Below are 121,896 nucleotides of genomic sequence, written 5' to 3' on the forward strand. Positions count from 1 at the left end.
GTCTAAATTCTGTTACCTACTTGACTGTAACTCCATGCACGGCTAACAGGCACACTGTCCTCCTAATTAGCTCTCTCTCCTGCAGAGGTGCTTTATCGCGGGCCTTGAAAAGCAAGCAGCCCTCGCCAACATTTAGAGTTACACATTGTACCGACCTGGCGGGCAGAATTACCTCAAAGCTTTGTTCAGTTGTGCGTGGAATAGTCAGATGCAATAACTGAATCATAAAGACGGCATCCCCCCCCTCAGGGCAAGGAGAAAGGAAAGGCCCAGCCCTCCCCAGAGTGTAACTAACAAAGGCATTTTCAATGTTTAAATATAGGGGATGGAAAAAAAATCCAATTAGAGTTTCACGTGGGGGCCTCGACTTTAGTCTGTGTCTGTGGCCGTTTAAACGGCACAGGTGCCCTTATTTTATCTGCACAGGGCCGCGTGCTGGGAATTAGCCACCCCCTCCACATATGGAAAAGCTAAACACCAAGGCGTGTGTCTCAGTTTTTTATCAATAAGGAAACGTGAATGACATTAAGCAACGCTGCCGTTTCCTTAACGCTGTCGCTCTTTGTCTTATACAGAAATCTGTTAATGATTTTGCCCGCAGACAGCAATAACGGGGGGGGGGGGGGGGGGGGTGTGTACTGTAGCAGACTTTCTGTCTGCAGACACATTTGGATTTTGAACACGGGAGCGATGTGTGAACGCGCGTGAAATGTCCACTTTGTAGAAAAAACCAACGTGCAAAAACTATACATATGTGTGTGTGTAATTTAGACAAGAGGTTAACTAAAATTGAGATAAAGGTCCAGAACTGATATTTATGCACCACACGTATTTTCTCCTACCTCCAAAGTGTCTTCAAGGAGGGGGCTGCTAGTCACCGGCATGCATTTCTGAAACATGCATTTCACCGCAGTGGGTTTTAAGTTGCAGTCAGCTGTTAAGAGATAAATCCTTAAAAAGAAGCGGTGGTGAAATTTGCATTAAGACCGAAGACCGACCGTTTGCCATAATCAAAATGTTTTTCGCTGAATACCGGGGCTGCTGAAGACTCTTAGTAGCAATGTGGTCGAAAAAAAGACCGATCACTTATAGTGTGGTGAGAAAGATTACGGAGCTTTTAACGCTGGTTGAAAAACAATAATAAATCGTACATAATACGCGCAGAAACACTGATCAGAAAGAGCTGTTCAGAGTGTGTTTAACCCAGTGGCTAAAACGTGCACGACCAGCGCTTCCCCCCCTTTCTCCACATCATTGGCGCGGCCGAATCTGTTCTTCATTTTGGCTTCCTGATACATGCGAAGCAGACAGGCATGAACAAGAGAGAGGCACCGCCATCCAACGTTTCCCACTCCCAGACAGGACAACGGCTTCCATCGGTCGCGGACGGCGCGTTCTGCAGCCCCCTCCATGTGGTTTCGGTTACGGGAAGTTTTACTGTCAATCGCGACTCCGTTTCTGCCTTGGGGCATTGCATGTGCCACATAAAGGGAACTTTGTCCAGGGGGGGCCAGACATGGGAGTCTAGTCCTGGGCACAGGACCGACCAGCATGACATCACCTGTGCTTTGCCTACGCTGACATCTCTTTCCTATAAGGATACCGAAAGCAGGGGGCTATAGTAATAAAATAAGCCAATATCCACCAAATGGATTTTAAAAGACAGGCATCTGTTTGCATCATGCACTTGCTGTAAAAAGGAACTTACTACCAATAATTGCATTTACAGCGCACAAGTCCGTAGATCAAAGTGAGAAACGCTGAAAAGACACAAAGCCAACCAGAAACGAATAAAGATCTGAGGCGTGGAAAGGTGCAGCACAGCTCAGGAAAGGGCTGAAATATTAAATATAAAATGCCAACTTAAACTATGAATTTGAACCACAAATGACCAGATTATATTAATAAAATCTAACGTCCAATGCAGGAAATCGCGTCCAAGATAAAATGAAAAAGTACATTTTCGTTAGGTGATGAATAGGCTACAATATTTCCAGCGGATTGCATGCATGAAACTCCCATACAAAACGTCATCATTTCAGACTACAATTACTTATTAGGCTATAGATAAAAAACGTGTGGGAGATGGATGGGAGGGTGTATGGAAAATAAAGTGTCTTACTGTGAAAGTTTGACGCAAACGATATGTGGATCGCGGTATCAAATGGACATCTTAACGGAGATGACCGGGGCTTTAAAAACCCAGAGTGAGGAACTTGGGCATTTCAAAACAAGGTTGAGGTGAGGAGTGAGAAGCCATGAAACGAGGCAAGAGCGCTGGCATCCTGTCCCAGGGACGACATGCTGAAATGTGCTTCTCAGCACGTCTTTATAACTTCGGAGAGACACCGTCAGACGTATTGACACAGCTGCATATGGGCAGTTAACAACTCCTACAGTCTGCGCGTCCAAACTAAACTTCCTAGTGTCCTGTCTTCTCAAACAGCTACTGAAAGTCATACTTATATTGTACGCATTACAAAAATGGGTAAACTCAGCACCACAGAGGCAGCTGAAGCTGGCCGTAAGTTACCCGGCTGCTTCGAAGTCCACTTCACCAACACTACTGGAATATGGATAAGGTAGTTACAAAGCGAATGTATTTAAAACAAACATCCATTGACAATATGAAAACGGAATAGGTAAAGGGTCGTCCATCTTTTACAAAAGTCAACATCAAGTTTGGGGACAGCATTGCAACTACGGAAATGTTTGTTCCTCTCGTTTTTGTGCAGAGCTCGGTTACATTTTGGAAAGCTGTATTGTCCGTCTCGTTTTCATACCAGCGCTGAGCAGTCCTTCTCCCTCACCCGTGACTCAGTTAAACCACAAATTCAGACTTGTAACATTTTGTAACATAAACTGCTCTTAACACTGCGCCATAGCAGAGTGTGTTTGGAGGGTGGGGATCGTACAGCGACAGCGGTCTGTACAGATAGAATAAGTGCCAAAAGCACTACAGCCTGGAGAAGTTAAAGGTGACATTTGTTCAGAATTAAGCCATGTAAGGTTTAGTGGGTCTGGAAGGGGAACCCACACCTGTTGGCGTCCAAAACTAAGACGTTATTCTGGACTATATGCCTCCGAAAAAGCGCGAGGCGTAATATGGATCTCAGCACTCGTGCTCCCGTAAAAGTATTACTTTGTCATATGTGCAATTGTGACATCTGTACGGTTTCTGCACCCAGATGTAACAAATCACATATAAATGCGAATTAAATTGACAGCATTCGTTTTATTACCCGTACAACTTTTTATCCACTGACAAGTGAACACGTGCAGCTGGTACTTTAAACTTCAAAGAAGGGAATTGCTGAAAATCCCTCCTGAAATGCGTTTCAAATCCTTATTCTGTGGGGCTTGTATCATTCTGCCTTCATTATGTATAAATTAGCCAGAACTACTGTTAAAGTAAACACGTTCTCCGTGTTAATGGCAATACCTGAGAAGATCGAGGAATAGAAGGCATCTTTCGTCTTTGGAGCTTCCGAGGCTTAGTGCGAAACCTACCGTATCGCCTTTCAGGGTAAGAAAGAAGAGAGACGTTATACATCAAGACGGCGGTCGCTTTGAAATCGAAGGCGACGAAACAAGATATGCAAACAAGCTGAAGGAAAATCCAATGCCTTATATCAGTGTTTTAATGACTTACTGCGCCACTAATTCATTTAACGTTCAACTTTTAATGCGCATTTGTTAATATGACCTGGGTAAACAGAACCTAATTTTTACGGCCTTGAGCTTATTTAGAACTTGTGCTGTCAAGAAAAACACGCGCCCTTAACTTCACACGAGGTGTACCCTTACTCTCAATATATATTGATATTAGCAAATGACTTCAGAGGTGGAGCTAAAAAAAAGTTCTTTGGGGTTTATTGAGTATTTACTGTCGAAAGAGAGACCGCGTCTAGCGAAGCTTAAAGCACATTGACTCAAAAACAAAAGCCCGATGAATGACGTCTTGTGTTCTTACGGAAACTGTTTTTGTTTGCTTAAATTATTTCCTTCTTCTGAAGCTGGTGGGATGTTATAAATTAAACATTAATATTGGTAATTTCTAGAATTTCCCCCTTTTCTATTAGTTTAATAGTAGAGGAGGCTGAAAGATGGGGGTAGGGGGCATTGATACATAAACTTACGTTTAAACATCTGGCAAGGACCGTAGGTCTACCTAACATCATTTTTAATTTCCATTAGCATTTTTCTTCTAATAATACATTACCGGCCATTTTTATTTTCCAAACTACGTTCTCGAAAACCCGGTCATCATATTTCGTTGATTAGAGTCAAGACTCCTGGCCTCTGAACACTTTTGCACACTGGCAGAGAAACGTACGTGTTGGAGTCAGGCATAACTGAAATTTGCAAAACAACGTACAAAAATGAAAATAAACATCTGATATCCGGAAACAATGTATTCTACGCCACAAGTCAAATAAATTAGCCTACACCTCCCATTTATTTTCATAAACGTCGTATAAATACATCGAATCAGTACATAGCTGCAGCCAAATTTATCCAAGTTTTAGCTGCAGGGATCTGTTGTGCTGTTTCATTCCCCACTTGCAGAGAATGAATGCAATGATACTGTACGGGAGACACTGCGAGAAACACAGCGCCTCGACGGATCGATGAAGACCATTATAACGAACCATTGTGCGAGACCAATTTGCCTTACAAAACTCCCAGTTTCATTTCTTGAAAGTCGTTGCTAATCTTTATATTCAGCAAAAATCGAATGAAGAATAAATTGTTATCTTTCAATTACACTCTCGGACGCTGGACCTATTATTCTAGTTAGTGATAAAATAAAAACATTACTCACCCTGTCTCGCGCTTGATGGGACAATCTCGGGCAAAGGCTACCTTCAACAGCGGGCCTTTATTTAATTAGAGTTCCCCTAATTTGTTTTTAGTTACTTCACAAATTCTCGGGTTGGGAATTAATCAATTATACTGGCTTGACTGTCTCATAAACAGGTACAACGTTTCATTTACTCGGGAACGTTTTAACGCGCCACTTACATTTTATGGTTAAAATAGCAGTATAGAAATAAGTTTTGCTATTCTACACTGCAGAAATGTGGAACATACATACAGACAATCACAAAATTACGACTAGAGAAACAAAAACATACGCATTTTCATCGCTGTTGTTGTTTCTCTTCGTACCATTAATGGTGACGATAACAAAAATATGTTGGGGGGATGGAGGGACCGATTATTAGTCGAACACGTTAATTACACTTCACGAATGTATTTACCCTTTAATAAATTTACATAATTTATATTTGAATTAAAATTGCAATTAAACGATTAAAATTTTATAAACTTCTTGAATTAATTATTACACCGCGGCACGTTATTATTCTATTACTTTTGACAGTACCGTCATTTAATATGAAAACGTAGAATAAATGTTACAAGTTGAGTACCATCCTTGTTAGACACAAGATGGAACTTAGCGTTTAACTTTTAACTCTAAATTGTTGTGTTTTGTTGCCCTCTTCTGGTGGAAGTATTGGCAAATCATTACACAAGTTCCTGTTTCAATGCGATTCAGCTTGCAACATAGAAGTTGAAAGTTATACAGTACAGCACAGGCGCGGTAGTGCATGACTTGCCAGTGATAGACAAAACCAATTGATTTTATATAAAAAATATTTCATGTTATCCATCTGTGCACGCAGGGTCCATAGTCGATTATTCAGTAATGTTCGCGGTGATCCGTAACCTGTCCCAGGAAATATAATACTTCCCAACGAAGGTTACAGTCTATCTTTATGCAGTAGAGAACTAATACACAAGACATTCACAAATTAAGCATGATTTAGATTCACAGAGTCACCAAAGCAATGTGATTTTATACTGTGAAGGAAAGCAGAGACAGACATTTAAAAAGCGGTCATTAGCAGTTAACCACGCTTTATATCAAATACACAACAGCGCAGAAGACCAAATTAAAAACTAGTCAGTCATGTTTATTTAAAAGAAAGTGTCCGTGTATATTTATCACAAGACTTGCTCATCTCCTAATCAGGGAAAAATGAATGAACAGATAAAAAAAAAACACATTATTTGTAATAGCAATACTGACCCCTAAACCTCCCAGCTGCAACTGCAACACAGCAAGCCACGCTTAATCTGATTTAATAAATTCCCGAGGCCTCTAAAAATATACCGAGACACAAGAAGAAAATGATTAAGTTTCTAATAAAGCTGTTTAAGACTAGTTTCTCCGGCCGCTAATGATAATTAACATGCAAATGAGCTCTGGGACAAAGGAGTGGCACTGTGGTCCTCGGTTTGTTACTAGCTTAATTACTGTTTGAACGGTCTAACGTCACGGTTATAAATGGTAGCATTCCAGGTAATGGGCAGAACAATAATTAGGGTTATGACACGTAAAGAAATTTGTTTTGCTTCTTTACAGCAGTCTGAGCCTGGTAATCAATCGAAATATACCGTGGTGTGCTGCGCCGCCTGATCGGTGTGTGATAAAAATGAAACAACAATAGCGGAGACAGTTCCCTTAAGATCTGGCTTCCATTGTTTCTCCATCAAGCGATCTGCCTGATTGATCATATAGGGGTAATCAAGGGTGACGGAGAAAACGAACAGGACATCTTGGAGCACCTGCGATCCTCTACAGGACAAAGACTGCCACTGTGCCACAACGCGAGGAAAAAATATACCCGCTTCGACAAAAATAAAAATTCAATAAAAATGAACCGTTTTGCATTTAAATCACTGAAGCTCGTAGGCCTAATTTCAGAATAGGGGCCCACACACGTGATAAAATTTAAAAATTTGAACAAATATTAGGTTTTCATTAGCACCTCCCGCATTTTTCAGCTCTGCCATGCAACACTAACTTCCTAATTAAAAAATCCCTTAATTGGTTTTCTTTAATTAAGTATTACATTATAATTTACAGCACTTGACAGCTGTCAAGCGCCACGGAATAATTTAAGGCAGAGAATGTTCATTTTAAATGACTTTTAAAAACAAGCTGGCAAAGCCGGGAGATTTGACATTAAATACCATTACTTTCGTATTTAATTAACCACCCTTGAGCGGTAAATAAATGTTAATCAACAGAAAGCAGCGATGAGGCCATAACACAATGTACTGAAAAGTAAGCTAAAGTTGGGTTGGTATGGAGTACAGCAACGTGTTTATTTGCTCCTAACAAACTTTACCGGAGGGGGGATCTTACTTAACGGAATACGTTTATGAGCCGAGAAGCGTGACCAGAGAAAACTTTCTCATTCCTCAAACGAGCAATTTAGAATCTAAAAATATATAGATCGAGAGGTAGGTCATTGTCTGCGGTAAGGAGCCCACCGGACAGGAGACAGCGGGAAACACGGGGCCGTGAGTAGCTACTCAGGACCACTAGGCTTTGCGGGTCTTGTAATTACTTACTCCCAAAGTCTATTCAGTGCATTTCTTTTAGACAAGATTCCCGGTTAATAGTACCCGGTTGGGGTATTTACATTAAATCAAGAACCACAAGTTTCCAGGTGCCGTTTCTAAAGTCTTTATTGTCGTTTTCCTTACATTTGGGTTGACAAGGCGATGGGTTACAATGGTTACTGAATACATGTTACAATCATACATGGACAGTGACTGGGTCAGAACAGACTCGGTATTGATTGGCGAAAAGTTACCAAAAACAAAAATACATGGACTATGAAATAACACTTAATGCATGTTTTCATCTTGAAGACGTTTCGGGAGACTTTTAATCACTTCGTGCAGACCACCGATGCATTAAGCGGGAAAAACAGCCACCACTGCACTTTAACAACTTGAAACTTGGTGCCACTGCAGACCTGCCTTAAATATATTTGAGCTGAGGTTGATTTATAATAAACGAAACAGGCCATTTTTATAGGGCTACCTTCAGCAAGTCTTGGGAAAAAGCGTTTGTTTTAATCAAACTTTATTCCCTGAAACAGAGACCGGTAATCTGTCAAAAACTCATCGAATTTAGAGTTTGAAAAAAATCAATCGGGCTGCAAAAGGGGTCATCACTTTACAGATCAGTGGTGACCTGATCGTATAACATCCATTCGTTTATATTATGACTGATTTACTTGGAATTTCTTCTACATGGGGTTTGAAGAGATTTAGCTGAATTAAGCTCATTAATACGGTGCCCTTTCCCATGGAAAATGTCTTTTTTTCCCATATGCATGACTTTTACTTGCAAATGCCATCTTAATGTCTTCCCGTCGTTTAAAAAAGCGACTGCCCGATACTGCTGACAATCCGACAGTGAACCAGCTACCCAGACTAGCTACTGACACACGAGTGAAGCGCTGCCGCTGTAACACGTGACCAATGCAAACACGCTGTACATTCATTTCAATGGACGCGAGACGAGGGCGGACGCGGCACGTGCAAATCGCGCATTGACGATTCCCAACAAGTGTTGTCTCCGACTTCACTACCATCTTAAAACGTGCACTGATCTGAAATAGGCGATAAACGTTCCTCAAAATGCTCGATCAAGCGATCATCTCCACAATACAGGGTAAGGATACATCTTTTTAAAAAAAGGAGGAAGAAAAAAAACAGCAATTCTGCATGCAGGTAATTTTAATATCAGTGCACAGTCTAATAGCAAGACTTAATATTTTCAAGTGACATGAAAAAAGTAATTATAAATTATAAACTTTACAACTACAGCTGTAAATTTCAAATCATGTTTTACAACAACAAAAAAAATGTATTTACAACTAAGCTGATTCTCCCGTCAGCCTATTACAGCTTAAAAGGCATCTTTATACGTAACGAAACTGGCAGAGAAAAAGCATTTTCTTGAGAAATTAATACCACACTGAATTGTATTTGGTATATTATTTTCCTCTAAAAGGCATGGATAAAATGTGTTATCCTTCAAATGACGACAAAAACAAATATTTATACATTTACAGAAGTGGGGGGTGTGGTGGAAATTAACAATAAAAAGTGCTTTCTAGAGCCTCCTTTGCAGTATGCGAACTGGTCCGAGACCGCTGGCTACTCCTCTTATCGCCCCTGCCGCAAGTACTGCTGAGTAAACATGTTCAGCTCGCTGTCCAGCCAGCCGGCTTTGTTCCTGAAGAGGGACAGTAAGAAAATGACATTAAAATGGTGACGCTAAAATGAGGACGTGCACGTTAGGCTACAGCGTAGGGAGCGCCGCTACCTACACTGTAAATACCACGCAGACGGTGAGAAAGATTAGCGCGCAACAGCGCTCTGCACGCGACAGCAATCCACTAGAGGGCGCTGAAGCAGCAGCACAAGTCACATTTAAGCCTACTTGGGAAGGATGGAGTCATACGCGCCAAACGCTTCCGCGGCAGTGAGGCGGCAGCAGGCAGAGACACCTTAGGTCTCATTTCAAAGCAGTCAGTCACTGCCCCATAGGTCAGCTACATTACCCATGGCCTCTTTGCTAATGAACACATATGCAAGAATTACAGGGACCACTAATTATACCAATAACAGTTCTTGGACCCCTAATAAAAGGGCACAGTCACCACCAACCGATCACTCCTATAGACTCACCTTACCCTTTAGAGATGACAATACACCCATGTTACAAATCCAATCTACATTTTAAAAATATGATCAGTCTTATACAGGACATTAGGAGTTCTTTCCATAATAAATTACCATAGCTCAGTGCTTCCCAACCCGGTCTTCAGGGACTCATACACGGTTCACGTTTTTGCTGCCTCCTAGGTAGCAAAAATGTGGACTGCCCGGCAGGGAGTTGGGAGGGACCGTCTGTGGGACCCTGAGGACTGGGCTGGGAAACCCTGCCATAGCTAATACTGGGGCTCACATTTTGTACAAGGCTTAGGGGAGGGGAGAACTTGAGTGGTTTAACAGGGGGGAGGCAGGCTTGCATTAGTACAGCAGGGACGCCTGAGTCCCTGTGTGAAGCAGCCCTTACCGCAGCAGCTTGGCTTTGCTCTGCAGGGCATCCAGGAGCTCAATCTTCCTGTTCAAGTCCTTTATCTCGTCTTCCAGATTCTGCCGGGTCACGTCAACCTGCTGGCAGAGCTGAGCGAAGGTGCCCGCCAGCTCCCTGCACAACACACACACACACACACACACACACACACACACACACACACACACACACACACACACACACACACACACACACACACACAAGCATGCAGAAATGCCATCAGATGCAAGTCACAGGCTTCTAGTACCAATGGCAAAATGAAGCTTCATGAACCACTTGCTGCATTTTTTGACCCCACTAGATGGTGCTGTCTGTTAAAAAACACGGACTAAAGCTTGCCCTAACGTTTAGAAAGGGCGCCATCTAGTGGGGTCAAAAAATATAAGAAGTGGTTCATGAAGCTTCACCTAGCAGGCAGAAGCTGCGCAAGTACTTTTAAGTTTTTTTTTCCATTATTAATAAAACATTGTCTATTGATTTATGGGAACTGCTTCAGAAAACTGCAGAAATAAAATATCACTGAAACTACATGATCATTTTAGATGATTATGATATTTTATTGGAAAGTACTGTGGGTACACAGTACAATGAGCTCCAATGACAAAGAAATTAAATAATAAACACTCTGAAAAAGTACTGGGGATGCACCGAGAGATACTTTCCAGCAGGAATTCATAGTAATACAGAAATGCTGAAGGTTTGCTGAGCGCATCTCCCAGTGCGTTTGAACTTCTTAAAGAACTTCAGTTTTCCAAAGCCTGGCAGCTAACGTAGGCAGTGCAGTGCAGAGCAGAGATATACTCACTGCTGGACCTGGTGGCTGCAGTTGGAGCCAGTGTAGCTGACTATCAGCTGGAGCTTCTCGCTGGCATAGTCCACGAACTGGCGCTTGAAGGTGCGCTCCTTTGCCTTGGTGGTCCAGGTGAGGCGCTCGTAGACGTAAAGCAGACCATACAGGCCGACTGAGAGGGCGATCAGCCGCCAGCCCACTGCCTTCCAGATCTGCGGTAGGGAGGGGGGTACAGGTGTATCAGGGGAGCCGGGTCCCACCCCCCAGTGGACATGGGGAAGGCCGCATGTCTTACCACGCCCCCAACGACGATGATGCCCATGGACGTCCTGGAGGTGAGGGATGCCAGGCCTGTCACCATGGAGACCATGATCTCCTCCTGGGTCATGGAGCCTTGGGGGTAGGGGGGCATGCTGGTGCTAACAGGGGTGATGGCCAGGGGACGAGGTACCTGTGGGCAGGGAGGACTATTAGTTGATGAAATGATTTTCTATCCTACGTGATGAGTTACCATCTGCCTGAGGTCAGGTGCGGTTCATCAGAGACCAGGTAGGATGGAATACCGCTGGATACCGGCACTCTGCGGTCAAGGCTGCTGAGCTCTGCTCTCGGGGGGAGAACTCCTACCTGGTCGTTATATCCCATGAGGGCACGTCGCGTGTTCTTGGGCCCCAGAAAACGGTTGACAAGCATGGTCCAGCCCAGGGAGAAGTGGAAGCCGACGTCCTCCTGGAAGTCGCTGCACAGCTTGTCGCAGTTGAGGTCGTAGCTCAGGTTGAAGCTCTGTCGGGGCACCAGCTTGTCCACCTGCTCCCTGGCCACCGGGGGCAGCAGAGGCTTCAGACCCTCTAGGGAGCGATAGGGGCGGTCAGATCGGCAACACTGGCATGAACTGTACATAAGGCCATTGCTTAAAACACCCCGGTCCAATAATACGTGCTAACTGCAGTCCGCTCCATATCCACCCTACTCCTAAACCACACAATGATAAAGCGGCTAGTTGACTCCGGCCATTACAGATACTGTATAAACTCCACAAGACTACACACCGACCCCGACAGAAGCAATCAGAAAGCAGCATATCAGCACCCTGCCCCCTGCAGGCAAACCGACCTATCATCTCGCTCTGTGTCGTCTGCAAGGCGGAGCTGATGGCGGAAGAGCACCTCTCCGACATATTCCGGCCCAGGCCCTCCTCAATGTGCCTGTGAAGTTCCTGCAGGAAGGGAGAAGCTTCCGGAAAACTGCAAGCATACCTGCACATACCTGCTACGCACACAGACCGAAATGCACTCTGCTTGTATTTAAAAAGGACATGAGGCAGGAATCCCTTAGCTGGAGGCCAACACCAGCCAGTCAACGATGTCAGAATTCACGGGATCTGAAAGCCCCTCAGTTCCCTTCCACAAAAATGGCATCTAATGACAATGACAAAGGAAGGTGGGCTACTTACATTCTTATACACCTTCAGCACCACCTGGGAGGGGTGGAAGTCCATGTGAAATTCATCCACCAGCACATAGAGACGCCTGATCTCTTCTGCCATGGCGTTAGACACCTTTGGAGTGTCGGAAAGAGAGAAAAGGTCAAAAGGGCTTGGATTTAGAGCAAGGAAGAAGGATCCATCCATATTCGGAGCCTCCATGAGAAACACTTAACACTCTCGGCACAGGCACACTTGAGCGTGATCTTCGCAGCAGCGCCCCCGTGTGGCCATGTCACTCGCACGCTGCAGCCCCTTCGGAGGACCGAGTGGCGCGCGGCTCCTCGCCTCACCTGCTTCTCCACCTCCTCTGTGATGCACCTGATCTTGTTCTTGCAGTCCAGTGTGAGAAGGTCTAGCTGCTTCTCGATGAACTCCACCCTGTCCTGGCGCTCGTCCTTGGTCTCCAGGCAGTGAATCCTACACACACACACACACCCACCCCCTTTTCATCTTTGTTTACTATAGTACAAAACAATCCCATTCCTAGGCTAAGTGGCATTTTTATATTAAGGTTATAAAAGCAGGCCATTGTTTTAAAACATAGATTAAAACTACTCCAGACATTTACGCAGCTTGTCAATCCTAAAGTATTCCCCAATCATCCCTGGGGTTTCCCCGTTACCTGCTGAACAGGCCCTATAACAACCACACATGTATCTTATTTAACCTCATTGCACGTTGACTGATGAACGAGAGACGTTTTGTGTTTCACTGTTGTCTTCTGTACTCTTATCATTATGTGTCATTGTAAGATTGTAAGCATTGTGCCAAGACAAATATTGAAGTTCACACTTATTTAGCCAGCAGACACCACCCACCCACCCACCTCTGCTCCTGTGCCGCCACGTGCACCGAGTCCATGATGAGGCGCAGAGTCTCAGAGATCTGCTTGGCTCGCACCGTGTGCTGCTCGAATTTGGTCTTCACCGCCGACTGCGAGATGCACTCCTGCCACACAGGACGTCACGTCACCTGAGGGTACCCTGGCCTTCGAACCCCACCCCCCCACGGCCGGGTCTCAGCCTACTGACCTCAAACCGCCTCTCGAAATTCTGGAACTCGAACATCCGCGCCTGAAAGCCTTCAGCCAGAGCCCCCCCTGCAAACAAAAACGCCTTTACTGGAAACTCAGTCGTTATTTTTCCGTACCCATGCATTCCTGCAACTGGGGCATTCAACTTAGTTCCTTAACCAGTTACAGCCAGTCATGCAGTTACCATAACCGCTACCGCAGCACTGGGTTACCATGTCAACCTGGAGCTAATCCCAGGAAGCCCAGGGAACAGGACTGCAGTCCATCGCAGGGCGCACATGTACACATACAAACTCTGTATTAAAGCTCCAACTCTACAGATCATCTAGATTAGCGTAGCGCCAAATTATCGAAATGGCGACTCAGATTTTGTCGGCGGGGTACCTGCTTCCGGCATGCCCTGCGTCTTCTGCATCCGCGCCTGCAGCACCTCCTTCGCGGACACGAAGAAGATGCGGTCGCTGGCCTGGGCGCGGTCCACCACTCCCAGCTCGTCCACCAGGAAGCCGCTGCAGCGGTCCATGTGCTGCCGCCTCACCTGCAGGGGCAGCCGCGCCACTCGTTTTTAAAGATGACAAGGTGCAGCTCGCCGGGAGACTCGCAGGGGCATGCGGGGCTGCCGCGGTGTGCGGAGACGCCGAGATCGAGCCACGCGGGACTCGGGCTCCTCTCCCAGAGGACCGTCAGCAAACTGCACCCCCCAGACCTCTCTGCATGTCTGGCACACATCTCTGAACACACCTCAGGCGAGCGCAAGCACGTACAGCCGCGGCACTGACTGCACGTTCGGACTGCGGCGTCCAGAGTCCCGCCATTCCAGCGAGGCACTGAAGCGGCCTGTTCCTTTATGCGAATCGCTCTGTTTCTGGGCCTGTGACTCAAGTCCCTGCAGGCCCAACCCCCCCAGACACCACCCCCCCAGACAGAGAACTGCAGTCAGGGAGCGTGGGAGAAACACAGAAGCGTTCTGCCTCACAGAGGGCGGATTAGATCATATGACCACTGGCACTTTAGGGCCAGGGTTGGACGTCTCCCTCAATGGGTGAGTCCGAAATCACATACCCATTTGTTACGTAGCAGGAGTAATGTACTGTATTGGCCTGAATGCAAGATGGCCCCAATTATAAGACGACCCCCCCTTTTACAACAGCTATTTTTGGAAAAAGGATTTTGGAATATCAAATCTTACCTTTATAAAGAAAAATCATTCAATTTGAAAAGAACATACAAGAACCATCTAATAGTAAAAAAGCAACCACAGAAAATGGCAAAAGTATTTTAAACACAGCAGACCCACATACATGAAAAAAACATGGTTTTTCAACAGCAAGTGGTTGTATCATTTCAATAAGCAAGATAACAAAATATGCTGCTTTAAACCAAATGGTCACTCTTTATGAACAGCCTACTAGCAGTGCCACAGACAGGGGAGGGCGAAATATACACGCACCAACGAGACACATTATACAATTTCGACATTTACAATTAACACGAACACACATTAATTTACATAATTTAAAGATACACACAATGTGGTGCAAAGCATGTCAATAACGGCATAATTAGTCCTGCTGGCCAACCTCACAGCATCACATTATGTCACCCAATCAAGGACAGAGGGAGGGGTTAAGTGAGCCAATCGTGGACAGTGGGTGGGATTATGTAGGGTGTAACCAATGGACGCGATCCTGTATGATGTTGCATGGTCAGAGTGATGTTGCATGGTCAGAGTGATGTTGCATGGTCAGAGTGATGTTGCATGGTCAGAGTGATGTTGCATGGTCAGAGTGATGTTGCATGGTCAGAGTGATGTTGCATGGTCAGAGTGATGTTGCATGGTCAGACATTTTTAATCAAGATGATAGAGGAAGTGCCGTTTGTTTTAGTACTTAAATTACTACAAAGGCCAGTTATACAAGTTGACTCAAAAATGTATTCTTTCCATTGATAGTTTTTAACAGTTTTTAACTTCTGTGGGGGGGCCGGAGGCGATGGCCATCCAGGTCGACGGTATCCAGGTAATATATAAGCGAGTGACTGCAGTGTGCCTGAGTGCATACATACTGCTCTCATGCATACATACAGTACATACTACATTAACAGACCAGTAGTACGCTTCTAATCAAATTCAGTACATACTGTGCAAGTATACTATTTTGGACACGCCCTTTGTTCAGCATTAGATACTGGGTGCATATAAGGCCTGTGAAAGCAGGCCCTGCTAAATAGCTTTACGACACTGGCTGGGATGTGTAGGACAGACACACAGGGAGCGAGCGTACCTCCTCCATGTACTCCTGCTCGGAGGCGGAGGCGTCCCAGCGGTTGTTCAGGATGAAGATGTTGGGCCGGGAGAGGCGTTCATTCACTTTGTGGAAAAACGACTTCTCCTACAAGACAACGAGCGTGTGCATGTGAGACAGAGCTGGGGGCCGGATGCGGGGGGGGGGGGGGGGGCATGGGACTCACCGTCTGCATCAGCGTGGACTCAGAATTGGCCACCAGGACGAACACATCGGCATCCAGGCAAAATCTGTCGATCCAGCTGTCCAGCTCGGTGGTGACGTCGATGCCGGGACTGAGGAACGTCGGGAACGAGGTCGCGTCAACCACAACGTTAACTTTCACAAAGTCAAGGACATTAATTCAGCGGCCGTGTTTCCTGAAACGGTAACTTTAAGCCACAGTATGTGATTCTACATATCAAGGGCAGTGGATTCGGGATGTCTGCCATACGGGTATTGGATCAAATCCCATGAGGAAGCAGAAAAAAACTGAGTAGCGAAAAAAGCCTCAGTTTTTGGACCACAGCTGTCATATACATGTAGCTTTGAAGACGGGGGCTGACCTGTCCATTAGCACAAGGTCGTCTCGCAGCAGCGCACACTTGGCTTTAGGCCACATGACAGAGACCAGGCTGCCGGCATCCAGGTGCTCATCTTGGTGCAGGGCGTGGGCCAGGTGGTTCACCGTCTGCCAGACACACACAGCGAGGGGGGAGGGGGTCAGCTCAGAGGCAGGGAGGGACATGCACACATATGGACATGCCAGAGGTCCACAGAATCACCCCCTCTCACCCAAACTCATTTGTAATTAATGGGGAAGAGTAAAGATCGATAAATCAGTTTATGTGGAGTGAATTATTCTTAAATGTCGCCTGTGGGAGCAAACATGAGAATACATCAGACTAACAGATATGCTGGAGGGGCTGCAGGTGTGGAGCCAGAAAAGAAAGGCATCCAACAGACAGCCCCTATCAGACACAGAGGCTCTGGACGTACAGCAGTCCAACAGACCGTCCTTTCAAACCCAGGGCCCCAGCGGTAGAGCCCTCAGTGCTACAGGCCTTAATTCTGACTACGTGAGCGGAGGCATCAGTGCCAGAGGCGTCTGTGACACCCGGTGCTATTTTTGGACGCTCCAACACACCACGATCGTTTATACACGTGCGGCACGGAACCTGCCGGAGCGTGAGGGACCGGGCTGAACCTTTCGCGACTGAGGGGGGAGATCGACTCCAGTGACCCTCACGGCCAAACTCCAGAGACGAGGGCTGCTAGCCAGTCAAAGCTAAAGTGGAAATGCAGATAAAACATAAAAGAGAACTAATTCAGGAAGTCTGTTAAACAATGCAGGGGGGAGGAGAGGCAGTGGGCCAGACAGATGTGAGCCTCCCCGCCCCACCCCCCCCACCAGCTCACAGACATACAGGCAGAAGGCCAGGAGTCTGATGTAAAACATCTGCCCCTCCCATCTGACAGAGTGTCTTCATGTACAGCACGCACCCCACATCCTCCATGCCCCCATTCCACAGTAGCCAAGCAGCAGTTGTCATGGCAACAACTGATCACCAAAGCAGGTTTGAAGTGAAGGCCAAACAAGTAGGTCTATAGGTAGAATTTCACAGCCCCCCTCCCTTTCCCCCCACCCCAAACAAAGCCTTTATCAACCAATAACAGAACGAACAGATTTCCTCGGACACGTGGGAAGATGGCCGCCGGGGCCAGATGCCGGAGCTGACCTTGACGCTCTTGCGCTCCTCCGAGCCCTCAGTAAGCAGGAAGGCGTCGTTGCCGTCGGTGCCCTCCACCCGTAGGAAGCAGTTGGTGGTGTGGCCGATTCCCGACGGCAGCACCTTGTCCCAAAGCATGGCGTTGATCACGGAGCTCTTGCCGTTGCTCGTCCTGCGGACAGGAAGCTCGCACAGTAAGCGGCCAAGACAGCAAACCTGGAGGTTGCTGGTTCGACTCCCAGGATACAGCAACGTTTAGCAAATGGCTTAAAACAAATCGTCACCTGTAACTAGCTCAGAAACTGTATTTATTTTTCCAAAAGAACATTTTATTCATTTAGCAGAGATACAAATTTTATATAAAAAACTACACCGACATTTATAGAAAAGTATGGTCCTGTTTTGTTGCCAGTCTTAACGACAGATATGCAGGCTGATACCTGGAGGCGGGGCTAACGACCTCGGAACAGCTACGAGAGCAGAGCATTAGCATTAGCATGTCCTGTATCACGGCCGCCCTCGCTACCGTGCGGCAGCACGCCCGTACCTCCCAAAAAAGGCCACTTTCATGTGCCTCCGGGCCAGAACTTCTCCGATGCCGGCCACCTTGGAGAGGTATCCCCGCACCTCCGTGACCTGCTCCTCCGTGGTGATGGGGTCCAGCTCCTCATTTTTGTAGGTCTCTGCATCACACACACAGGTACAAATGCAGGGGCGGGTCACACATACATAACAAAAAAAGCTGCAACGCTGGCGGGAAGAAGTTACTCTATGAACCAGCGCAATAAGACAAGCAGAAAGGCCATTGTGAGATGTGGGCTGCAGCGGACGCCTCACCCTGCAGGAACGTGGAGCTCTCCTTGATGTAGGCGCCCAGCTGCTCGAAGATGCCGTTGATCTTCTTCTTGGCCGTGACGAAGTGCTTCAGGGGGGAAGCGTTCACCTCTGCCATTAGTCTCTTGTCCTTCTTGCCAACAGCGGTGGTGTTGGAGCGTGAGAAAACCAAAGACATCTCACTGCAGGAGAAGAAGGGTCTTCAGGCATGGCAAGAGGGCACTAGACCAGTGTTTCTCAACCCGGGCCTCGGGGAACCCCAGCTGCCTACCAGACAGGCCACGTTTTTGCTCCCTCTCAGCTCCCTACCAGACAGGCCACGTTTTTGCTCCCTCTCAGCTCCCTACCAGACAGGCCACGTTTTTGCTCCCTCTCAGCTCCCTACCAGACAGGCCACGTTTTTGCTCCCTCTCAGCTCCCTACCAGACAGGCCACGTTTTTGCTCCCTCTCAGCTCCCTACCAGACAGGCCACGTTTTTGCTCCCTCTCAGCTCCTTACCAGACAGGCCACGTTTTTGCTCCCTCTCAGCTCCCTACCAGACAGGCCACGTTTTTGCTCCCTCTCAGCTCCCTACCAGACAGGCCACGTTTTTGCTCCCTCTCAGCTCCCTACCAGACAGGCCACGTTTTGGCTCCCTCTCAGCTCCCTACCAGACAGGCCACGTTTTGGCTCCCTCTCAGCTCCCTACCAGACAGGCCACGTTTTTGCTCCCTCTCAGCTCCCTACCAGACAGGCCACGTTTTTGCTCCCTCTCAGCTCCCTACCAGACAGGCCACGTTTTTGCTCCCTCTCAGCTCCCTACCAGACAGGCCACGTTTTTGCTCCCTCTCAGCTCCCTACCAGACAGGCCACGTTTTTGCTCCCTCTCAGTAGACCATTCCCTGAGGTGACAACATGCTCTGTGATATGAAGTGTAACTGCTTCATAATGATGAAGTCACAGTAAATCACGTGTAAAAACAGCCTGGCTGTATCACTGGGGTTATTAAACTCACGGGAGGCTTGAACCTCTAACAGTGACATTAGAATTACAGTCCCTGTATGTTAAACCCAAAACCTGCTGAGGAAGGAAACAGAGGGAACTTTAAATCAGGACTGAAATTTTCTCCTGAGGAAAGCACAGTAAGCAGAATGACCCTCAAATGGAGGAGGAGAAAAATCTTTCAGGCGTGTGCATCAAACATCAGACAGCAAAGGAAACAATGAAACGGAGGCTCCAAAGTCTACAAATGCATCTGAAACGTGTGAATCAAAACCAGACAAAGAATTCACTATATATTGGACACAATACAGTCGCAGCTCCCAGAAACATGTTACTGGTTGCTTCAGGCGTTTTCAGCCAATGAACGCGGGGACACACACACACACACACACACACACACACACACACACACACACACACACACACACAGTAGGGCCCACTCGATCATACGTGACCCCCCCCCCCACACACACACACACACACACACACACCAAACTCAACAGCCTGTTCACTCTCTTACATCTGGAAAAAGATTCTGGAACATTCCATCGAACACCACCAGCTTCTGAAAGATTATTTCCCCTCAGGCTGTCAGACTTCTCAGCTCTCCCCCAGCCCCCCCCATAAACACTGGGAAGGGCTCATTCACGCTACACCGTTCCTGTCATCACCACAGTCTATTTCTATTCTTTGTTCTGTCTTTGCTGCGTATCGTTTTCTGTTCTACATTCATTTTAACCATCTTATTTATTTCGTTCTCTGTTATTCTCCAGCCAGTATTTATCGTTCTGTGTTTGTTTATCAGCTGGTCTTTGTTCTGGCTCTGTGCGGCTCCAGAGAAACACGTTTTCGCTTCACACGTGCAAACTGACATTAAACTGCCCTTGACCCGATTTCACATGACACCCAGTCCCTATGAGGTTTCGAGTCTGGAACTCTCTGGACATTACTGGAAGATGATCAGAGTGACCCCAAGACCACCGGAGCCACCTCTCACCTCCAACTGTGTTACAGTCGTCTAGGTCTAAGTCACGTGGTGCAGGTCCTAAGACACGTGTCACATCAGCACGTGTTATAAAAACTTTATCAGCACAAGCAGAGCAACTGGGCACCGGGCTCCCCCCACTCACCCTGACTACCTTCCAAACCAAAAATAACCTGAACAGAAACAATATCTTAGTCCAGCTCAACTGGGAAAAGAAAAACTCAAAACACATCAAATCAAAAGTAAGGACTTTTGTGAAGTTAATGCAAGTCGATGTTTATAAACAGGACCGAAATCATCCACCCATCCATCTGCTTTTCAATACAGGGTGATGGAGAGCTGGGAAGCTACCGCAGGAAACACAGGGCAGGAGACACCCTGGGTGGGATGCCAGTCCATCGCTGGGCACACACACTGACAAACTATTCGCAATTTAGTTGCACTTCTATGAGCTGCGGAAAGAATCTAGAGCAACTCGGACGAAGAGCAGAGGTGGAATTTGAAGCTTGGAGGTACCAAATTAGGCGAGTTTACTGCTCGTCACCATGGGCAAAAATGGGCAAATGGACCTACATCCATTTCCCAGGCCAAGTAAAAGCCGCTTGGGAATGGAGCCATGGTGACCAGTGTAGGGTGTGTGTGTATAACAGGAGATAGAAAGTACTGGAAACGAAGAAGAACAAAAGAAAACCCTCAGCTAATATTCATTGGTAGACGTTGCAATCAATCATCATAATAGAAAGACCTGTGCGCTTTGCAAACAGAATTCATACAGCATTCCAAAGTCTAACCCTGACAAAGGCAGCCTGCCCGGCAGAGACCCGTCTGAGTCGGCTGTACTCACTGTTTACATGCAGTTGCTCAAACAGACGCATTACACAACAAGTGTGGTGGCACATGAACCTATAACCGGATTGCTTTTCTCTCTGCTCCCCCTTTAAACTCAATATGACCACTGTCAAGCGTTCTGACCCCAATTTCTCCATTCTCTCCAGCAAAAATATTCAAACATACGCGAACGTTCACGTTCACTAAATAGAATCACAAATCAGCCAATCTGCGAGCCTGAAGTCCAGGCAAAACCAAAACTAATCTGAAATCAGCACGTCGGGGTCAGTGTGTATTGCTAAAAGACCCACGAGTGTCCTTCCCGTGACCGCTCTGTCCGTCGCTGAACCCGGGATTCGGTAGGGAGGGGGGCCAGTCACCGGCAAGCCGATACCCAACGCCCACCCCCAGTGGCTGCCAGGCAGCACGTACGGCGCTCGCCTGCCAGGGACATATTAAACCCCCAGCAGTAGCCCCTAAAAATGGCCTTCAGGCTGGGCCCCGACAAGAGGCACTAAGAGAAGAATAACAGAGGTTTATCCAGCTGGATTCAAGGCCGAATGGAGACAATCACCCTCTCAAGCGGCTGACACGATCCACAAACGTGTGCTACGTTAGCATGTAGCCACCGTGCTTCTCATAGGCAACACGCTTGATAAGAGACCAAAGCCTGTCGAGTCGGCAAAGCAGGCACATACTAGGCAATGAACTATGGTCCAGATGCCACACTGTTCGATAGACACTGACAGTAATGCAACCTTCTATCTCAGTAATCTGTGTGCCGGTTCCACTTCGGAGCAAACTAATGCATGGCCTTCGTTTAACCTCACCTTGGTCGTTCTGCAACCTCTCAGAGAAAAACAGCTTCTACTCTTCTGCTTCTTCTGGCCAAAATGAGTCCAAACCAGGAGTCACTGCACATACCAGGTGATCGCCCCCAAACTCAGGAACATCACTTCCTCTTCATCCAGCAGCACAAACTCGCAGAGTCCCCTATGACTTTGCCATTAGCCTGCACTGCTCCGGAGTCCTGCCCCCCCTCCACACGCACAGAGAAACTCCACCCCCCCCACCCACCCCAACAGGCCTGTGCAGGATTTTAATATGAGGAGGGGTCAGCTCCTGTTGCAGCACATGAACACACCCCCCTTCAGCGTTGTATAACAGCAAAACTAAATACTGCACTTTATTGGTCCCTGTCCGAGTCCTACCGTAACTCACCATCATGAAACATGAAGTACACCTTTGTACACGCTTCCTAATCTCACAATTATTATTATCATTGCTACTATTATTATCATTCATATCAAGATTATGAACAACAACAGCAATTTACTGATAATATTTAAACCTTTAAATATTTTAATGCTTACCTGATGCTTTTATCTAAATTCTTTACCAATTTATCCGACAGTATATTTTACTGAACATTTGGTCCCGGGGCCACGTCGCATGCACCACAGCGCCTCTTGCCCTGACTTCCCTCAGACACCAGACTGGACACAGCTTTCCCAGTAATTCACTTTCCATGATCATCGTCATTTTTGGACGAATTGTGTTCTCAACGAGAAATGAGAAATACGTACATAAAGACATCAAATTAAGGAAAAGCCTTGCTTAGAACCCCGGATCAGGGCATTGTGACATTGTCTTATGTGCCGTTTTATTTAATTTAGTAATAATAATAAAATCATTAACGCAGTGTGTGGCATGAGCCTGGAGTCTGTACAGTAACTGATCGCGCATTTTTAATGGGCAGACAAGGCCTTGAGCTAAAGGCTGGGCATATAATATGCCTGCAAGGTCACCAGCAGCTAGTACGAACGAACGATTGCTGCTGAATATACCGACAGCCGGTTAAACTGCAAATGTAACATGTATATAAGCGGAAGATTAAAGAAAACAGGTTTGGATTTACCTGCCCTGTGCGGCCCTGAGTTACAAGCCGGGACCAAACCGACCGGTCCTAAGGTATTTATACAGCAGGAACAGCCTTATCCATTAGCCATTGGATATACTCAACAACGATGCACCCATCCGTTTTCTTACTATTTAGATTATAGACGGGTGCATGTTCTAAACATGCAGCAGCCACACCTAACTGCGCCGCATATTGTATCCGTCACATAAACGACGAGAAACATCAATCCCCAGTTAAACTACCTAGTCGTAAATTGATACTGTGCTTGTTAACTGTAATCTAAGTATAAATCATAATGCACATTCAAAGTGCGCAGCTACGCATGCTGATATCACGCTACTGCTTAGCGAACTGCTACGGCAATTAGCAGCGATGGCTAGCTGCTATGTAGAAACATAGTAAGATGACACATCACAGTAACTTACCTGAAGGGATGAGGTTCTAATCATACGTTCTGCATCTTGTCTCCCGATCTGCACTAAAAACACGAAGCCCGATTGACGCAGGTCAGCATTAAGGCACTTGACGTGATTAGCGACTTTGCCGCGGTAAGAGAAATCAAGCAGCGTGCTACGCGGAGCTTGGCGGTGGTGTAAAGTACCAAAGCGCAACCTGTCAGCGAGAAACAGTTTAAATAAATAAGGCACCTTTGAAATGAGGTACAGGTTCCAAAGTAAGTACTGATAATGAAATAAATTACAAAACGATACACGATTACTTTCTCCTAACAACTGCTGACAAGTATAACCACCCACTTCACCTTCAGCACGTCATCTTCAAAGCGACGACTACGCCATCTCAGAGCGCCGAGATTCTTCTTCGTGGGAATTCCACAAACGGGTTGTGAAAATTTTGGATGTCCTTTAGCCCCATCTAGTGTACTGGAGTATCCGATTAGAAAACTCAACAGAAGTTACACTTTAATCTAGGCATATGATCAGGATTGTCCCTAGAGATTTTGGCCCCCCGACCCAGACCAATTACATTATGTTCCAAAATTGTTATGGCCCCTTGGAATTATCCTAACATCCCCCTCCTTCATAATACTGACAAATCATCATGACTGGATTAAGAGTACAACACCATTTTCCCTAATATTCCCTTCATGTTGGGAGCTTCTGCTACGCACCATTATAACACAGTATTATACGAATACAGTACTACACTGCGTACCTATAGACTTGAAGCCAAAAAGTCCGCGATGAGTTATTAAAAATAAGCAATATTCTTTAATATTTTAAAAAAGAACAGAAACCATCCAGCCCAGAGCAAACACTTTTGAAGCATGTCCTCTATGCACCCTACTCTTCAGAGAACACTTCTTTTTCCCGTAGGCAGTTACGACTGTAAAGACCCTGTGACAGCCAATCCTGCAGATACTTCCTCCACCCTGTGCTGCTGTTTGTACTACAACTTTTCTTTGGTAATTTACTGACAATACAATGGGAGCACAGAGTCTCTCGCACTGTTATAAATAGCAAAAAATTGTAAATTCTCAAATCACACAGCATTGCATTGGTTTTCTAGTTAACCATCGCTGTAGTGTTTGAACAACTTTATTACGTCGTGCTGCTGTGCTGCATTCCCAACATTGCATTACTGTCTTATCAAACTGTTTAGTTCTGTATTGCAATCCCCCTGCCAACACTGTTATGGTGGGAGAGAGTGCAGCTCAAGGATTCCATTGTATTCTCAGCAAGTTCCTGAAAAAGTTACATTTGGACATTACTGTACATAGATCATTGGAACAAAAATGAAGGCATGACAGAAATGCTGAAGCTTAGCAAATAAAAAAGATGAAACACAGGTACAGCTTGTTTGGTTTTATTGACATTTGGCCAGAATGAAGATCATTTAGAAGTTCATTTATCCACAATATGGCGATTCTGCTGTCATTGGGTGAACTTGTACGCGTACAAATGTAGGGCTGTCTGTTGCAACCTTTAAAAAATTAAAATACTTTCAACATCTCGCACTTAGATGAACCATGATTAGTTTGCATAGCTGGAACTTAACAGTATCAGTCATAAAAGGAACCTATCCTGTTTTCAACATGAAAAATAGGAGTGTTCATTTGTTGTACAGGTTAGTCAATTTAAACATGTCTTTAAATTCGTTCATGTTTCCTCACCTTTAATGCTCAAATAAATATTACGAGCCAAAATGAAATTTTATAATCATCATCTTCAAGTGAGCTACATAGTGAGCATGAGATCCTACACAACCATCACTGGCAAGTAACATCACACTATAACAAGTCTGACAGAAAAATACAGTGGAACAGAATTTAAACTGCAATATTCGTCATAACATTGTGTAAGGAAATGAACTCTGTCCCTACAAGATGCCCGGTTTTGCTCAGCAGAAGAGGTTGTCTTTATCTTTTCACCCGCTTCAAGTCTTTGGGAGATCGCTATGAGACGGAGTTTGGCATCGTAACGTGGTTTCCCTGCGTTTACACTAGGAGGCGACACAGCCGGATATGCCATTAAGGGTCGACGAACGAGACGGCGATGTAGCGGGTGCCCGCTGTGGTGGGGAGGCCCTCGTGGTAGTGCGTGAGGCGGCCCGGGTGCATCAGCGCCCAGCCCTTGCGCGGCGCCTGGATCGAGCAGTCGTAACGCAGGAATCTGCAGCCACCGCCCTGCAATTCAGGAGCAGAAGGGCATCACGTCAGCCTCTCAATCAACAGTAACTGTGACCATGTACAGAACGCGTATCGATTCAAAATCATCTGGTCTGCAGCGTATGACGTCAGCAGCACAAGCAGTTCCAGCGACAAAAATATGGGAGGTTTTCCAGTTTTAAATATGTCAGGAAATGTAGCCAGGAAATTGATGTTAAAAAGGCAAAATTCATGGTGTAACACACATATGAGACAATAATAAAGGACATAAAACAAAGAGTTCTAATTCTACTCTTCTATATAAACAAAAAGCACCAAAAATAGACTACAGTCTAAAAATATGTACACGCTGAAGCATTACATTTATAAATATCATTAACTGGCAATACAATAGACAGGCAATTCTAGTTCCAAACTTAAAAAGTTTTTTTTTTTGACAAACAGCAAATGCAGCCATCATCATGAAGACTGCTGATCTTTTGAGGACAAAAGATGAAATGCCAGTTGCCCAAATGCACAGGAGGTTAGACGGCACCAGCCACACTTACCTGGTAATCCAAGCCCATTTGGTTGAGAGCAATGTTTATGGTGAAGGTAGAGGCATCGTGGTGTGGCCTCAAGGCCGGTTGCTCATCCGGTTTATATCGGACGACGAACGCCAGGTCAAATTGGGCCTAGGAGGAGAGAAACGACAAGGCAGGGTGACGCCTGGGAAATATTGTTTTGAAGCCCCGCCCCTGTGCTTGAAGCTCCACCCATGTGCATGAAGCCCCGCCCCCTGTGATTGAAGCCCCACCCCCATATGTGACCTACTTAACAGCCAGTGTCTGTGTTATGGGATATGTAAATGCCCATGTATGTAAAAGTCTCATAGTGGTATAGGTCAAGTTCAAGATCCTGAATAATTGCCATTCATGTAACTGCTAACTTTGCCAGCTAATGCTAACCTTCCCAGCAGCAGGACACTTACCTTAGTGTAGTACCCAGGGAACATTTTCTCTGTTACAGGAGCTATATAGTCCAACAAGAACTTGTGCCATTCCTTCTCAAAGTTGATCTGATTCATGTGGATGTCAATCGTCGGTACGTTTTCATATCCGCCTTGGATCCTGGTGTCCTGGATGAGGTGGTAAATATGGCGTCAATATTTTCAGGAAGAACAGGCAGCTTGTACGACAAGCAATGTGTTTTTTTCTGGAACACCAGAAGAATACCGTAGAAGAGCCTCCAGACCACTGGCCATAGTGCTCCATCTCTTCGATGAGGTGTCTGCAGGCCACTTCAGTAAAGATGGGGAACCAGTAAACATCCGGGCATGGCTGGAATGGGCACATTTCAAAAAGGATTAAGTGTTACGTAGCTAAGAGGGAGTGCAAGCATGCTCTTGGACCAGCAGGTGGCGTATTGGTTGAAGGTACAAACTCCTCAGCCTCCAGAGAGGTGGCCAGGCTCTAGTAGCCCTGGACTATGTGAGGTATATCAGTAAAATATCCAGCTGTAGAAACAGTCAAAACTGGCCAGTTGATAAAGCCATCAACTAAGTAACTCAATGAGAGTAAAACACACTGTTACTCTCCATAATTGATTCACTCTAAACTGATGTTAAAATGTGGCATTATTTAAGAATTTCTTTTTCACACTTAAGAAGTTTAAGTTCTTTCAGGAAAGAAAGTTGAAAATGCAGAAGATTAAATAACCAAGAAGAAGAGCAGGTTACTTACGGTCTCCACATGGTTTTCACTCATGATGCGACTGTAGTTTTGGTGAATGTAGCGTTCCTCCCAGTCCTGACGGACACAGAGCAAGCGAGATACATCAGATGTTATGAAAAGACATGCAAAGCAGACCACCACCAAATACTATGCAGCACACGTACACATTGTCTTACTTTTTTGTATTAAGCAGCAGTAGCAAATGTATACATTTTATTTCAAAACTGTGACAGAATGGTCAGTCCAGTCGCTGATATTCCATGCAAGTCCGCTTCATGTTTTTGTTGCCCTAAATCCCAGTATATTCCAGAATGGCCACAGAAGGTCTACTACTCACCACGGGATTCTCAAATATCTGCCACAGGTCATTGTGCAGGTGCTGGGTCTGGTAGTTCTCTGTGGAAACCACGCGTCCAAACTCTTGCCGGTTGGTAACGAACATGAAGACTCCCTGCAGGAATGTAAGGAAACCCCTCTTAAAAACGATGTAAATACACAACAGAGTTAGTGTTAAAGGTGTCAATGCCATCTAACAGTGTTTCCCAACCCGGTCCTCTGGGGCCCACAGACGGTCCATGTTTTTGCTCCCTCCCAGATAGTTCAGGGAGGAAAAATGCAGACCGTCTGGGGTCCGATGGACCAAGAAACGCTGCCATAAAATGAAAGGTATTCCCAAAGAAAAAAAACACTGCACTTTCTTAATACAGTGAAACTCACGCAGACCACAGAGAAGTCAGATTAGCAACAAAAATAACTCAGTACTGTTACATAATGCGTCACTCTTGACAGGTTCGTCCAGCTTTGTGGGTGTTTGGGGGGGGGGGGGGCAGAGCAGGACATGACCATCCCTGTGTGTAAAGTATGGCTCACAGCCAAGGGGGACCCCGATCACTGATGATTCTGGAGGAATTTTTCCCATCCCATTTCCTGTAATACGGGTCACACTTCTCTTTTTGCTCACTTATGTGTTTACGTTAGTAGTTTCAGACTGAAGTAAAGGTCTTTTATAAGTCACACTGATCACACCAATGAACACCCCAATTCAGGGAACCATCATCCTCTTTAAACATTAAGATGGACTTCATTGATCTCAGAGGGAAAATTCTGGTGTACAGAGCAGTAAAAACATAAAATAAAATATGTTGGAAAAAACTGAATAGAGATAGTATAAATAAATATTAACAATGGAAATAATAAATTATAATTCATATATTAGAAAATTGTGACATTTTCAGTGTCTTAAATATTCCTGTAATAAATAGTATTATATTTGTTGTGCACATACCAATAACGAAAGAAATGGTGCTATGCTGCTATGCTGGGGCAGAAGGCGATACAGGGGCGGGGCCACATGGGGCAGCAGCTGGAAGCTGATTGGCCCCCTAGTGCACTCTCCCCTGTCACTTACCAATTTAAAACATATTATTGGTTAATGATAAGTTTGCCCTCCCTGTATGAATTATGGGTCGTGTGGAGCAGAGGTCTGACCTGGTTTCGCACGTTGAGGCAGAAGGCCATGTCGGGATCGAGGGTTCCAGACTGGTACAGGTTCTCAGCTATGAGGTCGGTTCTGAGGATGGTGGCCTTCACCAGGTACACACTGGTTATGTAGGGAACATTCCAGATCCCGCTGAAGAAGGGAATTTGCAGAGAGAGTATGTGAGGAAGAGTCGGTTTGGTCCACCTGTCTTATCCTGGGATTCTATGATTATTTTCTATGCAGCTCTCAGTATTGTGGCATAATTTATAATCCAGCGCAGTCAACGATCAAGATGCCAACCATGAGACTCACAGATTTCAGCGTTTTTTTTTTCCCCACTTGTGATTATGTTGCTGAATGTGTCACACGGGTGTCGGCATGTTTAACAGCCTCAGAAGGTTCAGAAGCATGAATTTGTCTATTTTAAGAGTGTGACTTACACCCTGAGACCCTGCACGATGTCCACATAGTCTTCGGACCTGGCATAGTACCCGTCCGCCCCCAGGGCACCCCAGAAGTTTGTCCACAGTCTGCCAGGCCGGGTGATCATGGGGGCAATTATAGGCCTGTAGGGGTAGCAGAAGAGAGGGCAAATATCACAAGACCATAACACACTCACACACACACACACACAATTCTGAGGCCTGGCAATGAGCGAGGACTAAGAGGCTGACCGGTCAGTCTTCTTGGTGATGGATTCCCCAGCCCAGGGCAATAATCACACTCAGTGAGCTAGATTACACTCGATTAGTGTTTAGATTACACTTCATTAGCGTTCTAAAGGTGTCAGCTGCTAGGGGAATAAAAAGCATGACCACAACGAGGTGGCTGTGTTAATGCTGGTCTTCTAGTGCAGTGTTTCTGGGGGGGGGGGGGGGGTCGCAAAGCAAAAATGGGTCAGGAGAATATTTTCATTAGGGCGGGGAGATTGTGATTTAATCTCCCCCCACCCCCATTGATATCTGTTGCAGCCGCTATGTCCAGAAATCTATACAATAGATATATAGTATACATACACTACATTATATCATATGCTATATTAAACTATATAAATTATACTGTATATAGTGTATTTATATAGTGTATATAGTGTATTAGTGTATTTTCCACTTATTCCAGGTTGATAATCCTGTGGTCATTATTCTTGTGCTGAATTTTATATGCTCTACTTACTGTATCAGTGAAGTCATTTTAAATAAAAAAATGGCAAAATAATTTAACATTTATGAATGAGTTTTATTATCCACATTAGAAGATGCACTGGGTCACAGAGCTCAGACTACCTATCACTAAAATATAATAAAGGATTTACCTTACTGATCCCAGACAACGTCGTTCATGTTTTACTTACTGGTTCTGCTCAATTAGAATTCGGAGACTGTCTGTGTTCTTCAGAACCACTTCCACATCCAAGCTGAAGAAATACTCGCAGTCTATGTCCTGCCGGCAGATGTCACTAGAGGGCACCAGAGATACATACAGATAAAGTCCTTATACAGTGATGCCTGCGGTTCACAAATGCTATGGCCTACGAACAATTTGGTTCCCGACCAAAAATTCATGCCAGAACATCCGGTGCTGTGCTTGTGGTCTGAAAAAAGTGCATTGGTTCGCGTACAAAATTTGGTTGATGAACAGATTCTTGGACCAGATTCCTGTGTTATACTAGTGTAGCACCAGCGGGGCGCATGTTCCAGCATGCCCTGCATGCAATTGTAAATAGAAGACCACAGCAGGCACCCAACGAGCACCGAACCCAGATAAACAGATGGGAAATTGTCAGACGCCGAACTGTAAGATGCACGGACGGTGGAAGATTTACGGTGGAAATACACGCGAGGATCGGACGGATACACACAGGACACGGACAAACACACACGCGACAACAGGGAAATGCAACTATTATCGTTAACAACAATACAAGGGTTAAGGACTGTTAATAAAGAGCATGATTTCCCCGGTAAGCAGGTCTCCATGTCTCTCTGCTTCCGCGATGCCTCGGTCCGCCCGTTGCCACACTATATTGTGTTTTTCTTTGCGTTTAAGTTTTTACTATAAAAACAAGAAAATTAATTAACAAAAATTATTATTTGGTAGGCTTGTGAATGAATCAATCGAATCTCAATGCTTTCTTGTGGGAAAAATTGCCTTGGTTCGCGTACAAATTGGTTCGCGACCACTTTCCTGGAATGGATAGCGCCCGTTAACCACAGGCACCACTGTACCAAGAAAGAGATGGTAAATTTTAAAAAATAATACATTTTCGTAATTTTTTTTACATTAAGTTTTAAAATGTTATTGTCGTTCTCTTAGCCCCAACATGCACATAAATTCAGTTTTGTGTTGTTCTCTGCATGAACAGCTTGCGGGACACTTACATTCCTAAATTGCGCGATGCGGCACTGTCCATCTCCACCTCCGGACCAATCACCTTCACGGCCCGGTACTCCTTCTGATGACCTTGCAGGAAGGAGCTGACGTGCTGCTCATGGTGCGGCTCCTATGTTTCAGTTTATAAGCAAACCATTAACCTAATCATCCTAAACCAACATGTTAAGTGTTTACAGACATTCATTCACGGTTATGTTGAACCTTACTCCACTGCAGTCTGCCTCTCCTCATAAAATCTATCCTCAATGCCTCCCTTTAACCAATCATATCCAGGACCTTCCCAGTATTCTGACACTGGCCCTGCTGCCTCCCACCTTGCATACCTTTACTTACATTCCATACATTCCAGTCCCTCCAACCTGATGGAACTAAGTTATAACAATTCACAATGAAAATCGTCAAATTTCAGAGCTAAGCCCCATCAGACAGCCTCTCAAATCCTTGTCATTACTTTCTCCTGGCTCCTATAACTTGCAAGGTGACATTCTTCCAAGACAAACCAAATATGAGGTTTAGGAGAGAGTAGAGACTCCAGAGCAGAGGTAGACAGCTCCCACACTGGAGTACCGGTATCCAGCAGGTTCTCTATCCTACCTGCTCTCTGATGAATTACACCTGATCTCAGGCAGATAGTCATTTATTAAGCAGGACAGAAAAGCGACACTCCAGCATCCGGGTTGCCTACCCCTGCCCTACATGCTGTTCTCTACCTTCTCCTGAATCTCCACTTTGCATCACAGAAAAAGTAGCTAACATTAGCAGCCATTTCTCCTGACCAAGCATGGCAGATGTCTGCTCTCCTCCTCCATCTCAGCCCGACACAGAAATCTCAGTGTGAATACTATCCTACCACCCACCCACCAAACTGTCGAAGCTGTGTTTGACTAATTAACAAAGCATGACGATGTTCTCAATGTGTCACATTTGATTACTGCACACATTAGTTTGGCAGCATGTCAGCTGTGCAGGATGTTAGTAGCTATAGGCATCACTTTATCTTATAATAAATATTTATTAATACTCCATTTCACTGATATCAGCACACATGCACACTTTATTATCCTGGGAGTTTTACTTACACAAAAATGCTCTGAGGGCAGAAGGAAAAATGATTGGTTCAAAGAGAAAACCAATCAGATTGTAGAGGAGGTGCTTGTACCCACCTCCTCTACAACCTGATTGGTTTTCTCTTTGAACCAATCATTTTTCCTTCTGCCCACAGTACATTGTTGTATAAGTAACACTCCCACGAGCACATTTTTCATCAACTTATTTTGGACAAAAGTGCAACCATTGAAAGGCCAAGCCTTGCCGCTGCAGAAATGCGCTGTGCGGAGATGACAGTCGCACTGAGCCATACGACCCCGGGGGCGGAGCAGACACTGGAATGGCATTAAGGCGGCGTCGCTCACTTGGTTGTAGATGAAGAGCTTGAGCCGGTCCTTGGGGTACTTCAGGTCCAGCAGGCGCTCAAAGAACACAGAGACGAAGGGGGTTGGCTGCTGTATGAAGATCCCGATGACCACCAGGGGATAGTCGCTCTCCTGCAGCAGAAACATTTTCAAGCTGGAATGCTGCAACCTGAATGATAAAACCTCTGAAGATCATTTGCAGAGTAAATGCAAGAACGAGTCATATGTATCGCAATAAATGATAATCGTATTAGCCATGCCGTTCTGCTTGGAGGGCATGACCCCAGCAAAGCATTTACTAGGCATTGATTTAGCATTTCTTTGAGCCAAAATGAATTTAATTATTTTTCCAGTCATTCAAATTCAGCTTCTTGTGGGGTGTGGCCACATTTAAAACTGTAGTTATGTTTCATGAATGTTCTCTGATGTTCCGTCCATGTCTCTATCCTTCCAGCCAAATGCTACACAACTTTCACTTTCATACACTCTGTATATATGACCTGGATGTTTAGACCCAATCGGTTCAGGTCAGTGTGCAGGTCAGCAGCACTGAACCCAGTCACTCGGCTTCAAATCACAACAACAGAGCTCTGGAACACTCCAGAAAGGAAGCTGACCCACCTTTAGCCCTGAGAGTGCCCGCTGGTCCTGGTCACAGATGGTGCAGCCCGTCTCAAAGGTCCACGTCCTGGGAATGTAGTTGCCGAGGTAGTTTATCTGGAGCTGAAACATGGCCACACTCCATGCTTAGACACTCACTGCTATGCCACGCATCACACAACATTCACTAGAGATGGAAAAATACATAAATATATAGATAAATAAAATACAACTGGATATCCAGTTAACACAAATGTTAGAACACCGTAATGAATGTACCACGAATCCCACTGCAAGCTACGCTAAGGCCGGAACATAGAACTATGACTTGTTACTATGCAAAGGGGCTTGTTCGCTGCTTAATTACAGCTACTTACCTTCGTAGGTCCATTGCCGTGCACAGTGACAGGCAGGGTGTCATAGATGAGGTTCCTGGCCCGGACCCGTCCATCCTCAAACTTCAGAACCACCTCATCTAAAGAGCGATCACAGGACAGCAGGGCGGGTCATGCCAGAACATCTGTGCTATGCTTCATTCCCAAAAGCAACGATAACGTCCATTAAAGATCTCAAGGCGTCTCAATTAGGTTTCTGCTAAACCTTTTATAACAATATTATGTTTTAATTTGATAATATTATTAAATATTATATTTTATTACACTTTTATTGCTTTTACCACCCCCACTTTTATATTTATTTACTAAGTTTAACTATTACGTAAGAGATGTTAAATTACGCAACGTAACTTCATATAAAGCTGACCTATTCTTTTTTCACCTTAATCATGATTTAATATGTAATTGAAACAATATAGCACATTTGTAAAAAGGTGATGAAACAAAAAAATCCGCGAATGTCATAGGTCTACAGCGTACAAGTAAATGAGCATCTTCTGTGGAAGAACTCTAAAGTAGAGAGAAAGTGTGTAACTGGGGCCTTTTGTACTGTTAGGTAAATGTCGATGTTAGCATTTCTCTCCTGCTCTCACAACGCTTATGTTCAGGAGCCAAACAGATGGTCGGGCACAGGAAGTTCCTGTGAAGTTCCTGTGACCTCAGCAGGTCCCAACTTTATTTGAGTAGCCTCAAAGGAGCGCTGTGCTCCCTCCGCGTTCTCAGGCTCCCGCCGCTGCCCCGTTAAGCCCGCAGGAGGTGGCTCGCACCCCCCTGGCCCAGTCACAGTGTGTGTAATCAGGCGGATCTCCCAGGGAGCTCATAAATTCCACATGCAGGAGACACCCCATTCGCTGCAAGCCGTAATTGGCCAAGCACTGACGGAAGGGGGAGGGGCTGGGGGCTCATTAGCATGTCACGCTGTTTTCCACCTCCACGGAAACTCTCAAAAACACCCAAAAAAGCCAAAGCCGCCTTAAAGGGGAAGTCAGCACAAGGAGAACCAGAGGAAACAGAAAAAGATGATCCACATTACGAAGGGCCTTTAAAAGCAGGGAGGCACCCCTTGGGCCTCCTGAGTGTGCAGCTCTGTACGTCGCCTGTGCTAATTCCTCCCAGAATGCCGGCCAGGTTTCTCCCTGACAACTTTCTTCGCTGCCTAGTAATTACTGTTTTCAGAAAGTGTGACTGGTATGCAATTTAAAGAGCTAAATATACACATAGAAGCCTTACCCAGGGCTCCATAGAGGTTCTGAAACAATCTGCACTTATAGTCCAGTGTGATATTTATAGATTTCTGAAAGAAAAAAAAAGATCAAATGCATTTATTATACGCAAATGACTTACACCACACCATATTTAAAATAGACCATACATAGATTACATCAATTAGCATACCAACCACCTAAAGTACAGCCAAGATGGAACAGAAAATATTGTTTAATTAAGCGCTTTTGTTTTTTTTCTTTAAGTGCAGTTCATATCATCAGAGCATAAAACCACATAAAAAGTGAGTTTTCAAGAGCCATAAATGAAATATAAAATAAAAAATACCCTTTTCTCTGGGTCGATGAAAATCTTGGTGTAAAAAAGCTGATCACTTTCGTTGTCTTTTCCTGTCCAGTTTGCGACCAAAGCTTTGAGGTTCGGCACATAGCCAATGAATCCTGCAGGAAGACCATAAACACAGAGAATGTCACCTCCAGGAACAGGTCGGAGCAGACTGAAGATAGCGTATTTAGCCAGGTCATCCAATGGCAGATGCTTTGGAGGGAATTAGTGAGGGCCAGTCCTTGTGAAATAAAAGCTTATGAACAGCCAACAACAAGACAAAACATTAGATTTGATCACAATCTTCATTACTTACGCAATTTGTAGCCAAACTTCAAAGAGCCGGGGAATGGACAATCGCAGTGACATGTAACTGTGACACCCTCAAGCAACAACGTAACGTTTGCGAGTGAAAGGCGAGCGGCACGTGCCTCCAGAGCTCAGGAACCTCTTGCCCTCCCTGACATGAGGGTACTTGTCCTCCAGGTGCCGGTCGGGCCAGATGACAGCCTCTGCTGAGAAAACCACCCGGTGCCGGGCCTGCTGGAACTTCTTCAGCATCTCCTGAGGACCGGATGCGAAAACCACGTCATAGCTGTGAGAGGTGGGGTGGGGAGGGGGGGCATGCATTAACACATAATAATTAGCCGTGGGTTTTCAAAGGGCAAATGGATTCAAGGATTCAAAGGCTTTATTGTCATTTGAATAACTACAGTTCAATCAAGGCTGCTGCTAGACATTTTGGATTTTATGTTACATATTTTTAGGGCCCCTACCACTCAGAATAGCCTCCCTACAGACTGAAACAACATATAACGACGAAGAACAGTAAATAGAACACAATACAAACACAATATATAACGCCATTAAAGTTGGACAAGGTTATCTGTTGGTTACCTTTAACAAGCCCAAAGTAATTAATTCATGATACATCTTTACTACCACACTATACAACAGGCTTGACCACAGAGTGGATCACATCTCCTTTACCTGTCAATGAATAATATGATCTTGTCTTCCTCTTTCACCCCCTCAAGAGCGGATTTTAAGAGTCGGACCTTCTGGCCTCCTCCAGGTACAGACATGTAATCCCCGCCTCTCCATTTCTCACCCCTACCAAGCACCTTCAGAACCAAAATAAAAAATAAAATTCAATATTTACAAATCCCTCCACATTACTGCGACATATGACACCCTTAAGCATGTAAAACAATGATTTTCTCTGGCACACAAACGCGCCAATACATTTTCTAAAAGCAAACCAGAAAATCATTTTACCGTACCTTAATAGTGTAATTGAAATACCGTGCAGATCTCATAAAGCGCTTAAAACCTTCTGTTTCCTTGGTAGCTACCGTAAAAACCAGGAGTTTGTCTGGAAAACATGCAAAAAAATAAAAGTTCAAATTCATAATTCATATCTCACTCAAAAGCAGACTCAGATTTCCAGGTTTTGTACGTGCATCGACCGTACGCCTAGGCTCTTCCCTTATTGACAATCGTCCAAAGTCATTAATTCAGGATACCTTTCAATTATTTCCCATTTATAACCTGGCTTGTTCACTACCATGTGTCTCGTAGGGATTACACGTAATATTCTATATAACGCTTGCTGGATCTGTTGTATTTTTTTTTAGATTACCCAAATATATTTTAGCCAGCGTTTCAGTGTTCTTTTTAAAACATATTTTAATAAAAAATGTTGAGGCATTTTGGGTATTTCAAACGTAGTTGCAATATCACGAACGTAACAGAAAAAGATTATGAAGTGTCCGGCCGCAGCACTTAATTTAACACCGATGGTTTTATGGTTTGTTTGAAACGACCGGTCGGACAGTGGAGTCAAATAAACTTCCCAACGCCACAATGTAACTGTGCTTCGTACAGAAATGCACATAATTGGAAGAATCAGATACATGGACGGATTAAAGGCGTCCAGACTGCATTATAGTGTATGGCTCCCATTCTAACCCACCACACCATACAGACCACTGCCCACCGGCTCAAGTGACCGAAACATGGTTTTATTCTACTTTACAATGGCACTAAGAAATCGCACCGCATGCCGCTCTGAAACTCGGGTTATTAACAATCCCGTCCACGTCAGCAGCGCAGGAAACCTAAGGAAAACTTCTCCTTCACCGATCCAACACCCACTTCTGCTTGTATGCTACTGGGTTATGAAACAGCCGATTGTGTCGCCTAGAGGTCTATATTAAAACATTTCCAACGCATAAATGGCAACAGAGCTCGCACCCGCCCAGAACTACATATTGCTGGCACCGATTAACTTAAAGCTAATACTGACTGTGATAAGATAACTGTAACTGCTTATGCAGTCATATAAACGAACACAGCACGCTCTCTGTGTAAGACAGGCCTATTTTTTGCTTTACAATTTGCGCCTCATTTAGTGTTATATAAAGGGTCGGTTTTTCCTAAAAGCTCACTTACCTTCGGGTATTGAGGACTGTTGCTCGCAGTTTATATCTCCAAGCAAACAGCCTAGAGATATAACTGCACAAACCGAAATGATGGTAGTATGCATTCTTTAAAAGTGGATATATGCGGATCCCTTTCGTGGGGACAGGGGAGAAAAGCGTCTGCTGGCAACTTTCTCTTTCTTAAAGCGAAGTTACTCTCGTACAGTAAACTTAAGAGCCAGCCGAGATTTGCTCTCCACCCCTCCCTCGCACGCAAACCGTGGGCTCCCTCCCTCCCACGAATCAGCAGGATCTTCAGGGAACATTTTACAAGATTAAAAATATAAAGCTAGAAAATATATGATGGAATTTTACAATATATATTTATATATATTCTGAGATTTACATTTACCATTTATTAACCGTGAACATTGTTGCAAAATAATTATCGTTAAGTTCTTTAATTTAAAGCTCAATTTCATGTGAAATATTTAGACAGTACTGTCAATTATATTGATATTCTTAAAAAAATATTGTCAACGTTATGAATATTGTATGGGATAAATAGTAAACTTTTATTTAAAAAATGACCCAATGTACGTGACCCACTGCACGTACACGATCGAGAACTGGTTAGGGAGTATGTGCAGATGCTGATGCTTGTCTGCATACTGTTGCAAACAGATGTGGCCAGCTGTTTACTACCAAGCATTTAATGATATGCTACAGACCAACCAGTTATGTCCGTTATAAAATTTAGGCAATCAGACCGGAAAATGAAGTCTATGCTGCATATATATTTCAAAAAGCCCTCCTGTCTACAATCTTTTTGAATGAGGCACCCCCAAAATGAAAACAGACCAAATATAGGGACACACTTCCACGAATGTACGATGACATAAGTAATTACCATTACTAAGTTTTCTACTAATTTTTTTCCGGGGTAGGGGTTCCTTTCGGATATTTATATTTTTCTCCTTTAAGTATTCGCACTTCGAGAATCGGATGATATCACAGGTATTTCGTCACTTTACAAAATGCCTCTACATATCCCATGCAGCCACCGCACGCAGCCACCGCACGCAGCCCCAGGGTATTGCGAACCCAGCGATAAATGTCGTACAACGTACATCATTTAAGCAACAGGTTCAAAATACGGCAGCCAGCCATGTCGTAAATTACTACGTCGTAGTTTTCCCGACTTCCGGTTGTTAGCTTGTCCCTGATTTACGGCAATCAAGCGTCAGGTCGCACTGCGAAGAACAGGAACTGGTGTGATCGTGGGGGGGTAATGGAGGTCCAGCAAACCCTGACCAGGAAAAGGGCTGCTGAATATGCGACAAAGTGAAATTAAAGCAAGACAAGGTTGTTATGGATGACGCAAAGACTTAAAATGTGAGATAAGTAGAATGTGCCCTGTTTCGCAGTCTGACAAGCTAGCTAGGAAACCAGCTGAAGTCTGTTTATTTTGCGTGTATTTGAAGTTAACAGTTGACTCTCCGCTTTCATTATATAGAGCAGCTTAGTATTTCCTCGAAAGTCAAATGGACAGAATAATGTAATTTTATTCTGTTCCATTTGCAGTGTACGCCTTATCAACAGCTGATTGGTTTAAGTATCGTAGCTAGACTAGCAACAGTAAAGAAAGTCGTCAGTAAAAGGTGTTTTTGTGCAACTAATTAGCTGAGTTTTTCACTGGAAACTGTAAATGCACTTGCCATTTTAAACATTTCTGTCTAATTTTTGGTGGCAAGATACCCAGTTCTCTGATATTGCCTCCGTGAAACACAACGCAAGGAAAGACACAGAGCGTGTTTTTGTAACTTCTGCATGTTGAATAAATTAAAATGTGGCTTCAGCAGAGATTAAAGGGCCTGCCGGGATTGTTGTCTAGCAGTTGGGCCAGGAGGATTCTTCTAGGTGTGCTGCTGTTCCTTATTTTTTATTGGTATCTTAGCTCAGATGGCATTTTGAGATTTTTGAGTCGCTCAGGGGATCTCGGGGGGGCGACTGGGCTCTGTCTCCATGCGGCCATGCAGAGTTGGAAACCGCATGTCGACTGGGGTGACGGTGTTGTCATCGGCCCCCAGAGTAAAACCCCTGTACCAGCCGTGGTTGGTAACGGACACTTCTTGGTAGATATAGATGCTAACAGGCTGTGGGTGGCCTCATCTTTTCAGGCCGGCTCAGTTCCGGTTCACCAGACCGAATACTCTCCCTTGGTCACACTGGATGTGCCAGGAAAGAGGGCAGAAGCACGTTCTGGGGTCATCTTATTCAACAAGGGCTCCATGGTGTCCGTCCACTGCGTTTCCATGACGAGCTCGCAGTCGGCCCGGGAGTGTATCACCATCACAGAGGAGCTCCTCGCTCACCGGAGCCGGCCGAATGTCTTCCTCCAGAGGATCCGCGTCGCCAATCCGTCCGAGCGGACGGTTAACATTGACGTGTCGTCCGTGTCACCTTCGTACGGGAACAAGTTCTCCTCCAGCCTGGAGAAGACTGAGGAACGGGAGTTTATCTTGTCTTTTGGCAAGGTGCTGATGGAGAAGAACCACATTGTGCTTGTGATTGTGGCCACCAAGAAACTGCAGGGCCGCCTGCAGGTGGCAGGAAAGTCAGAGTACGTGGAGAACGTGCTGTCAGCGGTCTACACCTCAGAGCCCATGGAGTCCTCGAAGGTGGAGGAAGCGTTCACAAAGCTTCGAGATGCAGCGAAGAAAGAGATCGGTGAGCTACTGAGAGCCAATGTGGAAGATCTCATACAGGAACACAGACAGGCCTGGACGGACCTCTTCATATCTGGTGAGCCTTGATCTTAAGTGTTAGCATTAGCATCGATTTTTCTGTTTTACATTTGAGATGGTAATTGCAGTCTAGTGATACAGTATCGTGCAGACGTCTTAGGCAGCCAAAGAAAATGAGGTTTAAGTGATCTTCATGTTAGTGTAAAACTGTAATATCTGTTGAAGTGTTTTTCGCTTAGCCATTTCAAAACCTCTGCTAAAACTTCTGCCTGTTGAATAAATTAACTTGTAACTTGCTCTTTGTAGAGTAAGTTGTCCGCGAAGGGCAGCCACCCGTAGCGGCGCCCAGGGATCTGGGGGTTGAGGGCCTCATTCAAGGACCCGCTGACATACTGAGGCTGGGTTTGAACCAGTGACCTTGTGATTGTGATAAATGCATGGAATGGCTGAGGTGCCTCTGAGAAGAGGTTTGGGAATCAGAGTCGTGTTCATCTAGCCAACAAACTAGATATCAGTAACTTTTTAGAGAATGAAAGTAATTCTTTATAGTTTTTATTGTGTTACTGTGCATTTTCGTATGTTCTAATGTTAAATTATATTTTTTGTTTTGAGCAAATGTGCACTTACTACTCAAATATATATCTTTAAACATTTCTTTTGACTTGCTAAGACTTTTGCACAGTACTGTACATCACAGAAGCTTTATGAGGTGAAAAGAATAAGGGGAGGATTAGAAAATTGTCATTTTGTATTTCTGTGAGCATCAGTAATAGTAGTTTGAGTTTTCCTAAAGGTTTGGAATACTTCACTACTAATGAACTTTTCATTCTCTGCTGTGGTTAAACCCTGCCAGGCATAGAGATGCGAAAGATCACTGACTCGCACACGCCCTCCAGCAACACCGTGAACAGTACCCTCTACTACATCCTGTCTGCCTCATCGGCGCCCCTGCTGGACAGGAGGATCAGCGCAGAGGACCGTAAGAGTTTGGAGTCCAGTCTGAACTACGCAGACCACTGTTTCAGCGGCCACGCCACCATGCACGCGGAGAACCTGTGGCCGGACCGCGTCAGTAGTGTGGCGCAGGTACTGCAGCTGGTGACGCTGTGGAACCTGACGTTGCAGAAGCGCGGCTGCAAGACGCTGGTGGCCGCAGGGGCGCACGGCGTCATGCAGGCTGTGGTGCTCAGCTTCGGCGGCCTGCAGTTCACGGAGAACCACCTGCAGTTCCAAGCGGATCCCGACGTGCTGCACAACAGCTACGCCCTGCGCGGGATCCACTATAACAAGGACCTGATCAATCTGGCCGTGCTGCTGGATGCCGAAGGCAAACCGTTCCTGCACGTGTCCGTCAAGCCCCAGGAGAAGCCCGTCAAACTGTACGCCTGTGAAGCTGGCTGCGTCAACGAGCCTGTGGAGCTCACCTCCGAAACCAAAGGCCACACCTTCCCCGTGATGGTGACCCAGCCAATCACGGCCCTGCTCTATATCTCCACCGACCTGACGCACCTGCAGGACCTGAGGCACACGCTACACGTTAAGGCCATCCTGGCTCACGAGGACCACATGGCCAAGCAGTACCCCGGGCTGCCCTTCCTTTTCTGGTTCAGTGTGGCTTCGCTCATCACTCTCTTTCACCTCTTTCTGTTCAAACTCATCTACAACGAGTACTGTGGACCCGGAGCTAAGCCCCTCTTCAGAAGCAAGGTATAAGTGGTCATAGGGCTGCTGTTGCTTCTATTTTTCTAGTAGCAGAGACTCTCTAGCCTCCAAGAACGTGTCTTTTTATATCCCTCTGTCTATCCCTGGTGGTCTAGGCCCTCTGAACTCGTTAGAGATTCTATTCATTGGCCGTTACTCTCCTACCTAAGCAGACAAACTGTCATAAGTGATCAAATGATAACCGACTTGGATAGAATCGTGAATATGGGTAATTTTGCCATTTGGTTGCGTTTTCTGAACCGTTTTCTTTTTCCAGGGTTGCAAATATATATATATATATTTTTTCCCCCTCTCTGTTAAATTAGCTTAATTCAGAGATTTCTGCGTCGCTCTGTTAAAATGCACCAATATATTTCCAAATCCAAGAAAGTGATTCTTCTTTTTTAGAACCAGAATTTATTTATTTCATTGTTAAATTAATAGTTTTCCATCAAAATTAAAATATTGTAAATATATTTTTGAAGGCTATAGTGAAAAACCCATCTTTTTGAAAAGGCTGGATATTTTTGCCTGCATGGTGTTCTGTTATGGTTTAAAAACGTTGCCTTGACAGGAAATACTGAGCGATATCTATGGAACAGGTGTCCAACAGAGTCTTCAAATATTTACTTGTTTGTGCAAGGCCTTGTACTGACACCACGTTAATTGTTCTGTACTGGCATTCGGCATTTTTGTATCCTGTTTTCTGCTGCGATTATTATTACCATCATTTTTTTCCCGCCACAAACTAACAGTTTAACAAGAACAATTTATCGACTCATATTCAGTCATTTCTGCTTTTTTTTTTACCCTTGATACAATTAAAATGTCTGATAGGCCCTGTAAGTTTCTTGGAAAAGCTATCATGAGATGGTATAAGCAGTTAATTAATCCTCAAGGCTGTTGGATTATTTGTGTTCTTGCAATGTGAAAATGTTGCCACTTTAAAAATCAAGGTGTGGATTTGTTGTCATGGTGATGGGATTACGCGTATCTTTTGGGAGTGGGTTGAGTTTGCTGTGTTCAGCTGTAATCTACTGAATCGGGCTTTGTTTGAGATTTGTGCTGTTATTTTTTTTTATTATTTGATTAAATTAACACAAGCACCTACTGCACGATTGTTGGCTCTTTAATGATTGTGGTGATTTGATAGCCTTTCATTGTCCCATTCGGATGCGTTATACAAGGTACTATCTGCGAACCACAAGGCTGTAAAACCCACTTTCCTTCAAGCTCACTTCTTAACCAGTACAAAATGAACATACTTGGGATAAGTATTTAAAAGTATTTAGTACTATATACAAACATAATTAGGTACATACTCTCCTGGCAAAGTAGTGATAATATTAGTAATGCCCTTGCTAACTTTTCCACTCATTTTGACAGGATGATCCCATTGTCTGACAGCCATCGGACGCCCCCTTGCCAAGGGATCCCCCCCTCCCACTGGCAGTTCAGCTGCAGTTTGGAGTTTAAGCTGAAGGTTCACTCACTGCATTCTTTCCGCTGTCATGTCCCCTGTTCGTCGATTTTACCTGGCATCTCACCCCAGGGTGTCACCTGCCATTACCCTGTGCTCCAAGGCCTTCATAACCCTGTTCTGGATAAACTGCTATGGAAAATGGTTGGGTGCAATGATTGTACAGTTTTCTCTCATCAAATATTGACTCAAGTTCCAGAATTTTAGCTGGACAATGTCAAAAAATTTCCCTGCAACGGGTACGCTGTGTCTGTATGTCGTTTTCGTTCCTGTGATGGAAATATCATCTTTTATTATTAATTAATACTTTGAATTGTTGTTTTTTTGGTTGAACAAGCGCACATGTGTAAGGGTTGCCAGACTTTAACTGCATTCAGTAAGTAGGTGTGTGATTGTTGAGCATCATTATAAGGAATGAAGAGTCGGGATTTTCTTTATGGGCTTATTCCTCTTTCGGAGGGATCTCTGCAGCTGCAGTACATGGCGTCTGGAGCGTGTGAGCAGAAGGTCTGCGGCTGTTTGCATCGTCGTGAGTGTGCGCGTGTGCTTCCCATCAGATTTGGCTGCAGTAGAGCTGAAGACAAAACATTGCGGCAGCAAGGACATGCGGCTTAGCAGGCATAATGACAGCTGGATATTTGGTGCTCTGACCTCTCTTATTATGGGGGAGGTTTTAGAATAGTAGGACACTGCTGTGTATTTCATTCATGTAGGTTATGTTGCGTAGGAAGTTGCGAGTAAACAGTAACTGCTTAATTCAGCAAGTAATATTGCAAATATATTGGTTTTATAACAAAAAAACTCACTTCTTTTTTACTAAATTATACTAAATGGGCTGTTCTGCATTAAAGAATCATTACCAAGCAGTCTCATTCGACCTTTGCAGTAACATAAAACGCCAAACATTTGTGTGCAATTACAGTAAAATGGCAAGAGCAGAAATGAGTCAGTCAAAAAAAAATGTGTGGAAGATATGTACAGATACATTAAATATTGATTATCAATTGACATTTGTTATGAAACCAATAAATTAAGTGTCCCAAGACTTTCTGTGAACACTGTATGTTAATTATGAAATGCCAGTTACATGAATGAATGATTGCATGTATTGTTGCATGTATTACATATACGGGCCGGTGTTTAATAAGCCCTGCATATGTGTGAGGGTCAGAGATGCGGCTTCCCTGGTATCTAGTAGTTCTGCAGGATGTTTCGCTGCATTTTTTTCTCCTTCCTTTTGTCCTCCGCTTGTTTGCACTTTATCCACAGAAAGCGAAGCAGCCCCATGATGTCAGCACTCATTGTTCAGTCAGCAGCTGACCGCCAGTCCCCATGTAAGCGTTCAAACGAAGGTGGTTTTGTGGGAGCTGGACGTTAAGGAAAAGCGCAGCCCCCGTTCGAAGGGATACAGACAGTGTCATGACTGGGAGTCTTAACCGCAGGGGGTCTTGGTTCAAATCCCAGGCAGAGCTGTGATTTTCAGCCCCTTAATTAACACCTCGACTTGGCTTTTTTAATGTTGTGCGAGTAGGTGAAGTCAATAGTGATAAAAGCCGCGTCATACTTAGTAGAAAAAGCAAAGCAAAGGCTACTTTATTGTGTTTTAAAATCCATGAAGAGCTTCCAGGACATCAGAAAATGTTACGGAAGCTGCATAGAGAAGATTCCAGAAACATTAAATTTGTACTTTAATCTTGTACTTTATTGTTTTTAAATGGATGATTTACTCGAGATTCGGATAGTTACCCAATCAAAAGAACCTCACATCAGAAACTACTGAATGATTTATTAAAAATCTTTTAAATGGAATTGTGTAGCAGAAATAGGATTAATAGCTAACAATGCACATTGAAATACATTAACCTAAATAAATTCACTGTACACTGATAAATCACTGGATGTGCTTGAATTTAATGTAATTTGTTTAGCTGTGATACATTGTTTGGGCTAATTTAATTACTGTGTGGGTCAGATTATTTGATGTATCAAAACACCTTTACGTTTGATTTTAGTTGTAAATTACATGCATTTTAGTACTGAGAAAACCTGCCAGAAATGCTTGTTTATATAAATCTTTGTCATAAATTTTGTACATTAATCTCTGATGTTAGACGCCTTGTGTTATTCCTCACCTAATAGCTATAACTACTTGTGTGGGTGTCAGGATGCCTGTCCGCTGATTATTGGATAATGATTTTTACATTTGGGGCGAATTCAAATCTGCTTGTTCAGTTTTCAAAAACATATAAATAAAAGAAGAAAAGCAAAATGTTTTAGAATTGCGTTTTGTGAATTTATGGTTTTTATATTGAAATTTTAGAACATCTTGTTAAATGCGGTATTCTGTTACAATGTTACATCCATCCACCTTGGAATTGGTTAAAAAAAACTACTTTTTATAGTAATTCCTGAGGTCACCACTTCCTATTCGCTTCCTAGACATTACGCACAGCGTTAAGGACGCTTCAGGAAACCCACCTGCAGTTTCTTTTATTTATGAGGATGAGTGGATAGAATTTGCTGTCTGCCGGATTTTGCCAAGCGGGCCCCCAACAGTAGATTTTTGGGGCCCATATATGATGTTAGGCCCCCTACACTCCTAACCATGACTCTGCTACTTGTTGAGGTTGACCGCTCTCATAATTCAAAAACATCTACATTCTCACCATTTTAAACACTAAATTCTGACCTAAAAAGCCAGGTGGTCTCCCTGCTCTGTGTATCCATTTAGCTATTTAATCGAAAAAATACTGCTGATCTGGGTCACCATGAGAAAATCCTCCCATCTGCTCCAAGAGGCTGTTTTGGCACGAAGGACTGCCTTTGGCTCCAAGGCAGGGGCGTCAGAATCATTGTGAATGTGGGGGGGACCCACTGGCATAAAATTAATATTTTTCGTCCAAACGAATAATTATGAAATGTGAGGGGCACACGTCCCCCTCAGATTTAATGGCGGCGACGCCCACGCTCCAAGGTGTGTGAGGAAATATTTTTGCCTGTCCGTCATTGATGCTGCCATCAGTTCTCACAGCGTCGCCCAATGCGGAGTCTGTTAACCGGCACCGTTAGTCCATGGACGGCATTACGGTGTCTGGCTTGATGACCTGCGCATCTTTTACACATTGCTACATTCTGATGCTTATCACATCATTTGATTTACGTTTTTTTTTGTACATTTTACTCATCCACCTTCTCATCTTTTTCACCTTAATCAGTACATCTATCCACGTCGGTACATTTTATCTTAATGATTGCAGCCTCATTCATTCTCGGATTTATTTTTTCCGTTTTCCTGCGTCTGTCTTTTTTTTTTTTTTTTATTTTTTGCTCCCTAATTTCCACATTTTAATCCCGGACTCATATCTCTCTCGTGTCTGTTTCTTTAAGCCCCTCATAAATGGTTAAATAAATAATAATAAATAATAAATAAATAATAAATGGTTTCGTATAGCCTACATTACGTTGTCAGGAAAATCAAGTTTCTGCGCAGATTTCCGTGCCGTGATTCTGTTTCTACACTATCTGGATATTCCAGCACGACAAACAAATAATACATGTAAAGAACTGTCGAATACATTACCTGTTAATATTTGTGATATGTCTCCGAAACTTACGTTCATTAACTATATATTGCGTTTTGCAATAAGAATAAGGCAAATCGTGTTATATAATTACAGCAACACGTGAGTATTTATAAGCAGATAATAATAATTATTCGGCCTGCCTGACAGATAATAATCCTTCACATAAAATGCTGGAGGGGCGGACGCCGCTGTTCCCGTTTCATCTTACTAATAGGCCTAATTATGGGGGTTCGTAAGTGTGCCTCAGACACCTGACAGTAGACGGACTGTCCTTGGGTAATATTTATATCTGGGGGGGAAAAGAAACACTATAGGCCTACGATCCAAATCAAACTGGCCGTTCATCCCTTCAAAAGACGCGTTAATACTCTTTCCGGCGATATATTCCAACCCGTAAAGGTCAATCTCATGTCCTCAGTGGACTGTTTCGCCTCTGGAAACTTGTCCTCGGCTTCGCTGAAAGGAACATTAACAAAAATTCAGCGAAGCAGGGGCAAAGCAAGAGAAAGAGCTACAGCAAAGACTGCGCGTGAGAGTGACTGTGAAATCTGCAGGTAATGGTTTGTTTTGGTCTTTACTTTGGATATTATGGATACATTTAAAATAGTACAAGCAGCAGCTACATGATAGAAATGTCTGTTTTTTCTGTTAGTCAATTTTTGTCTTTTGTTGTTTTTTTTGTTTGTTTAGATGCAATATAAAATTCACATCGTATATTTTGTTTATACATATAATTTGTCACATTTCTGTTAAAAAGGATTACTGAAGACTCAAACGTTTGAAGTTATCTAGGGTTGCGTGTTACAGTTTTATATTATTAAAGGTTTATACATTATATTAAAAATATAAAAATATTTTGTAATAGCGCGACCCCTAAAAAATTACCTTAGTCATAATATAAAAAAAATGTAACAAAAAATCGATATATTTGTACCTAATATTACATTACCCTACGCTGCCTGTTTGTTTGTTTTAAATATTCACAATTTAATATTTACTATAATTACAGTCCTCACAAAATGTTTAAACAGTCAATTGTTTATTTATTAGTAAATAAATTTTTAAAACAGGTGATACGCTGTAAACGTATTGCTGTTTACGTTTTAGTTTTTTTATTTATTTGCATTTTAATATCGTTGCATTTATTTAAAGTGGTATTTTATCTTATTTCACGTTGTGATTAATTGAGATGGTTGAATTAGTGTTTTACGGTGCAATAAAATTAAGCTCAAAATATATTTGTTTGAAGTTTTTCAACTGATTGTTAAATCTGTAAAATATTCACTTTGTTTCGTTTGCCTGTTTGAGAAATAGGCCTACCTGAAATGTGAAAACGCGCTGTAACCCTGTAAGCTAATTTCATTACTTTCTATCTCTAAGGTGTTCGCCCTCGTCGGGATCAGGCAGCAGCCGCACGGTTCTCCGTATTCTTACCGCCTGTCTGCTCTCCTTTCTTTCGATTTTGGCCTCGGTGTCTGTGGATGTCAGCGCCAACCTGGAATCATGGCGAGCCACCGAGGCTGCACTCCACGAGCTCACGTCGTGTAAAACTAATATAATTTTAGGACTTATTGGAGAACTTCAAAACATGTGGGAATCGTGTGTGCCACAGAGAAGTAACGCAACGGGACGCGTTCCCTGTATTCGGCGATCTTCTGATACTTTTTCCGTGATTATGCACCTCTGCAGATACATGCATGTCCCCCATAATTCGCAGGGGCTTCCGTGCAGCGCGGAAATGAACGAGTTTTGTGCGCAACTGGAAGACATTCTGTCGTTCATAGATGAGACTGAACATGCCGGCGACATAGATGTTAATGCGACGCTGTACTCTGTCTTCATTTTGAGACTCTTGAAGTATTGGGGAGACCCGGAGGAGGACGTCGAAAGAGTCAAGCATAGCGCAACATGGGCCGATGTAATGTCACTTAAACTGTTGGTTGGTGTCCAGGAACTCAGTCGTCAACTAAAAGGGTCCCTGCCAACAGCAGATGAAGGTTTTCAGAACTATTTTTATCAATCTGTGAGCACCTTGTCTTTCGCTAAGTATGTATCAGAAAACCTCCAGACATGCTGGCTGGAGAACATGAGCGTGAGACTGGATTTGACCCCGCCTCATGACTCCCCCATACTGCTGCCCTGGGCAGCTTGGATGGCTCTCGGTTCTGTGGGGCAGGCAGTTATTGACAGCCTTGGACACGTACGGGCATGTGTGCTGGAGAACGGACGTCAGGCACTCAGGCAAAAATCACGGGACTTGCTCTCCAGCTTGAGTTTGAAGATCTGCCTGTTGACCATCGCTTGCCTCATCTATCCAATAGTGCTGCTCTCCTTCAAACAGATGACGGACTGGATTCAGAACTACGCGCGGAGCTTGAAGGAGAGGACGGAGGACCTGAAGAGGGAACGGCGCCTAGCCGAGGACCTGCTGCACCAGATGCTCCCCAAATCTGTAGCAAAGCAACTGCGTCAGAGGAAGCACGTCAAAGCGGAGAGTTACGAACAGGTGTCCTACCGGTATTTTGCATCTTCCTCTGATAAGATGGAGGCTTTAGGTTAATGATAATAGCCACACTAACAAAACGGATATTTTAGTCGGCTTTCCCTATTGAGGCAGTAGATGACACAGTGGTTAAGGATATGGGCTGTAATCGAAGGGTTGCCGGTTCAAGTCGCCTGATGCAGTTCTGCAGTAGTGCTGCATCCTTCCTAACCTAATTAAGGTTTGTAAATAGCAAGATGGGTGGGTGTAAATACCTTGATTCTTTTTTGTATTGCTATAATTTGGCAGTATGCAAAATTTGCAAGATATAATCTTGCATGAGAAAACCGTAATGAATATGCGCGCACATTGGATTTGTTTGTAGCCTACTTATTGTTAACGTAATTGCCCGTAATTATGGTTGTACATATTCATTAGTAGATAAAAACAAATCGTACGGAGAAATACAGCAGCTGGATCTCAGTGCTGCCTGTTGTTAACAAATCAGATTCAGGAAGGATAAAATTCACGGGCCGTTGATTTTTGAAAAGGTAAACATTTATAAACACTTTTCTTTTCACAAACCCGTATGCTTTCCTCCACGATCCCAAAACCACATTGGCATTATTCGCGTTTTTCCCCCCGAATTTTTATTTTGTTGAATTGTGTATAAACGGCTAAAATTGAGTATACACGTTGTAAAATAAGGTCTGTTTTGTCACCAGCAATGTATGCGTCTTTAAAATCAAATTTACCGCAACAAACGCGGTACTCTTAGTCGTTGCTATTACTGTACTTTAGAAATAACTTAGTCCTCTGCAGCAGTTTAAGAAGGGGATTTTTACATTTTTATCAGACTCCATTGTACAAAACATATTTAAACCAATAAGATCCAGATGATGGAAGGGGTACAGTGAGCGGAATAGAGGAAGTACAAGCATGAAGAGAGATTCTGCAGGAGTAAAGTAATCAGAATAGCCTGGGTGTTGTATAAACAGTATGAAAGGCACAGTAATTATTAATAATGGTCGCATTTGCACTTTGCGTAAGCTGCTCTTCATACTGGAAACGAACTGCAATATAAGCTGAATTCTTAATTAAATGCCAAGTGATTTAGCCAGGGGGTGTCCGACGATCACGGACACCCGGACAGATACACGGGGCCCGTCACTTGACAGGTGCCTTGTAATACATAAAATTATCCGTGTCCTATGTCCACGGATTTAGCTCTTTTGAGATGGAAATTGATATCAAACATTTATATATACAAAAACAATAAACACTTAAAACAATACTAGATTTTAAAAAATATTTCATAGGGCAATATTAGAAATTGAATTTTGTCGCATATATTCCATTGAATTTAATTTTGGCTTCTGTGTGAGGTTATATGATTCTTACATGATCATCAGAGTGACGTAGGACCTTGTGTATGTTAATCACATAACAATAAAATTTACATATTGTATGTTTATAGGATCCAAGCTCATTGATTTCCCGTATTGGATAGATTGATGATACTTATTGAATTCAACAAACGTTCTAAAGATATAATTCTGTAAATGATTTTTGTAGAGATTCACTTACTGAGAAGCCTATAAGAGGCAGGGTTCAAATGGTTGATATGTTAAGTGATCTTGGGTGGTTGTTGACACACAGTAGGTGTTTACTAGTCTCACTACTATGCGTCATTCTGTGCTGTGGGTCTATGGAAAGGAACACACTGCATTTGTTCCCTGCTTCATGCTCTCTGCTTCCTGGATCCGACTCTAACATTTCTACAGCCCGGTGCTACATGTGCAGTCATGGAGGATGGATGCATGTTGTGCAATGTTGTACATTGTTTCATTCCTGTGTGAAGAAGGTGAAAGTGCTCATCTGGAAAAGCAGAACCGCAGATACTGATTCGTGCCATCTTGATTTCCAGGTAACAATTTTCTTCTCGGATATAGTCGGCTTCACTGCGATCTCTGCTTCCTGCACGCCGCTGCAAGTCGTAGAGATGCTGAACAACCTCTACATGTGCTTTGACACTCGTATAGAGTCTTATGATGTCTACAAGGTAATACCATTCATGCTTACTTAGCATTTTCCATAGCACTGAGCCGTTCACTGTCACAGAATAGCCCTGTGGTTTACATTATTGCTGCTGTAGGGTAATGGAGGAAAAAAAATGTGTAATCGATATGCCTCAGGTGGAAACCATCGGCGACGCATACATGGTGGTGAGCGGCCTTCCAGAAAGGAATGGTGACAAGCATGCAGATGAGATAGCAAAGATGTCACTGGACCTGGTGGCCGCTGTGCGGCAGGTGCCCATCCCGCACATGCCTGGCAAACGCCTGCAGCTCCGGGCGGGCATCCACACCGGTGAGCTACCCTCCGCTACCCTCAGATCCTCACTCTGGGATGCATATTTCATAACATGGGTCCTGACACAGCTGCCCATGGCAATGCCAGCGCAACCCTTTTCGGGACACTAGACAAAATTTGATTAAGCTAGTTTTCACTTCTCATCCTCCTTTCCATTTTGATAGGCTGATCAGCGTGGGGCGCCCTCTGGTGGCCTCATGACCATAATCTAAGACTTACTTAGTGGTAGTTTCTGCATCCTTCCCAAAGGCCTTTAAGCAGATTGTTCACTGAAGGTGTTAACAAATGAGATAAAAAAAATTTGAATTGTGGGCCCTATTATGCCTTTTCTGGATTTTTCCATTTCCTTTAGTGTGTTATATAGCTAAATAAATATTCCGCAAAATCTTAAGGCCCAAATCACATGTCAAAGGGAGTGACTCACCCCGGAAACCACTTTCTCTAATCTGCCTGAAACACCTCATTGGAATTCCAACCCTTACTTCTGTGACATGGTGAGGTCACCTCATAACACAATCCTCATTGGCTACCTACATGCAAAGATCTGCAGACTGCAAGACAAGGGCAGAACGTGTTGGGCAGTCTGACCAATTGGGCAGCTGACCAATCAGAGCACACTGGGCTCAACAGAGGTGGGGCTTAAGACTCTAACAGAGCTTTTCAAACTGAGTTGTAGTGTGAATAGAGATGTACAGTATGACAAAAATAATGCATTTTTGGAACACTGAAGCATGGTGATCTATTGTAATGCACCCCAAAATAATATTATAAACAGTGAAAATGAGCATAATTGGGCTTTAACTTTCTTCTACTTTTTAAGAAACTGTTTTTCAACCCAGGTCCTTGTGTCGCTGGTATCGTGGGGTACAAGATGCCACGCTACTGCTTGTTTGGAGACACAGTTAACACAGCGTCCCGCATGGAGTCCACCAGCCTGCGTGAGCAGACACCTCCCCCACTCCCACCCCCTCCCGCCCCCCATGTCTACCGTAATGCCTTTAATATTCATGCCCTTCTGCACATGTCTACCGTAATGCCTTTAATATTCATGCCCTTCTGGGGCACAGTCACCCGCTTATCAACATTTTCATTAATATGTTTGGTTCTTGCATCGCCATGGAGACAGCTATTTCTATCCAATCGTAAGGCGTCCAAGGTAACCAAGCAGCATGCACATAATTCCATGCACTTTTTAGCTGCAGTAACTCAGGTAGTATTAACCCTTTGCAAGCTATCAGTTGTTCCCAAAGTCCTTTTTATTACTCAGTCTGGCTGTGTTTGCGGCGACAGCTCAAAGGATCCACGCCAGTTCCGACACCTACCTTGCCCTTATGAAGGACAATGCTTATGATCTGCAGCTGAGGGGGGAGATAGAGGTCAAGGTGAGGAACCATCTCAGAATCCGAGCTTCAAAAGATCCAAGATGACCTAGGTCATAAGATCAAGTCTCCAGCTCTACCCGCCATGTAAAAAGGCTTTCAGTAATACAGAGAATTAATGGTGCAGAAAGGCGGCATGGTGGTGCAGTGGTTAGGGTGAGGGGGCGGCATGGTGGTGCAGTGGTTAGGGTGAGGGGGCAGCATGGTGGTGCAGTGGTTAGGGTGAGGGGGCGGCATGGTGGTGCAGTGGTTAGGGTGAGGGGGCGGCATGCTGGTGCAGTGGTTAGGGTGAGGGGGCGGCATGGTGGTGCAGTGGTTAGGGTGAGGGGGCGGCATGGTGGTGCAGTGGTTAGGGTGAGGGGGCGGCATGGTGGTGCAGTGGTTAGCACTGTTGCCTCACACTTCTGGGTCGCAGGTTCGAGTCTCCGCCTGGGTCACATGTGTGTGGAGTTTGCATGTTCTCCCCATGTCGTCGTGGGGTTTCCTCCGGGTACTCCGGTTTCCCCCCACAGTCCAAAAACATGCTGAGGCTAATTGGAGTTGCTAAATTGCCCGTTGGTGTGCATGCATGAGTGAATGGTGTGTGAGTGTGCCCTGCACTGGGCTGGCCCCCCATCCTGGGTTGTTCCCTGCCTCGTGCCCATTGCTTCCGGGATAGGCTCTGGACCCCCCGCCACCCAGTAGGATAAGCGGTTTGGAAAATGGATGGTGGCACGGTGGTGCAGTGGTTAATGCTGTCGCCTCACACCTCTGGAACCTGACAGGTGCTGAGCCTGACGTCCCAATATCTCTTTCATATGGGAGATGCTTCTTGTAAATAGCAAATTCAAAATGTCTGAGTGTTTTCTGTAAATTAAAGTATCTCTAACCCTCATTTCCAGTCTCATTTCAGTTACAGGTTTGCAGACTCCAATTAGCATTTATCTTATTCCAACTTACACTGTGAATGTTTGAATGTCGATGATTATTATTATTATTATTAAGCTTATTATATTTTGAGGGGGGGGGTCTTGTGGAATTGTTTGTGGTTTTGTTGTCAATCATGCTTCCAGCACCTCCTTCTGAAATGTGTTTGGCGTTCAGGGCAAAGGGAAAATGAACACATACTGGCTTATCGGCAACAAGAACTACAGCGTGCAGAACGACAGTCTGGTCTGTCACTGGAACCCCAGTCTCTCCAGGAGGAAGAAGACGGTGGCAGACAGCACTGTGTCGGTGGCCCAGGTAGGTGCCATCCCAGCGGGATGTGAAATATCCTCAAGTTTTTTTTCTTCTTCACTGCCACGGTGCGGTTATCGGTGTTCGTGCGTCTGCTGTCTCCTCAGTCCGGGGCCAGCATCGCGGTGCAGAGCGTCAGCGAGAAGGCCAACACACCGGTGCCCACACCTGCAACGGACAACACGGTGTATGTGTCGGCGCAGGTGGAGCACAGCGCGATGGAGCCCAAGGCGCAGGAATCCTTGACTGGACAGCTGCATGGGTGCGACTATGCGGCCACCCATTCCTCTGGGGGGGGTCCTATTGAGCAGAACATCTACCCCCCCACAGGCGATAAGCCAGACCTGCTGCCGGGGTCAGTCCTTAACACCTAGCTACCTTGAGAAGGCTTCTGCGTTCCAACAATGTGCATCACATGACTGAAATGTTTATACAGCTTTAGTACTATGAGAATGTATGTGCTAATTCATGATTTGTGTGGTGTGTGGATGTTTACAACATCAGTGACAGAAACATGTTAGTGTTCACCATCCATGTGTTAATATTGTCCCGCTGATTATTATTCTATGAAATAAGTTCTGATTGAATTATTACTGTAAGACATATGAGATAGTGTATTCTTTTTTTGAGGTACAGTATAGCTTCACATGCCATCTTAAAATTTTAATTTATCAGATTATCAACGACAACAAAGAAACATGATCTCTTGTATTCCACAGTGCAGCCTTCGCTAGGTAGAATATTATCTGTTCTTTTGGTGTATTAGGACAGAGAGCATATGTCTCAAAATGTTGACCTTTTTACTTATATGAGTAAATATAAATAAACGTACTTCTAAACTTCGATTCCAAATCATTCACTGCAAAATCTGGATAACTGATGACGTTATATATGTGCTCTACAAATACTCTGTCCTTCATTTGTTAGAGTTGCAGCATCATACGCCTCCGTGGTTCGATTATCTCCCTGGATATATGGACTGGCAGCCAATCCAGGGCGTCCCCCCCGTCTTGTGTACTGTGCTTTTTGGGATCCAGGTTCAGCTAGACTGGTGTTTCCCAACCCGGTCCTCGGGGACCCCCTGACGGTTCATGTTTTTGCTCCCTCCAATCTCCCAGCCAGAAACTGCACATTTGTGCTCCCTCCCAATACTCCGACACACCTGTGTCAGGTATTCAGTGTTCTTGAGCTGGGAGAGACAAGAAACCTGGACTGTCTGGGCGTCCCCAAAGACTAGGGTGGGAAACACTGAGCTAGAACATTCACTGGAATACTGAGTATGGCAAAAAAGACCATCTTGATATTTCAAGTTGCAGTGTTTTAGCCCTCAGTTTAACAAGAGTGCCATCCTATGCCTGAAGTCTTCTGTTTATTGATGACACAATACACATATGACAATGGAGACAAAGACACTGGCTCATACCTACAAGGGTTTACATGAGAATTTAAAATTACCTCTAGGACAGGGCTAGCAATCCAGCGGTAATGGACGGGTCTCATAAAAATTCATGTACGCCTCCCCCACAGTTCACCTACGCTATTAGCATGATCCATTGTTTTCTGCCACATTTCAAAGGAAACAATGTTGCTATTAATCCAATCAGACGAGACGCCCATGATTGGAGTCATTATTGGGGATGTATTCATGTGTGACAGGATTATAGGTGCACTGCATCCCAGTGTCACTTCTGGTGCTACACTTCCAGGGACTCTGCACTGCCTAATGCAGCACTGGCTTCATTTCACTTTGTTCATCTTTCATTGTTTTCACCCAGGTGCTTGGCAGCAGTGATGGCCAAATGAAGCGTCATGAACCACTTGCTGTAATATCTTACCCCACTAGATGGTGCTCTCTGTTAAAAAAAGGGGCTCAAAGCATGCAGCAAAGCAAACCAAGAGTGCCACCTAGTGGGGTGAAAAATACAGCAAATGGTTCACAAAGCTTCATTTAGCCATTACTACTTGACAGACCTAAATTGGTTAACATTCTGCCAGTTGTATGCTTACACCAGCAGGTGGCGCCATTAGAGATTTTGGGTCCCATGAAACCATATGCTGTTGGCCCCCCCCAACCTAGACCAATCCAATTATGTTCCACATTTTTAGAGGTCCTTGGAATCATCCCAATCCCCCACCCCATGGTGCACCAAGATTCTTCAGCAGGGTTAACTTAAGCTACGAGTCATGACCGCCCAATAGGAAAACCTCTTACCTAAATTCTCATTGGACAATCATGACTTCTATCTTAAGTTAACCCAACTAACTGAGAAATCCTGCTTTCTAAAAATTAATATATACATTATATAATCTTACACATTAATCTTAATCTGAAGTTGCACTCATCAATTTTGTTACAAAACTTTATCTGAGAACTTGTAGCGGTCCAGTAATAAATATTTCTTCCCAGTAAAATTTAATTTCAGACCACTGTAAATAATGACCACAAGGTGGTGCTAGCGGACTATCGCTGCTCAATCCGCGCGCGTCATCTAACAAGACAGGAGTCGTTTCTTGGTATAGTAACCTGCTATTTACCGTTTTTTTTTTTTTTTTTTTTTACTTTTTACGTTTTTTTGCACAACGGGTCTTGAGTTCTCATACTAAAATTTCGTTTTTATATTAACGTTTCTTAGCTATATCAAAAGTCTGTTGATAATATAGATAAGTGTTGGTTTGGTAGTTAGGCTGGAAACATTATACAGTGCTATTCTTGAATAACGGAAATATTCAAATTATTGAGGTTTTCCGTGAAGTAAACTGTAACGTAAATGCAGGGAAGGCTGTATTCAGTATAACCGACGAATAGGTTCATTTATTAATCTCGGATTAAGGGCTGAATATTATCAATAACAATGCAGCCACTTCCCTCTTTACAACAGATCACGTGGATGAATCAAACTTAGGTCCCCGTATGTGATTCTTTAATTTGTTTCACCATCACAATATTTACAGTCATAAAGAGTAAATTACCTCCATCTGCATTACCCTCCCTGTATTTAATATTGTATTACCCAAAAGATACATATTTTCATTCAACCCACATGAATACACCACTTTATTGTATACTGCAAAAGTACGGGTCTGGTTTAAGGTAGCATCTCTGCATTAGACTGTGCCGGCTGTATAGGATGCTAAGTACATTCACACATGTTTGTTTATTGATGAAACGGAGTGATATTTGTCAAGCAAATTTCCAACATTTTCGTTCAGTCACTAAAGTGTGACAGACCTCAAGGCCAGAGGACACAGTAACGGAAAAATTTCTTGAATCTACCGCATCGCTGGAATAGCACACTCGATGGGAAAATTTGAGTTGGGGATACAGTCATTATTCACTAGTACGTACAGAAGTGTCACATCGTATTGGGTCAGACTGAGTACAGGCAGGGGGTGGGAGGGTGTGTGGCTGGATTTCTAGGGCGTTCATCATATGACCCACAACATCGTCTCCCATAAACACTTGAGCTTTTCGTCGGCTGAGTGGTGTGACATTGAGGAGCTGGGTGCATCTGGAATAGCAGATGCTGGGGGCATGTGGAGCGTGGTGCGGGGCACGACCGCCACAGAACCAGCTGAGGCCGGATGCCAGACAATCAGGGCATAAATAAAGGAACCTTTCTCTCGCTACTGAGCTGGAAACAGGATAAGTGGAGGCGAAGCTGGAAAAAGTTTTGTTGCAGGCAGGTTTTATGGACACAAACAAGTGGTTGTTTGCCTTTAAGGACACTGGCCAAAACCTACTACTAAAATTTAAAATAGGTTAATGCATTGCTTTGCTGAAGATGTTCCATGAATATAGGTTGAAAGTAGAAAAAGATTCTGACATTTCATATTACTACTAATAATAAGTATTATCCTTAAGGGTGTTTGTCACATGACAAAGAGCAGAAAATAAGATGATTTTATACTGCAAACATGAATCTCCCAAACGTTCAGCTGGTATCTGGATTTGTGGCTGTAGCCTCAAATGTAAAATAAAACTTTTTTACCACTAAAGTCTTGTTTTTCCCGGGTACCAAAGGGAGTTCATTTCCCTCTCTGATTTATCCATGGCTGCAGAAGCTCTAGTCGCAGTTGCTTTTCAATGAACAAAATGTTCTCAGTCGCGGCACGAATTTGTTTGTTTCATTCAATAACTGATTCATCGTTAAGGACACTCAGCAATGATTTTCGCCAGATAGTGGTGTGATGATGTACAGATGTGAGTTATTAATAAAATATATCTGGAGCTGTATTTAAGGGCGGATGTTTATGAACTGAATGAATCATTGAATGAATCTGAACAATTTTTTCTTTTCGCTGAACAAACTCAAAATAATCGATCGACTGAAAGGATACTTGTCTTGGGGCGGCATGGTGGTGCAGTGGTTAGCAATGTTGTTTCACACCTCTGAGACTTGGGTTCGAGTCTCCGCCTGGGTCACATGTGTGTGGAGTTTGCATGTTCTCCCCATGTCGTCGTGGGGTTTCCTCCGGGTACTCCGGTTTCCCCCCACAGTCCAAAGACATGCTGAGGCTAATTGGAGTTGCTAAATTGCCCGTAGGTGTGCATGTGTGAGTGAATGGTGTGCGTGAGTGTGCCCTGCGATGGGCTGCCCCCCCATCCTGGGTTATTCCCTGCCTTGTGCCCATTACTTCCGGGATAGGCTCCGGACCCCCCGCGACCCAGTAGGATAGGCGGTGTGGAAAATGAATGGATGGATGACAAGTTTAGCTAAATCTGATCTAAAACAATAATCAACAACGGTGTGGTGTTCTGATCTTTTCTGGTATTTAGGTAGGCAAATGTGTTCATTTGTTTTGGTTCCAAGAGTGCCAGAGATGTGCAATGGTGCATGCAGCAGACGAGTGACATCTGGAGATGGAAGCATCCCGCGGTGTTTGACGCGTCCACATTCCCCGGGTTCCGCTGCTGCTCTCCGTGATGAGGTACTGCAGAGGGGACTGGTTCCGAGGGGACTGGTTCCGAGGGGACTGGTTCCGAGGGGACTGGTTCGGTCCGTGGTGCCCAAACTCCACAGCTGGGTGCCACAGCGGTCCATCTGTCACACACTTACTCATCCCAGAGTGCTGAAGCCGGTGCGGGGGACAGGGACAGGGGTCACCTCACTAGGCATTCCAGTAGATAATAAAACTGTCATGGAAGGGGGGAGGAAGCGAAGTGGAGATGATGTGATGAGCACTCCTCAATAGTGCCTTATCGCCTCCCTGGTTCATGCCCATATCTCTCACATCACTATCAATATAATAACCTGAGATCTAATCTCCGCTTCCTAATGCACAGGGACCCCACCCACGATTACACCTTCCTCTTTGTGCCCCTACCCTTTGCAGTGTAATTAACACCGTCTCACATGGGAGAAGATGATGTCACAGTCTGACCCTGACTATATTGCGGTCAGTGAGCAGAGCTAAACCGTAGTCATCGCAGACGGTAATCACAGATGAGGAAAAAAATCTTTTTATGATTAAATGCTTAGGGGAGGAAGCTTTGTTTATAAGTTACTATTTTATAAGTTACATTATGTTTGTGTATGTGTGTCTCGGGGATGGGGGGGGGGGGGGTTATGTATATATTATATTGTGGGGACCAATCCTGTAATTTTGAGAGCCATTTTTATCAGTCCCCACATGGGCAAACTTAATTTTATAAAAAAAAAATCTGTGACTGCAATCGAAAAACTAGAAAGGTCAAACGTCTTGTATTGTGTTTGGTTACCTATGGTTAAGGTTAGGGCTGGGTAGGGGTTAAAGATGTCTTTGCTGGGATTAGGGTTTTGCCCATAGAAAGTAATGGAGAGTCCCTAGAAAGATATGAACACGAACTTGCGTGTGTGTGTGTGTGTGTGTGTAAAGCAGAATACATTCAACATATTGGCTGTATGATGGTTTAGGGTGTAAAAAGGATGTCAGTTAAGGAAAATAATCATTGTTACCTTGAGCAGAAATTGGATCTCTCAATAATGCGCTAAAGAGAAAGTCACGTAAAATGATTTACTATACTGTCCCTTTGCATTTCCTAATTAATATTGCTGCTATAATACCAAGTCTTTGCATGACCACATACAGTATATACAAAAATTTTAGGCAACAAGAACACCTGAATACAATATAGGAAACCCTTTAAAATTACCGTGCCCAAAGGCATCTGTTTGATATGTTAAGCAAACTCTTAGCTGAACTTCACTGCTCCCTTACTCTGCTTATGGTACCGGTTATACAGAGAGAGGGACGATGTACCTCTGTTACCATGGCGACAGGCCGGAAATCGCGGTCGGTTTCTTTTTTCGTGAAGCCCAGACTCTCAGTGGACATGCACTGTCCTCATCCTTTGAATCAACAAAACAGGGAATCTCACTGACGTTTGTTTACTGAAGCATCGTCTACCTGAAAACATGAAAAATTTGATCCATTTATCCGTAGAGTCATCTCTGGGGTGGAGGGGAATTGTGCTATACTGACCCCTAGTGGCAGATAATTCATTTTTAGGGCTAGTATAATCTGAGACTCTTTTAAAAGCACAATCCTTCTGTTCGAGCTTTTGTTTTCTGGCTGGCTTCTCGCCACGGAGATTGATGTCTCACATGTTGATGCTGAATGTTGCTGGTTGGTGTTCTAGCAGGTCAGGGTATGGATGGCACGCACAGGCACTTAATATGAAACTGATTTGGTAAATAATCCACCCATACAAGTGATTAAATTCTGCGAAATGCATCAGGAAAATGACGATATGCCTCTTCAGTGCTTTGTGATATATTTTCAACTCTGTAAACAAATGCTTGATCGCATGTAAACTTATGGCTATACGATAATGTGGGAGGCTTCTGTAAATGGATGGAGGATGGAAACCATTTGAGCTGCTTTCCTGTTGGTAAATCCTTGTCCAGTGGACTCCGCCCTTGACCTGTCTGGCTTCCAGATTGTCTTTGGCTACATTCCACCCCCAATCAGGGCCATGTCTTGGGCCGGGGGCTGTAGGAGGTCCACCACCTCCTCAAGTTGGTTTTTGTTCTCCTTTTCTCCTGTATTTCACAAGGAGTCAGCTGGCAGGAAAGGGAGCAGTTCTCCTCTCGAGCATACGGAGGTTTTACCTCGTAATAAGTTTATTGTGAATGCGGACTCCTTTGTGTGAGGATTCAATGGTCGAGAAAAAAGAGGCTTGTTTTGGAGATGCTTAATGCCAGCCTCATTATTACTGTCGCTCGGCAGCTGGGGGGCACAGGTACTGTATCGGCTGACCCTGATGCCTTTCAGCGGCGGTGGATGTAAATCAGGCCTGAACAATCGCCATTAAGACCAAACGGAGGCCCAACTGCATCTCCCTATGTTTTTACGGGGGGGGGGGGTGATGTAGGTTTGGGGGAGGGACTGTAGTTTCGGCAGACGGCATTTGGACCGGCTGCCTCCGCTACTCACCCGCGTTCACATTGGTCCTCGTTCATTAGTCACCGTAGGAGGGGATGTGCCCCGCAGAAATGTCATCGATATCTGTCAGGGTGTAATGGGCACTGGAGTGGGGGGTTCTAAAGAGATTTTAATGATGCACAGCCCACTGTTATTAGAACCCATGTTAGCCTTCTCTCTCCCTGTGCTTACCTCCCCAAACAGATGACTAATGGACACATTACAGGGGGGGAGGGGGGGGGAGAAAAGTTAACCATGTCTCCCAGATTGCCTATAAATTTCTGACTCCACTCCATCCAAAGACTTGGAAAAAATAACTGACTCTAAAGATGATTATATGAATCACTCAGCCAGAGAAAGCATTCAACACCACACGCCACACACGACGTATTTATTATAAACAGATAATTAGATATATTTATCGCGCTTTTGCCTCCAAATAAATATGTACATAGTAAGATAACATCCTCACCAAGCGAGGGATCCGCAGAGAGCCTGCAAACTCCATATGCACTGAGATTACATTAAGTTCCTTCCTTTGAAAGTACATCAGTAGAGCATCTCTTGTGATTTGGACTGATTATTTAAATCAATGCAGTTTTTTTTTTAATGAGTCAGTAACCTCTGTGGGTGTTAGTCATCCTTTATATGGGCGTTCCTCATCCTCCAGCGCCACGCTGCCTCACCGTCTGTGAGCTGCTCTCCGCGGCCGCAGGTGATGAGCAGATTTGAGCTGATACCTTCAGGGACTGGGACTGACCCACATCTATACAATACCAAAAGACTGTTTGCTGTGTGGTCCTTATAAAAATATTAGCAAGGATGCTAAACCCGCTGCCTAAATAGTGAATTCTGCTAACACCGCTGCAAGGCTCTATAAGAGCAATGTGGGGCTTTTGATGTTTTTGTTTTTCTGCCACTCATGAAACCCCCCCCCCCAATCCTGAGGGAAAAGCAAGACCCAGAATGATGAAGACAGATCACGTGAAACGCTCTTTTGCTTGCAAGTCTCCCATCTTCAGTTAAGAGGATTATTTCTGTTTAAACTCAAGAATCGAGAGTCAAGAAGGTTTGTCGTCATTCCGAAAACATGAGGTAGCATGAAAGGGAATGAAGTTAAGTACCAAGGTCCAGTAAAACAGCATTATAATCTAAGAACAGACACTCATTCTAGTAAAAAAAGAATACAATAAATAAAAAACATTGAAGGGTGCAATTAAAACTACAGATACGTATTAAAAGTACAATACTGTACTGCTGAACATTGCTTCTGAATCACTGCACTGAATGTGTCTTGCACATATATTTTAAACATCAAACATTTTAATAACCATTTGTTTTTATTTTTTTTGCTTCTGAACATCATTTGAACTCGGGGCTATTTAAATCCCTAGTTAGTAGCCCTAACTGTAGGCTCTGTTAGGCACTAAGCTCAGTATCAAGTGGCAGTGATGTAACAGAAAGTCAGGCGCCTTCACAGCTTGACCCTTTACTGCAGATCTCTGCAGATGCTCGGTCACTAACACACAGCTACACAGGCAGGTATTCTGCGAGCCTCCTACATATACAGGCAGGCTAATAACAGCAATGACTAAGCCCGGGTACATGTGGGGCTGCTATGGGCCAGTTAAAATAGACTTATCTTTTTAGAAAGGTGCGAGAGAGGGCCGAACAGGGCCGTAAGTGCGGAGAGCCCCTCTACAGCCCAGAAAGGGCCAAGCTGCATTCCTGCGGGGGCCACGGGATATGCTGTAACTGTGCCTGAACGCTAGCTGGGAAGTGGAGGGAACAGCCCCCCCCCCCCACCCCCAAAACAGCCATTGCATTGGCCAATCAGCTCTCCCTCTCAGCATACACACATAGGGGCACGTCCTCACCTCTCCCCTCATTCCGCGTGGCATCCTGGCCTGGGATCAAACTGACATCTTGGGCAGTCCTGACTGGCAGCAGTATGATGCTAAGGGCATTTAAAAACTCCACAATGGGGAATATATCAGACAGAAGCTAATTTAACTAGCGTGTGTCCATCAATTCCAGCAATCCACCTTAAAACTGCTTTCTGTACCCGGTCCCAGACTTACTATGAGTCACAGTGAATCTGGACACAAGGCAGAGGTCCTACCCAGATGAGATGCAGGGCACACCCACAATGATGCACTCTGGGTAATTCAGAGATTCCAGTTAATCTAATGAAATGTCGGGACTGCAGGGGTACCTGGAAGAAGCCTGTGTGATGTTTAACCAAAGATGTCCCTGGAGGTGTGAGGCAACAGTGATGCAAATACAATTATCCTCTAACTTCTCTAGTTTAATATACAGCTAATTCACGTTAAGGCCTCAGTGAGTCAAATTTTCTGTTGCCCCCCTCACTGACACAGAAGGTCTCTCGGTCTTAGAAAGTCATACTGCTCAATTTTTAATGTCCATGAATTCTTTTGTAACTGTTTATCCAGTGGAGGGTTCTGGTGACAAATTTAAATACCTTCTTTATTAATAATTAGTAATTACTAATGTTGTTCATCCATCCAGAGCCTGCATGATAGAACATAAGACAGTTCTGTACACATTTTATAACCACCATTATATTTCATAATTGTCAGTCAAGGCTAGTGCTAGGAAAGACTAATACAGACTCATTATTTTCAAGAGTGACACTGTCAGTCTCATTATTACGGCATTAGCTGAACTCGAAACCAAACAGTAACGTATGAAGTTGAACTGGTGTCTCTTTCTTAACTCGGCAGAATAAGGGCCTTTCATTTCTCGCCTGCTCACGGCGGAATGAAATTCACAGCAGAGGCAGAGCAGCCAAACCGAAAACTCATCTCTCCGGGTGTCACCTGCACCCTCCGGATCTTTGTTTGAAAATCCTTCACAAGAATAAAACTGGACCCTCTTTGGCCAGTTACCCGTCCATGGACCGTGGAACACACCAGAACTGGGGAGGGGCCATGGTGCTGGAGGGGGGTCCACTTATCTTTTTGCTTTTGAAAAATATGGATATAAACTTTAGTTTTGAAAGATGTGGATGTAATGCAGGCTTTTGTTAAGTGTTATTTATTAAATTATTTTTAGGAAATTTTTTCATGATTGTTCATCACTGCATTCTTGACGACTGTGAAACTGTGTTTTACTAAATATTTATCTTAAATACTTGATGTCCACCCGATAACACCTGGTAAAGACCCTATTGAGCAGTATTTTGCTTATGTAATTTGATTATGTAAAATAGTTCAAATTTGTATATTTTAGCACAGCATGAATCTAATTAAGGGCTACAATCAAAGACCAAAGAAGAGCTAATGTCTGCCAATAAGAATGAACTTAAAACATACACCAACTTCAGCTGATTAGGATAAGGAAGGATGCATGTAAACTTGAGGAAGGACATCCTGCAGGACTTTACTCTTTGTCCCTACAGTGCGGACAATGCTTTCTAGGCCAGTGAATGGGAAATAGGAAAAGACCAGGCATTGAGGAGGATGACTGAACTTCTCCCACAACGCGCCGCTGATGGGAATGTCTGACGAGGCTTGGTTAACCGAAGCCCCTGCCTCATTTTCCGGTTTCTCTTTGATAAGTCAGGCAATTTCCAGCAGCGGAGTGTTAGAACAGTGCTGACAGGCCAACCTTGCAGCAGCCGTGCCTGTGACAGGCCTTCTTCTTGTCCCTAATCATGTGTGAGATTCTTCCTCCAGACTCAGACACACAGAGGTGATTACCAGCTCCGCATGTATTAGTGTGCCGGGAATCACTGCACTGACGTGACTCGACTTTCCGCACGACTCCTGTCCAGAGGATTCAGACAGGGTGTACGGATCTGAGCGCGCGATTACCCAACACTGACACCATTATCTTAGTTCATAAACTCGTTCAAATTTGATTCCTTTTTTGAAAGTCATTTTGTATCACTCCACACTGGTTGTTATTGTAAGATTTTTAGCTGATCCTTCAAGTCATAAGACTGGACTTTGCTGTTGTACCTTTGTGAAGGAACAAGGGAGGGAAAACAGAACATTTTAATTGTGCTTTCTGTGCTGTTATTTAGTATTTGGCTATATTCATACTCATAGCAAGAGTTTTACATAATATATACTATAGAGGGGGCGGCATGGTGGTGCAGTGGGTAGCACTGCTGAGTGTCCGCCCTGGTTCTGTGTGTTGCATGTTCTCCCTGTGTCATTGTGGGGTTTCCTCCAGGTATTCCAGATCACCCCCACAGTCCAGAAACATGCTGAGGTTAATTGGAGCTGCCAAACTGCCCACAGGTTTGAATGGTGTGTTAGTGTGAGTGTGCCCCCCAACGGTTTGGGACCCCCTCCTGGGTTGCTCCCTGCCTTGTGCCCATAGGCTCCAGACCCATGTGACCATGCACAGGGCAAGCAGACACAGGAAATAGATGGGTCTTGGCATATTATATTATATTATATTATATTATATTATATTATATTATATTATATTATATTATATTATATTATATTATTAATTGAACAACTTCTTACAACTTCTGAGAGTTAGAGAACCATTTCAATAATTCTTTATGGTTTTTGCCTTCATATAATATAAAATAACAAATCTACTTACCAGAAAAGAGCAGAAGACCAGAGAAGAACATGTGCTGTAATGAAATAAAACAGATCAGAGCCCAGAGTCTTTTGGCTTTATTAGCGATTTCTCCTTAAACGTGACTTTTTGGTCACTGACTGGCATCCCGTTCCAGGTGTAGCCCATGCTGTCTGGGACAGATTCCAGACCCCCACCCCCGCCATGACCCTGGGTGGGAAGCAGGATGCATAACCATATTAATTCTGCCCCCTTCACATAAATAATCTTCCTTTGCTTAATGCAACCAATTAATACACCACATGCTTGCTGTCAGATTGCGTACAGAAGCTGTCCTTTGTATGACATATAAGCAACATTGTTCAGAAGTGTACAGCACGCTTGTGTAACAGGAGTGACAAGGCCTGTGGATCTAATCTCAATCACTGCAACTGGCACAAACAGAGAAATGGGACTATACATCCATCCATCCATCCATTTTCCAAACCATTCTGCAAGAAAAAGACTGTAAAGTCGCTGTACCTGGTCTTCTCCTCACTGTCCCTCTTACACCAGAACTGCTCTGTAACATGGTGTGAAAGCCCACCTTTCCTGCAGTTCCTGAAAATGTACCTTGCCGACTGATTTATGCTCCTGCCTTTAGTGTTATACAATTTCCAGCCATTTCTATACATTTTCCTATATTTCTATGCTGTGCTACCTCCATTTTCTACACTTTTTTCTATACTTCTATACAGTGATATTCCCATATATCATATCATTTCAAACTTTTTACCCATTTTCAGATATGTGCTGCTCGGACTTTGATCCACATTGGCGTCTGACTGAATTCCAAGAGGATATACTATATATTCATTGGATCCCAAGTTACCGCCCTCTGTAGATACATCTCTGTTCTGCACCTTCTAAGTACTGGTATACAGCGTTTTGTCTCCAAATGCTGTTCTTATGGTGATGCCTGACATCTAACTGTGCCATCGGCAGACATATGGTGAATGCTTATGATTTCCCCTCTTTCCAGTCCTTTCTCCTCATTCCAGTCTATGTGCTGTACAGAAGGACTTCAATCTTGGAGCAATATTGCATCAACCCTCTGTAATAACCCTCAGACACACAGGGTTATTTGTCCAGAGCTAACATAAGTTTATTTCGATCCTCTGCCAGATTAATTGCCTCTGTTAATCAGATGGCCCTGGTGTTGATTTTTTTATTTTAAATGGACTTTTACAGCATTTCTTACCGACTACTGGAATACCTGAGCTTACTGAGGCTTGAAATGTGGAGTGTTTACAATCTCAGCAGCTAGAAAGTACCTTAAATGGCTCTTTGGCCACCGTTGCCTTAGTCGATGAATCCTTGCTGGCGCATTGCACAGCCCAAATGACATCCGCAAACACTGACACGATCCAGTGGTATTAGACTTGTCTGACACTGATATCGTTTAGTGCAGTGTTCTCCGACATGGTAACATGCCAGTTCCTCTGGTTTCCTGCTCCATGTGATGCAGAAAGGACAATGACCACTTTTTCTCCTGTCTCATTCAAAAATTATTGTCATGTGTACAAGTATGGTTAAACTGCAATGAAATTCTTACTGGCATTTATGCCTGCAGAATTAGGCAGCATCTGACATAGGGCAAATACAATGCAATACAATGAATACAATACAATACAATTAATACAACAGAATAAATGCAATATACATACAACAGATACAACAAACACACAATATACATTGTACATACCTAGTACACTATACAACAGCAAGCAAGGTGTCAAATTAAGTCTAAGGGGAAAACCAACGATATTTTAGAAGCAACTAGCTATTTTTCATAATTACAATAATTCATAATGGTAAATTAGTTTTTCAGGAGTGGAAATCAAAGCAAAGTGCTTAAGTAATGAATTTGGATTGACATCTTTAAACTGTGCAATCATCAAATGTACAAGTCAATCAACCCTAGCTAATAAAGAACTTAGACCAAAAATCAATATTGCAAAGACTAGGACTGAGGAATCTCATATAGGAATCTGTTTAGAATGAAAGTATTAAGGCTGCAGGATTTATTTTAACCAACAGGGAATCTACAGTGTGCCGAATGTTTGTTGCCGGCTTTATGTGCTCCATTACTGTTAGCCCTCTTGCCTTTTCTGGAGGATTGACTGACGAAAATCCATTACTGTTACAGTACTTGTCCTTAGCTCTGATTAGTTTCACCTCTTCTGCAGGACATGATCTGTCTTGCCTGTTAAAAACAGTCACACGGCCCCTGGGGATCCCATCGCACCGTGCAGGTCAGCAGCAAACAGAGCTGTTGCATGTTCCTCCCATCTGCATTTCACCTGTGTTTGCCTGTGCTCAAGGTTTGGGGCTTCAGGGACGCATGGGAGGGGTATATGGGAGGGGTATCCTGCCACTAACACTGAAAAATCAATATCCACTCTCTTCCATTTTCACCTCCAGAGAAGAAGCCTGTCTTGAGGATGGTGGGCGTCTGCCTACGTCTTAGTCAGTCTGTTGTAGGTATCTTTGCACAGAGACACTGGGGATACTACTGTTGTTTTAGTTGAACACCAAACGTATCAGGTGCAGCCAACTTAAATCCCTTATTTCAAAACATAAGGAAAATGTATGGAAAGACGACATTTATTTGTGGAATCGCTATTTATATACATGGCTTTGTTTCATTTTACCAGTGAGCTTCACTCTGTAGACTTGTGCTGGCTCAGAAAAGACTTTGATATAGTTTTATTATTCTTCAATTCCTTATGTTTTCTCTAATCTTTCTTTTATCTTGAAGCAGCCCTCGGCAGGATCCTCACTGTATGACTCAGATGCTGTCACTGACTGGTCAGACATTTTAAGTCAACCTATAGTCGTGTTTGTCTGAACTGTAACTCCACTATCGTCCAGTTCATTAAATTTAATTCATAATATTAATTAAACTTTCGCACAAAATGTTTTCCGTCTGAGTTCTACGGTCTGGCTGCTGTATACAACAAAATTTCTCCCTGAGATAAATAAAGTCAATCTTAATCTTATCCTTAATCTTAATCTTAATTCACTCAACTGTCAAAAGCAGGAAAGTCAGACTAGATCAAAATTGTTTTGTTCATAGACTGACAACAAAAGAGTAAACAGAAAATAAGTCCAACTTACTATGTATATATATATATATATATATATATATATATATATATATATATATATATATATATATATAGTAACACAGTGTCTCTGTGTAAAGATACCTACAACAGACTGACTAAGACGTAGGCAGACACCCACCATCCTCAAGACAGGCTTCTTCTCTGGAGGTGAAAATGGAAGTGTTGTGGTGTCTTATGTTTTTCCACAGCTCTCTGTGTGTGTATATATATATATATATATATATATATATATATATATATATATATATATATATATATATATATATATACAGTATATGCAGACGTAAATATATACATTTGCTTTTGGTTTTGTCTCTGAGTGTAATATTCTGTTGTTGCTCTCGACAGACTGTGTCACTGTACATGTAAATGTTGTGATTTTGCTCTTGAGGCAGAAGTACCACGATCTTTCTGGGATTAGGCACGGTGTGAGGATATCTGCTTTATGGGAAGATAATGCAAAACGAAAGCCCTGAAGTGACATTCTGAGCCTTTTCACCGTCTCACTCGCTAACGGAGTTTGCGATGCACCTCCTCCGATATCACCCTGCACCATACCGACTGCTGTGTCCCCTGGGCCAAACAACGCATGGCTCTTCTCGTCTGTCCAAGATGAAATAATGAATGCAGAGGGAGAAAAATCGGCTGTGAAGAAAACGTGGGAATAGAGGAAACATGGATGAGCAGCTGCTGAGAGACACATTAGAAGTTCAAAGTAACAATTGTACTGTTCAAGTAACTGTAGATGGAATGTTTCATGTTTGTCATTATTTAAAGTAAGTATTATGTACAGTCATGGCAAAGAGTACGTCTGTCGTACCCATATTCCTCTCGCATTATATCTAGGCAGGCAGAGAACCTGATTGCTGGGTGAAATGCTGGGATGCCAACTTTCTCTTCAACCTTAGAGGGAAATATTTAACCTGAATAACTTAATTAAAGATATCTAGCTGTACAATGGATGTACACTATGTTTTAATGGAAAAGTCACCTGATCAGTTCTCTTCAGTTCATCCTGTTTTTTTTTATCTGCTTATTACATAGAAGATCACAGTCAGCCTGGGACAGAGTGGAACACCCTGGATGGGATGCTAGTTTGTCACGGAGAACACACACAGCCTCGCACAATGCATGCCAATATAGGGATGGCGATTCAGCTCCCTGCATATTGTTTACATTTAAATTTTCATTCTTAACACTCCTTTTATATTCAGTGTTACATTGTTATTTATCTATGTTCTGTTTATTCAGCTGCTCCTGAACATTATCATGTCTTCTCGGTCAATACTACAGCTGCTTGACAGCTGGGCAGCGACTGTCCATTAGTCTTACAGTATACAGGACCAGGGCACAGGTGCTCCTGCGGTTCCTGTGAGCAGCACTCGGGCCTCAGGTGGCACAAAACACATCCGGTTTCGAAAGCCTCTTCTCCCGCCTGAATCGGCTCTAATTTCAGAAATAATTAAAAAAAAAATGTTGCGATGTTATTTTGCAGTCGTGACTGTTGATGTTCGGCTCCCTTCCTGTGCCGATGTCTGCCCCCCCTCCCCCCTGGCCGCTTATGCCCCAAAGCGTGCCGCCCCAGCAGGATGGAGACAGCAGCAGATGATGAGCGATTAGCTCCTGCTTGTCAAATTTGCCACGCAGCATGGATGCATTGGGGGATTCATTGACATTTAACCAGCCCCTCAGCATAAAGTGCCTTCAGCTCAGTCTCTGCTATAACAGTATCCACCTTATCCTTCTAACACAGTGACATTAATGTTTGCACTCAGCCGCAAGGATCCGTTCACCTCGAAGGGCGCCTTGCAGTGACTTACCCCTTACTCTCCATCACAGCTCTCTTCCATTGTAAACAATCCCCTGCCCATATTTCCACATATTTTACATGTCTTCTTTTGTTTGCACCATTCAGAGAGCCGCAATTCCAAATTCATTGTACTTTAGTCTGTAATGTCAATAAAGAATTAAATCTTGAATCTTTAATTCGACTTTAATATCACCACCAGTGTTTTCCAGAGTACATTTGGAGACAGCAACATAATATTCTTCTTGGAATCTTTCATTCATTCTGTGAAGCTGAATATTCATTTATATCACATATAATTGTGTGAGACATAAATTGACTTCCCTTTCCAGCTGTCCATGTACAAACAGTCTTTAAGAAAGGTCTCTTGCTATTTCATATTCTGTTTTTTACCCCATATAAATATTATACAATAATTGTCATGGAAAACAAGTCACCAAAAAAGCAAAAAATAAAAGACCCATCACATCACCCTAACCAGATACTTAATGGCAGATGTAAATGTCAACTTCCTAGAAGTGGTGAAGACGGCCTATTCGAGGTTAATGTCATCGTCAATCAAAGGGAAGAACTGCCAAGTTTAGCCTATCAGTTGTTGTTTTTTTAAAAGCTGTTAATATAGCCACACGTCATTCCACTAAAACAAGACATTCAAAAAAGCTGGTTTCTCAAGAAAAATACTACAAGCACAGAGGAGCCACAAAAACATGCCACCGGATAAAGACATATAATATGTGTAATCACTGGCATTGTGGTAAATTTAAAGGTGTCATTGTCAGCTACAGTAAAAATACATTAAGCCAAGCTACAATGCTGCCACTCATTAGCATCCTCATTAGCACGTGAAGGTTTAATCATTCAGATGCTTGTGTCTGGTGAACCTCTGTGGACAGGGCCTCTGTTAAAATGAATTATGGGTTATGGACTCAAGGGCAAAAAACAGAACAACACTAACATTTACACAGCATAGCTCTGTGAATGCTGGAGACCGATTCTGCAACATGGAGTCCAGACTCCATGAAATGTTGCCCAGTCAGAGATATTGGGGTCGTTTATGGTTCAGTGGGTTAGGATACCGTAGGACCGGAAGGTGACAGGTTCAGATCTTGTCATTGGTGCACTGATTTTACTTTTGCGCCCTTGTGCAAGGCCCCTAACCTCAGTAACTCCAGGGACCGTCTGCTTTCTCAACTGTACGTCACTCTGGATAAAAGAGTCTATTAAATAAATGCAAATGTCAAAAGGGCAAAGGACTGGAGTAAACTGTGAGGAAGACATTGGTTAGCATGACGTCATATGAGGATGCAGCATTGAGGCTGGTTTCGTCACCAGATGAATACATCAGAACCAGAGCCGACAGAACACCAACGTAAACATGTAAAGAAAAGTAGGAACAAAAGATAAACAGGAAGTAAAGGTGGGGGCTGATGTTTTGGGACGATAAAGGGGATCCAAGGATGTGGGGAGAATATGGGTCATGATGGTCTGATGCCTCCCTTGGGTTGTGAGCTAATGAGCCAGAACGTCCTGCTTTATGCATTTCGTTGAGAAGCAGGGGCAGGTGGAACTAATTAATATGCATAAGCACGGTCACCTGACTAGGAGCCCCGCCCCTCTCCTAGAAGTCACTTTATTACAAGGACAGATGGATGTCGGATCCAGCATCCACCCCATCTCACCGCTACAGTCAGTCCTACATCACACACCTCAAACCCCATGTGTTGACATTTGCTTCAGTAACTGTATATATTTTTATCATGCCTAAAATCTATTACCTAAATGCTGAGATTTAGTAAATATGCTTCAGCGATGTGACTCTCTGGCTCCTGTGTCAGATCTCTGTGAAGGTGACATGAAGGGCGATGAAGATGCACAATAAAGAGAGCAGAATAGATCCAGCTGGGGATTTAAGGCGGACTTTTAGGTCCCTTTAAGCTGCAGGAATGCTGTCCCACTGGGCACCAGGGGTCCTGTTTTCAGCAGAACTCTTGTATTGAACTGATTTGACCTGCCAGTGTCCTCAGTCAAGGAATGCCATTGGCAAGATATACCATCCATCCATCCATCCATCCATCCATCCATCCATCCATCCATCCAACATTCACATTGCTTTGCCAGTACAGGGATGGTGCAAATATAATAATAATAATACTAATAGAAATTTGTCTAACACTATGAATTCCATAAGGCTTTATGCATGTACTCATAAATATATTTTATAATGACTCATAGTAATATACAGAAAACATCTTCTGCCTGCTCACCCCAGTCAGGTTTGCAGGGGGGGTCTGGCAGCGTAAGGCACAGGCTGGGGTACTGGGATGCCAGTCTCACAGACAATCTACACACACCTTACAGACACCAGTTAGCCTAACGACATGGCTTTAGACTGCAACAGGAAACCTGTATAACACAACAACATGCAAACTCCTCACACACAGAGTGGAGGTGGGACTAAACCCACACCCCTACCGGAGAGAGGTATCAGCAATGCCCAGTGAACCACCTCAAATGACAAGCATTTCTATTTCATCGTATTATGAGTGACCTATGCAAATTCTGAACGTCACTACTGCTAGCAGTGAACATGCCCAGGGAGCGAGCTCAAGCAGACCCTACCTCACCTGAAGACTAGATCTGACAACATCTCTGACTTTTTGGCTGAAGAATCCTGACCTGCTCCTGTCCCTTGATCTCGTTCCTTGATTCATGCATGTACCTGCTGTTTTGGATCTCAGTTCATTAAACAACAACTTCGCGTGGATCATCACACTGAAATTTACAACGCATATAATGGCGCAATATGGCTATAATGGTATTCATGAAACTTTATTATGTGTCAGAAGAATATTGATATTTGTCATTGATTACAGAGTCTTTCTGAGGATGAGATAAAAAATGGAACTGAAAACCTGTTAAATATATATCTAGCTGGGAAAAGATAATCTATTGTAGCTTATGCCTTTTTCAAGATAAACCGCATCAATTTGATGGAAGTGTGCAGTGGAAGGGTTTGTCTTTGGCCAGCTGTAGGCTGGTGGCTCTCGGCCCACGAATAAGACACTAGGGAGACTGGAGCACCTCCTCACTCTTCATATCTGCTTCCACCACAGAGGCTTGTTTGCCTGCTCATAGCTTCTTACCAGGTCAGGCAGGTTGAGAAATGTAATTTTAAAGGTTAGAGCGGTGTTGAAGAGCACCAGGGGAATCGTTGCAATGGGTAGTGGTGGGGGGGGGGGGGGGGGGGGGTCGTGGAGGATGACTGGGAAGACTTGGAGAAGGTGGGGGTGAGCTTCTTAATGCAGACAAATTCTCAATAGCTGACTTGTGTATCGTCGTCGGTGGGGAAAGTTTTTCCTGCTCAGAAATGTATACGATTAGTCAAAGAGCCCCAGTCGAAAGGCACACTAACACGCCAAATGCCCAGACATTAGGGGAAGTTCGGGTTCTGTCGCCATGGATTCAAAAACTTTACTTTGAGACATGGGATCTGAGTTTGACTATATTTACTGTTACTCCTGCTACCGTAAACTGGATGTGTGGTTGGAAATGGTGGATATATTTATTGTACTAGCTCTGAAGTGTGAGCCTACTGATGTAGAGAAAACCATCAGAATACCAGACAATAAAATGCAATAGGAAAATATCATGATTAATCAGAGGATTTGTGGTTTGATCCTGTAAATAGGATGCAGCATTTGGGACTTTAGCACCAGGAATGAACCGCCTGGCCAGGGCAGATTGATCCATTTCCCGCTTACTGTCGAGGTGAAGTATTTTCCAGGGTTTGGTCAACAGCTTTGATGTGATTCTGTAAATAGCTTTAGAGAAACAAATTCAAATACAGCACTTAGCTGGTGAGAGGTATGCAGTTAACTGTTAATATTTATCATTTAGATCATTCATTTACGGGCCTGATCTGATTAATATGACAGGAGATGTGATAGTGTTTCCAGTAGTGATTCAGAGTCTATTGGTCGGCTGTAATGATGGAGAGTGAGGGGAAAACAGCAATGAAAGGTGTCAGTCAGAATTATACTCTTAATTTACATCTGCATTTAAACTGGGATTTGTGTTTTAAGAGCCAAGGGGGATTCTACAGTGTACGAATTTCAGGCTAAATAAAAATTCCATCTGTTAAAACATAATTTAGTAATCATGGCTCAGAAACGTGCATAAAGAGCTTGGCTGTAGTTCGCAGTAACCCCTGCTAACTCGTTAGACTGATTAGTTCTGTTAATATGACTTCAAGCTGTGTCTTGCTTATTTGCATCATTATAACATGCACAGGTAAGTAGGACTGATCACAATAAGCTCAAATTTAGTGTTCTGGTATGGACAGCACTGTAAGAATTACCCATGCCATTAAATATGTAATATGTAATCATTTAAGCATGTCTATTCATACCGATACATCATTGGGTCGGTACTATTTGAATGAGCCAAATGAATCTAATAATTACTAACAACAATTCCAGATTTACTAATATTGTGTTAGAAGGAACGGTGTTAAAATAATCATGTATGTTCATCATAAAGTAATACTAATCTTAACGGGGTTGTATTACGCGACTTTTACTGTTTATTTCTGTACTTTAAACCTTACTGGCGATCTGATGACGTGATTGCGGAGGATGGAAAACAACTATGAAAAGGTGAAATAGAACAGGTTCGCGGTTCAAAACAGGCTATCTAGAAGAATTCAGGTCGGTAGTAGTCGTTCACTTCTCACAAGAACGTAATTGCTGCATATCATCCATCCACCCATCCATCCATCCATCCATCCATCCAACTTCTGGGCGCTTAACCTGGTCAGGGTGCTGCAGATCAGATTTACCTAATTAACTGCGTTTCTTAGGACTGGTTCCTTTATTGAAATCAGTCACGACTGCGATTTCCTCGGGTCTCTGTGACGAAACCAGCCGCAGATATATAAACGCACCTGCAGCGGAAGGAGGGCGCACAACGAGTATATTTGTGTCTGACCTGGGAAACATCTTAGTCCGTGTAACTGGAAACTCAGAAGTACGTATAAAATACGTATAAAATGTCATCAAACATCATCATTTGTTTTATCTCTACCCTGCTGCTTTTAAACTTGGTTCAAGCCAAACCCATCTCCAGCCTGCAGGTAAGCGCAATTCAACCTGTGCACACTTTCGGCGATTTGTTAATGCCATTAACCAGGCCTTGGGAATTTCATGTGACGAATAACTGCGAAGTCTTACGTTGTATCGTGGTATGGGTGGCTGATTAAACTGTTAGGTGACATTTTTAGAGTCTTAAGCAGCTGCTGGAGGAGGACAGCAACGCGCCGTTTCTCGCTTCCGAGGAGAAAGTGGAGAAGGAGGACAAAGACATGAATTCTGAGAAGTTCAACGCAGAGAACCTGCCGCCGTGGGGGACCGGCGTGAAAAACGGCGCGCTTTCGGAGAATGAGAATGTAATCGCGCGTGTCCTCAACGATATCCTGTCGACCTCCAAGCGCTCCTGGAGCAGATTCAAGAAGGGCGGTCTGAGGAGCTGCTTTGGCGTCCGACTGGAGCGCATCGGCTCCTTTAGCGGACTGGGCTGCTGAACGACAGGTAGGCTGAAGCCACGCTTCACGCGCAGCAGCTTCCATTTCCAGATTTGGTTTATCTAACGACCTGATATATACGTTTAAAATTTTAAGGAGACGGCGCTTCACATTTAGTCTAAAGTGCAAAACAGCGCAAACTTTTAAGTTGTGTAAATCGAAGGATTTCACTATGTTTTACACTGTTTCAGACCAAATGAATAGACACAGCACGCAGGGAATACTTTATTAATATGCTTATAAATATGACTCCCTCTAATATTTGCATTTATTTATTTATTTTTAAGGTGCCACCGGACAGGCAAATCCTCTTCGGAAATAACGCATACCTTCAATCCAGAAAAAAATGAACGTTTACAATAGTTTTTATGACAGTTGTTTATTAAAAGTTTTGTTTTTTGATGTCCTTTTAACTCTTAGATGTATATACAGTTATTAAAAATGAACATTGGACTATTAACTCCGCTATGTTTTATGTATTTATTTTATTGTGTATATATATAAGGTATGGTATTGGATGCGAAATAAATATTTTGCTTAATAAGAGAATGGTGGAGTTTTTCTTATGCATTTTTGACTCTCCTCGCAGAAAATATATTAGATATTAAAATAAGCATCAAATACAGTTAGACAAAATTACTCCAATCTATTTCACTGTATAATCTACAATGTACAACAGACCGAAAGAATTATAGAAATTATCAGTGTTGTGCCACCTTGTCCTATGGATGTATGCTAATGTCGAGTATGTATATTGTCATAACCTTATTAAAATCTTATTAATAAATCTGTGGTCAGCGTATTTTCATATATTTCGATGTGTCAGGCGGGTTCGTTCTCCTGCGGCGGGCTTTATTTGATAGAAACTTCAACCTACCAAAGTGTTTAATTTTTTATGTAGTCGAATCACAAGAAAAGAATAAATGACGTGTTTGCTATTGACAATGATGTCACGAGCTGTATTTATCTCGTAGTCGTCGTAAAAGTAGTTATTGTTAACACGACCATATTAACAGTTCGCTTATTGATCACCGTGCACGCGTGATGTGTTCGAAGCAATTTACAATGTGGTTCAATCTTCACAATGTGAACAGCCAATTATGAATGTTGGTATGGACACTGAAATATAGTTAATATAGGCCTATTCGTTGTACTGATTATTACTTAAAGGAAAGCACGGTTGGTATATTGCTCTTACATTTGATCTCAGTTTACAGTTTATAACATCATATATAGACTACTTTATGACATTTTATCTGTCATAAAGAGCTTAATTTAGCACCTACAGGATGGACTGACTCCCAGTGAAAAAGAACAGTGGCGTTACTGAGCGAACAGAATCTGCCGTCGCTTCTGACGCATGCGTATTAATCCAGTGAATAAACTGCCCCGAGTGTCCGCTTCGGCGGTAGTTTGGCAGGTGTGTCCCCGTCTGATGAGGTCGCGCTGTCGGCAGCCGTTGTGGGACGCGGGCGGAGTAGAACTGGATGGCGGCACAGATTTGGACGTAACATTGCAAACGCTATGAATGCGATCCTGCTCATTTCACCTAACAAGATCTAAAAAAATCTGTATATGTCTATAATTACATATCATATAGATGGGTGTATGATATCCGTTTGTCCTGAGCTTATCCCAGAAGCTACAGGCACAAGGCAGAGAGAAAACCAGAGCAGGACACCAACACCATGTTCACCTACAGACACCTTGGCCAGTCCCAGTCACCTTAGCATGTTTTGGAACTGCAGGGAGCCTGAGACCAGAGCCAGGTGTGAGACTCAAACCCAGAGGTGCAAAACAACCATGCTAGTCGCTACGTTCATGTCATTATATGAAATTGCCACTTACAATCAGGTTTATAACATTAATATAATCATTAACCCCAAGTTAATAACTGTCAGAATATGCAAGGACATTGGCTTGGTTTCAACACTGGTAGGGGCCAAATCAGGCCAAATCAGCCCCAAACCCCCCCCGAACACACACGGTCTTCCCACAATATCAGGGGATCTATGTCCTTGCTGTCTGTACTCAAATCTACATCCTTGGAAGCCCGATGGCTTGACAAGTGTGGAGGTCGGACAGAAATATTAAACTCATGGTCCGTATCACAAATTTTCATCAAAAGACACTGTTATCCACCAGCTAATGGAGAGAGTATATTTGAGTTTGAATTTCAGCGACGAACCCTTATACTCCCTCCCTGGAGTTCCATTTCCATCAAACGGCTCTCCTTGCACACTGTTACCTCAGATATGGAAATAACGATTTATCATCTTATTTGAAGAGAAGTTCTTTCCCCTAGACTATTGGCTTTCTCTTATATTCAAAAATCCATCAATTTTCTGTAACCACTAGTCCTATTCAGGGTCACAGGGGGTCTGGAGCCCTGGGGACAATGCAGGGAACGACCCAGGGTGGGGCACCAACCCATCGCAGGGCTCTTGGTAACTTGGTAACTCCAATTAACCTCAGCATGTTGTTGGACTTTGGGAGGAAACCAGAGCACCTGAAGGAAACCTGACAACAACACGAGGAGAACATGTAACCCCCCCCCCCACACACACACACACACACACACACACACACACACACACACACGGAGCCACGGCAGAGACTCAAACGCTGGTCCCAGAGGTGGGAGGTGACAGCTACCCACCACACCCCTGTGCCTCCTCTATATTAAAAATCAAATTCATCAAATGTCTTATATTCAGAAATCATTTATCAAATATATTTTTAATAGAAAAAGTTAACTATATGTGCTCTATAGGCAAAAAAAAATAAAAAATCAATGGATTTAAATCTGTAGGTATGATTTTGATTAACCTCTGTAGGTATTTTAGACTTTGAATGATATACGTGTGCAAAGAGCATCCATCCATATTTTATACCAGACTGTCCTAGGCAAGGTGATGTGGTTCTGGAGCCTGTCCCTGCAGCGAGGGGCGCAAGGCAGGGAATAACCTGTTATTCCTAAATGCTTCCACTTTGCAATCATACCACTTACAGGTGACCATGGAATATCTAGCAGGGGAGAAATTTCACGAACTGACTTATTGCAAAGGTGACATCCTATGACAGTCCCACATTCAAATTCACTGAGCAAATCAGAAAGACCCAATGAGTGTGCTTGATTTTATACACCTGTAACAATGGGTCTGAATGAAACACTTGACTTCAAGGATTAATAGGTGTGTCCCAATACTTTTGTTCTTTAGTGTATGTCTTTGTGGGGACTCCCCATTCATTTCTGTATGCATAACCCTAATCGCAACTATAACATTAACCCCTACCCAGCCCTAACCTTAACCATAAGTAACCAAATAAAATACAAGAGTTTTGGCATTTTTAGTTTTTTGAATGCAATCACATTTCTCCCCACAATGTAATATATCCATGATTGTATACACACTCGCACACCATGCACACCGATGGCCAACCTGGCAACCCCAGGTCACCTCAGCATGTTTTTGGACTGTGGGGGGAAACCAAAGATCGAGGAGGAAACCCCACGACGACACGGGGAGAACATGCAAACTCCGCGCACAGAGATCCGAATGCTGGATGCGAAGGTGTGAGGCTGCAGTGCTAAACACTAGCTGTGCTCCCCTGGAAAAACATAAATAACAACAGAGTAAGTTTCATTTCCAGCTGTTTACTATGATCCATTAAGTGACTTGGCATTAGATTAAGTGACACCTTATTATTCCTTGGTGTAGGAGCTATTTACAACTCTGCAGAATATAAATAAATATGACAAATTACTTCTATTTATTATCTTCATTCATCCTCCCGTGGCCTTAGATTAACCTTTCTATCATAAATCTTACGTATAAGGCATGATAAGACATAAAAGTTTATTTTTATGGACACAGTGTCATTGTCCTTGTTCATGTTGTGCAATTTGCGTTTTTCTCTTTAATTCATCCTGGCTAAATGTCAGATAAATCAATGAGCAAACACACACATTTTCTTCAGCTACACTTATCAGCCTATATTAATGTCACTTGTGTTGTATCCAAAAGTCAATATGGATATGAATGAGTTGCCCTGTCCTCCAGTGTTACCAGTGGGGCTGCTTGTCATCCACACTGTGCCCTCGTAATCGCATGCAGCACAATGTGAAGCCACTGCAACAGTAACTGTACAACTGCATCGGTGTTTCCTCAACATTAAACAAAATTCCTTTAATGGAATTGTCCGGGGAGCATTAATAAGGTAATAATTACATTGCCTAATTATAATTACTTAATAATTACCTGATTACAATTGTTAGTGATCACATAAAAATGTCAAATGAAAAAAAATAGATACCATTAATAAAAGCACATCATAAATATGACTAATAAACACCTGAACAGTCACTGGGTGCTTTACCTCTTAAGGAAACACGGCATGCATAGGGTGGTGATATTTTGCGTCGCAGAAAAGAGGACGTCAGGGCAGCATGCAAAGAGACGCCTCAAAGCAAATATGTACATAGACTGTATTCTGACTATAGGAAGCAAAAGTAAGCATGAAGCAAAATGCAATTCCCTCATTTCTGGCATATTTAAGTCCTAAAAAAGAGGACATATCACCCTAACCATACTGTAATGTAAATAAGATTTAAATTTATTTATATATTTTTACTATAATTGATGGTCAGCTGCTCTTCTTTCCATGCAAGCTTTTTGCTTTGCAGTCTATGTCACGCCGTCTATGTCCCGCAGTCTATGTCCTGTCTTTTGTAAAGTTTTCCGTACTGACTCATACTCTCTGCTCTGGCCTTCAGACCACACTAGTTTGTCCAGGCCTATTGTGGTGTTTGGCATCTCTCTGCCTCACTTTGGAGTATGCAGCCAATTGGAGTCGATTACCTCAACAACAACAAGAACCTGGATCATGTTACTACTGAGTCTTTATACTGTGATAAACAATCCAGTCATTTCATAAAAGCATATGTTAACCTTTGTTTATTTATGCTTTTCCATGTCTTCCCATTTTTCCGTATCAATTTATTCTGTTTTCTTCATAGAAATGCTTTGGAGGACACCATTGGGTCAGATTTTGATCACAAATGCATATTACACCTTGGTTAAATGAAGGCTAAGCAAACTTTAACAATTAGCACATGCGTTCCGATTCCGTGAGAATATCACGTCATGCAGATCTCAACACACCACCAAAAACAGAAATAGTATTACAGTAAACGGCCACTTAATCAGAGGCTAGACCGCTTACATTCCATAGATTATCCTTCAGAGGGAAGGATTGGCGCAGCTACATGCCAGATATGTCCTATATCGGTTAACGCTGAGCTTTAAAAGGAATCGTTTCCGGCGGCCGGCGTTATCAGAGTCAGGTGACATGGTGCAATTCCAATTCCTCACATAGCTGGTCGTGGCACTTTTCAAAGTATAAAAGGATCACCCGTCTAGCCTAGGCCATAAGCAACGACTCAGTGGCAGAAAGCCGTTATTTCTGACGAAGGAAACCAAAAATTTTTAAGACAGACAACATGCTGACCAGCGCCGCCATTTTTGGCCTTCTCATGTTTGTTAACATGGGACTGCTGATGGCTTTCCCCACGTACAGGGACACGCAGACAAGCGATGACCTGGATACCTTAAAGGTAAGCGACGCATGAGAACGTCAAGCTGAAATAGCAGAAAGCCACTTGATTGCTGTTGTTTTGTTGGTATAATTTTGCAGAGATTTTAAATTGTCCCGAGGGACAAAAATCAACATATTCACCTAAATGTGATGGATGCTGTTATGATTTCAGGATCTTATTGAGCAGCTTGAAGCGATTACAGAAATGAAGGAAGTCGCACGGTTCAGGACAGCTGTTTCCGAGAATGTAAATTCTGAAGACACCGATGACAAACCTCAACTGGGAATAAACCAGTACAGCGTGGAGAGATTTCTCTCACCTCAAGACCTGAAGGCTGTTCGTAACGACTCCAGTGCTAAGAAGACATCAGGCTGTTTCGGGAGGAGAATGGACAGGATTGGTTCCATGAGCACCTTGGGATGTAATGTGATGAACCGGAAAAGTAAGTTAACACGTTAAGGTATAAGCTAAAAAATTGATATGATAAAATTTTTGATGATAATCATAATGGTCAAAAGAACAAAAACCAACATTAGCCTTCATTACTATAGATGAAATTTAATGGGAATGATTTTAACCTATATCATTATCTGTCTATTAGGATTAAATATAAAATTAAATGACTGACTATATCTTCCACCAACTGACTTGCAAAAAATGTAATCCTCTAATCCTTCATGTGCAGCTGTAATCAATGATGTTGTTTGAAAGAGGTTTAGAGATTAAAGCAAGCAATCAATGTTAAAACTTTTTACATATGTAATTTTTTTGTACTTTCAGATTCATAGAAGAGATGGAGTTTTAGACGGCTGGGAGAGCTATACCCGCTGAATTCTAGACTTAATATTTATTTGTTGAAATATTTATTTAAGGGTATTTATTGAACTTGTGTGAAATATGCTGTGTCAAATAATACCATGATGTAACTGAAGTGCTCAATAAACATTCACTTTTGTGAACATGTTATTTTTCTACAGTGCAGTACACCAGACTTACCGGGCAAATAAAGAATTAATATAACAGGTTCATAATCCCTAATGGATGAATGGTTTGATTTATGATTTTCTTTAGAGACTATAAGTGTAACTGGAACCATCCAGCCATCCAGCCATTTTCCAAACCGCTCATCCTATTGGGTCGCGGGGGGTCCGGAGCCTATCCCGGAATCAATGGGCACGAGGCAGGGAACAACCCAGGATGGGGGGCCAGCCCATCGCAGGGCACACTCACACACCATTCACTCACACATGCACACCTATGGGCAATTCAGCAACTCCAATTAGCCTCAGCATGTTTTTGGACTGTGGGGGGAAACCGAAGTACCCGGAGGAAACCCCACGACGACACGGGGAGAACATGCAAACTCCGCACACATGTGACCCAGGCGGAGACTCGAACCCGGGTCCCAGAGGTGTGAGGCGACAGTGCTAACCACTGCACCACCATGGTAACTGGAACCTTTCCATCAAAATGTGAGAGAAAAATAATCAAATTAAAAAACATACTATTAGATGTTTGGTTATTAATTGACTGTTGGATGTTGGATTAGATCAGTAAAGAGTACATTGGTCTGCTTGGTATTGCTGGTAATTCTACATTCAGTTCAACTGTTCAAATAGAGGCCTTTTACACAAACCTTAAACATAACATAGAGACCTAGAATGGTCTTACATGCCAACATTGGCAATAGATCAACAGCCAGAACATACATAATGACAAAAAAGAGACGAGAAGACAGAGCTGCTACTGATATCCTGGAAATGTACTGAATGGGGAGGTTGGTCTGCGTCTTGAGTTTATGCTTAATAACCAGTGATGGTGCAGATCCCACATCGGGTAGCAACTTGTTCCACCACTGAAGAGCAACAAGATTAAAAACCACAGCACGTGTAGGGAATGGTGTGAGAGGACGAGGTTTTTGGAGCCAAATTAATGGTGTGAGGAGCACAAGTCACTACACTAATACTACATAGGAAGCATGACTTCCTCTTTAAAATTGGCAAAAGAATTTAATTAATCAATGTATCGATGTAAATTTAATTTTATTCTACTATTAAGTGTGTAATCTTACTCATAGACTCACAATGCCGATCATTTCACAGAAGCTGCTTTTAACAAATTATACATTATTTTTTCCTTAGAAACAAGGATAGACACCTATTGACTCCATGCTTCATTGGCAGTCCATGGAAGACTCTTGTACGCTTTGTCTAAATGGAGAATAGAGTAAAGCTTAAGTCCAACAATATGCTCCGATTTGTATTTTTTTGGAGTCCGCCCGGTCGCTGTGCTTCACTGGGAGTCTATGGAAACATACATAATTTCTGCTTAGGTAGCGCTAACTGGACAGATAGACCTGCAGTCAGGTATTTTACACCTGCTTGGAAGCCAGCTTCTCTGCACAAGGCAGGACTTACTACCAATAACATTACTGGTCATGGCTGACAGGTTTCACACTGGGTCGCAGGATTCATTCATTCGGCCGCATGCACGTGCACAGAAGCAGATCAGTGAAGCCCAGGGTGACAGTTTTTCATTTTATATACCATCTGTCATGCGTCGCCGAAATAAAGGGAGCGAGAGCAAACGTGATCAAGGGCCAACGGGGTTTTACTAAATGAAGCTGAACCAAACTCAAAACAAACAGAATCATGAGGGATTTAAAACGGGGTCAGCTGAGCAGGGAGGACATGGAGTAGCATTCAATGACAGAGCAGGCTAACATGGACCTGGGAAGCGCTAAAATATAAAATTAACAAGGGAGCAAACAGGAGGCAGCTGGGAGTGATTAACGGTAAGGACAGGAACTAGACGTGAGACTAACGAGCACCAGGTGTGGCTCGTTAGGACCACGCAGGGGGGAAAACGTGTGGCCAGCAGGACCATCTTCCACCATCGGCATTTATAAATATGGTAAATAAAATTATCATGGAGTTTCATCGCTTGTTGCGTTTACAAGCTGAGTGATTTTTATGTGACTATTTAGCTGTGTGTGTTCAAGCTGAGCTAGAGGCTTTGAATGAACATGGCGGACACTGCAGCTAATGCTGATTACATTCTACAGGAGTCTTCCGACGAAGGAGAGGAGAATTTACATAGAAGTAGCTGACCTACTAAAATTTTGGTTGCACTGCTAACTGCCCACACTGTGCTTGCTGAATACTAAAAAAATTACCATCCACCACTGGTACAGATGTTTGTTTTTTTCCTGAAACAGGCAACACTCGGTACACTACTTATATTGAGTAGCTCTGAGATAATTATTAGGCTCGACATAAAATGTTTTATCCAGATCTGAAATGACCACGGTTGGCTTTTTCTGGTCATTTAAAAGTCACATGAGACATGCATGCATCGGTCGCATTCCAGCCGCCACGCCACATGTCTGAGCTCAGTCTGCAAGACTGCCGGCGAGTCCGCGAACCGTTTCTGTTCAAGTGGAGCCGGGGCTATGCGGCCGCTTTAAAAGGAAATCTCTCACCAGCTTATCATGTGAAGGTGTTAGAATGCACTTCAGCCAAATAATGCAGCAATGAGTCGCGGACACCGGACTGTCCTGCGCGAGGCCTATAAAAGATGGGCTGAGAGTTCGCAGCCAGAAGGACACGTCTTGGAACTGAAAAAAAGACCAAACGCTTAGACACAATGAGGATAATGATCGCATGCGGAATCCTTGTTCTGCTCTGTCAGCAGGTGCTGGTGAACGGACACGTGTTGGGCAGGGCCTATGCGGCGGCCGACCTGGCCAGACTGAAGGTAAGCATTACTGCTTTGGTTATACTAATCAGCTTTACGTCATAGGAAGGGAAGACACAAAATCTTCACTCAAACCCATCCAAATGCCAAAGGGTAACTTAGGTCTTATTAAGTTGCTGTGCTCATCATGCAGGACAAAGGAAACATACAGACACTGTAGCAGACAAACAGCTGGTGGCTAATAATGGAAGGTGTCTGCTTTTAATGTAACTAACTCCAGCAGTACAATAAGATTCATGAGGAAAAATTGATTTGGATAAAGATAAACCTATATGATAGGGTTAACAGTTTGAATGTAATGGTGAAATGTTACAGATTTTAAGGAATGAGTAGAAAAAATTGACACTATTTGCCTTTTAGATCAAGAAATAATACAACGGACAATGAACTGTAAAATGCAAGTTTATAAAGTGACAAAAGAAAATTAGAACTGCGGAAAGCAACCTTCCCCGCTTTGGAAGCATTGCACGACGATCTTTCGCCTTACCTGTATCATTGAGTTTTCTAATGTTTAACTTCTTAATCCACTTCATCATGAACAAATATTAGGCCTCTATTTGAGGCTAAACCTCCATGAAAAACGCAAGAAGCGTGGGACTGAACATTTAATGTTATTCTCGTGAATTATTTTTAAGGTTGGGTTCAATCTCTTACAACTGAGTTTTCGAAAGAGCTGATCTTTGGAGATCTCGATTCTTAGACATCAGTGCACAAAGCATAAATGACCCATGGGGCTATTAAACTGAACGTCTGTAGGCTGAAGACAAAAAAAATAAAAAATCTACAAAGTCAAAAAAAAAAAAATATTTTTCAACGTTCTAAAAAGTATTAACTGACATCGTAAACCCATCTGCATTTAACTGCAGTTAAAACAAAATCAATATTATAAATCACTTTAAATCTGTACATTTATTTGTATTAACGTTTAAAAATTGATTCGGTAACGTAGCCTCACTCCGGGACTCACAGTGACACAGATGAATGAACTTCAAAGCCTCAGTAGCTGCCTTTGTACCGGTAGTTATTACATGTGGCTGGGAAGTTACTTGTTTTGAATGAAAATATCTACGATCGAAAGTATGGAAAACGCTCTGGATTTCAGACCTGCTGTCACTGAAAACTACTGATGCTGTTTCACATCTAGAAATGCTGAAATGTTTCTGAAAACACATGCACAAAACTGAAATTGACAGCGCAGTTCAGGGGCTTAAAAACTATTCCGGAGATTCAGGTGCTTCCTCTTAACGGTGACAGAAAACAAGCATGGAATGGAGAAGACAGGTTGAGAAAACAGCGCCGTTAAGCTCTATCAATCAATTAAATGTGATTTGTTGTTTCATACGCTTTCAATTGCGCTTGTCATAGTGTACGTAATAGAAAATGTTTCCATAAATAAAAGACATGTGACCCAGAGACAGTTGAAAGAAAACTGCAAAATGATCTTGACCCCAAGCTGTTCAGGGAGACTCCTATAAAACGTCTATCCAGCAAAAAGCTAAGGTGAAGACCTGGGCTAGGATTTGGAGCATGTGATGGTACATGATACTCCCCAATAGAATCTGCTGGAGCAGTTCGAGGAGACTCTGGCTGGCGAGGAGGCTGCTGAAGGGGCATCCGATTACCAGGATGGCAGGCTGGACCCTGAGCAGAGCCCAACTGGCCCGGAGTGGACCAGGGACAAAGCGTCTCAAGGGACAACCCCAGAGGATGCTTTCCGGGCCCAGAGGAACCTGTTGCAGGACCTGCTCATGTCGACCCGAAGCAAGTCTGCCTGCTTCGGAGGACGGATCGACCGGATCGGGACCTCTAGCGGCCTGGGCTGTAGTCCAAAGCGAGGTATGCTCTCCTCAAGGCTACGGCACTGTGCACTCTCATCGGCTCAGCTCCTGTACCGCATTTGACAGGTGCAAACTTCAAAGAGCATTAAAATTCAATGTATTCAAACGAATCCTTTACAGATAATGACTTGAGTAAATTTTGCAATTTTTCTTTTTCTTTTAGGATAGAAGCTTCGGAACGCCTCCGGGACACTTTTTCCATACCTACATACTTCTGAAAAAATATATTTTTTTGACTTAAATATATTGTTCATCACTGCTATCAGCGACAGCCAAGAAACAAAACGTTTTACCGGTTTTAAACTCCAGACCTCATCCTTTGTGAAAACATGGATCCAAAGCTGATTGGTGAGGATTAGTATATCCGGATGTTAAACCATCGTAAGCCGTAATTAGGCGTCAAAGGTTAACTTTAAATATAGATGTACATTAGCTGCTACCTAAAGATGGTGTCATATGACAGAGGGACAATCTGTAGGTACCTCTGTCGTTTTTTAATTTCTTTTTTTTACGGCTGGCTGTCCCAGCTGCACACAGCTGACGGACACAGCAGCAGAAGCTTATTACGGGAGACCGTCAGCACCTGCTCCAAATGTTATTAGGGCACTCCTGATATTAACCATCAGAGAAGAGTAATACAGCCACACCCCTCTCCTTTGTATGCAGAATATGTGTGGGCTGCTGCTCAGCACGCCCACATCATGGAAACATATCAGTGCAGATAAATAAAAAAAAGTACTTGTATCTAAAGGCACTTTCGTTCAGAGACGTAATTCTTTGTTCACGCCAGGGCCTCAGATTACGCCCCGTCACCCTCCAAATGAATAAATACAATTGATACAGGTTGGTAGGCACTGCTCTGCTTGTGTTGCCTAATCAGAGCGAACGAGGGATGCCTGGGTCTCGCGGACGAGTGCCTGGCTGCTCCCTCCATCCCTTCCTCCCTCTGGCAGGTTGTTGGTGTGACTTATGGTCTGTCACTTGCAGACGGTACACACAGGGGGCTCGCATCTGTCACACACACAATATCAGCAAACACCATCACATCACATGACTCCCTTCCCCCTTTAACCCTCCAAGCAGAGTCGGGTTTCCTTTCTCTGCAATGCAGCAAAGGACGCCAACCAGTCAGGCTGATTCCCAGCTCATTATCCGCGGGCCGGACACCTTTTTACCGAAGCAGCGTCAGTCCACACTGATCAGCCGGGTGTTTGATGATCACCTTTCGCTTTCTTAGCTGGGATGTGCGTATTTCCAGTCATACGACGATAATGAAATTCATCAAATTTTACTCGAACCGCAACAAAGAATATAGAAAATTTTCTATCACAGCCTGTGACATATGAAGACACCAGAGAAACCATATAGTGTTTAACTTAATTTTATTTGATCAAGGGGGGGGGGGGGGGGGAGTGGATACTGGCAACCAAGTATTTATATAAAAAATCCCACACCCACACTTGAAAGACAAACATTAATCCGACAGTCTATACGTCAAAGGGCACACACTAAGAATACTGTTAAGGTTACTAAAATGAAGGAATATACTTCCTAAAGTTAGCACTGATAAAGTAGTGGAATAAGATACCTGGCCACTGTTTTTGCAAAAATACCTGTAAGAGTCACATGATCAGAGCTCTTGGTGACCTGTAGTTACCCCTGCAGAGTGCCACACTGCTGCCTCAACATTACCGCCTCCAGTGAGCTCAGCCAATCGCAGAGCAGGGGTAGCCGACCTGCAGAGACATTGTGGCTTTCTGCTCGTTCCCAGCTTTTAACCGCACTTAGGTAATGATTTGGGTGGCAGGTCACCTCAGCAGGCATCTCAAATGTCAGCGAGGCGGTAATTATCGGCGCGGCGCTACGCCGGGCAGGACTGAACCTGTGAAGCTGGGCTTGGAGAGCCAGGACGGGCGAAAGAGGAGGTGCGGCGGCAGACAGACGACAGAAGAGCAACCAGGTTAAATTGCCAAACTTCCTAATAAAATGACAACCGCAAAGCAACCGAAGGTTAGCCGAGAAACAAAATAACAAAAGAGTTCATTTTGAGTTCATGGGTTTACAGGCATACGTGATACCAACTGGAACATTTAAATTACAACAGAGGAGGACACCAAAGTCGCATAAGGTCATCATCCTCATCGTCCTCATACAATACTCTGGCATAAAAATACAACTTTATAAAAGCGTACTTAAATACATTCAATGACACAAAAATAAGTCTTTTAAAGAAAACAACACTGTTAAAAAAAGTAGAAAAATCCATTCATGTAAAAGCAACTTCTGATGTTATACAGCTAATTTCTACACAGGGGGAATACAAACTAAATGAGAATTAAATTTGATTATTATTTAAACGTACAACATATCAACACTGGTACCAGTTTTCACAAAGCACTGTGTGATTAATTATGTATACATGTAATAAAATGCAACAAACAAATCTTCAGTCATATTTGTCCTGTGTTTTATCATGGATAATAAATTATAAATTATACTGTTACACAAATATGCATAAAAAAAAAAAATCCTTTCACAAAATGCAAGTGCAAAAATAATTTCATGTAGGCATCCTGAAACGACTTTTAAAAACAGAACGACGCGGGACTGGGCCTTTGAACTGGGATTCTGCAGACACACATATTCTAAAGAAGACAGAACCTTCCGGACACTGCGTGCCCATCCTTCCTGAAGTCCATCACAGTGATGTCGTTCACAAAGACCATCGTTCCGTCTCATGCTTCCCTCAGACTCCCAGTGCGAATGTGTCACTATAAGATTCCCGGAATGTTAGCGCTCTAATTTTATCATGGAGACAGAGTGGCCGTCTAATAATACACCAATTCCCGGGGATCCCCCTACAGCAGAGAAGAAAATATTATGAGTGGGATTCCCTCGACTGAGTTGGGATCTCACATTTCATCTACGAACGACCAGAACATGGTCCATGTAGCAATGCCGCTTAACAGGTCCATGTGAAATTTAATCAGAAACCTATCAAAACAACCTATCCAGGAAAAAAAAGCTCCATGTGTAAAATGAGCTGAGTGGTTCGGACAGGCTGGATGGACTATCTGCCTCCTGCAGGTGGGGGTCCATCACTTACACTGCACGCCTGTCGCTTTCAGTTTTCCAGTATCGCTAAGTCCGCCTTTCCAATCGCCGGTACAGGGAAGCCACTATCTCTCCAGTTTCATTCCACTGAACATCATAGTCCATAAAAACAAATATTCAAGCTTGACAGAGTGGATACAAAACACCTAACAAACTAGTTATGGGCAACTCAATCAAACGATTGAAGCTGTACACTATATAAATAAATTTCCTCAATAAATTTCCTTGTGTTCATTTAGTCCAATCAGGCTCCTCAAACGGACAAAAACATCAGTCCTGAGCTGAAAGGGTAATCCCATACTTCAGAGGATATGCAGTCCAAACAATACACAGTTATGCATTATTTAACTCATGACTACCTAATTTATTAAGTGTAAATGTTGAACAGTAATTGAAAGCTCGGTAAACAAACGTGTTACTTTTTATGTTTTATGCTCCTCATGAAGTATTTAAAGAAATGGAAATATGCGTCAAATCACAGCCAGGAGTGAGCAAACGGCTGAATCGGGGCTAATTAGGGCTCGGTAGGAAGGCGAGATGACAGAAGCAGGTGGGTCCCGGGCCAAGGCGACGGAACGCCAAAACACCCGTTTAATTGCATAGCGGCTGGCGCACGGCCGGCGACTCCATAATGCGACGGTACGCTGAGACGGGAGGAGGCGGCCCGCCGGGTAATTCGGGCACATGGAAGAGAAACGCGGGCATGACTCAGTCGTGTAATGGAAGATGGCGCGGCTCAAAATGGGCAAGGGTGAAAGGGCAAAGGTCAGGCTGCTGGAGAGGAACCTGGACTCGTAGCTAAAAGCCGGTTGGGATCCACGCGGACCCTCCCGTCGTACGCTCAGGCTGGGTACAAAATCTGAACTCGTTCCAGTAAAAACAGTCGTGTGTGTGTATAAATGTATAAGACAGCAACTAATTTTTGCAAGAAGCTTTGGAAAAGAGCATCTGCTTAGCAATTAAAAGCATCATTATTATTATTATTACTATTCATAATGAATAATCTGGCACAGAACCTAACTTTCTGCACTAGCAATTTCAGGCATTCTCCGGTTACATCAGAGGACCAAGCACAGCGCCTGACCCCAGTACCTCAGCACATCAGTAGGTCGGCCGTGCGAGCCCTGCGTCAGGCTGACTAACCCGTCCCCGGCTCTACGAGACCTGTACCACATTAGCGACGGCACGCCTTTGTGCGAATTAGTGTCAAGGTGTTGCCTGGACTGCCTGATATGCCCACAGCACAATCTTCTCAGTGCAGCATGAGAAAACAGATGTTTTTTGTTCGTTTGTTTTTTACAGGATTAATATTCAAAGTGTGGCTCGTCAGTCTTGGCACCTCCTCCCTGGTTACACGTCAGTTTCATACTGATCCGAAAGCAGGCATAGAATATAAACAAGTGTTTCTCAAACGGGTCCTCAGAGACCCCGGTAGGGAATTGGGAGGGAGCAAAAATGTGGACCGTCTGGGGGTCCCAGAGGATCGGATATAAATGAAAAATAATCTCAGGGCGGATTCACACGTCTCCATAATGGAAAGCTAAAATCGACCAGGGCAAGCAATAGCATTTCACAGTGTTATCTAGCAGAATATCTACCTAGCTTGCACTACTCAAAGAACAAATTCTCTCAACCTCAACTCAGACTGCAACACAAATTGTTCCTGCAGATCTGTGGAGAATGGGGGGGGGGGGGGGGTTTCACTATTTCAGCTATACTGCCTAACGTGACTGGAGCTTTATATCTCGTTTTGACAATACAGAATATTACTATTATTAACAATGTAAAAGCATTTCACAGTATGACTGTCAATCAAATTAAAAAATAAATAAAAGTACAAAAATATATTCAGCTTAAGTTACATGCACTGAAAACGGCTCGGTAACAAAAAATGGAGAATTGAAATGTCCTCTTCTCACTGTCAGAGGGTCTGACTAAATTCCCCCCGTGTCTCTTAGTGGTACAGTCCCAATTGGCCCCCTACACATGTCCTTTGTGATCGTGTCATGATGCCCGCTGCCCTTCTGCGTGACCCCTGTGACGGACTGACACCCACTGTGCTCTGCATGGACGTTATGTGACTGACCTGTGGTCAGGTCATGTGGGGGCCTGTACACGACATCCTGCAAATGGTCCCGCGGATATCAGACGCGATACAGGTGCCCAAACTGCCCACACCGATATGTTAGCGTTACTTTCTCCTAGTCATGACTGGATTTCCAAAGAACTACATTACAGCCACTTATCGGTGCATCTGAAGGGCGACATTCCAGGTACCTCCTGCGAGTTAACCAAAGGAAAACGCACTGACTATTAGCTAATACTATTTCCCCCTTTTTCCATGAGGAGGGAGCTTTAAAAATTATTCACTTCCTTTGAATCGATCAGTCCTAACAGGTGACTGGTACACAAATTTGTCCCGGCCCCGGGAATGGCGATTTACGGCACACACACCGTTGTTAAACACGATACCTGCTCACCATATGCTACCTGTACCAAATAATCAATCACCCATTCATAACCGTCCCAATAAACACTCTAATTTTGTACTCTGAGGTCTCAAAGAAAAAAAAACACATATATGAATAGGCCCCGATTCGGAATGCTATTAGCTAAAACTGTTCTAGTGCAAATACTTAAAAAGCAGTAAAATGGAATAAAAGGTGGCAAAAGTTCTAATGCTGCAAAGCGCTGATGGTAAATCATGGAGGCCACAAGCAATGGGAGATCGGTGCAAGCACTCCGCAGGTCTGGGCAGAGGGAAGCAAACGGCGCGGGTCTAAGAACAAGGAGAGCCAACAGGGACCATCCGGCGGGCCCCCGTCCCTAAAATCCCTCAGACAGTGCGGACAAAGCATCGCCGTCTGCCGCAGGAGCTCTGGGCGGGGCAGGAATGACCGTGGTTCTGGAGGGTGGTTCTGGATACCTCTTGGTTCCGCGGCGGGGCAGTTCCTGACGGGCTGGTGGAGACGAGCGGCGCCGGCTAGATGGTGATGTAGTGCTGTCGCAGCTTGGCCATCAGGAACTCCTGTGTCAGGTTGTGCCGCGTGATAATTCCCACGATCTGAAAGGGAACCGACAGCAGAACGGGAAGCTCGAGGTGGAGGCAGGAATGAAGGGGGGGTGGGGGCGTCAGGGATGATGAGGGAACTGCTGACAGCACTGCGGCGACTGACTGGCTAAAAGGGAATACGGCTGTAGCTAGGAATTAATAACAGGTGGAGTTCAGAGGTCATATACAGAGGAGGAAATACATTGTAACAACAATACAAATAGTGTGATGCAAACTATAGCTGTATCAATACTGCAATAGCACTGCAATTCAGTGTCACGATTTTTCATCGGCATTTTGAACCTTCGCATCAATTTATTCATTTACTGCAGTACCGTTTAACGATGGTAGAGTTGAATGTTTCATATTTTTTCATTTTGTTTCGCTAAAAATTTTTTAAATGCGGTTTATGTAGCCTATGCTAAATGCACTGCGATGCAAGAATGCAGTGAGATTTCTACCTCTGAAATGCTGCTGTCAAGTCAAACATTTAATTCCATACTTTTTTCCCCCCTTTCGCCATTAACTTTATACAGCTGGGAAGTGACGTCTGCAACAACTTTATACAAGATACTGACTTACCCTGGGTAGTTAAGGGCTATTCATGGCTGGAAATTTGGCCTATTTTAAATTTAAATAGACCCATTATTTCAATATCGGAGTGCTTATCCATCAGGATACAATGAAAATACCATGACGAATTGTGATGGATTAAATCACGTTACTGGATATTCTGAAGAGTTTCATATCGTGGACTAGATGGCAATATCCAGGTCTAATGCAGGCTGCTATGTAGTCATTCTTATGCATACCTACAGACATATGATGACAGTCACATTCAAAGCTGCTGCATCTGTAGGAGTCTGTGAAATTTGTAGAGTACCTCTCCAACAGCATTGACCACGGGGAGATGGCGGAGTCCCATAGTCCTGAAGAGGTTGAACACCTGAGACACGTGGGTGTTTGGGGAGACCGTGTAGGGGCTTGGGTTCATGTAGGGTGTGACATCCTGAGAGCGTGAATCAAAAACACCAACATCAGGCGACTCTCTGGGCCTCAACATCACATTCACCAGCAGTTCCAGGCAGAGACGCACCACAATCATGCGCGGGTTCAGCAAGGTGAGGTCCAGGTCGTGGATGTCAGGGAAGCGAGGGTAATCCTCCGTCATCTCCGAGTAGGACAGGCGCGGCTGCGCGGCACTCTGCAGAAGCGAGGGAATGACATTCGAGTTCTGTTCGCTAAGCGTAATTTGAGTGATACCTCCAAAAACCGCTCGCTGAAACTCTCACCTCATATCAGAACTGCAGAATGAGAATTTTAAAATTCCAATCTTAAGTCATGCCCCAGTTTCCAAATATTTAAGATGGTTCAACTGCCTTAAAAACATAATAGTAATAACTATAATAATTATCAATATTATTATCACTGTTAATAATATACTAGTCCGGCCTGCGTTGACTGCCCAAACATGCAATGATTGTTTGGTGCTGAATCAAGCTTCAATGCATAACACACATCTCAGCACAAACAGAGTGAGCTGGGGGGTGGATCGGCACCAGCATGTGGTCCGTGGCAGACAGCATGCTGACGATCCCGCCCGCGGAACCGCGAAGCCTCGCGGGACACTGACCGCCTGGTTCTCGGCATAGCACACGCCGCGGATCAGCAGGGTCACCAGCTGCGAGCGCAGGATCAGGCCGTGGAAGGTCAGGGGCCGAAAACGCTCCTCCATGGTCCAGTCCTCGCTGGGGGACTCCATGGGGTACAGGCTGGGATAGGGCGTGTGCCTGCGAGAAAGGAGTCAGGGATAAAATATTAAATTATGTTGGAAATATAATATTAAGCTGTAAATATTAAGGCTGCTCTGTGAATATCTGATAGGACTCGAGATCAGGCCTGCAGTCACATGACCGTTGGGCCCTTGAGAACAAGGCCCTTAACCCTACAATATGTTCCAGGGGAGCAAGATAAATGACACGACTCCGGCACTCGGACGCCACATTTCGCTCTCAACTGTGTGTGCGTGCATGTTTCAAAGAAGAGCATGATGGGATATAGGGAAAAAAAAAAGAATTGTAATGTACTCGGGCAAATATCAAATAAAGCATCAACAACATCATCATCAATACAATGTCTTCATCTTTAGATTATTCTGCCGACTGAAGGCCAGCAAAGTAACGAATAAGGAATATTAAAATACTGAAACGTTTTGGAAAATGGCTCTACAAACAGAAGCTTGACAACCACTGAAAGTGTAATTAATAACAAAATATTTCACACGGTTATTTTATAAGGTAGAAAGAAAATTCTAACATTTTTATCCTAAGTATGTATCGTCCGACAAATTTTTAAAACAAAGGCTATATCAGTTTCCCCATGAGATGCTAAATGATTGTTTTGATTTCAGCTTTGAATTATGGGATTCTGTGTAACGTCGCAAACTAAACACACGCTGTTTACAAGCAGGAAGGAATGTTGCAGGTCTCGATAAAATATCTTTGCTCATACTGCTCTCGCATTTGGATATCAACGAGCTCCGTGCATTAATTCCATCAAAGACACAAATTATGAATTAATATCAATGCTATGCATTACCATGATAAAATTCCCAGCCCGGATTCAGCAAACTGAATTTATGAAGGGTTTCAGCTGATGGTGTATTGAAGAAAATTATAACGTATGGTTTGGTGCCCCCCCTCAGCCGGCCCCCACCTCCTCTCCAGCATCTGCTCCAACATGTCCTGTCCGTCCCCGACCGGCTGGGAAACCTCCTGCTCATCGCACACATTCCGCAGCTCGCTGGACGGGTACGACTTCATGGACTGGCAGCGTCGGCGCTGCTCGCTGGCCCGGGTCAGGACGCTGCTCTTCTGAAGGTGGACCACAAGATGCACCGTCATCATGAAGCACACACAAACTTACAATTCCAAAATGTAAATACCTGCAGCGGTGCTCAGGGGACAATGGAGACCTGCTCAGAGGGCATGACCTCTTCATCTTGTATTGGCCTCTGTACACACCTTAATTTAAAACTCCTATTCCCACCCCCCCCCCACAAAAAAAACAGCTGTTTTTCCAAGAAGCTGACATATTTGCAGGCAGGGCCGGCTCCACCTTTTCTGGGGCCCTATGCAAAATGTTAATTGGGAGGCCCCCCTACAAAGAAAAAAATGTTTCAGTTCCTTCGCAATATAAATAATTTGGGGGCCCTAGGCGACTGCCTATAGCTAGAGCCCTGTTTGCAAGGGATATTTCCGAGCTACAGTGACACACACACACACACACACACACACACACACACACACACACACACACACACACACACACACACACACACACACACACACACACACACACACACACACACACACACACACACACACACCTCTCTGCTGGCCCTGGTGTTGGGTTGCCAGATTAACAGTGTCATACTGGCACCACAGTTCTGTAGAGCAAGGGCACATACACAGAGTTTTAGTGCCACATGGTGGATGAGGGCGGCATTTACCTTGAACCGAATGTTGTTACTGATGAGGATGTTGCCTTTCATGAACTCCTTCTCGTTGTCCCGGTTCTCGGTCACCACCGGGAAGGCGTGGTACACCGTGGTCCTCAGGATGCTCACCAGGGACTGGATGCGAGTGTGTGGGTACACATAGGTCAGGTTGGGCTCCATGATGTCACTGGCCGTCAGCCTGAAACCGAGGGCAGCACTCAGCCATTTTTCTCTGGGTGGCGGGGCTGGGTCTGACACAAATGCAGCTTCTCGATGGATCACTCACTTGTCCATCTCCGCCTCCGTCTCCCACTCCAGAAGAGGAACGCCCTTCAGCTTAATGTGGATGTCATATATGCCCTTGTTGAAGAAATCCCCGGTCCACTTTGCCACCTGAAAGGAGTTTCATGCAATAATCTAAACATTTGGATGATTGCAAAGCAAAAAGCCTCAAGTCTGCAAAAATTTGCTGGCAAATAAGTTTAGTAACTAGTCTTTCGGCAAAGTTCAATGAAGCCTCGCTGCAGCACAACAGACATTAGTACCTTTGGTGACACAGTACAACCTCACAAACCAATTATTCTGGGCCATTTCCAATTGCCATATTTAAGCCTTACAGCTTAAAAAATCATTAAAGCACAACACATTCAATTTATGAACGTCAGCTCAATATTAAAAAAAAAATAAAAAAAATAAAATTGTAATCAATCCAACTGACAGCTATTATCTGGCAATTCATTTTATAAAATGCTAAAGTGGTTTTTATGATTGCCCAATTGGGAAGTACGGAGAAAAAAAAAAAAAAAAAAACATATTATACATTACCATTAGTGTTATCATAATTGGCAGCCCATATGTGATTTCATTGGTTGATTCTATAAGAATTACAGTGAGGCTGATGGTCATGCGGACCACGCCTCCCAGGAAGGCGGCCGCACCAATCAGAGCGAAGGTTCCCGAGTATATGTTCATGCCAATGTTTCTGGGGTAGAGAGAAGATGACAGTTGGAAGAATTAGTGCAAAGCAGGTCAGGTAAGGACAATGGAGGGAGCGGTGCATTGTGGGAAAGTGCCTACAGGCCAGGAAATACAACTGAGCACTTGAGGGAGAAAAAAAAAACTCCAGGGGTAAAAATGGCGTTTAAATAAGATGGAGCTTCTTCACTGAATGTGATCAGCCGACTTTCGTTACTTGCGGATTACCAACCAGTCAAAGTGTGTAACATCTTGTAAAGCTAAATTAGAAAAAAAGGTAGAAGTGGACCAGCACCAGGCCAGGATGAAGGCAGGTAACACAGAAAACCTGCAGCCCAGGAGATCAAAGCACAATGCGAGGCTGCTTCAACACTGACAATTTGTAAAAGGGAGGATGCTTTTAAAATCTCGGTATTTACTCACAGTAAGACAAGGGGAGCCTTACGTGGAAGAATTTCTGGAATGTATTCTGTATTACCGAATAGAGCTCTACACTATATAATCCTGGGCGATATGACAATATTATTAATTATCGATGTTATCAGACAAGTGACTCAGTGGTGATTATTGCCTGTGTCAGGGCCGTAAGCACAAAGCTACACACACGAGAGCAAGATAAAGATTTACGACCTGCCTTTCAGTTTGGCCAGTCTGGCATACAGCCGTGCTACTCAGATTCAAATTTCTATGCCCTGCGTGCAAAGCACATGGATTCTAGAGTAGTGACCCCAGGCTTACATTTTGAGGACGTTGGCCACCAGACGGCCGAAGGCCGCACCACAGAGCAGGGAGGGAACGAAAAGGCCGCTGGGAACGGAGACTCCGTACGTCCAGCAGGCCAGCAGGAAGTAGAGCACGAAGAAGATGGTCAGAGTCACCGGACTGAAGGTACCTGCAAGAGAGCCGATGGCGGCTGGAGGTCAGGAGCACGTGTCACGCCCGGAGGTGTGGCTCTGCTGCTGTGAATATTTCACCTAAAACAGCCGCAGTCCAGTACTTAGTTGGCAATTAGCGGGAAGCAGGACGGACGTGGGAGCCGAAGGCTGGGGAAGCTCTGGAGTGTGAATGACGGCCTGTCGATTCATGCAACTTGCAAGATCAAGTTACAAGGTTTCCGGCGGAGCAACTGCTGGTACTTAAGACACTGTGATCAGCAGATGAAGATTATGGAGCAGATGACGGATTACAGGCAGTGTATTCCGTGTAGAGTGCGGGTCGCTTCAGATAAACCAGAATGGTAGGTGTGCATCTGGTGCAGGGTGTAAAGGTGTATCAGAGCCCCAGAGGGCTGCGATTCTCAAGGTGTGCAAGCCCGAGACATCAGCTCACCGTCTTGGTGGAACAGTTGGTTGATGGCCACCTCTTGGGGGTTAAAGAAGAGCGTAGCCATGTCGTTGTACGTCTTATTCGGGCAGAAGAACTGCTTCACGGTGGAGCTGACGTTCTCGTTCCCAGACACCTGCAGATTCTCGCTTTAGCCACCGATTTAACCCCCCGCCACCCCCCAAAGAACACACAGCACACTGAAGGCGGAGGGGACTTACCAGAGTGGTGGTGTTGTTGGATGTTGGAGGCAAGAGGTCACGGCACTCTCCCAGAGTCATGGAGGCCACGAATATCACCACTGTCGTTACCAAGGAGATGAGCAGACTCTCCAGCACCCTGACAGCAGATAATGGCCCGGAGGGGGGGGGGGCAAGGGAGGGAAACACAGTGAGTTAGCCGAACGGAGACATTGCTCATTCTGCAGTTTCACCTCCTTAAAATTTTAATGGATGAAATGTTATTTATATATTAACCTGTACAGTAAAACAAAAAACAAAACAAATCACTCTCTCTCTCTCACACACACACACACACACACACACACACAGCTGTTTTTGCAGATAGAATCAAAATATGAAACAGCACACTGTTCACTATTTTTAATGAAATGTTTTCTGGAACACTCCGGTGGCCCCTGCATCGTGTGTGGTTGCATGTTCTCATTTCCACAAGGTTTTCCCAAAAACATATGGTTGAGTAAACTAGGGTTGCTAAACTATGCATCGTATATGGCAGTGTTTCCCAATCCGGTCCTCGGGGGCCCACAGTCGGTCCACGATTTTGCTCCCTCCCAGCTCCCTGCCAGAGTCACAGACTGTCTGTGGGTCCCTGAGGACCAGACTGGGAAACACTGACCAATGGCCTCACATGCTGAGGGTCCCTTGGACTTCCTGGAATACGTATGGAAAAAATTCACGCACTGTTGGATTACGGTGACAAGTAGCCACGTTAGCACAAAGCTAATGATAAAGTAGCTGCCACTTATGAATGCAGTAGTAGATGCTGGAGATAAGGGTGAAAAGGATTTGGCAGTACCTGATGAACTTAGCCTTGGGGTGCACATTCCTCATGCGGTACTTGGCCAGCCTCTTGTTCATGCAATTGAAGAGCGCCCCCAAGAGGCCACCCACGATACCCATGATCACAAAGAATGCCAGGTCCACTGCTGTCCACAAGTGGCAACTCTTGTCCCCATTCAGACACTGAGAGAGAGAGAGAGAGAGAGAGAGAGAGAGAGAGAGAGAGAGAGAGAGAGAGAGAGAGAGAGAGAGTGTGTCACACGCAAGTGTGCTAGATTATTTGCAACCAGCAGAGAATCCAGCTCTCCTAAAGAGCAAAACAGCACAGCAACTCTGAATCAAATCCCAGGAAATCTGTACACTTTTGCCTTTGACAAAGACACAAGTAAACATAAAGATCTTGCCCTAATACAGTGGAGATGGATCAGAGTGGAGAGGAAAATTACTCGCAAGCTATGACATATAACCGCTGATGAGTGTATGGTTCTGAGCCACCTTTCCAGTTGGGAAAGGACTTCATCGGGGAACACCAGTGGGGAAGCACCTCAGGCTGTAATTACACGCGAGTGCCTCACCCTGAACTCGCCGAAGTTGAGCAGGCCAGGCAGTTGGAAGGAGCCCCACTTGTTGTAGTTGATTCCCGAGCGGAAAAAGTTGAGGGTGAAAGTGGCCGACATGGAGCAGAAGAGCTGTGCAGCAGGAGGAGGAGAGGGACGGGGGACAGGGGCGTCAACGTTGGACCCTTGTGCCACCAGATAATCTATATTTGAGGTAACAGCACAGCTCTCTTCAAATGCCACACCCCAATCAAAGAATAAACTGTCGATTTGGGATAATTGTTCCCAAACCAGACCTGAGAGGCGTAATGGTGCAGAGCCCTGTATTCCTGCCCAGGGCATATGAACAAACATGCATTTACTGCAACAAATATACTATGAAATACTATGATATGAGGATTCTACAAAGCACAACCGTTAACCATTTTACCATCTATATCTATGCCCATGATATTAATATTATGACAGTCTGTCCAGTAAACGTTCAGTATTTGTTCATTTACAAAAGTGCATCTTCGGCATTTATTAAACATGCTTAACAGACAGTTCAGTTCAGAAATGCCTTTCCAGGCCACAGCGACCCCTGCTGGCCTGTCAGACAGAGCGGCAGATGGGCTCAGCTCCGCGGTCTCACCACTTTCCAGGTGAGGGCCTGGTTCCAGAAAGAGGAGCCCTCCTCCAGGCTGAAGAGCGTCCCCCCGATGGGGGCCCCGAAGGCAGCCGCCACGCCTGCCGCTGCCCCCGCAGACACGAAGTCCCGCTTGTCTCTGCGACGCCACACAAGGACAAACTCACACACGTGACACCATTCGGTGACGCAGCAGAGGCTTCAACCCACAGTCACATGGCAACCGTCTGCCGTTCCTGCCATTTTTCAGGAAAACAGGAACGCGGAGGTTGAAGACCTACACTTCTGACCAGGAGGCAGAGCTGGAGATTTCAGGTCCAGAGAGTACAAATCCAGACCGAGATTTTGTTTCAACCAACCAGTTGAGTATAAAGAGTCACAGTCACAGAGTACTCAACTGGTTGGTTGAAAAAAAAACCTTGGTCTGCATTTGTACTCTCTGGACCTGAACTTTCCAGTTCTGCCAGCAGGGTGCAGCTGCTTTGGTCTTTATCATGAAAAACTTGTCAAAATAAGGACAATCCTCAGGAACTCTAGGGTAGGAGCCAGGAACCCTGCACCAGACAAAGGATTACGGAAAAAGGGATAGATGGAATATTAATAATGACAACAACAGTATCTGGGCAGATAAGTCGGCAAATAGTTGAAACTGCCGTGTAAGTCACTTTACATAAAATGAGCTACAGAAGAATTTTCCCTTAAAAACCGCTGACTGAGCAGTCTGACTGTATGCTGCACAATGATTCTCAAATTTCTTGCAACGTTATGACTAAAAGTTCAGATTGTGACCATGCTGCTATTTTTTGATCCTGCAGTGACACGCACGGAAGCCCCCTCCCCCGTCAGTGGGTGCAGCCCTTCTCCATCGATGTCTGACACACGTTCAGACAGTCAGCAGAGGTATGGCTAGCGAGGATTCTGGGAAGCGGGAGGAGCTCACCTGTCGCTACGGAAATAGGGGAAGTTAAGGTGGATCTTCCGGAATGTGATGCTCTGAAACTAGAAAATGCACGAAGTTCAAATAAAGACCAAAAAAAATGAGTTGACCGATACCGTAGAAAGCACAATGTAAAATTACAATGGTATTATACTTCAGCATGGTAACATGAGACTACAGTAAACTGTCAAACATTCCCAGTACAGTCGAAGTTTGTTTATATCTCAGCACTTCTATCACGTGACCATCGCTTGTCACATGACCAGGGCTCACTGACCAGTGAACGATTGGTGTACCTGAGGAAGCCCAGCACCAACAATGGCTCCGCTGTGTATCATCGGTCCCTCCTTCCCCACAAAGAGACCTGGGAACAAGAGGACTCAGCTATAATCTGAGAGAGGTGGAGCAGCATGGCTGGGACACTTTCGGCCATGACAGTGATCTCAAAACAGCCCCCAATGATAGCAGTGAACATGTACCCTGCCAGCATTAACCCCGACCACCTCTGAGCTATACTGATGACCCCTTAGCTAATGAACAGAGTGTAAGGACCGCACTGTACAAAACCACAAGAACAGATCTGAGGAACATTATATCTCAGTTCACTGCCTTCCACGGAGGGACATGCCGTAAATACATAACACCGCAAACCTACACAACTGAAGTCCATCTATCACTTGAGCAATGAACTAGTTTTCAGCTCTGTATTATTGTTGTGGGGAATGTTTAATTTGGCCGACTCATGGAACGAGGCGGAGATCAAACGTGGGTTTACTTCGATCCGTGGTCAAAGTCCAAAAAACGGTGAGATACCTCCAGCCACTGCGAACAGAACACCGAGGGCCTTGCAGAGGAACGTGCGGAGACGGACGATGCCAGGAATCTTCACCCCGTTCAGGTAGCTCTTGATCTCTGGGATGCCAGAACCGACTGCTATGGGCTATGAAGGGAGATGCAGAAGCATGAGCTGCAGGTCAACGTGGATGAATGTACGGGGCAAACACCCTCAACACCGTCAAAACTCAATCACAGGTGGCAATCCAAAAAACCCGAATGATTTTCTAAAATTAAAATTATTTTCACTGGGAGAGAACATTAAGCGCAGGTTGAATGCGGGAAGGGTTTGGCTGCGACGCCGTACCTCGATGAGTACAAACATGCTGGCGATGAAGACGAAGGCCATGTTGAAGGCCAGCAGCTCCAGCAGAGAAAGAGCCAGGCAGCCTCTCTCACTGCACTCCTCCACAGCTTAGACAAGCGAGTCAAGGCGGGACAGAGCAAGGGGACGACCAGCCTGTGGACCTGCACAAGCAAGGCTCACATAAACAGAGAAGGAAGGCTGCAATTACAGGATCGGCACGAGGACCTTGTGAAATCTAATTGCTAGCTGGGTGGAAGCGATTACGTCATTTACAAAGGATACATCTTCCAACCAAACTAAACTTCAGCTGAGTGAACAGTCTGACGAAGAAGTCCACAAAAAGGCCAACCTGAAAAGAACCAAACAAGGGCTCACAGTTTCCTCTTTCAAAGTCACACATTCCAGCTGCCCGCAGGCAGCACAGGAGTTAAAAATGCATAACCTTTCCATAGTAATAAACTCTGACTCATGGACTTACCATGCCGATGGAAACTCCTATTACAAACACCAACATCCACTTCACAGCTTCATACTTCTTTGCTTTCTATTTTTTAAGTAAAAACCAGTAAAAAAAAATAAAAAAAAGTTACTTTCTTGGCTAAAACATAATGCAATATAATCATAATGCATACAATGTTGCTCAATACAGGACAATAAAATTAATGATGTTAAGAAGAGTCAACGTAACAATTTGACATGTGTTTTGCCAAAGGGTAATTAAGTTTCCCAAAGCTGTGCCAAGTCGCTCAGAGTCCTAAACTCAACTCAAAAAAACAAACAGAAAACTGAAGTGACTCATAAATGTAACATATGAAGATTATTCAAGCTTTCCTTCTAAGTGTGAGCAGTAGGACGCATGTTTTGGCAGTTATTGTAGATGCCCCAATGAATGCTGGATGCAAGCTGAGTGTAAAGACTTTTATAACAGTAGGGAAGACCCACTCCACTTAGCCCTTGATATTAACCATTATAACAACTAACATACATTTTTACCATTTAATTAATGTACATTGCACATTACCAAACATAAAGGTTTCTAGTGCAAGTTTACTATCATCAACGAAAGTAAAATCTGTTTATTGCCACTTCCTACTTATAGGGCGGTCAATGAAAATGTATTATTATGCTACCTTATTATCAATGCCCTCCAGGACGTCGACATACGGTTCATTGATGCACCTGTCATAGTCCAAGCTCTGCCGCAGGAGAACAAGCTCAAAGTCAGCATTTTATTACCCAATTATGCAAAAGGATGTGTTGTTTCCAAAACATCTCATGACTGGGAAATAGTTAACATGCATGTACTTTGGACCCACCACAGAATATATAATTATATATATATTATATATATATATATTTATTTATTTTACCTCATAATCTTTCCGTGGAAGGATCTCATCTTCATCTTCGCGTGTCTCCCCAAGAATTGTCTGGCATCACAGCATATTTGAATGAAAAAAGAGAGCATTATATTATGGCATAATAGCTTATTTAATAATTTTAGATGTGGTTCAAGTTTCTTGCTTTAGTGTGGTTGTATTGGGAAACCTTCTGGTTCTGAATCATCCACAGAACGTGCAGCCACAAGCCAACAAACATGGACCAAAAGTTGCACCACATTCCGTTCATGAATACTATAACAATTAAGCTATAATGAAGTCGTTGTCTGGTTCTGCAGATAACGGTCTTCAATACTGAAATAATACCAATTATAATGAAGTCTCAACGGATCAGACCTATTTAGCGCCAGGGATCGCGATGGCCAGCCCCACAGTAATACTGCCAAACAAAGCATGGCATCTGCCACCTAGCTTGCTGTTGCATGACTCATGTTTCACTATGGAAGTCATACTTAACGTGGAATCACCCGTTATTTCGATGTGCGCTACCTCTTCCTTTCAGTACATTGCTAGCTTTTAAAATCCTGTGGAGGTGGCACTGGGAAAGAAAAAACATTTACTCTGCATTTATTTCACTGCAAACAATGCAGTTCCCCTGTATTGTGAAACCAGCGATTCAGGTTGTACTTTTTGCTGTAACAAAACGACTAAGAAACGCCGTGTCCGCACGATATAACATTTCACATCAAATCATTTATGAGGAAAATGAGCAACTGGCAACTTAAAATAATCAGATTGCTAGCTGGCTACCTAGCAATGCAGGGTGGAGTTTTCGGAACCACGGACCTAGCTTCGTGCTAACTGAATTTCAAAAAATCCAATAACATTAACGTATAAAAGGTGAACATAGCCATCATCTTAAAGTTCTGCGAGTCAACCGCTCGTTCGGCCCACTGTACCAGTTCCTCGGGGGTCCGCGTCTCGCCTTCCCTGCAGCAGCACTGGCAGCACAGACAGCTCCCACAACACGCCATTTTCACCGGCCCATCGGATCCCATTGACAACACGCGCGTCATGTGACCGACAGGCCCCTCCCACCTGCTCGTGTTGTCGTCACGTGTCGATGTCGCGAGTTTCTGAAGCGGGAGCGCGCACGCAGCGCGTCACGTTGGGTATGTTGATACATCGGGAGGCAGTAGAAATGTTTTATGTAAGAGAAACCTTGTGAGTACCATTAGACAATAATGTGATTGTACGTAGGTGTTTCCTGCTGGCCGTATTTAATATTTCTTGCATTTATAGAAAATGCTCCATATATTTAATCTACTGTGCGCCTTTTCGTACAGCTGCTGTTTAACAGGTAATTTTCACTCCAAAAGTAGTTGCTAGTCTTTTCCGCGGTGTTGTTGAATTTCCACATAACCAGTGGTGTGAATTCTGTACAATCCATTAAAAAGTAAAATATTTAGTTCAAAATCCTCACACAAAACAAGCGTTTATTAATAAATATAAAGTAATACACTCAGAAATGCCTCGTAACATACCCCTCTGATACATCATACCCTTTTGTCCAAATTAAATATTAAAATGTATTCATTAAATATCATCATAAATAAATTTATGGCGTGTTAAATTTATAGCTTATCGGATTAAATTTAGGAGATACTGATATTTAAGGGCAAAATACTAGTGAAATGGACAACTCCAGCAACGCACTCGCACTACTCTACCCTGTCTGCTCGCGTCTTTGCGAAACATTGCCAACAGCGCACTCTGCTGGGCCGCTGGCGAATTGTGCAAAACCTTTTCCCTACATCTTGCGACCTAGTAGTTAAATTACACTACCTTGCTTTTCAGTTCTATACGTCACTTCTAAGCATTTTTACACATTTTGTATGTTATTAAAGGAGGCAGTGACATGAAATTATCTTGAGTAATAGCACTAATATTTTTAATTAACATATCTAGTGAGCATACTGTGTCTAACACTTTGTCTCAGCTATTTTTATAAAATGTACTATATTTGGTGTGCCCAGCTGACAGCTATGGATGCTGATGTTTGTCAGCATAAGATCTGAATTGTGTCATATTTTAAGCAATTCTTGTCCCAGGGTACTGTAAGTACTGCTGCACTATAATGGATTATTGAACCTCGTGTAAATATCCAGAGATAAGAATCTAGTTTCATTGTGTTCCTTTGCATTTTACTGAATGTTGAGTTTGGTCTTTCTTTGTAATAAATTCCCTCATGTATTTCTCCTGTAGTATTCCGTCAGAAATTTACTCTGGCTATTGAACATCTTGGCTTGGGTGGAGCTACAGTCACACGCATCCAACACTATAGGCGTGTGTGCAATTCCCATCATCGTTCACAAACACGTATTTATATGGGTTGGAGTCTCTGAATCACTCATAATGCGTGTTTGAGTGTGTGCCCTGTGATGGATTGACATCCCTGTCTCATTCACCTGGCTTCTGGATATGGAGGATGGATAGATGGGTGGGTCCGAGTTGGAATAGAAGTTAGGATTCACAAGCAGTGCAGACTAGTTCATGCCAGCTAGGACCAGACGATAAGGTCTAATGATTTTGGCTGGAATATATGTATCAAGTTACCAAATACACTCACCGTGTTTTGGTTAACCTTTTTAATAAGCATTTATACTGGTGAAGTAATTATTTTAGAGGTTTTTTAAAGGATTTTAAAATAATAATATAATCTGATTAAAATGGGAAATAGATAATTTCCTTATGTACTTTGTGATCTGTAAAGTCACAATGAAGTTTATATTACACTTAATGTGAGAATTATTATTTTAAAAAAAGAACAAGGGGAGATAATATAGAATTGTAATAGAATTGTTGAATTGTGACTGATAATACAGTCCGCAAAATTTTCGTCTTTATGTTTATAGTTGCCAGTATCTAGATTATTTTTGCGGTGGTGGGTGGATTTTAAATTATTTTATAATCACAGTTTTCACGGACGTAAGAACATGTATGACTGGACCCATCAGTTTTCCAACGCAGTTTTATATGGGTACTTGAAACGAGTATATCCGTTAGGCAGCCGTCGTAACCAAGCGGCCGTCAGCTACCTTTGTTCCTGCTTTGGCGTACGCAGAGTACGAGAATCGCCGGTCACGTGACCCAGTGCCTTCCTTCTCCGATGCATGGGCGGGGTTTAAATTCTGGCTAAGCTTCGGAAATAATCAGTACTGGGACTACGGCTGATCGTGAGTAGCGTCCCGCTACAATCTCCGTCTACCCAGGAAATCCAGTGACAGTGGGGAGTTATTGGTAATATAGCCTGTTTAGCAACCGCTGCAATTCTTTCTGTAAGATGTTACGTGCTGGAAAATAATTTAGTAGTTTAAAAGGATATTTGCATGAATGAATGAACACGTGTCCAGCAAAACTATCGTGGCGTAGCTATACAGGCATGCTTTAAACACTTTAGTAAGTTACCGTTTAAAACGATCCCACCGTATAGTACCGTGATCTTTCCTTCTAATTGAATGTTTAGATCGCACACCATGTTGTATACGTAATTGATATTTCATTCGCACGTTATTTTGCAGTGCAAACCAGTTAGTTTTAATGTTTAGTTTAATTGCAATATTACTTTTATATTTGTTGTGCAAATACGTATAAGTCAGACAAATGTCATCCGTCGCTTCAGCCATTGAAGCGCACAAATAACTCATGTATTCAGGGATGGTCGTCTGGACTCCCGAAGGAACTCTTGGAGGGCCGCTGTATCCGTAATATTTAAGGGGACACCCCTCACCCCTGCGAAGGGGGTCTAATTCCCTCGGGCGATTTTTGTTCCCAGTCAGATCCTGCGTAACAATATGCGATAGTTTCGTTTATTTAAACTTTACTAATAAAAGAGAATGTTTCGACTCGACATTCCGATTTGCTTTTCAGAGATCATTTTGCTCAATGTTCTGTTTAATGGTGCGAACAGCCTCAGATTTGCAGTTGTACGCGGTGTAAAATTCTAATGTAAAAAGTTTTCATTTTTTAAACTTTTCAGGTCTGCTTAATCAAGATTGCTGGTGTCTATGATTTAGACCAATGCGAGTTATTAATAAGTTTGCTGAATTATATTTGTCAATAAACCACTAACAGAGTTAAATCGTACACGTTTGGAGTAGTTTGGTTTATTTTACATTTTTGACAGTCTTGAGCTACAGTCATCAGCTACAGTCATCATTATTACATCTTAGCGAATACTCGTAAAATAAATGAAGTGAGCATTATGGTTAAATGTTGCCTACGTGCACATCAGTATTAAATGGCCAGTAGAGAAACAAGTAGCCAGTAATTAGTATGGACATCCTGCTCCTTTCCACGTTATTTCAGTTAATGGTCTTTTATAAATAACACCGTGACGCTGTGAGGTGTCATTTATTTACAGCTGCTCTCATGAACGCACCGCGAAACGGCTAATCTGCCGATTCTTTTTGACCCTGCAGAGCAGTGCATCGTTCCGAGTCAAACTCCATTACACACTGCTGTGAGTGAGTCACGCTGACCATAAAGTGAAGCTGAGCTAATATTATCCTGCCGTGTAAAGATAAACATGCGGAACTGAACGTTTCTGCCTTGCATGTGTCTGACGATGTACTATGATGTACTGTAGCACTCGTGGATAGTTAATTGAATTGTGCCAGTGAGATATACTTCAGTACAAATGTATAAAGAGGCTTCATTTTGTGGTATAGATACAAGGACTCCGTGTTTAATGACTGTTAAGAATCTGAATCCAAAAGGAATATGCCAGTTTTAATTCTGACCTTTGACATTCACTCAGTTAAGAACAGCTGCAGTTTTGCAAGAATCATTTATAATCTGACATTTTCTGGTATTCTGTACAGAACTGAGAGATTTGAGTTTCTTATTAAAGCAATTCAGGTTAAGTACCTTGTTCATCCTGGAGGTTACCTAGAATCCTTTACTGTTATCACTCCATACACACCAATCTTTAGGACATAAGGATAGTAAAATTACCCATAATGCTTCTGGGAGTTAATCTTCCATCTTGTCTTTTGCTAGACTCTTTCTCTAGATAGCAATGGTGAATCAAGTGCAGCGGGTGGATGGCAGCTTTCAGGCCTCAAAGAGCGACTCGAGTGGGGCCAGCAACAGCGGCGGCGAGAGCTCCAAGGACAGCTCCCGCTGCTCGACGCCTGTGCTAGACACTGATCGCACAGACCGGCTGCGTGACAAGATGCGACGGCGCATGGAGTCTGGAGACCGCTGGTTCTCCTTGGAGTTCTTCCCGCCACGAACTTCCAACGGGGCCGTCAACCTCATCTCCAGGTGTGTGCACTGCAGCGCCACCCGGCTGCCAGCTGTGTGCAGGACAGGTAACACTTTACTTTAGCTGCACCATCATAATGCATTTATAATGCATTCATAGAACATTCATAAGCAGTATATCTCAACATCCTAACATACCTCAACAGCTTTAAGATACATTAGTAACAAACATTATATAATTATAATGTTTATTATCAAATAAGATTTGTTATTAATGTATACTACAGCTTGCTAAGGTGTGTTAAGATGTTAAGGTATACTTACGTGCTGCTTATGAATGCATTATGAAGGTGCAGCTAATGTAGAGCGTAACCCAATGTCTTTTAGACGTTTGTGTAAATTGAATGTGTTTGTTCCTTCTCAGGTTTGATCGCATGGGCTCTGGTGGGCCTCTCTTTATCGACGTCACCTGGCACCCTGCAGGGGACCCGGGATCGGACAAGGAGACGTCTTCCATGATGATCGCCAGCACCGCCGTCAATTACTGCGGCCTGGAGAGCATCCTGCACCTGACCTGCGCCAACCAGACCAAGGACCAGATCACAGCTCACCTGGGCAAGGCCAAACGGCTGGGCCTCAAGAACATCATGGCCCTCCGCGGAGGTGCTCCGGCTCCCGATATTGTTTCTAATCCTTTGCTCTTTCTCAGAAAGCTGAATTAAGGAATTAATGATTTCTGCGTGCTGCCCTTTAGATCCCGTGGCGGATGTGTGGGAGGAAGAGGAATGTGGCTTCAACTATGCCACCGATCTAGTGAAACACATACGCTGGGAATTTGATGATTACTTTGACATCTGCGTCGCCGGTAGGTTTCGGCCATATTGCTGTTGCGAGTAGGCAGATGTCATGTTATAACTTCCGGTCCAGATTTCGATATTGTAAATTAAATTATCCCATTACATAATTTTTTTTGCTTGTCAGAAATTTTAATTTAGTCTTTTTGCAGCTGCTGCTTGCAGAGAGTCTGGGGCTGAACGTCGTTCTGAGGATAATCATGTGTTCTGTGTCACCTTTTCCTAAAATTTCTGAATTGCTGAAGGATACCCCACGGGCCACCCTGAAGCAGAGAGTTACGAGGTGGACCTGAAACACCTGAAGGAGAAGGTGGACGCCGGAGCAGACTTCATCATCACGCAGCTCTTCTTCCGGGCCGAAACCTTCCTCAAGTTTGCCAAGGATTGTAGGGCTATTGGAATTACATGTCCCATCCTGCCCGGAATCTTCCCTATCCAGGTAAAGAGGCTGGAATGGATGAGAACCTTCATAAATGGAATTGCAGAAATTAATTTCTCATGGTTGTATGTTGCATCGTAGGGGGATGTTATATCATGCCACTGTTTACCTGTTTGTGGATGGTTTGACAGTGAAGCACATTTAACTTGACTTCATTTGGGTGTTTGTGCTTTCCAAGGGTTACCAGTCTCTGCGGCAGCTAGTGAAGCTGTCGAAGCTGGAGGTGCCTGAGGAAATCACGAGCGTCATCGAGCCGATAAGAGACAACGATGCCGCCATCCGCAACTATGGCATCCAGCACGCGGTGGGCATGTGCAAGGTGCTGCTGGAGAGCGGCGATGTGCCCGGCCTGCACTTCTACACCCTTAACCGGGAGGTGGCTACGATGGAGGTCCTGAAGCAGCTCGGTCTGTGGATCGAAGATCCCAGGTTCGGCCACAGAGCCGTCTCCATTTCCTCTGGCAGTGTGCCACGCCCCCTTATAGAGGCACTGTAAAAGATATGGCTTCTCTTCTTAAGGCGACCCCTTCCCTGGGCAGTCAGTGCAAACCCCAAGCGCAAGGTGGAGGATGTTCGGCCGATCTTCTGGGCCTCCAGGCCTAAGAGCTACATCTACAGGACCCAGGATTGGGACGAGTTCCCCAACGGGAGGTGGTGAGTAGGAGGGGATGGTTCTTAAGGTGTCCATTTGTTCAACATCCTAAATGATTCCATCGTACAGCAGAGGAATGAGTGTGCATGAGGTGGGGGGGCAAATCACACGTAAGTAAATAGGGGTCAGGGAGCCGTCATGGCTGCAGGTGCTGCTAGGCTTCCAATTATTGACTAGAAAGAGGTGCAGAATCTTTCCATCAGTTCTGCCGTATTAGAAACTAGCAAGAAACTAAGTACAGTTTACAAAAAGTACCTCTAGTGATGCCCAGTCAGCCACGTCACAGTGGAACAAGTGGAACAAGGACGGTGAGCCAGAAAGGTGGTAGGGTAGGGTTGGGTTGGTTTAGGTGTTTCTGAAAGAGGTGAGTCTTCAACTGGTAATTGAAGGTTGTCTTAAGACTTTTTTTTTTTTTTTTTTTTTTTTTTTCTTATACAATTATTGTCTCTTTCAGGGGCAACTCGTCCTCTCCTGCCTTTGGTGAGCTGAATGACTACTACCTCTTCTACCTGAAGAGCAAGTCCTCCAAAGACGACCTGCTGAAGATGTGGGGAGAAGAGCTGATGAACGAAGAGAGTGTCTTTGAGGTGTTCACCAATTACATCACGGGGCAGCCTAATCGCTGCGGACACAAGGTAAGGGAGGTTTCCACAGTGAGTCTGCTGTTCAGGCAGGGGAAGGCTTCAGACTCGGACGGTACGAAGCGAACGAGGACCGATTGTCGAGCCGTTTAACGCCTTCTGTGTCAGGTGATGTGTTTGCCATGGAACGACGACCCCTTGGCACCTGAGACTAACTTGCTGAAGGATGAGCTGGAAAAGGTGAATCGCCGTGGTATCCTGACCATCAACTCCCAGCCCAACATCAACGGGAAGCCCTCCTCTGATCCCATTGTGGGCTGGGGACCTCCTGGAGGATACGTCTTCCAGAAGGTCAGGCAGTGCCTCCGCACTACAGTGTCAAGACGTGCATCCAGTGTCCTTGTTGACGTTCAGTCTATTTGTTATTTAGCTATTGCTTTTATTACAGATCGTCAGTTCCCACAATTTATGCTTAAAGTAGAGCAATGAATAAATTTTTTTACTGTATAAATGCACTTTTAGACTGAAGTTTTTGCAACTTAAGTGTACATGGGTATTTGCAGTGATGCAGTGTTATGTTGGGTATTGACTGTATCTGCTGAACTGCCTCATGTTTTGACGCTCACAGGCATATCTGGAGTTCTTCACATCTAGCGAGAATGTGACTGCTCTTCTTAAAGTGCTGAAAAAATACGAGCCACGTGTGAACTATCACATCGTTAATGTCCAGGTAAGATCTCCTGCCCTTTTATGAACCTCTGTCTCCAGCGCATTTTCCTTGCGCGCCTGAACAACGCTCTTTCTCTCCTATTCCAGGGTAAGAACACCACCAACGCTCCGGACCTGCAGCCTAATGCTGTGACTTGGGGCATCTTCCCAGGGAGAGAGATCGTTCAGCCCACTGTGGTGGATCCAGTCAGCTTTATGTACTGGAAGGTATAGCAATGGCTTTATTGATTCCCTAGAAATGAACACCACACTATTTGGAGATAAGCTTTATTGATGTGAGAAGCATGTTTTGGAGGAGTTTACTTTTTACTTAACAATGGAGTTCCTTGTTCTGGTTCTTGTAGGTAAGAATGTGTTTGACATTGTTGTGTAATAGTTCTGTCCAAAGGCGTAAGTAAAATGAAATGTGTATTTTGCCTGTTGTATATATTTTCAGTGCACTGTTGCGTAACATCATAATGGTTGTGATTGGTGTCTGATTGCATGGCCAGGTTGACGACGCGTCTGTCATTGACAGGATGAAGCCTTTGGCCTTTGGATCGAGCAGTGGGCCAAGCTGTACGAGGAGGAGTCGCCGTCCCGCATGATCATCCAGTACATCCATGACAACTACTATCTGGTCAATCTGGTAGACAATGACTTTCCCTTGGACAGCTGCCTGTGGCGGGTCATTGACGATATGTTTGAGCTATTGGATGCACCATCGGAAGCCATAGAATAGCTCATGCCTCACAAACAGCAGTGCTGCAATGAGGGCAGGGCTGGCGAACGGGATCCACGGAGAGGCGCTCTGGGTGCGGGTTTTTGGGATGACCTCTGTCAGCCAATCCCCAGGACTGGAGCTGAGAACCGCTGCTTTATTACTGGCTGATGGAAAGGTCATCCCAACAACCCGCACCCTCATTGGCTCTCCCTGGATCAGGTTCACCGCTCCTGTATGAGGGCATCACCAGCTAGTCATCTACAAACTGTTAGAGTGGAATATTTATGTGTCAAGTATACAATGTATACTTTTATCTATTTTACAAATCAGGCTTAATGTAGGATTTTAAAAGGGAGCAATAACTGGTTTGGATTGAATGAAGACTGCTCTTTTAGACGTCAGAGTGAGATGTTTGTACTTGACTCAATATTTTAATAATATCATGCCTTAAATACAAAATTTCATGGTCTTTTACAGGAAGCTATTCAATTCACATTATGCATTACCTGTGATTCTATTTGCTATATACCTCATTACATATAGTGCCAAAGTGATATAGTATAATATGCCCAAAGTTGTGCTTAAAAACTTAAACTGTTTTAATTTTTATTCAGTTATCATTTTGTATGAAGGTATAACTGCAGGATTTGTTCTGTATATTTTTTATCAGCTTTTGTATTTTTTTTTTTGACGTATTTATTGTTGCTGTGATGCTACGTAAATAGCAATGAATGACGTGTGTGTGCTCTCTCTCGTGTTTAAAAATTAATGTAATGTCGCAAATGAGTGAATGTGAGTGTTAGAAGCTGAAGTAAGCTGCAGTCTTACTTGAAGTGTGGTTTGTATTGATTTGTGGGATTATAAATGTGTTGGTTTAAAGTCCAAGGCTTCGGCTACCGTTACATGCTGATGGATATCATTGGCTGCTTTTACAAGGGGACACCAATCAGGTTACAGGTGCCATCATAGACCATGCTATGATTGCGGAGGTCATCAGCAAATTTCTTGCTGGTCCTCAAGCTAAAGAAAATGATGTAGTATCCTTATGTACACACTGGCGATTGTACGAGACCAGTAAATCTTATCTTCTGAACTTAATAGCTCTGTGCCAACCACTGACGACCTCCTGGGCTGAGTGCAAGTTCTGCGGGAGTGCATCTTGGCCCCGATGACCGCACGGTCTTGCGTGACAATGGCACTTCCCATTCCGGCTCCTTCTGTCCCTGTAATTCTGGCTGTTGCTCTGGAAATTCTGGCTTATTCAGACAGAGACCTTCCAATCACCGGCACAGCTTCCTAACTCATTGAGTGACACATCGCCCCCTTGTCAGCTTCATCTAACGATTGTTGAAGTTAGAGCTGAATGGGGACTGTACGGTCATGAACCAGGAGAGCGGGGCTACATAAGGATATTCTGAAATTGCCAGTAAGGGGAGAAGAGCAAGAAGGCAGTGTCATCAATCAGGTCCTGGCCTCTGGGTGAAGGCCTCTTACTCCACCTCCTCGTGGCTGTCCTGCAGCTGCAGACCTCCACAAACAACTTGCAGGTGTTGAACACGGCAGACAGTCAGATTCCATGAGCGGACAAAGGATGGCTGTTGAGAGCAGCTGTCATGGCGTAAGCTACGTTAATAAATTCGTAGTTTAATGGCCTTTTGGCCAGAAACCATGCTCTTTTTCTTAAAGGAAGCGTTTATCAGCCCAGAGTGTTCAGCCTATGGAGGAAGTATGACATTTATAGCTGTGGAACAAGTCTTTATTTTTCATGGGAAATGGCATATCCAACAGGGTGTGGCCTCACACTCAGGATTTGATGTCTGCGGGTGAAGTCGAGAAAGGGTGCAGTAAAGAGGCATCGAGGCATTACTGAAACCTTCTGGGTCCTTGCACACAGGGTAGTATGTGCGCGCCCCTGTAAGGTATCTCTGCTGGGGCCGGGCCAGGCCTGTCACAGAATGGGGTCTATTTTTATACACTGGGGCGTCCTGCAACAAGACGGGACTCTGCCGGCTGTGCGATCGTGCAGATAACATTCAGTACATGTAAAAATGAAAATGGTGCGAGCAAAATCAGTAGAAACGCAACAATTGTTGCGTGTAAGATATAACTGCTCAGCGGGGGCTGTAGGCTCCTGACGATCCGCACTGCGCAGAGAGCTTGCTGGGGAGGGATGGAGAGAGCAAACTGCACGAACCCCATGAACTGGGGGCATTGGGCTCCGCCCACTGGATGACTGCGTGCTGCTTCTGGAAGAGTCTCTGCTCTGCTGTTAAGTGGGCCAAAGGGCACAGCTACGTCAGGCACCAGAATGCGTTCCAGGATAACGGAGTTATTTCGCGCTGCGTCTTATGGTTTTCAGCTGTGTTGTATCCTCATTTCTTACTGGGTGTTCGTGCGTTTTAATATTTCAGTGATCCAAGCATGTAGTGCTGCAAGTCTGCTGTTTCTCTATTTTTAAAGGAATTTTCTTATTTTTTTTTTATTCTGCCCTAAAACGAAATGGGTAGCAAAGACCACAAGTAGCACAGTATTCCCCCTACTACTCAGACAAGCGAAGGGGCCCCAGTCAGCCAACGGAAGTGTAAGATTGCTATTGTGTTTTGATATGAGGTGCTTCAGCAAGTAAACATGCATTTCTGGATCCGTTAGACTGATCCAGGCAGCCATTAGCCAATAGCAATTGGTTGGAGGGTACCAATGCTTCCCTTTAATTTGGCTTTGGACTGATGCTTTAATACACAGGTCACTCATGGTACTGCTGTGCTCAAAAGCTGTTTGGGTCATTAGCCACCAAAGTAGGAACTAAGGATAACCGTCTTTCAGTTTAAATCTCTAAATGAATCACTAAATTCCTAATCTTTAAATTCCATTCAGGTTTTTTCTAGTATTTTAAAGATCTATCTCACCATTTGTGCTTCTGTTGTATATACAAAAGAAGCTAAACCAAACAAGAAGCACTTTGATATTACGTTTTTTGTTACTCTTATCCAAAGATACTTGAAACTCATACTTTGCCTTGTTCAAAGCTGTAACCTTCCTGAGATCATAGGTCAGAGCTTGATTCATTTGTATTTTTATATGCCAAGGACAGATATTAATTCTCTGTTGCATCATCTGGCATAAAAAATAAATAAAAAAGGTTAGAAGGTGACGAGTAAGCTTTGGCCTTCAGCCTAGAAACCTCGTCCGCTCTGGCTTTGGGAGAGGGGGTGCAGGGACAGGACTGATGCATTCATCTTAGCCATGGCTATGTAGAAAAGACTGCCCGTTACACACGAAGAACTTTCGGGTTGGGAGGGAGCCACTGAAAGGCTTGCAGTCATTTTGGAATGGGGGCGGGTGATCTGTTCCTCCTTTCTGGTCACCCCTGCTTTTGCCTAGAGAAAGTAGCAGTGACAAGTAATCATACTGGATACGTGGATACATGCAAAACCCCAAACCTTAACTGGGATCTGGCTGGGAAAGAGAGTAAAAATGCTTAATAGAGAAATTCAGTAGAAACCCTGATCTTAACCCCGCTATCACGGTCCGTGCGATGTGAGAACTGCAAGTGCAAAACATGTGATGCTGATATTAATAACACACATCACCCAGCCCTATAAAGCACTATAGCAGATTCAGTACAAAATTAATCCACAGTGGGTGGGTTTGCCATGTATTGGTCGTCATTACGTGGTATAATCTAATAATGTGACCAAATGAGGAGCATCAAAACATTCAGTAATCGGATCTGCATAATAACCACACCCAGCACTGGGGTTCAGGTTTCCCTCTGCCAGGATTTTCTGGTATAATACTGTGAGTGGTTCTGTGCCTGACTTCCTCATACCTGCAGTACGTGCCTTTGGTCAGGTACCTGTGCACACCCCCCATGAGCCATGCAGGCGTGCTCCAACCTGGAGGCATGGGTGTTGGTAAAACAAGCCTGGCCACCATGATGAGGGCAGCCCCTCCTTGTGGATCTGAGCTCAAAACTGCAGAGACTCATCCAACTGCTTTCCGCTTAAAACAAGTTCAATTTTTTCCCCAAACAGTCGTCACGGGTCAGAAGTCTTTGTGGCAGAACTCTAAACGTGTGGTGATGTTGCATTAGCGGCAGCAGGTGGCGTAGTCTTTAAAGAGCTAGATATGTGGCAGCAACTGCTGAAACGTTGGACAGGTATACGAAATAAACGGCAGAAGTGAAAACCCGTAAGGTGAACATGTTGCATTAGAAGAAAGTTAGAGAAAAGTGTTAGAAAGAATAATTACCTGGAATGAACTGGGAAGGGACTGTGTAAGAACCAGGGGACAGGCTGCGGTGAAATGTGTCGCCATGAGAAATAGCCTCCAAGCGTGGTCCTTCAGGCAACCTCAGCGGGGTTAGGGTTAGAACATCTTAAAGGTGTACAGGCCATTGTGGAGGACAACTGGAGGAACCAGCAGAACCTTTGGCTATATTGTCAGCTTTTATAGGTTTATCTTAGCTCTGTTTCCTGGTGTTTGAGGAGCTTTTAGTTATTTTGTGGTTTCCTGAGATACAGGGCCCCTAACTATCATAAAAAACACCTTTGGATTAAAAACCCATCACTGTTCTAACCTCACAAGTTCCTGTGGGTGTAATGGCCAGTTGTCCCAATACTTCTGTCCATATAGTGTAACTATACTGAACAAAAATATAAACGCAACACTCTTGTTTCTGCTCCCATTTTTCATGAGATGGACTTAAAGACCTACAATTCATTCCAGATACACAATATTACCATTTCTCTCAAAAATTTCTCACAAATCAGTCTAAATGTGTGATAGTGAGCACTTCTGCTTTGCTGAGATAATCCATCCCACCTCACAGGTGTGCCACATCAAGATGCTGATCTGACATCATGGGTAGTGCACAGGTGTACCTTATACTGCCCACAATAAAAGGCCACCCTGGAATGTGCAGTTTTTTGCTTTATTGGGGGTCTGGGGACTCAGAACCGGTCAGTATCTGGTGTGACCACCATTTGCCTCATGCAATGCAACACATCTTCTTCGCATAGAGTTTATCAGATTGTCAATTGTGGCCTGTGGAATGTTGGTCCACTCCTCTTCAATGGCTGTGCGAAGTTGTTGGATATTAGTGGGAACTGGTACACGCTGTCGTATACGCCGGTCAAGCACATCCCAAACATGCTCAACGGGTGACATGTCCGGTGAGTATGCTGGCCATGCAAGAACTGGGACATTTTCAGCTTCCAAGAACTGTGTACAGATCCTTGCAACATGGGGCCGTGCATTATCTGTCTGAGTGGCTGGTCTCAGACGATCTTGGAGGTGAACCTGCTGGATGTGGAGGTCCTGGGCTGGTGTGGTTACACGTGGTCTGCGGTTGTGAGGCCGGTTGGATGTACTGCCATATTCTCTGAAACGCCTTTGGAGACGGCTTATGGTTGAGAAATGAACATTCAATGCACGAGCAACAGATCTGGTTGACATTCCTGCTGTCAGCATGCCAATTGCACGCTCCCTCAATGCTTGTGGCATCTGTGGCATTTTGCTGTGAGACAAAACTGCACATTCCAGGGTGGCCTTTTATTGTGGGCAGTATAAGGTACACCTGTGCACTACCCATGATGTCAGATCAGCATCTTGATGTAGCACACCAGTGAGGTGGGATGGATTATCTCAGCAAAGCAGAAGTGCTCACTATCACACATTTAGACTGATTTGTGAGAAATGTTTGAGAGAAATGGTAATATTGTGTATCTGGAATGAATTGTAGATCTTTAAGTCCATCTCATGAAAAATGGGAGCAAAAACAAAAGTGTTGCGTTTATATTTTTGTTCAGTGTAATTCGCTATTTGCATTATTACCAAACTTACCTTGCTAACATCAGCCACCTGTAGGAAAAGGTGGGCTATGATGGCTGAATGTTTAGTGAAGCGTCCTTGTGGTTGAAAGATTACTGGTTTGAATCCCCGACCAGCAAGATACCACTGAGGTACCCTGAGTAAGGTATCGCCCCCAAGCACTGCTCAGGTAAATACCAGGTGTGGCTCATCAGAAGCCAAGAGGGACAGAAAACCTACTGGATAGTAGCTCTGCAGGACTGGAGTTGGAGACCCCTGAGTTAGATGTTTGTGTGACGGATATTAAGCAACACATGCCACGTTGTGTATAAAGGTTTGTGAGAGCAGAATCACAGGGCATCAGCTGCAGTTTGACCACCAGAGTGGTATCTTGAATGACACCACTTACCAGACTATTGTGTATGCAGGTTTTGGGATTAACCTTTAGGTCAGCTGTTCAGACTCAGGTGCGAGGACTCTTCAGCCAATCAGTGCTCTAATTAGCAATCTAATTAAGGAGCTGCAGCAAAAAAACAGCATATATATATACTGCAGACCTTTATGGATAAGTGTGGACTAGAGACAGGAATCATCACTGGTTGCACCATATCAGTGTTCTTGTTTGCCTTGGCGATGGACACGCTTGTCAAGGCAGCAGACGTGGAATCCCAGGGCTTCCTGTCCAGCAGTGCCAGGTCGCTGATGGATCCTTTAAGGACTGGAAAGCTTGATTACATGAGCATTAGAAACATAAAAGTGTACAGAAATGTACTTTATGTTTTATTAATGTTTTTTTTTTGCATTTTCTCAACGTTTTCTGTGTTTCTTCAGTGTTCTTAAATGTTCGCATATTTTTTCCATTTGTTAATGTGTTGTGTGTTGCGCTTCAGGACCCCCTAACTTTAAACTGAAGCAGAACAATGGACTGATATTATTTCGTTTTTTTCAAACACTCACACGTGGCTTCACAGAGCCTCGGCAATATTTCTTTTTCAGAAGCTTTTTCTACCCTCTTGTGGTCAGTTGCGGGTACTGCATGTCAGCTACGACGGCTTGGAGATCCTTTCTGCTCAAACACGCTCTGTGGATAGAAGCATCCCCAGTCTCATTGACTTTAATTTTCTATGAGACTGGGAACACTGCTCCGCGTGTCCAATG

At 43.9% G+C, this 121,896-nt stretch overlaps 9 protein-coding genes and 1 long non-coding RNA gene across 15 annotated transcripts; 7 read left to right on the forward strand and 3 right to left on the reverse strand.

Annotated features, from left to right (window-relative positions):
- Positions 1-7,527: 7,527 nt before the first annotated feature.
- mfn2 (mitofusin 2) lies at positions 7,528-23,668 on the reverse strand. 3 transcript variants are annotated; one of them, XM_049004809.1, is made up of 19 exons: positions 23,608-23,668; positions 23,273-23,325; positions 18,135-18,313; positions 17,845-17,980; positions 17,307-17,469; positions 16,134-16,258; positions 15,755-15,863; positions 15,568-15,675; positions 13,670-13,823; positions 13,284-13,351; positions 13,079-13,200; positions 12,543-12,669; positions 12,220-12,324; positions 11,880-11,982; positions 11,394-11,614; positions 11,062-11,217; positions 10,782-10,978; positions 9,956-10,090; positions 7,528-9,109 (listed from the first exon to the last, which is right to left on the reverse strand). In XM_049004809.1, exons 3-19 carry the CDS (start codon positions 18,307-18,309, stop codon positions 9,040-9,042), a joined length of 2,274 nt encoding a protein of 757 aa, XP_048860766.1. In that variant the 5' UTR covers positions 18,310-18,313; positions 23,273-23,325; positions 23,608-23,668; the 3' UTR covers positions 7,528-9,039. The 3 variants fall into 3 exon arrangements, with proteins under 3 accessions (XP_048860766.1, XP_048860764.1, XP_048860765.1); XM_049004807.1 differs by having other exon boundaries at positions 23,273-23,629; XM_049004808.1 differs by lacking the exons at positions 23,273-23,325; positions 23,608-23,668 and adding an exon at positions 21,757-21,953.
- Positions 23,669-24,655: 987 nt separating this feature from the next.
- plod1a (procollagen-lysine, 2-oxoglutarate 5-dioxygenase 1a) lies at positions 24,656-37,690 on the reverse strand. 2 transcript variants are annotated; one of them, XM_049004802.1, is made up of 19 exons: positions 37,466-37,690; positions 36,295-36,386; positions 36,002-36,135; positions 35,443-35,606; positions 35,015-35,127; positions 34,694-34,757; positions 33,446-33,543; positions 33,090-33,191; positions 32,469-32,600; positions 31,044-31,165; positions 30,017-30,121; positions 29,106-29,231; positions 28,674-28,815; positions 27,523-27,636; positions 27,195-27,260; positions 26,688-26,792; positions 26,444-26,590; positions 26,022-26,147; positions 24,656-25,491 (listed from the first exon to the last, which is right to left on the reverse strand). In XM_049004802.1, the coding sequence occupies exons 1-19, from the start codon at positions 37,557-37,559 to the stop codon at positions 25,336-25,338; spliced, it is 2,202 nt and encodes a 733-aa protein (XP_048860759.1). In that variant the 5' UTR covers positions 37,560-37,690; the 3' UTR covers positions 24,656-25,335. The 2 variants fall into 2 exon arrangements, with proteins under 2 accessions (XP_048860759.1, XP_048860760.1); XM_049004803.1 differs by lacking the exons at positions 36,295-36,386; positions 37,466-37,690 and having other exon boundaries at positions 35,443-35,575; positions 36,002-36,129.
- A 965-nt stretch (positions 37,691-38,655) lies between these two features.
- kiaa2013 (KIAA2013 ortholog) lies at positions 38,656-45,641 on the forward strand. The gene is made up of 3 exons (XM_049004806.1): positions 38,656-40,239; positions 41,035-41,888; positions 43,269-45,641. Exons 1-3 carry the CDS (start codon positions 39,282-39,284, stop codon positions 43,284-43,286), a joined length of 1,830 nt encoding a protein of 609 aa, XP_048860763.1. The 5' UTR covers positions 38,656-39,281; the 3' UTR covers positions 43,287-45,641.
- A 3,646-nt stretch (positions 45,642-49,287) lies between these two features.
- LOC125727829 (atrial natriuretic peptide receptor 1) lies at positions 49,288-55,237 on the forward strand. Its single transcript, XM_049004796.1, has 7 exons — positions 49,288-49,452; positions 51,356-51,490; positions 51,624-51,798; positions 52,641-52,739; positions 53,092-53,183; positions 54,264-54,404; positions 54,506-55,237. The coding sequence occupies exons 1-7, from the start codon at positions 49,288-49,290 to the stop codon at positions 54,770-54,772; spliced, it is 1,074 nt and encodes a 357-aa protein (XP_048860753.1). The 3' UTR covers positions 54,773-55,237.
- A 1,635-nt stretch (positions 55,238-56,872) lies between these two features.
- On the forward strand, positions 56,873-70,810 carry LOC125727844 (uncharacterized). Its single transcript, XR_007388869.1, has 4 exons — positions 56,873-56,912; positions 59,210-59,327; positions 68,594-68,659; positions 69,927-70,810. It is a non-coding gene; the product is annotated as an uncharacterized LOC125727844 (long non-coding RNA).
- Positions 70,811-76,273: 5,463 nt separating this feature from the next.
- On the forward strand, positions 76,274-77,707 carry nppal (natriuretic peptide A-like). Its single transcript, XM_049004815.1, has 3 exons — positions 76,274-76,473; positions 76,621-76,927; positions 77,208-77,707. Exons 1-2 carry the CDS (start codon positions 76,390-76,392, stop codon positions 76,918-76,920), a joined length of 384 nt encoding a protein of 127 aa, XP_048860772.1. The 5' UTR covers positions 76,274-76,389; the 3' UTR covers positions 76,921-76,927; positions 77,208-77,707.
- A 4,611-nt stretch (positions 77,708-82,318) lies between these two features.
- Positions 82,319-83,478, forward strand: nppb (natriuretic peptide B). Its single transcript, XM_049004814.1, has 3 exons — positions 82,319-82,537; positions 82,691-82,961; positions 83,300-83,478. Exons 1-3 carry the CDS (start codon positions 82,424-82,426, stop codon positions 83,305-83,307), a joined length of 393 nt encoding a protein of 130 aa, XP_048860771.1. The 5' UTR covers positions 82,319-82,423; the 3' UTR covers positions 83,308-83,478.
- Positions 83,479-86,093: 2,615 nt separating this feature from the next.
- Positions 86,094-88,867, forward strand: nppa (natriuretic peptide A). Its single transcript, XM_049004813.1, has 3 exons — positions 86,094-86,275; positions 87,832-88,111; positions 88,277-88,867. Exons 1-3 carry the CDS (start codon positions 86,165-86,167, stop codon positions 88,279-88,281), a joined length of 396 nt encoding a protein of 131 aa, XP_048860770.1. The 5' UTR covers positions 86,094-86,164; the 3' UTR covers positions 88,282-88,867.
- A 646-nt stretch (positions 88,868-89,513) lies between these two features.
- Positions 89,514-106,781, reverse strand: clcn6 (chloride channel 6). 2 transcript variants are annotated; one of them, XM_049004811.1, is made up of 23 exons: positions 106,661-106,781; positions 105,732-105,791; positions 105,492-105,557; positions 104,840-104,905; positions 104,644-104,710; positions 104,362-104,468; positions 104,034-104,160; positions 103,517-103,584; positions 103,224-103,282; positions 102,290-102,422; positions 101,674-101,787; positions 101,115-101,281; positions 100,298-100,415; positions 100,083-100,212; positions 99,492-99,645; positions 98,604-98,760; positions 98,065-98,171; positions 97,791-97,977; positions 96,995-97,152; positions 95,913-96,069; positions 95,376-95,483; positions 95,163-95,288; positions 89,514-94,291 (listed from the first exon to the last, which is right to left on the reverse strand). In XM_049004811.1, the coding sequence occupies exons 1-23, from the start codon at positions 106,775-106,777 to the stop codon at positions 94,211-94,213; spliced, it is 2,634 nt and encodes an 877-aa protein (XP_048860768.1). In that variant the 5' UTR covers positions 106,778-106,781; the 3' UTR covers positions 89,514-94,210. The 2 variants fall into 2 exon arrangements, with proteins under 2 accessions (XP_048860768.1, XP_048860769.1); XM_049004812.1 differs by lacking the exons at positions 89,514-94,291; positions 95,163-95,288; positions 95,376-95,483; positions 95,913-96,069; positions 96,995-97,152 and adding an exon at positions 97,160-97,438.
- Positions 106,782-108,900: 2,119 nt separating this feature from the next.
- Positions 108,901-115,813, forward strand: mthfr (methylenetetrahydrofolate reductase (NAD(P)H)). Of its 2 annotated transcripts, none has more exons than XM_049004816.1 (12): positions 108,901-109,001; positions 110,763-111,029; positions 111,394-111,632; positions 111,724-111,834; positions 112,069-112,262; positions 112,441-112,691; positions 112,782-112,916; positions 113,369-113,549; positions 113,664-113,846; positions 114,124-114,225; positions 114,312-114,431; positions 114,742-115,813. In XM_049004816.1, the coding sequence occupies exons 2-12, from the start codon at positions 110,782-110,784 to the stop codon at positions 114,943-114,945; spliced, it is 1,968 nt and encodes a 655-aa protein (XP_048860773.1). In that variant the 5' UTR covers positions 108,901-109,001; positions 110,763-110,781; the 3' UTR covers positions 114,946-115,813. The 2 variants fall into 2 exon arrangements, with proteins under 2 accessions (XP_048860773.1, XP_048860774.1); XM_049004817.1 differs by having other exon boundaries at positions 108,918-108,937.
- The last annotated feature ends 6,083 nt before the right edge of the window (positions 115,814-121,896 follow it).

Source organism: Brienomyrus brachyistius, unplaced genomic scaffold (assembly GCF_023856365.1).
Source record: "Brienomyrus brachyistius isolate T26 unplaced genomic scaffold, BBRACH_0.4 scaffold120, whole genome shotgun sequence".
Lineage (NCBI taxonomy): Eukaryota > Metazoa > Chordata > Actinopteri > Osteoglossiformes > Mormyridae > Brienomyrus > Brienomyrus brachyistius.

What these genes read in the sequence shown, in the direction of transcription:
- mfn2 (XM_049004809.1), bottom strand. Translation starts at nt 18,309, where the DNA reads ATGTCTTTGGTTTTCTCACGCTCCAACACCACCGCTGTTGGCAAGAAG. An exon ending in AGTCCACGCTGATGCAGACG is followed by an intron (nt 15,676 to 15,754) that starts GTGAGTCCCATG and finishes GTTGTCTTGTAG; the next exon opens with GAGAAGTCGTTTTTCCACAA. An exon ending in TGCAGCCACCAGGTCCAGCA is followed by an intron (nt 10,091 to 10,781) that starts GTGAGTATATCT and finishes TGTGTTGTGCAG; the next exon opens with GGAGCTGGCGGGCACCTTCG.
- plod1a (XM_049004802.1), bottom strand. Translation starts at nt 37,559, where the DNA reads ATGCATACTACCATCATTTCGGTTTGTGCAGTTATATCTCTAGGCTGT. An exon ending in ATCATATTATTCATTGACAG is followed by an intron (nt 35,607 to 36,001) that starts GTAAAGGAGATG and finishes CACCTCTCACAG; the next exon opens with CTATGACGTGGTTTTCGCAT. An exon ending in GGGCACTCTCAGGGCTAAAG is followed by an intron (nt 32,601 to 33,089) that starts GTGGGTCAGCTT and finishes TTTCTGCTGCAG; the next exon opens with GAGAGCGACTATCCCCTGGT.
- kiaa2013 (XM_049004806.1), top strand. Translation starts at nt 39,282, where the DNA reads ATGTGGCTTCAGCAGAGATTAAAGGGCCTGCCGGGATTGTTGTCTAGC. An exon ending in GACGGACCTCTTCATATCTG is followed by an intron (nt 40,240 to 41,034) that starts GTGAGCCTTGAT and finishes AAACCCTGCCAG; the next exon opens with GCATAGAGATGCGAAAGATC.
- LOC125727829 (XM_049004796.1), top strand. Translation starts at nt 49,288, where the DNA reads ATGACGGACTGGATTCAGAACTACGCGCGGAGCTTGAAGGAGAGGACG. An exon ending in GGGGGGAGATAGAGGTCAAG is followed by an intron (nt 53,184 to 54,263) that starts GTGAGGAACCAT and finishes TTTGGCGTTCAG; the next exon opens with GGCAAAGGGAAAATGAACAC. An exon ending in GCACTGTGTCGGTGGCCCAG is followed by an intron (nt 54,405 to 54,505) that starts GTAGGTGCCATC and finishes CTGTCTCCTCAG; the next exon opens with TCCGGGGCCAGCATCGCGGT.
- nppal (XM_049004815.1), top strand. Translation starts at nt 76,390, where the DNA reads ATGTCATCAAACATCATCATTTGTTTTATCTCTACCCTGCTGCTTTTA. An exon ending in AACCCATCTCCAGCCTGCAG is followed by an intron (nt 76,474 to 76,620) that starts GTAAGCGCAATT and finishes TGACATTTTTAG; the next exon opens with AGTCTTAAGCAGCTGCTGGA.
- nppb (XM_049004814.1), top strand. Translation starts at nt 82,424, where the DNA reads ATGCTGACCAGCGCCGCCATTTTTGGCCTTCTCATGTTTGTTAACATG. An exon ending in ATGACCTGGATACCTTAAAG is followed by an intron (nt 82,538 to 82,690) that starts GTAAGCGACGCA and finishes TTATGATTTCAG; the next exon opens with GATCTTATTGAGCAGCTTGA.
- nppa (XM_049004813.1), top strand. Translation starts at nt 86,165, where the DNA reads ATGAGGATAATGATCGCATGCGGAATCCTTGTTCTGCTCTGTCAGCAG. An exon ending in CCGACCTGGCCAGACTGAAG is followed by an intron (nt 86,276 to 87,831) that starts GTAAGCATTACT and finishes ACTCCCCAATAG; the next exon opens with AATCTGCTGGAGCAGTTCGA.
- clcn6 (XM_049004811.1), bottom strand. Translation starts at nt 106,777, where the DNA reads ATGACGCGCGTGTTGTCAATGGGATCCGATGGGCCGGTGAAAATGGCG. An exon ending in CGCGGACCCCCGAGGAACTG is followed by an intron (nt 105,792 to 106,660) that starts GTACAGTGGGCC and finishes CTGTGATGCCAG; the next exon opens with ACAATTCTTGGGGAGACACG. An exon ending in CCAACTGTTCCACCAAGACG is followed by an intron (nt 99,646 to 100,082) that starts GTGAGCTGATGT and finishes GCTCTCTTGCAG; the next exon opens with GTACCTTCAGTCCGGTGACT.
- mthfr (XM_049004816.1), top strand. Translation starts at nt 110,782, where the DNA reads ATGGTGAATCAAGTGCAGCGGGTGGATGGCAGCTTTCAGGCCTCAAAG. An exon ending in GCCGTCAACCTCATCTCCAG is followed by an intron (nt 111,030 to 111,393) that starts GTGTGTGCACTG and finishes GTTCCTTCTCAG; the next exon opens with GTTTGATCGCATGGGCTCTG. An exon ending in ATCACATCGTTAATGTCCAG is followed by an intron (nt 114,226 to 114,311) that starts GTAAGATCTCCT and finishes CTCCTATTCCAG; the next exon opens with GGTAAGAACACCACCAACGC.